Source organism: Coptis chinensis, chromosome 9 (assembly GCF_015680905.1).
Source record: "Coptis chinensis isolate HL-2020 chromosome 9, ASM1568090v1, whole genome shotgun sequence".
Taxonomy (NCBI): domain Eukaryota; kingdom Viridiplantae; phylum Streptophyta; class Magnoliopsida; order Ranunculales; family Ranunculaceae; genus Coptis; species Coptis chinensis.
The window spans coordinates 84,229,356-84,368,667 of record NC_141464.1 but is presented as its reverse complement, the minus strand read 5'-3'; the positions used below and the strand labels follow the sequence as shown (position 1 = coordinate 84,368,667).

At 36.4% G+C, this 139,312-nt stretch overlaps 17 protein-coding genes across 34 annotated transcripts in view; 11 read left to right on the top strand and 6 right to left on the bottom strand.

The window, feature by feature from the left end:
• GRL (transcription activator) overlaps positions 1–12,843 on the top strand; it is a 16,016-nt gene extending 3,173 nt beyond the window's left edge. The window contains exons 7-23 of one of the 2 annotated variants that reach the window (XM_086582115.1): positions 544–669; positions 1,272–1,379; positions 3,039–3,083; positions 3,213–3,355; positions 4,955–5,087; positions 5,460–5,570; positions 5,698–5,776; positions 6,622–6,815; positions 7,159–7,304; positions 7,930–8,011; positions 8,146–8,256; positions 8,933–9,058; positions 9,130–9,269; positions 9,355–9,451; positions 9,878–10,869; positions 11,587–11,799; positions 12,195–12,843. In XM_086582115.1, the coding sequence (XP_086438241.1) occupies positions 544–669; positions 1,272–1,379; positions 3,039–3,083; positions 3,213–3,355; positions 4,955–5,087; positions 5,460–5,570; positions 5,698–5,776; positions 6,622–6,815; positions 7,159–7,304; positions 7,930–8,011; positions 8,146–8,256; positions 8,933–9,058; positions 9,130–9,269; positions 9,355–9,451; positions 9,878–10,869; positions 11,587–11,799; positions 12,195–12,687 (3,339 nt within the window). In that variant the 3' untranslated portion in view covers positions 12,688–12,843. Of the gene's footprint in view, positions 1–543; positions 670–1,271; positions 1,380–3,038; positions 3,356–4,954; positions 5,088–5,459; positions 5,571–5,697; positions 5,777–6,621; positions 6,816–7,158; positions 7,305–7,929; positions 8,012–8,145; positions 8,257–8,932; positions 9,059–9,129; positions 9,270–9,354; positions 9,452–9,877; positions 10,870–11,586; positions 11,800–12,194 lie in introns of both variants that reach the window. The other variant, XM_086582114.1, reaches the window with a different exon arrangement.
• A 546-nt stretch (positions 12,844–13,389) lies between these two features.
• On the bottom strand, positions 13,390–15,751 carry LOC147478982 (putative rRNA-processing protein EBP2 homolog). Of its 2 annotated transcripts, XM_086582113.1 has the most exons (3): positions 15,655–15,751; positions 14,295–15,190; positions 13,390–13,631 (listed from the first exon to the last, which is right to left on the bottom strand). In XM_086582113.1, exons 2-3 carry the CDS (start codon positions 15,131–15,133, stop codon positions 13,628–13,630), a joined length of 843 nt encoding a protein of 280 aa, XP_086438239.1. In that variant the 5' UTR covers positions 15,134–15,190; positions 15,655–15,751; the 3' UTR covers positions 13,390–13,627. The 2 variants fall into 2 exon arrangements, with proteins under 2 accessions (XP_086438239.1, XP_086438238.1); XM_086582112.1 differs by lacking the exons at positions 13,390–13,631; positions 15,655–15,751 and adding an exon at positions 15,362–15,492 and having other exon boundaries at positions 14,121–15,190.
• Positions 15,752–17,135: 1,384 nt separating this feature from the next.
• Positions 17,136–20,934, bottom strand: ARAD1 (Exostosin family protein). The gene is made up of 3 exons (XM_086583164.1): positions 20,016–20,934; positions 18,360–18,725; positions 17,136–17,945 (listed from the first exon to the last, which is right to left on the bottom strand). Exons 1-3 carry the CDS (start codon positions 20,829–20,831, stop codon positions 17,766–17,768), a joined length of 1,362 nt encoding a protein of 453 aa, XP_086439290.1. The 5' UTR covers positions 20,832–20,934; the 3' UTR covers positions 17,136–17,765.
• A 4,400-nt stretch (positions 20,935–25,334) lies between these two features.
• LOC147478980 (putative RNA 3'-terminal phosphate cyclase-like protein) lies at positions 25,335–30,035 on the top strand. Its single transcript, XM_086582699.1, is given in 7 exon segments — positions 25,335–25,564; positions 25,637–25,786; positions 27,846–28,027; positions 28,104–28,279; positions 28,514–28,730; positions 29,404–29,490; positions 29,492–30,035. Coding segments are annotated over 7 exon segments (1,140 nt in total). The 5' UTR covers positions 25,335–25,359; the 3' UTR covers positions 29,615–30,035.
• Positions 30,036–30,246: 211 nt separating this feature from the next.
• LOC147478979 (uncharacterized) lies at positions 30,247–34,745 on the top strand. Its single transcript, XM_086582701.1, has 17 exons — positions 30,247–30,867; positions 30,963–31,052; positions 31,166–31,277; positions 31,411–31,438; positions 31,701–31,799; positions 31,895–31,964; positions 32,023–32,057; positions 32,191–32,265; positions 32,353–32,448; positions 32,632–32,695; positions 32,804–32,857; positions 33,085–33,171; positions 33,255–33,314; positions 33,405–33,469; positions 33,646–33,751; positions 34,026–34,117; positions 34,314–34,745. The coding sequence occupies exons 1-17, from the start codon at positions 30,802–30,804 to the stop codon at positions 34,477–34,479; spliced, it is 1,365 nt and encodes a 454-aa protein (XP_086438827.1). The 5' UTR covers positions 30,247–30,801; the 3' UTR covers positions 34,480–34,745.
• Positions 34,746–34,875: 130 nt separating this feature from the next.
• LOC147478978 (putative Peroxidase 48) lies at positions 34,876–36,849 on the top strand. Its single transcript, XM_086582700.1, has 4 exons — positions 34,876–35,314; positions 35,426–35,623; positions 35,894–36,059; positions 36,151–36,849. The coding sequence occupies exons 1-4, from the start codon at positions 35,027–35,029 to the stop codon at positions 36,609–36,611; spliced, it is 1,113 nt and encodes a 370-aa protein (XP_086438826.1). The 5' UTR covers positions 34,876–35,026; the 3' UTR covers positions 36,612–36,849.
• A 191-nt stretch (positions 36,850–37,040) lies between these two features.
• RAN1 (copper-exporting ATPase / responsive-to-antagonist 1 / copper-transporting ATPase (RAN1)) lies at positions 37,041–43,136 on the bottom strand. Its single transcript, XM_086582208.1, has 9 exons — positions 42,689–43,136; positions 40,639–41,253; positions 40,027–40,456; positions 39,595–39,920; positions 39,104–39,162; positions 38,676–39,018; positions 38,389–38,586; positions 38,040–38,297; positions 37,041–37,697 (listed from the first exon to the last, which is right to left on the bottom strand). Exons 1-9 carry the CDS (start codon positions 42,959–42,961, stop codon positions 37,221–37,223), a joined length of 2,979 nt encoding a protein of 992 aa, XP_086438334.1. The 5' UTR covers positions 42,962–43,136; the 3' UTR covers positions 37,041–37,220.
• A 3,116-nt stretch (positions 43,137–46,252) lies between these two features.
• Positions 46,253–49,396, top strand: SDRB (short-chain dehydrogenase-reductase B). The gene is made up of 5 exons (XM_086581760.1): positions 46,253–46,545; positions 46,995–47,154; positions 48,252–48,421; positions 48,513–48,735; positions 49,044–49,396. The coding sequence occupies exons 1-5, from the start codon at positions 46,336–46,338 to the stop codon at positions 49,196–49,198; spliced, it is 918 nt and encodes a 305-aa protein (XP_086437886.1). The 5' UTR covers positions 46,253–46,335; the 3' UTR covers positions 49,199–49,396.
• A 1,473-nt stretch (positions 49,397–50,869) lies between these two features.
• On the top strand, positions 50,870–56,319 carry LOC147478975 (putative protein S-acyltransferase 19). Its single transcript, XM_086586316.1, has 8 exons — positions 50,870–50,875; positions 51,025–51,138; positions 51,307–51,705; positions 52,719–52,787; positions 52,888–52,959; positions 53,051–53,179; positions 54,251–54,448; positions 54,721–56,319. Exons 1-8 carry the CDS (start codon positions 50,870–50,872, stop codon positions 55,807–55,809), a joined length of 2,076 nt encoding a protein of 691 aa, XP_086442442.1. The 3' UTR covers positions 55,810–56,319.
• Positions 56,320–58,139: 1,820 nt separating this feature from the next.
• Positions 58,140–60,344, bottom strand: LOC147478974 (PLATZ transcription factor family protein). The gene is made up of 4 exons (XM_086586314.1): positions 60,173–60,344; positions 59,158–59,232; positions 58,937–59,077; positions 58,140–58,810 (listed from the first exon to the last, which is right to left on the bottom strand). The coding sequence occupies exons 1-4, from the start codon at positions 60,341–60,343 to the stop codon at positions 58,478–58,480; spliced, it is 720 nt and encodes a 239-aa protein (XP_086442440.1). The 5' UTR covers position 60,344; the 3' UTR covers positions 58,140–58,477.
• A 2,594-nt stretch (positions 60,345–62,938) lies between these two features.
• On the bottom strand, positions 62,939–73,080 carry LOC147478973 (calmodulin-binding receptor-like cytoplasmic kinase 2). 2 transcript variants are annotated; one of them, XM_086582432.1, is made up of 9 exons: positions 72,809–73,080; positions 72,353–72,475; positions 70,903–71,086; positions 70,645–70,813; positions 70,453–70,542; positions 70,025–70,326; positions 69,679–69,917; positions 69,042–69,143; positions 62,939–64,391 (listed from the first exon to the last, which is right to left on the bottom strand). In XM_086582432.1, exons 2-9 carry the CDS (start codon positions 72,382–72,384, stop codon positions 63,152–63,154), a joined length of 2,358 nt encoding a protein of 785 aa, XP_086438558.1. In that variant the 5' UTR covers positions 72,385–72,475; positions 72,809–73,080; the 3' UTR covers positions 62,939–63,151. The 2 variants fall into 2 exon arrangements, with proteins under 2 accessions (XP_086438558.1, XP_086438559.1); XM_086582433.1 differs by lacking the exon at positions 62,939–64,391 and adding an exon at positions 65,972–67,441.
• Positions 73,081–78,477: 5,397 nt separating this feature from the next.
• LOC147478972 (transglycosylase) lies at positions 78,478–84,003 on the top strand. Of its 5 annotated transcripts, none has more exons than XM_086582553.1 (13): positions 78,478–78,587; positions 78,708–78,908; positions 78,996–79,046; positions 79,580–79,710; positions 79,817–79,933; positions 80,457–80,579; positions 80,739–80,809; positions 81,207–81,376; positions 81,874–81,927; positions 83,027–83,136; positions 83,317–83,430; positions 83,523–83,651; positions 83,735–84,003. In XM_086582553.1, exons 2-13 carry the CDS (start codon positions 78,738–78,740, stop codon positions 83,760–83,762), a joined length of 1,269 nt encoding a protein of 422 aa, XP_086438679.1. In that variant the 5' UTR covers positions 78,478–78,587; positions 78,708–78,737; the 3' UTR covers positions 83,763–84,003. The 5 variants fall into 5 exon arrangements, with proteins under 5 accessions (XP_086438679.1, XP_086438678.1, XP_086438677.1 ...); XM_086582552.1 differs by having other exon boundaries at positions 81,204–81,376; XM_086582551.1 differs by having other exon boundaries at positions 79,577–79,710.
• Positions 84,004–93,980: 9,977 nt separating this feature from the next.
• On the bottom strand, positions 93,981–101,605 carry LOC147478971 (F-box protein At5g49610-like). 7 transcript variants are annotated; one of them, XM_086584492.1, is made up of 5 exons: positions 101,298–101,544; positions 101,138–101,199; positions 99,252–99,356; positions 97,916–98,014; positions 93,981–95,413 (listed from the first exon to the last, which is right to left on the bottom strand). In XM_086584492.1, exons 3-5 carry the CDS (start codon positions 99,347–99,349, stop codon positions 94,186–94,188), a joined length of 1,425 nt encoding a protein of 474 aa, XP_086440618.1. In that variant the 5' UTR covers positions 99,350–99,356; positions 101,138–101,199; positions 101,298–101,544; the 3' UTR covers positions 93,981–94,185. The 7 variants fall into 7 exon arrangements, with proteins under 7 accessions (XP_086440618.1, XP_086440617.1, XP_086440616.1 ...); XM_086584491.1 differs by having other exon boundaries at positions 101,154–101,199; XM_086584490.1 differs by having other exon boundaries at positions 101,138–101,544.
• Positions 101,606–107,608: 6,003 nt separating this feature from the next.
• CHR4 (chromatin remodeling 4) lies at positions 107,609–121,216 on the top strand. Its single transcript, XM_086586313.1, is given in 15 exon segments — positions 107,609–107,747; positions 109,012–109,256; positions 109,566–109,667; positions 109,773–110,304; positions 110,406–110,608; positions 111,061–111,159; positions 111,302–111,364; positions 111,468–113,912; positions 113,915–114,130; positions 114,612–114,766; positions 115,890–116,004; positions 117,473–117,540; positions 117,627–117,639; positions 117,641–118,264; positions 118,437–121,216. Coding segments are annotated over 14 exon segments (7,479 nt in total). The 5' UTR covers positions 107,609–107,747; positions 109,012–109,049; the 3' UTR covers positions 121,074–121,216.
• Positions 121,217–124,999: 3,783 nt separating this feature from the next.
• On the top strand, positions 125,000–129,088 carry AAH (allantoate amidohydrolase). 2 transcript variants are annotated; one of them, XM_086582667.1, is made up of 12 exons: positions 125,000–125,259; positions 125,479–125,573; positions 126,075–126,178; positions 126,254–126,338; positions 126,423–126,539; positions 127,254–127,363; positions 127,445–127,550; positions 127,652–127,738; positions 127,983–128,225; positions 128,377–128,502; positions 128,583–128,744; positions 128,829–129,088. In XM_086582667.1, the coding sequence occupies exons 1-12, from the start codon at positions 125,175–125,177 to the stop codon at positions 128,964–128,966; spliced, it is 1,458 nt and encodes a 485-aa protein (XP_086438793.1). In that variant the 5' UTR covers positions 125,000–125,174; the 3' UTR covers positions 128,967–129,088. The 2 variants fall into 2 exon arrangements, 1 of the variants encoding a protein (XP_086438793.1); XR_015207713.1 differs by having other exon boundaries at positions 125,003–125,259; positions 128,377–128,497.
• Positions 129,089–129,458: 370 nt separating this feature from the next.
• Positions 129,459–133,051, top strand: LOC147478968 (uncharacterized). Of its 3 annotated transcripts, none has more exons than XM_086582670.1 (5): positions 129,459–129,774; positions 131,118–131,230; positions 131,703–131,779; positions 131,898–131,981; positions 132,729–133,051. In XM_086582670.1, the coding sequence occupies exons 1-4, from the start codon at positions 129,596–129,598 to the stop codon at positions 131,949–131,951; spliced, it is 423 nt and encodes a 140-aa protein (XP_086438796.1). In that variant the 5' UTR covers positions 129,459–129,595; the 3' UTR covers positions 131,952–131,981; positions 132,729–133,051. The 3 variants fall into 3 exon arrangements, 2 of the variants coding, with proteins under 2 accessions (XP_086438796.1, XP_086438795.1); XM_086582669.1 differs by having other exon boundaries at positions 129,461–129,774; positions 131,628–131,779; XR_015207714.1 differs by lacking the exon at positions 131,703–131,779 and having other exon boundaries at positions 132,729–132,968.
• Positions 133,052–134,285: 1,234 nt separating this feature from the next.
• Positions 134,286–139,040, top strand: SUF4 (zinc finger (C2H2 type) family protein). 2 transcript variants are annotated; one of them, XM_086581922.1, is made up of 7 exons: positions 134,287–134,589; positions 134,963–135,063; positions 135,905–136,031; positions 136,491–136,867; positions 137,539–137,693; positions 137,806–137,859; positions 138,519–139,040. In XM_086581922.1, the coding sequence occupies exons 1-7, from the start codon at positions 134,399–134,401 to the stop codon at positions 138,588–138,590; spliced, it is 1,077 nt and encodes a 358-aa protein (XP_086438048.1). In that variant the 5' UTR covers positions 134,287–134,398; the 3' UTR covers positions 138,591–139,040. The 2 variants fall into 2 exon arrangements, with proteins under 2 accessions (XP_086438047.1, XP_086438048.1); XM_086581921.1 differs by having other exon boundaries at positions 134,286–134,589; positions 137,806–138,864.
• Positions 139,041–139,312: the final 272 nt, after the last annotated feature.

Sequence of the window (139,312 nt, the reverse complement as noted above, 5' to 3'; positions counted from 1 at the left end):
TGTCTATGACGGTTTCTGGATTAGGAGACGCGTCTTATAGTGACATCTGTTCGCACACACCTCCACAGGGCCTATATGGAGATAACTGAAACTGATAGAATGTTTTTACTATTTAGTGTAAGATCATCCTTTCATTATGGAGATCATCTTCATAGAAGATCAGCTCATTCTAACATTTCCACCCGTTAAAGAAAATTTGTTTTTTATTTCGCCTCCGCTAGGAGATGGCACTAGTGCAGCTCACCACATAGGGTTCTCTATTAGCATTTATCATACCTACACATGTAAAATTGTAGATATATGTATGGACAAACACACACACATTTGTATACAATGTGCACATACCTACATGTAAGTATTCTTTCTTAAGACACCTCATTCAATAGTTGTACTTGCTTCATCGTGTATGCCCCTAATTTTTGAAAAGCAAATCTACAATGAATGAATCTTTATTACTAACTTTCTATGGCTTTAATGCATACAAAGTGTTTTCATCAGTTCAAATTTTGTGGAGTAGTTGAATAAACAAATTTCCTTTTCCAGGTTTTGGAGGCCGTTGGTCCCATTATTTTTCTATCAACAGATACAAAGAAGTTGAGAAATGAAGGGTTTTTAAGTCCATTTCATCCTCGTTATCCAGACATACTGACAAATTCTGCTCACCCTATGGTAAGTGTGTTTTGCTACCACATATATTTAAATTTCATTAACACCCATAAGCAGAAACCTTCGTCATGTTATGCTGTAGGAACATATATCTATTCTATAGCTGCGCAAGAAATAGAAATCCATTTATTTTATTATTGTCTTGAAGTGTTTTATTAAGAATAGTAGGTGAATCAAAGTTTATGGTGGTGGTGGATCAATTTTAATATAAGAACCTAGAATAGTGGCTCCTTTGATAAAAGAAGAAAATGAAGAGTTTAGAGTAGAAAAGAGATAATAAGAATGATAGATGCTCCAAATAAAGTAAACTTAAATTCATTTGATAATAATTATAATGTTGATTACAAAACAATAGGGGTAAGCCATATCCAGAGATAAGGCTCCTTGGACTCCAAGCATATATTTGAAAATAGGAACTAATTCCAATTCTAGTTGACACAAACTAAAAATTACTACTCTTAATAGAACTGTTCAAGACAATACTAAAATAAATGAATTTATGTTTCTTGCGCAACTATAGAACGGGTAGCTTATCCTACATCTTGATATACATTGGTCAAACTTTTGACTATGTTTTTGCATTTGTAATGCACCTTATTTTGCAGAGGGCTCAAGATTTAGCAAATGTTACATATTATCGGGAATGGGTTCTTTTTGGATATCTTGTTTGTCCTGATGAACTTCTTCGTGTGACAAGCATCGATATTGCATTGGTAATTAATTAATTTATTTCGTGTTATATGCTCTCTATTTTTTTTTTTTTATCTTTATTTTTTTTCCCTGCTGTTCTTCATACTCTTTTGTTGTTTATGCTCTGTATTTATTTATTTATTCATCTTTACTCATTGCACAAAAGTTTTCATTTAGAACAAAGAAGCAACATATTTTTTTTTTTGGTCGATAAAACAATACTGTATTAGAATATCAGTGTGAGAGGTTCACACTACCCTTACAATAGTTGCATCAAAGTTTTCATTTAGAGCAAAGAAGCAACAGACTTAAAACAGGGAGGCAGGGACCTAGCTTCTTTATTGACAAAGACATCCCATCTACAATTGAACCCCTTAGACCATTTAGAGGCAAGATCATTTGATTCCAAGACATTATGTTTAACTGATGCTTCACAATAAGTTAGAAAAACATCACATGACAAAAAAGAGTTGGCACTTTGGGCATACAAAATGGTCATATATTTTGGCTGATGTGTTGTGTGTTTCCTGATGGATGCTATAACTTAATATGGTTCTTGCATCAGATTATTTTTACCATTTTTCATTCACTGTCCTCCACAAGGTGGGGGCTTCCATGCAAAAGCTACTACAGCAGCTCTTTACAAAGTTTGCAATCGAGTCCCAAGTAGAAAGGCATATATGCTTGTCAGTGCATTGTAAGTTTAGGCAAGTTGGCCATAATGATATTTATGCAATAACTTGAGCAGGGGTCTTGTCTAAAGTCTAAAACCTAGGTTACATGGACACGCCATATTTTGAAAAAAATCTGTGTCGGATACATATCCACGTGTCCGTGTCGGACACATATTGTATTTAATTTACCTCGAATTTCTGATTTACCATCTAATTTAATAAATTTATAATTATTAAAAAATCAATTAATTATTCCTTTCCGTGTTCCCGTGTCGATCTTCAACTGCTCGCCGTATCCGACACCCCGTATCCGTGTTGGACACCGACACGCGTGCCCGTGTCAATGTAACCTAGTCTAAAACGTATATGTGATCTACTTTTTCATTATGTTAAATATGTTGAATATTAGCAAGGTTTATGTTGAGATATGGGTTCATTATTTTATCTCCATCTCTGGGAGGAATGCCAGACTCCTTTCGGAGCTTTTGTGTTCAGGTTGGAGCTACTTTTGGGATGCCCACAGCGAGTTGTAGTGTATATCTTTTACGTTTTTGGAGTTGCTCTTTTATTGCTGCTGTATACCTGTATGATATCTCATCCTACTGCTTCGTATTTGCTGTGCTTATATATGATGTACCATTACCTTTTCCCACCGAAAACATAATAGTTTGTTAATATTCTCCTCTTTTTAGAATCTAAAAGGAACATACATAGGAAACACAAAGCTGTAGCATCTCCCGTATGATGAACCCAGTGAAACTTGAAAAGAATGCCCAAAAGCACATGGCCCACTTGACTTCCAATGAATCATGGAATGCAGTGCTCTTAAAATGCTTTGTTTAATGTTAAATCTCTTGAGGGAGCAACATTTACGTGGGATATCAGTCTCCCTGAATAAATTTTATCGTTTTTGTTAGAAATAATCAGTTTATCCGGTCTAAAGGCAAGATGTTGGAATTTCTTCATTTGGAGTCTGTATCTTAACGTATTCTTGTTCTCATTTTTCAGGTTGTACTCAAGGAGAATTTGGTTTTGACATTGTTTAGGGATGAGGTGAGTTTTTATCTTTGTCCAGTTAAAGGATTAAAAATTTGGTTCGCATTGTTATATAATGATCCTTATTACCAGACACAGAAAAAAAATTGTTATTTAAAGTCTCTCATTGAAACTTTACTCATGCAGCATATACTATTACATGAGGATTATCAGTTACATGTATTACCACGGATATTAGAATCGAAAAAGATGGCAAAATCTGGACGTGCGAAGCAAAAAGAAGCAGATCTAGAATACAGTGTTGCAAAGCAGGTTGAGAAGATGATAAGGTATGTCTTCTCAGATTAACACTCGTACTTGCTATTTTCCTAAAAGATGCATAAATAAATTCTGCTTAAATATTTGCTAATAGAATGAAAACAGGTTGTTTCTTTTTGCCTGCGTTTAAATGAGTTTCTTGATTGTATACATTGTTTCACGTTTTTTCTAAACTGAGTTTTACTGTCCCTCCTTGATTTAAGTACAACTGATCGTTATTGACTTTAGTTTTCATTTCAGCACCGGGTGTCTTTGAGTTTCATTCCTTAAAATTCCTTAGATCCACAGGAAACTGGTTTCATATTTTTATCCCTTGACTCAATTGAATCTGTTGGGTGGATAACTGAAAGTGTTATCACAGTTGATCTGTTGCATACCATGATACACAAGCTACAGTTAATCTGTTGAATGCTATGATACACAAGCTCTTAAAAGTTGTTATTGTTTGGTAGATTATCCTTCGGATCATGACGGCCGTGTTGGCTCTCTTGTTATTAAAAATATCTCACAGCGCAATCCATTTTAGGAGATGGTGTCTAATTTCCATCAGTCTAGTCTTTTTACCTCTAAATGACTATTTCCATTGATAGAGAGGCACACAGTGTTGCCTTCTCATTGTAGCAGCTATACTTTTCCGTTGGTTTCAAATGGTATGCGCCATGTACATCAGTGTGGAAGTAAATTAGTTTATTACAAGAAAAAAATCATTAGCTTGGAAAATAAAGTGCACATCTTTGTCATTATGAAGGACAATGATATAAAAATCCATGTCCTGCATATTAGGAAAATTTAGTTTTGTAACAATATATGCCATACTAGCTTAGTTATTAGTACTAAATTTGGGCATCCAACTCAAAACCAGTTGGCAATGAGTGGAAAGGCCCCAGGACTTATAAATTGTTATGCTAGGCTTTAGATACCCGACATGAGATTATAATCTCAACACGCACCCTCACCTGTGGCTTATCTTGAGTCAAACACGTGGACAATTTTTAATTGGGTTGCGTGGAGTACACGGGATCTTGGGCTAGAGAAATAGCATATTCTGATACTATTTTAAATTTGGGCATCCAATTCAAAACCAATTGGCAATGAGTGTGTTGTGCGAGGCTTTAGATACCTGGTGTGGGATTTAATTTCAACAATTAGTATGACAGTATCTGTTTCTGGGCATTACGGTAATTTTTTTTTGAAGTTTGTGGGAAATACAACTTTGCAATGGCTATTTAGGCCGTCTCATATGCACCATCAAAATTTGGCGGGTCATGTAGGATGTTTAGCACTTCACTTGAAGGTTTGGTGGAGAAATGCTATTGTGTACTTTGGGGAGCTTTTATTTTCAATCCGGGTGTTTAAGATTGTTCTGCGAGGCTGGCTCCCTGCCCCCGGGTACAGCAACATGTCTCCCACGTTTGCGGTTGCGATTTCGAGCCATCACCGTGTGGTTTTAGGCTTTTAGCTTATGTGGTGTTACAATAAGCAGCACAATCCTACTGCATAAAACTCCCCATTTTCTTATGTCTTTTTTTGGAAAATGCTAGTGAACTGGAGTCCCAAAATTGATATGTTTCCATTTGCACTTACATGGTTTACTGGTTGATAAATTTCAGTGAAGTGCATGAGCAGGCTTTAATATCATGTGACGTTATACACCGTGAAAGGAGAATACTATTGAAACAAGAAATTGGAAGAATGGTTCTTTTCTTCACTGACCAGCCAAGTTTATTGGCTCCTAACATTCAGGTAAGTCTTGACTCCTTACTTCAAGTTATATACATGTGTAAGCATTTTTATTATACACTTCCTCTCCTTTGCATCTAGTATATGAGGTTGCAACTTTGTTCTCTTGGGCTCAAAAGTTTCTTGCTAATCATTATATTGTGTCCAAGTCCAAAGTAGTATTTTGATCATCCAATCTGTCTTTTTTTTATGATATGTAATCATCCAATCTGTCAGTTATACTCTTGGGGCTCCAAAGTTTCTGTTTCATCATTTCTCCATGCGGAGGGTAATAGGGAAAAGTTTCTGATTCTTTCTAGATGTTTATTCAGCATTCTCTCATCTACATTGCAACATTTGCATTAGTACTATCAACAATAACTTGTTTCTCTACAGATGGTATTTTCTGCATTGGCTTTAGTTCAATGTGAAATTATCTGGTACTTTCAACACGTCGGAATCGCATCATCAAAATCTAAGACCGTGCGAGTTGTATCTGTTGAAATTGTAAGTCATTATATTTGTCATATATTTGTCAAGTCTGATGGTTCCTTTCAGAAACGGGTTTCGGATTGTCTTCGATTAGCCAGCTGATCAATTAACATCTGCAACTCTTTTCAATATTGTTTTGCAGGATCCTAGCGATCCAACTATAGGTTATTTGTTGGATGGAATGGACCGTCTTTGTTGCTTAGTACGCAAATACATTGCAGGTTAGTTTAAGTTCTTTTATGAAGCAGCACATCGAGTAGAAGTGATAGTGTGATACATACTTGTCCCACTTGTTTGGTATAGGAAATAGTTTCATTATGCCTTAACGCTTTCCGATCATATGACTGGCCATTGCCAACATGATGTCAGAGAGCATGCATTATGATCTTCTTTTTGCCTTATCAATCACTTAACATGTTGGTATAAGTACAATGTCTCACAATAGCACATAAAAACAGAAAACTCATATCTAAGTAACTTGTTTGTTAGTTATGTTACATGATCATCTGGACCTTTGAGATTGTAAAATTAGATGTTGAAGAAGTAAAGTGAAATTCGTGCTATCAATCATTGTTGAAAGTTTATTGGTATAAGGATGCAACGTATGTCACAACATGATCGGTTTCTCAAGAGACCCACATGAAACATAAAACTATAAAAGTTCAATGCATTGCGATATTACCGATATATGTCAATACTCGATACTTTTGAATTTCGATGTGTTGTGATACATTCTAAAAGGAACTGACTATTTTAATCAAAACTTAGAAAGTGTTACTATATTACACACTAGATGACTCTCAAAATCTAAACACCTCAACTATATCCATTTATTGATTAATATCTGGATATATATTATTTTCATGAGTTTTATTTCATTTGGAGTTGGTTTCTTAATCTTTCTTATTTCGTTGATACTTATTCACTTTTGAATGCCGCTGTTTTTCCAAATTAGTTTTCTCACTTCGCAAATAGCTGAATTAGGCATTTCGTGCAGTTAGATCTCGTAGAAACACTGTAACTACCAAATCCACGAATAATTCATACTATTCATATTTGTATGCAGCAATAAGAGGTTATGCCTTATCATACTTATCTTCCTGCGCTGGAAGAATACGATTTTTACTGGGTACTCCTGGCATGGTAGCTCTTGACCTAGATGCAACTTTGAAAGGACTTTTTCAGCAGATGGTCCAACGACTTGAGAACATACCAAAGCCACATGGTGAAAATATATCTGGCATTACATGTAACCTATCCGTAAGAAATCTATGCACACGGTCCCATTTTTCTTTTTGATGTTGTTTCTGTTTGATATTTGGTCGCATTTCATGTATGTCCAACTTTTACCTTCTGACCTTCACCACTTTCGAATAACAAATTAGCAAATATTTCAACATATTAACCTTTTTCTAAGAAGCTCATCTGTTGCTTTTTTTGTACAAAGTGACATAAGAGGCTGGATTCTGTTAGCTCCATTTCCTGGCCTGTTTACAACTTTACATACTTTGCGTACTTCCAAATTTTCCTCCCTTTCATAGCACAAATCCACTTTTTGAAAGAGTTATGTACATCCATCACACCGTTTGTTCATTATTTTCAGGACTTGCGTAAAGATTGGTTGTCAATACTAATGATGGTCACTTCTTCTCGGTCCTCTATAAACATCAGACACTTGGAGAAGGCCACAATCTCTACTGGGAAGGAAGGTCTGCTGTCAGAAGGAAATGCTGCTTATATCTGGTCCAGGTGCTTATTCAATTTTTTTCTTTGCACCGTCTTAGATTACTTGCATTGGCATTACTTATCTCAGTGCAAAGTTGGAAGCATATTCTCAATGGATGTATCTATGTTAATATGATTTTGATGCTCAATTCAATCAGTTAGGGACTACAAAATGTTAAATCTATGGTTCTGAATAAGACCAGACAGTTTATGTTATAGTCTTATTCTATCACAATTTTCAGCGGCTTAGCAGTTAGGAAGAGCTTTTACCTAATTTATGTAGGTCATGCATCGAGCGCCTAATAAAAATTCAATTGCATGTTAAGTATTTGTTATGATAAATTTTTTTCATCAAATAGTCACAAATCTATCTCATAAGGAGTTTTCACCGGGGATATAAGTTGGAACCTTCCTCTCTATTAAAACGTGATTATTACATAGTGTTCAGTGCCTAAGCAAATATTGAAACATTAAAGCAGCATACAAGGCAGCTGTCAGCTTACTTTCTTTTGAAGTGGTAACTTCTTTTTTGTTTTAAAATCATCAAGCATATTAAGAGAAGAGTCTCTTTGCTTGTATCTATAAATGCAGATAGACTGTTACAGGCCTATCATACTTATACTGTTTATCTACAAACTTCATCTTACAGATGTGTTGATGAACTTGAATCTCAGTTATCGAAGCACGGGAGTCTGAAAAGGCTATATTTTTACCATCACCATCTTACTGCAGTAAGCAAATTATTTTATCTTTATCGGCAATGTGTTTATATTCTTGTTTTTACCTTTCTTCGTGTTTACTATGTTGTTCTATAGAGAAAAACTATGCAGTTGTGACAGGATCTGGAGTAATTTTTCTTAATCAGGTATTCAGGAACACTATGTTTGGACCCGAGGGACGTCCACAACATTGCTGTGCGTGGCTTGGGGTTGCTAGTAGTTTTCCAGATTGTGCCTCAATGATTGTTCTGGAGGAGGTATCCTTTTGTTGATCCTTTTTCTTCACTGAAATGCCATGTCTGGATAACTTTCACAAGTCGGGTACTAAAATATTCCATAGGTGTTACATGCATGAAGGCCCACACATGGAGCTTTGCATGTGGCCTGCACTTTGAACTCCAGAGAGGGTGTCCGAAAGCTGAATATGATTTAATCCCATAAGTCAATTTGTAACTATTAAATAAGAAATAGATACAAAATGATATTACATATCAAGATGTAATCTCCAAATAAACCATTAATCAATCATTCATGTAACTTAATCTCGTTGGATGAAAAAAAGTAAAAAATCCTTCACTCCTTGAGTGCAGGGACCCAACCCTACGTGCACTCACAGGTATTTTTTTTTTATCCCTGTAATCTACGAGGAACTGAGGCCTTCACCCGAAATGAGACTAAGTGCCTCAATGGGTTTGGATGATGCATTTCTGAAAGGAGGATCACCTTGATGATTAATCTGATGTATCACTGTCAAAACATCCTGTGTTTGTTTATTATTGAGGCTTCTTATTGTAATACTGCACGCAATTCTACCAGTGTATCACTGGTTGAATCCATCATTAGATTCGAAACCTTTCTTCTAATAGTAGGTGTAGTTTGAAGATACTAGATGTGTCATGTGATGATAGTGCCTGCTATCTTGCTTAATTTCAGGTAACTAAAATTGGCCGAGATGCAGTTTTATATGTTGAATCTCTTATTGAGTCAATAATGGGTGGTTTGGAAGGTCTGGTAAATATCCTTGATTCTGAAGGAGGATTTGGCATGCTTGATTCTCAGGTTACTACCCTTCTTTACATTTCAATTCAGTGCAGCCATATTTTTTAAACTAACTTTCTAGATACTTTCAGCTTCTTCCAGAGAAGGCAGCTATTCACATGAATTATGCAACAAAATTCTCAACCCCTTCTGCAAAATCTCCAAAAGGCTATGCTGGTTTACCATTGCCGGGCCAAGAAAGCTTCCCTGAAAATAACAATTCTATCAAAATGTAACCATTCCATCACATCCTATATTAAAAGGAGGAAGGGTTGGGGTGAAATTTGCTCATACTCGTTTGGTGTTGGGCACTGCAGGTTAGAGGCTGCAATGCAGAGATTGACAAACTTGTGCTCTGTTTTAAACGATATGGAGCCAATATGCGTATTAAATCACGTATTTGTTCTGAGAGAGGTGAAGCTCCCATTTCCTCAATCTTTTTTCCAAGCGCTTTTATATTTCTACTCAGAAAGTATGCGACTTGTAGCTGTACTGAAATGACACCTAGATCTATTTTCTGTTTGCCATCTCTAAACTGTGTAACGGTGGTCTATTTTCCCATTTATTAATTTATGAGCCATGTGATTTTGTTTTATTTTATTTTTTTGGTATGAATTCATGTAAAGTTGAAAAGGTCATTCTTGTCTCATATTTACAAGAAGTTAAGATAGTGCTTTAGAGTACTTCACAATTGATATTTATCCTGTTTAATTGTTATCTTGAGTCAATCAGTCGACGTGTATGTCCTGATGGATAATTTTTGCAATTTATGTTTAGATTACATCCACCCTCTCAAATGGTAGTCATTCAAGCATAATACCTCCATTGTTCCTTTTGCAGTACATGAGAGAATGCATCCTTGGAAACTTTAGGAGGAGACTGCTTGCAGTACTAAAAACTGACAATGATCTTCAGCGGCCTTCTGTGATGGAGGCTCTAATCCACAGACATATCAGCATAGTCCACCTAGCAGAGCAACACATAAGCATGGACCTTACTCAAGGTATTAGAGAAGTTCTATTAACAGAGACTTTTTCTGGACCCGTTTCTTCCCTACACTTATTTGAGAAAGCAGTAGATCAGCAAAATGGGTCTGCCATTGAAGCCGTATGCAACTGGTACATTGAAAATATCATCAAAGATGTATCTGGCGCTGGAATCCTGTTTGCCCCGATCCACCAGTGCTTCCGCAGCACTAGGCCTGTAGGCGGGTATTTTGCAGAGTCTGTCACAGATCTCAGAGAATTGAAAGCTTTCATTCGTATTTTTGGTGGCTATGGTATTGACAGAATTGACAGAATGATGAAAGAACATACTGCTGCACTCTTGAACTGCATTGACATAGCACTAAGATCAAACCGTGAGGCACTTGAAGCTGCTGCTGGGGCCATGCTTTCTGGTGACCGGATAGAAAGAGAAAACAATTTGAAGCAGATTGTAGACATGGATACAGCAGTTGGATTCTGCATTCAGGCAGGGCAAGCAGTAGCTTTTGATCTGCTCTTGGCAAAGGCTGCTGGAGCTGTACTGGAAGAAGGTGCACCTTTAATATTTTCTCTGCTATCTGGGGTTGCTAACCATTTACCTGATGGAGTACCTGAGAAGGCAGAAGTTAAAAGGTTGAGGTGGGTAGCCAATAGTGTGGGTGTGGTTTGTGATCATGATGCAGAGTGGGTGAGGTCAATTTTGGAAGATGTGGGGAGTGCCAATGATGGTTCATGGAACTTGCTTCCGTATCTATTTGCTGCCTTCATGACATCCCATGTGTGGAATACAACAGCCTTTAATGTGGAAACCGGGGGATTCAACAACAATATTCACTGCTTGGCGAGGTTTGACTAGTCGTATAGTGCTTTCTAGTTTCTACTATCCCATTGAATGTCCCAACTCCCTCCCACACATCCCATCACCTGATACTGAATTCTTTCTGAATGTTGAACTGTCATAATGCATCAAGTACTTCATGAAGGGGTGTTCATGACATTAACACATAGATCTTCTGGCCCAGATATCACTTGGATTAGATATTCCAGCAGTGTTGTCCATGTGACATTGACCTGTTTCCAGGTCATGTAATTTCTCATCCTTGATACATTGGCCTGTTTCTGGGTCTTGTGTTTCCCTTGTCCTAAGAGAATAAGATTGGTTGATGGTTGCAATCAACTGATCATCGTAGGAGAGACCTAACTAACAGGGACACTCCGCTCCCAGGGATCTGCAGTGTTGGCCAGGGTCACAATCCACACACTTTAATGAAAATTGTCTAATAAATTAAGAGTCTATGTCTGACATTTTGCACCCAAGTCGGAGTTTCTGTGTCTTTATTTGATAGATATATTCTAAAAAAAAGTTAGACAGAGATCATCATTTAAGTGTTATGTCCTCTCTGGGTGTTTGATATACTTTTGATACAGTAAAAAACTGAGGATCCTTGCCATACCTCGTTATGATGCATCCTTCTATATTCTTAACCTGAAACCTGTAGAGTCAGTTATTATCTAGTCAAATCAGGTCAAATATGATATTTGCGAACAACTTTACTGCTGCAGGTGCATCAACGCGGTGATTGCAGGGAGTGAATTTGTCAGATTGGAGAGGGAACAACAACAGAAAGAGTCTGTCTCGAATGAGAATGCTAACGAGAGTTTAGAGCCTGAAATGCAAAGTCGCCTTTTACCTGAAGCAAATATAAAGTCCACGATGCAGCTCTTCGTGAAATGCTCTTCTGGGATTATACTGGACTCTTGGAGTGAAAATAACAGGTAGCTTGAGTGTGGTTATAGTCATTAGTAAAAAACTTGGAGTTCTGCCAAATCTCCTAGAGATAAAATATCTAAATTTTCTATCGATGCTTAAGTGATTCGGACATCTGCCTTCTTGAGTAAGACACTACCCATACATGACTCATAAAAAAAAGTACTTAATCTCTCGTTGCACAATTTTGCATGGAGTTCTTCGCTTAAGTCACGGAGTCTGACTTATCTTTACTCAAAAGTTTATGATTGATTAGTCCTTAGTTTACGTTTCACTTATATTTCCATGACACATATAGTTAGCTGTACACAAGAATGGTTTTGAAGTATCGGATTATATTTTATTGTTCCTTTCTGTAACAGAGTTGTGCTAGAAAGTTTGACTCTGTGTCCCTCTCTGGCAGGTCCCACCTTGTGGCGAAGCTGATTTTCTTAGACCAGCTATGTGAGCTCTCTCCCTACCTACCAAGAAGTACACTTGAAACCCACGTTCCTTACTCTATCCTCCGTTCAATATATAGCCAGTACTACTCAAATAATCCATCCACTCAGCTGGCACTACTAAGCCCATCACCTCGACAATCGCCAATTGTCTCCCTTGCACATGCATCTCCTTCATTCAAGCAGAACTTTGGCGATTCAACACCTCAGGCAAGTTCTCATGATTCAGGTTATTTTAAAGCATCTCAAAGTCAGGAGCAGCTTTATGACGCCTACAATGGAAACACACACACCAGTGACAACAACAAAAAGCGTGACACTCGGCGCTCTGGGCCCTTGGACTACAGTTCAAGCAGAAAAGTAAAGTATGTTGAAGGCTCAACCTCAGCTAGCATGGGTCCTAGTCCATTGCCTAGGTTTGCAGTGTCAAGGTCTGGTCCTTTGTTGTACAAATAAGGTGGTAATTGTTTTGTGTAATTCCAAATTTTCCTTAGTTGTATGTTTCCCTTTCTTCTACTTGTAAATAATGGTTTTACACCTTTGCCATGGGCTCATTATAATTTCAGTGTGTTTGTCCTTTGATTATATGAAACCACATTTCTTCCCTGGTTGTTTACTGTGCGTATTTGTCTCCAAATGTCTGAGGAATATGAGTTTTTCCTCTTTTCCATTATACAACATAGTGGTTGCTTGTAATGAGGAATATGAGTTTTTCACTAGAAAAAAAAAAAAAAAAAAAAAAAAAAATCTACGCCGCTCCCCATCCAATACAACATGGGGCTTATTCGTAATCAGAATGAATTTTTTAACCCGTGGTGAGAGGACACTACCCAAATAAATAACACAGGTTGGATTTGACCCACCACTAGCCAGAGCCCCTTATTCACGCGCCACAATCATCTGACATGATCGCTCCACTTGTTTATACACTAGTTTATACACAGAATGAGATGCTATTTCAAGGTACTGCTCCAATTGATATACACACACTGACAACATATTTGATGATTATGGGTGTTACTTGTTAGTCCTGCTTAGGAGTGGGCAGATATTGTAACCTCTGAAGAAGTGCTGGTGTAGGAAGTTGGTCATAGTTTTGATGGATTTCACCAGCGTTATAAGGATGATAGTCCTGTGTTTTGTGTTGAAAAGACCACATTTTTGCAAGTGGACAACCGGCCATAGCTCAGTATTACTCAAGTAAAGCATTATTCAGCTAGCAATACCCTTGGGTTTACTTCTATAACACGATAAAATAGAAAAGTTAAGCGCTAGTCACAAGTATCTACTGAACAATAATCTTTGTGCAAACTTGTCTTCTCAGAAAATGGCACCTGTGACCGATCTCATTTGAATATCCTTCCCAGAATACCAACTCACTAATACTGCTATATGATTATCTGTAGATAAAGGCCATGTTATTGGGAAATCACACAACACATTGTGAACAATCACGCAAGAATTTTAAACAGATTACAAACAAGGGAATTATTGAACTTCATCAATGTGAGTTCAAATTTCTAAGGATAAGCAGTTAAGAGCAAAGCTACTGCGCCAATGAGGCTCATACTACTATACTAGCATGCTCACTGCTCTTTGAAGGCATGACCTGCCAGTATTTCAATAGATCGATACACAAACAAATCGCTATCACTCTGGTGTAGTTATTTGTCTACCCTATACGCACTAATTCCACTACACAACAAGGTTTTACACAATAACTGGCTCAACATAATGAACAAAAAGAGAGGGAAATCAAACTGAAATATTGTTGTTACTCCCTGTTAAAAAAAAATCATGTAAAACATTTCAGAATGGGCTTTGTATTTGTACCAATACATGCCTATGCCTGGATAACAGAATGCAGGAAAATGAATCCACCAAAACAATAGAACAAAAAAATCCATTAAAAGATACATATGAAGGAATTGAAAAACAAAAACTCGAACTGAAAGTTTTAAGACTACAAAAATAAGTTGAATTTGCCAAAAACCTACTTATAGATAAGCACTGCAACAAAGCATTTTCATAAGAAACAAAAACAAGATTAGCCATTCAATCACCTCTTCCTTTTCTTACTCCCTGAGAAATCACCTTTGTTGAATCCTTTAAACTCATTTGTTGCATCAGCTGTGTTCTGCTTCTTCATACCTTTCCTCCCACCAAAGCCGAACTTGGTATCCCTGTGGTCTCTGCTATTCCTCTTCTTGTCCATCCCTTTTCCTCCCTTGCCACCACCTTGTCTTCCCATTCCACCTGACCTATCTCCTGGAGCCACATTACGCCTCCCCTTCTGTGTCCTTTCAAAACCTTTCCCATCCTCAAAAGGTAAACTGATGTCTTCACCATTTTCCCCGCCAGCAAATCCGCTCTTCTGCCTCTGCTTCCTCCACTTCTTAACAGATTCAATCTCTTCTTTCTTTTGCTTGGATCTCTCTTTCGTCTTTTGGGCTTGAACCTCTTTAGATATCTTCTTAGCCTCTCTAGCTTTCCTCCGCTCCTCAGCTTCCTCTATATTTTTCTTCTCCACTAACAAACGGCTTTTAACCTTCTCCATGTGAGTGTCTGTCTTCACCATCTCAGCATAATAGTCAGACGGCCTTAGAAAAGGAAGCCCCAATTTCTGAAGCTTTTCAAATGCCTTCCTAGTTCCTTCTAATCCCTGGGTGTAGAAAACAAGTTCACGAGCAAGGTCATCATTTACATCCACCTTTTCCTCTTTGTTGACATCAACAGTCAGTTTGTGAATCCACTCAACATTATCTGGCCAGCTTATATCTTCGCGCTTCTCAAGCAGACCGTCCTTATTGTATATAGATCTCTTGGATGGTTCATCCAACCTCACTTCCTCATCTTCTAATTCTGATTCCGAGGCTGATTCATCTTCCCTATAATCCCCCATGTCATCATCCACAGGTTTTTTCCATGCACATTCATCTTAGTCAAACAAGAAATTTATCTGAACCAAAAAATGAAGCATCAGTGAGGATTACACTATTTGTGCAATGCTTTGTGTCTGAGTGTCTTGTCATCAACAACTAAAGATCAAGTCTTTAGTGTTATAAATCAGTACAACAAACTTAAGAACAAAAGATATACACTTTAAGGGACAAAAGAGCAAACTTAAAACATGAACCAAAAAGAACAATGAGGCAACGACTAAAGATCAAGTTTTTAGTGTTATAAATCAGTACAACAAACTTAAAGAACAAAAAGATACACACTTTAAGGGATAAAAGAAGATTTAAAACACATTCCTATGTTGTTGCCTTACAGCCCATTCAGAATTTCAAACTAAAATGAAATTGAACAACGCCATTATATAATTCTAATACTGTATATCAATCTTAACCATTTTATTAGAGTCAATCTTCAAATTTGAGAGACAGATTAAAAAAAAACATTAAACATAGAAAAACTTACTTGGGCTTGTGTAGAGGCAGAGCAGGTTTTGAGGACAAGGAAAAAGATGGCGCATAATATAAACACTTGTTTCTTTTAGTTTTAGAGTGTATACAAACCTATGAGGCCAATAGCCCGTAACGAAAGTTTTGTGGCCCATAGCTAAAAGTATGGCAACTGATATATGGGCCGGTTATATCTCAAAAAAGTAGGGCATACGTGGCAAAAACATGTAAATTAATTAATATTTATAATTTTATTTTATATAATCCAAGTATATCGAAGTTTTGCTATACTCGAGCTGTAGGGGAGAGAGAGAGTTGGGTGATCGGGAAGAGAGAGATGCTTGAAGGGAAAGAGTATTGGGGACGAAGAAAAATGAGAGAAAAGTTGAGAACAGACAGATAGAAACCAACCAAGTTGGTTTTTGTCCGTATAGCTCCCCTTCTGCCAAGATCGTTTGCTCCGCTCACTCAATTAAACATTAAAAACTAAATTAAATGTATCAACATTCATAAATTCAAAACTATTAAAGATAAATAGCTACAAAATTAAGTTTAATATTTCCTAATCAAACTTTAAAAACATGTCATAAATCTTAATAAAATGAAAAAATGAAAAAATTGAGTTTTTTAATATTATTTTGATTTATTTTTAATTTAAGGTTAGGTCAACTCATACTTTTTGTGACCATGTTGTTTGAGTCGACCGCGTCTTCGAGTTACTCACAAAATAGTTTTTCGACTTCGTCTTGACCATGTTGACTAGATATGTCCACAACCTATTAGGATATTCAATTTTAGATATGTATCTTGATAAGCATACGACCATAACTTTTTTTATTTGTTTTTAATGTGAGTAGACTTGAACTTAAAATAGTATGTACGTTAACTTTTTAAACTTTCTTTAATCAATCTATGTATCTCTTCTTGTCTTGCAAAATGGAGTATAAATGTTAACTCTTAATTGCTGAATAAAAATGTACAATGCGACCACCCAAAAATGTATACTTATTAGTGGTTTTATAAATACGACTACATGAAAGACAATTTTGGTGAGTGATTTTGTGCAAATTTATATATCTTTTTAAGAAATGGATAGAAAAAATGAATTAAAAGTTCATCTATCTCCCTTAGAGCGTTGAGGAAAAACAAAAAATCATCAATTTTGGATATGCATTTCAATTGCCTTCATAATGGGAGTAAAAGAGTTGCCCTTCACAGCCAAATTAGGATGAGTAGTTAAATATTCAGGATTGACAAGGAATCAAAGAGGAAGGCCAAACTTAAGTAGAGCAATGTAACTTCAATTATAACAAGAAAAAACTAAAAAGTGGAATTTTTCAGAGAAGCAACAAAGGATAGAAAAGTTGAGAAGGACTGAAGCAAATGAAAAAGGACTTTGAGTTTCCCCAAGCCAATTCTGTATCCAAGCTGCAAGTATCTCTTTATTGAACAATAATCCCTATGGAAACTTGTCCTCTCAGAAAATGACACCTGTGATTGATCTCATTTAAAAATCTTTCCCAGAATACCATCTCATTAATACTGCTATATATGCCTATCTGCAGCCATGTTATAGAAAATTTGAAGATGACAACACATAGACATATATAGTGAACAATCACACAAGAATTCTGAAACAGATTACAAACAAGAGCATCATTGAACTTCATCAATGTGAGTTCAAATTTCTCAGCATAGGCAGTTAAGACCAAAGCTACTAGTATGCTCACTGCTCTTTGAAGGCATGACCTGCCAGTATTTATTTAGAACAATCAATACACAAACAAATCGATATCACTCTGATGTAGTTATTTGTCTATCCTATACACACTAATTACACTACAAAACACGGTTTTTCACAATAACTGGCGCAACATAATGAACAAAAAGAGGAGGGGAGATAATTCTTCGTGGTAAGGATCTGCAATGTAGCTTCAACTGTCATTTGATGGAAGACTCGGGTGTGATTGAGTAGACCTTTGCTCTCGAAGTTCTGGTTGATGGTCTTATGCAAACAGCAACGTTATACAATTCAGATAGTCTCAGCCTTCAACCAATATTAAGAGGGTCAGCTTGGACCCTTGGAATGATATGAAATGAATGCATGACTAGCAGCATTTAAACAGTTTAGGTAGTCCCAGTTTTGTTCGAACATAGACAAGAGCAGTCTGGTTCAATCAATTCTCTCCTAACAAGACGCTTTTCACGGTTTACCATCAATCTTACATGTGGAAGTTTCAAAGACACCTGACGCCAGATCTCTTTCACCGTGCCATTGGGATCCTCGTACTCAAAGTAATGCTTCACCTAAAGCACATTGAACAATGTACATTGAGTAAGCTGACCACAAAAAGTGTCTGAACTAATCAGGGAATATATAGTAAACAGAATTACATAGTTTCTATATATAGACATAATAGATGATATAGGAGTATAAAGGAGCTCAATTAAACTAATACTAACATGTCAACAAAAGTAGGATGCACTTTATAACATATGCATAGGTTCCATGTGGAAGAGGTTATGCACACATGAAGTCACAATCCCACTATCCCAGTATAATATAAGATGCATATGACAGACACGCAGAGATCCTAAGGCTTAACAAATGACTAATATTGCACCTTTCTCAATTCGGTTCAAATTTATATAAATAATGCACAGCAATTACCATGATAAACTTCAAACTCTGGAATAATGAAATATGCCAACTGTATTTACCTCTTTAAGCTCTTTTTGATATTCCAGAATCCTCTTTGTGCTTATTTTCCTCAGCATCTCGACTAGATATCCTGGCTTTATAGCCGTATCGGAGTCAACGAATATTGCTATTTTGTTGTAATCTATGGCATCTTCAAAAGGCAATTCTATAGAATCACTGACAATCACTGGAATGCACAAACTCACTATCGCATCAAAGAGACGGCAGGCAGAGGGTGTATCTCCAGCAGGATGTAAACAGAACTTTGAAGAATGCATCCCTTGTGTTGCCATGCGACGACTCTCCCTTGACTGGGCCCCATGTTTTATTATGACATCTTCCTGATCCTTGAGCACTTGAAAAAGCAGGTCACGAATTTTTCCTCCCTACAATATAGCAATCATCAGCATATTTTATTTCTCATTGACACAATAAATTGCCTATGTTTCAATGATGAAATCCCTGAAACTGTGATTTCATTCTATTGATGCCATCTGAAGCAAAATTGTCTATCAAGTTCCATTGTTAGCTCATCTAAAATCTGCATCTGTCACGAATGCCCTTGTAAGTCACTAATCTGTCACTTTTAACTTTTTAAGGTATTTAGTCATATCTCCATGTGTAATAAATATCAACAACTTCTGGACTCAGCTAGTTCACTAATTCTCAGCCAAATCTTCAGAACAATCATGACCAAGGAAGGTGTAACAAAAGAAATGGAGAGGTAAAGGAGCCTCATAGCAGTACCAGTACGTAAAAGACAATAATCAAGGCATTAACTCTATCGTCTTTTCGCAGACGTAGTAAAATGGACAGAATGATTCTCTAAAATTGTCTTCTGCACACATATCAGTACAAACCGGGGCAGGAGGTGGTTATGAACACATTGATTCCATTAGCCAATAAGAAGGTAAGGGATATGTAACAAGAAGTTCTACTCTGATTATGGTTTTAATGCATCCCACACAGAATTGTCTTACAAGATAAGCCAGACAAACTAATTAAATTTTGTAGTGACTTCACATTCAATTAGAACCTCACTACTCCACTACTTCACATTCAATTTTGTAGTGATTTAAGGATGGCTATCAGTCAGTAGTTTTTTCCTTCGCATTTCTGGATGACAAAGCAGCTTTTTATATAAAAATATATAAAATTTCATAGGTATTGTTCATAGCATTTATATCCATCATTTGATTTTTCACGTTTGTGTTTCCTTTCCACTAAACTAAGACAATATATACAGTCTGAGAACTAATTAACCAACAAAGTACCATCAAAAACAAATTCACATTAATTTTCTATCGTAATATATATACAGCCTGATAACTATAAACTTCATCAGCATTGTTCTTAGCTATATCCATCTTTGATTTTTATACACTGTATGCTTTTTTCCAACTAAATTAAATACTACATTACACGGACACGCCATATTTGCAAAAAATCCGTGTCAGATATGTATCCACGTGTCTGTGTCGGACACATATTGCATGTGATTTACCTCAATTTTTTATAGTTCGCCGTGTCATAGACTTCCTATCCGTGTCAATGTAACTTGGTAAAATAGTATAGTGTTGCAAAAGTAAAAGTACAAATACTACATAAAAACAGATTGACTGTCATTTCCTAAATAACGCGTTATAATCAAATGTAGCAGCTAGAAAACATATTACCTGTTTCCGGTAGCGATTTCCCATGAAGAACAGCAAAGACTTCCTCCCATCAACACCAACATCCCCATTAAACGGATTAATCCGATGAGAATACGGCAAAATCACATCCTTAATTAAGGACGCTTGATCCCCTCTCAACCTTCCGAAATCTGAAACCAATAGAATCCCATTCTTAACTCTATCAACAACTTTATACAAAGCATTAGGATCTTGACATATAAACACATGATCCCATCCATTATTCCTTTTCCAATAAACTTGTTCTTCTAACCACTCAATTAATCCCTCTTGCATTTCTTCATCACTATAAACTACACCACCACTATTTCCACCACCCACATTTGGCCTAATTGGATTGACAACTAAACTTAACGACGAAAAAAACGGTACATAAAACAAATCAGCCTCTTCAGGATCCAAAACTCTAATAATTTCACCTAAATTTTTCCCATTCACCAAATCTGAAAATAAGTACCATTCAGCTGAATGCTGATTTCCAGGGTACTTCAATTTATCATCAATTGAACTACTACTACTACTACTACTACTACGAATTAAATAGCTTTCAATAACACCATAAGTGAACTTTCTAGGTAAATCATATAAAAAGATTCTAACTTTATGTGAATTTGAGGATTCTGATATGATGGGGGTGCTTAAAAGAGAGGATTCGAAGAAGGGGAAGTTGGAAGGAGTGATTGTGTTGTCAGAGTTAATGAAAGGGGATAAGAAAGTGTTGAAGAATGCATAGAATGAGATTATGATGAGGAGAATTGTTGCAAGGGTTGTTGGTTTTAGTAGTGATTTTCGCGCCATTTTGATTTTTTTGGGAGTCAAATTAGGGTTTTGAGGAAGGCCATTAATGGTGAGAGATTTGAGGATGGAGAAGAAAATGACTTCTTGTTTTGGATTTTGGGCTTTGGGCTTTTTGGGTTGGGCTTGTATATATAGTGAGGATTTTGGGCTTTGTAGCCTTGTAGCCCAAGGATTGCCCAAGTAACCAGAGTACAAAGAGCCATTATTTTATTTTTTATTTGATTCTTACTCATTAAGAGCATTTTTAGGAGCAATATCAAATTTTCGACATCAAACTACGCGGTTTTGGATAAACTGCGCCATATAGACCACGCAGTTTTTCCAAAACCGCGCCACTAAAGCCCATCTGACAGGCCCAAGCCCACGGAGTTTTGCAAAAACCGCGCGGTGTTCTCAACACCGCATGCTACTTCTATATATGCATGACCAAAACCGCGGTTCAGCCACTTTCATCTTTTCTCTCAATTATAATAAACCCTTTCCTTAGTAAAAAAAAAACAAAACCTACCTAAACTCTTGAAATTTTATATGGATCATTTTGAACATTTCGAGGGTGATGATTGACAGTACACAAACGACATTGGCGATAGGGGAGAAGAACTCGAGGAACTATAATACGGTGGGGAAGAAGATGGTGGGGGAGAAGAAGCTGAGGATCGCGACCGACTAATAGACATCCGTATGTACTTAAGTATCAGATGAACGACTTCGATTGGCAATTTGCACCCGGTGAAGCACTTGATATGCAAGTTGTGTCTTCTACACGTGATACAAAATACGTGTCGAGTGCAGTGGCTAATACTCAGGTAATTAATTAGTTTTGATTAAATATTTTGAATATTATGCATTAATTAGTTGAGTTGGACCAATTAATTATTTATCTTATACGCATTATTTTTTTTTTCATAATATCAGCATGTTATTGACTACCGAGATAGATCGGCTTTATTTGGTGTTAGAGAGTGGTGGAAGGTTATTAAGAGTTTGGATGAGTTTGTATATATTAGAGATAGTATTCTGTGTACCTTTGGGTATTTTGGTTGATGTTGATTATGAGAAGGCTGATTGGGCAGTGGTCATAGCTTTAGTAGAAAGATGGTGGAGTACAACTCATACATTTCATTTTTCTTGTGCGGAGTTAGGGTTCACACCACTAGACTTCACCATGATTTATGGGTTGAGTATCACTATAGGCCAACCGATACCTTTTCATACAAATTATGAGAATATGGGTAATATGCTTATGAGTTTTCCTCGCTTGGATGCGGATGCTTATGATTCTTCTGGTATTAAGCTATCGCATACCCCTCTTGGATCCTGATACACGAGCGGAGTTAGCTTTGACTGTTCTGCCTGGTAGTGAGGGTGTTGATGTGTATGTTAGGGCTTTTTTGATGTTTTTTATTGGGCATGTTCTGTTTCCCAATGGTCATTCTACGATACGACTTGGATATTATGCTTATGTATCGGATTTGCATACTATGAGAGATTATAACCTGGGTAGCTCAGTATATGCTACATTGATATCGGCGTTAGATAAAGCTTCACAGACATTCGGAAGTAGAAGTCTTCAAATTGCAGGATTCACATGACTTGTAGAGATTTGGTTTTATGAGTACTTTCGATGTCTTTGTCCTAACATAGACATTATTCATGATACTAGCCCTAGATTTGCTAGTCGGTCAGGGCCTCACTTGAGTCGTAACTGAGGGCAGATTAGAAATAATGTCTGTATGGCTCGTGCTTAGATTGATATTAGATCATTGTCATCTATTGAGTGGAGACCTTGGCGTTTGTCTACTGCCGCCTTTGACGATCCAGTTGTGCAGCATGCTTGTGTGTTGTCCACGTCACAGAGTTATTTTTGCCGCACGTGACTGTAAGATTTGGTACTGTGGTGACAAATGTTGGAGGCAGATGACTGGACGTTATGGAGTTCCATGTGCTCTCATGCCAGATGTTAGTGATGCAAAGTTGTGGAGTATAAATCAAGTTCATGAAGTTCATGCCAGTTGTGGTCCTTGGCCAGATGCGTCTTCTTTTGTTGTTGAGCAGACTACTAATCAATATTATAGATAGTAGAACCGTGTCTTCATGGGTCCGTTGTTGCCCCCTGTTGGTCGGGCTAGCAACTTCGAGTTTGTGGGCCTGGAAGGGATGAGATGTGAGCTACATATTCCTCATCCACCACAGCCTGTTTACAACCCACAATTTCTGAATGCATATCATCCAGCTCCACCTGTGTCTGCCAGTAATCCTCAGATGTTTGTCGTGTGTGGACCTGATGGGGATGCTACTTACATTTCCATTCCTAAAGTGCCTCGTGCTCGTTGCCATGAGTTAGAGCTGCAGATTGATCAGTATACCACGGTGAGTTTAGTTATTTTATTTTTCTTATTCATTATATATATAATATGTACTCACAATGTATTTTTTTGGATTTTCAGGTTGAGGTTCGGGAAAGATATGAGAACCAGATTTGTATGTTTGATGGGATGAGGATTGCAGTGTATCATTATAGCCAAGAAAGAGAAGAATATATTCTCAAACATATCAGCAATCCCAACGTGCGTATGACGAGACGCAAAAAGCGTATGAGGATATTCAACAGGTGTACACGTAACAACATCAGGGATATGAGGAACTTTAGGCTGAGGTAGTTAACCTTCGTGCAGACAGAGAAGATCTTGGTTCTCAGGTTAGAAACTTAGAGGAGCAACTTCGGAACATCCAAATAAAGAGAGGAGAGGCATCGAGTGGTAAGAGGCGTAAGAAGAGAGCGGAATAAATTTTATGTAATATGATAGGATTTGGATCATTTTGGATATTATATCATAATCATAGATTTTGGATTGCACAATTCTTAATTTTTAACTTCTATGTACAATTCATAATTTCTTAAGTTTTATGCACCATAATTCTAAATTTTTATAAAAAACGCACGCAGTGTTGGCAAAACCGCGCCAATAGAAGCCCAAGCCCAGGCGGTGTTGGCAAAACCGCGCCATAGAAGCCCATTTAGCAGCCCAAGTCCACGTGGTGTTGGCAAAACTGCGCGGTTTTTCTAAAACTGCGTGAGTGATTTGATACAGCACCAAAACTGGATACAAATATTGGCCGATTTGGTGTTTGGTTTGGTGTTTTTTTTTTGTGATTTCATCAACATGTGACTCTCCTGAAGTTGAAAAAACACCAAATTGCTGGAAAAACACCAAATTGCTGGAAATTTGGTGTTTGATGCTAAGTTGATATCACTCCTAAAGATGCTCTAAGAAATAGAATATCACAATATCGTTTGTTTGGAGTAATTGCTGAGTAAGTGATTGAGAAAGTTGTTATTCAAGTAGAAACAGAAAATTTATTGTGATTGACAAAGTTGTTATTCAAGTTGAAACATAAAATTTATTGAAATAGCACAAAAGTTTGAGAGTGGTTGTTTTGATACTGTTTATCTGACAACCACCAATCAAAAGTGCAAAACACGGTGAAATCGGTGTAGTTTGATTCATCACACTCTGTTAAAAAAGATAATTGCATTCTTAAGAACTACATTCTTAAGAACTTCACGGCTGTCCTTATATCTTTGGTTTCTATGTCGTTTCACCAAAGCCTACAACAAATAATGTTACAAAAGAGATGATAAATCATTATAACTGTATTAGAATGTGTCTTAGCTTAAAGAGCTCACAGATAGAGAGAGTGAGCTATGAAATAAGAACATTTGTGATTAAGTGGAAATTGGAGTCGATGGTCATATATATAAGTGACAAGTAAAATAATCATTTCTAGATGTAACCACCATCAAAGACAAAATCTAATATATCTGTCAAATTAGTAAGGCTAGTTGTTGAAGAAAGCATAAACTTATAACTACTAAATATACTTTCTGAGGGTCGCAGATATGCCCTAAAGATTTTTAGAGTAAAAAGTGTGAGAGATCTAGGTGATTAGATCAACTGAAACTCTGAAAGTGTTCTCCTTGGGCTTGGGCTTGAGTGCAATTATTTTTTTAGCAAAGTTTCCAACTTAGTTAGACACATAAATACAAGTCCAAGACAATAATCCTTTTGAGCGTCAGCCAAAACTCTTGAGGTATGATTGTTTTCTCAAGTGTAAAAAACCGGAAATCCTTCTTCGATCTAGTAGTTATGTGTCACTTTATAGGATAATTCTGACTGTACCCCCTATTTTCTCATTTTTCCCTATCTTCGTCTCCAACCTCTCCCAGTCTCTCCTCCATCAAACCTATCCTCACAATCTAAGTGATAAAGAACCGTCTACTGCTTTACACAGCCACATCCGACCTCGTTGGATCTAACTCTCCCAATCCAATCCAATCCAATCCAATAAAAGTTCGATTCTGATTTTCAAGCCCAGAACCGATCCAAAATGCTAATTATCTATTCCAGACCCGCTTTTATTGGTTCGCTATTTGGAAAAAGGTACGTGGGCTTAGGTCTGATTAGTTGGGCCCATTTAAAACCCTCTCCCTTAAACTAAAACATTTTCCCTTCGTTAAAAAAAGAAGATGGGGAAAACAGAATACAAGAAATTGAAAGGAAGTCAAAATTTAAGACAACGTCTACTCCTTTCAACACTTTCATCAACTCCAGTTTTAATTGACGATATTCGACATGAAGACACGTGGCCTGGTCTTCTTCCTCACGAAATTTCGTTACTTAGATTACTCGAAAAGATTACTGATGATTGCATTGTCGAAATCAACGAAACTGGTAATATAAAAAAAAGATTTGTTTTTTATTGTTTGTTTTTCATTATTTGATGTTTGGGCATTTTTTTGGCAGGGACTAAGTTGAAGTATAAGCCTGGAGTTATAGTTGGTGGGAGAAATTTGGTGCATGATTGTGGGCTTAGTAGGTCTATTGGCTATTTTTTGGAACCATTGCTTGTGCTTGGTGTTTTTGGGAAGAAACCGCTTTCGATACGGCTTAAAGGTTTGTTTTTTGGTGTTGGTATTGTTATTTTGATTTGTGGAATGAAGATAATTAGTGTTTATAGTGTGGGACTAGAGTTTAATGTTGTTATATGAGTAAATGGAATGGAGTAATGTATTGATAGTTAAGTGTAGTCATGGGAGTGAATTGCAGTAGGGAATAATATCAGAAGATGGGAAGTTAATTTTGATCGTAAAGTATTCTAGAGTGTCAAGCATGAGTCAGCAACCTGTAAGATTAAAGTTATAATTCTCATATTCTTTTTCAACTTAAATTATGCATAGTTCCTTATTGACGACTCTCGGGATTGGATCAAATACATGGTCATGCCATTAGCGGCCAATTTGAGGATATCATCTAGTTTGGGAAGTACCAGTCTTGAAAAACTATTTGGGGAATTACATAGAAATAATAGAAAGGAGTGTGAGATTGGGCAAACAATGGGGCTTGAATCGGACAATAATCAGGGACATGATGAAAATTATGTAGACTAACTATAGGGATGAAAATTGGGATTTCTTGTCTAACTTTGGATGTAGTTACTTGAGATCTTGAGTGTGGGATAGAGCTGAGGGGTCGTTATAGGGGTTAATCATAGTATGGGCATTACGTTCTTGGGAGGTGTCTGGCTTTCCAATGATATATCCCGATATTTGGGGATATTGTTGGTACTTGTAAGTGAGTTTCTCTCTCACAGTTGTAATCTTTTTACATCTTAATCAATAAATTTTACTTATCAAAATAAAATAAAATAGTTCCTTATCATTCACCGTCTTCTTTCTTTCACTTCCTTGGGTGTTCATAGGTAGTTGTGTCTTATGGTGGACTAGCACCTAGAGTTTGTCTGCAGTTCCATTCGTCAAGAACTATTTGATCACAGGATCTCAGCTTCAAACGTATACTTTTGTTAGGGTTGCTTGGTAGGAGAAGCGCTGGAATGTAGTAGGTCATAATCTTGAAGAGTTAGTTGTATGAATAGATAAACAATTAGTTCTTGGTCTGGTTCAGAGACCTGGCCCAAATATTTCTTATTTGGGCTTCTAGGATATTTTGCATCTGAAACACCATTTACATGGTTTTGCTATTTTATTGTGCCTAATGCCTATTGTCACTCGGACTGACATCAATTGTGCTGCTTGTTGCCATTGTTCCATAGCACTCTTGTTTAGTACACAAATTTCTGTACCTTCAAGCAAATGTTAACAATGATACCATGAACAATACTCCAAAATATTAAAAATACGGTCTGTTTGCATTTTTATTTAGCTTATTTTGTTTTAATCTTACATCATTGGAAGTGGTATATAATCCAGATGGTGACTTATTCTCCAACTTCTATCTCATTTTCTTTTTGGGAGCCCTTCAATCTTGGAACCCTTCCTCTTATTTGCTAACATTTTCTCTACTTCTCCAAATCCAAAAGAATGAAACTGGCAATTCACAAGTAAGAAAACGGATAAGTTAATATGTGGGTTACCGTTCCCAGAAAAAAAAAAAAGTAAAAAAGTAAACATGTAGGCGTCTTAACCTTCAGGCTTTGAACATTACATTTCTTCCAATATTTCTGTTTTAATATGGATTAGATAGCTTGTTATCAGCGTCAAAAGCTATGCGTACAATGGAGAGCTTAGTGAATAGGCCTTTATACAGGTTCTTACATTTTGAGTAAGTAACGTACTAAGCATATACAGTATTAGTTTTTGTCTGGAATGTTCACGGCACATTTTTGCAAATCACGTGTCTGGAAGTCAAATAATTAGTGAACTCTTTCTCTTCCAGAATTTATGTTCTTGCAGAATTCCTAATCGTGTTCATTCCGTTAAGTTAAACCACTTTCTGTTATGCATAAAACACAGATCCTGTTACATTCAGGGGACATAGGCTATATCATGTACACTTCTGATGCCTAGCAATGCTGTTCTTGTAAAACCTTTGAAGCATCATCTCCCAGCAACAACGTAGAGTTCATTTTGGATCTTGTGAAATCTCATTAGTTTATGCTATAGCATGGAATTAAGGCCAGAGTATTCACCTTGAAGTACTTAAAATTGTTTTACAGGAATTACAAATGATTCTAAAGATCCATCAGTGGATACATTCAAAAGGACAACATTGCCTCTGCTTAAGCGTTTTGGAGTTCCTTCAGAAGGACTAGATCTAAAAATAGAAAGTCATGGTAGCCCTCCTCAGGGTGGTGGGGAAGTTCTTTTGGGCATTCCAATTGTACCGAACAGTCTGTCAGTGAGTTTTCAGTACCTTTCTTATCCTGGACTCGTGCTCAGCTAGTAGGCTGCTGATATATATATTTCTCATGTAGGCAGTCACATGGATCGATGAAGGAATGGTTAAGAGGATTAGAGGTACCGCGTTCTCTACCAAAGTTTCTTATCAGTTTGAGAAGACCATGATACATGCTGCTCGTGGGGTATTTAATCGGCTACTTCCTGATGTTCACATATTTCAAGACCACAGATCTGGTCAAGAGGCGGGAAAGTAAGTCAGTATTTGTCTATTATTTTATATATTGTTTTTTTTTGTAACGAATTTTCTATATATTTTTATAGCCTATATATTCATTTTATTCCCGTGACCATGGTTTCATGGAAGGGATTTTTTTAATCTGGTAAGAGAATCTAAGGACTTGACTGTGATTTCGTTCGTTACTTGAAAATTGAAATAACCATCTCTGCACATCATTGAGTAATGATTTTATCATTCCTTTGGCAGATCGCCTGGTTATGGCATTTCATTGGTTGCTGAGACTACTACTGGCTGCTTCATCTCTACTGATACAGCAGTCTGTTATGCAAGGGGAGAGGACACAGATGATTACGACGATAATGAGAGAAAAGAACTGATGCCTCCTGCAGACGTTGGTGAGCAAGCTGCTTCAATGCTACTTGGAGAGATAGAGCAGGGTGGAGTTGTAGATTCTATGCACCAGGTTTGGGCTCTGACTCAGTAATCTTTTCGTTTTCTTTTTGGTATTTGCTTTCTTCTATATGTTACAGTGCTTCTCTGAGTCTCTGATTCAAGATAATATGTTTCTTTATTACCAAATAATGTACCTATAGTTATCAGATTTATAAACGAATCAAGGACCAAGATAACGATAAACAATCAAGGACCAAGATAAGTAGATAACGATAAAATACAACAGATATATTTACGTAGCTGCATGATTATCACATTTATGTATGTGTAAGCAGATACAACAGATACCAAATATTGTATCACATTACTTAAAGATGGTGCCTATGAGCTTGCTAGGTGACACAAAGTATTTCTGTAAGGCAGTACAACTTGTGACTCCCAGAAATAGTTGCCAAGTGAAAAGCGGTAGATCTATCAAAATGTATGTTTAGAAAGGGAGAAATGGGAGAGAAATGAGCTAAGCATGACAGGCTCAAGTTCATCCTGATTCTCTCTCTCAGCTCACTTGGATTAATGATTAGTCAATTCAAAGATTTGTATGCGTGTGTCAAACAACTTGATTTTTAATGTGATAAAGGTTGTCGAGTGTATCTCCCTCTTTCTTTTACTAAATGCACAATTATGATGAAATCTTTCACCTTGAGCCTCTCCACGTTTTACTTATCAAAATCTTGTTCTTGTAGGGGATTTTATTCATCCTCTGCGCTCTATGCCCACAAGATGTTTCCAAGGTTCGTGTCGGAAAGCTCTCACCATATGCAATAGAAACACTTAAGACACATTAGAGATTTCCTCGATGTCAAGTTTGTCATCACACCGGATTCATCAACAGAGACGATCATACTGAAGTGTGTTGGATGCGGGTTGAAGAACCTGTCCCGAAAAATTTCTTGAATTCAAATTAGAGTGTTTTCTTTTGTCAGCACAGGGTTCGTGGTTCTAATCCTGTGTGTTGACCATCTCGTGTTGCTCAAAATGTTGATCACGGGCTATATATAGGTCAGTGAAGAGGTTTTGTATTGTGGAAGAGCTGCTGATTATGTGCTTAGTTTTGTTTGAGTCACCTTTATCGGCGAAGCACCTAGAAGTGAGCAAAGAGCGAGGAGAGAAAATGGAGCTTGGAACACATTAGGAAGTGCAAACTACTTTACTTTTAAGTTTTAAGTTGTAATAACATTTCTCGTTGTCTATATATTATATGATCAGTCCAGGTTTTATGTAATACTTTTCTCTTGGTTATTGGGAAACAAATTCTCTGCTGTGATATATCCCAAGTTTTATGGAAGTATGAGATAATAGAAACTTAATTGGTAAATTCTGGATCTTCACTAGTCCAACACGGCATGAGTGGAAACATACTTTTCACTTTTTGTGTTTCTGCTGTCCTTCCTTATTGGCCGACTTTTGGTCGGCTTGTTTCATTGGGTTCGAGATCTCTACAACCGGTTTATCTCACCGTTGATTTGAAATCGAGATGTGTGTGTGTGCTTCGATACCTGTGTGTGTGTGCGTCGAGATACGAGACGTGTGTGTGTGTACCTGGTTATAGAGGAACCGGACTCTGTTTCATTTCCTTTCAGTCAAAAAGTGGAAAGCAGATATTCCGAATTTGTTTTTTAAGCACTGCCGATTACATGAGTATCTATTTACCTTGATCCAAAGTATGTTTTATTGGATCTGTAGACTGTAGTATCTATTATTGTGTATTAACGAAAAAATAAAGTATCTATTATTGTGTGAATGTATGAATAATTTTGTGGGAGATATGTGAACTTAGAAAAAATATGAAAACATAAGTGAACTGGAGTTGCACTGATGGACTGATGGTATGTCATATTAGCAGATTAGCTTATACTTACAGTAACGAGTTTGTACTAAAAACAGAAATCATGTACTGATGATGACATCAGTCTGTCATAGATTAGCTTCTATGCTGGCTGCCCCCAGGCCTATTCTAGATTTCTAGTAAACTTATTAGTAGGGCATTAGTTGCACAGTAGCATGGTCTATTCCTTACGTGGTATTTTCCTATAGTGAAGCTTTGCATCTTTAAGGCCTAAGAATTATTACGTACAACCAAAATGAAGGTCAAGAATCTTTCACGTCCAGAAAATGAATTTACCCGTGAACATAGTAAAGATCTTTTGGTAAGACAAATATATTTTTAAGCTTAGTGACTAGTTTTCCTAACAAAAATTTTGTACGTAAAACACATTTTTTTTTTTATTTGTGTTTTGAGTAGAGGGTACACGGAAACTATGATCCAATTCTACGTCCACTAGCTAAAGCAACTGAATGTGTTCGCGCTGTTAATGCTGCAAAACTAGAAAAGGTAGCTTATTTCGTTGCATTACTATTGCATGTACGTTAATTTGCATGTGTGTGAGGGTATATAGATATTTGCATGTACGTTAATTTTGGACGTTGAGTTTTTTTTTGTTATAGATATTTGCAAAACCGTTTATTCATGCAATGGAAGGCCACCTTGATGCTGTTTCGTGTATGGCAAAAAACCCGAAGTACTTGAAGGGGATATTTTCGGGTTCGATGGATGGAGGTATATGTTGTTGAATCTCAATTTTTTAACGTTATTGAATTAGTTGTTCTAAGATATTCTGTTCTCTGCTTTTGAAGTTCTTGAAATTGTATAAGTAATGTCTTACTTTCTGTTTTTTGGTATGTATGTGCAGATATTCGTCTTTGGGATATGGCTTCCAGGTAATGTTACACAGCTTTGAATTGGTTTGATTAGAAATATAGAAGACTGGTATAATCAAATATGTAGTTTTGATTATGTAGATGCTTTTCCTTTAGTAAGAGCTTGACAGTTTACTTCTTCCACTTAGTGTGAATGTTCTACAAATCCATTTTATGTGCTCTAATACTTAGTGTGAATGTTCTACAAATTTGTTCTTGCCATCATATGAATTTATGTCTATTTGAAGTATTTTTTTTCTGAATCTAAATAAATGCAAAAAAGGCGGACGGTGCGCCAGTTCCCTGGACATCAAGGTGCAGTGCGGGGTTTAACAGCGTCTACGGATGGACGTCTTCTTGTTTCTTGTGGTGTCGATTGCACGTAAGTAATTTAATTATTGTTTCTTTGTTAAACTTTAGATTTTAGATTGTATTTTCACTCAGAGAGAAATGTCTGATCCTTTTTGCCCTTGTCAGTGTAAGACTCTGGAATGTTCCTGTCGAGGATATAATGGAGTCAGATGACTCATCGGATCGATACTCTGAGGTTAGGAATTGTCTTAGTTCATTATTGTTCTTATATACTCTTTTTTTGGTGCTTTCAGCCCCTAGCAGTTTATGTTCAGAATAATGCTTTTTGGTAAGACTTCTGCATTTTGTAAAATGTTATGTTGAATACATTTTTAAGCCATTATCACGTTACCACCTTATCTAGACAATGTTTTTTCTGATCTAAGTGTCAATTTCTGTAATCTCTAAACTTTATTTTTCAGGGCTGTCGATCACCAGTGGGATGATGAGCAATTTGCCACAGCTGGTGCTCAAGTAGATATATGGAATCACAATAGGTTTTCCCAATGATCTTGCATATTTCCTGTCATCTAAACAAGTTATACCATATTATGACACCTTTAATTTCTTGCTTCTTCATAAAGGTCGGAGCCAGTCAGCAGTTTCCACTGGGGAAATGACACGGTCACGTCTGTTCGTTTTAATCCTGGACAGCCAAATTTGTTAGTAACATCGTCTAGGTTGGTATGGTCGATTATTTGTTTGCATGTGCAGTTCTTAATTAAGTATGCACTAACTAAACTTTAGGTTTCTTCTGAAAATCTCTGTTTTGTACATTGGTTAGTACTTGTTATTCGTGTCTGAAAATCTCTTGCTGTGTCGTCTCTGCTGTATAGATTGACTTTTAGTTATGTTTGAATCAGAGATCGCAGCATTACACTCTATGATTTGCGTTCATCTTCCTCCTTGGGGAAGCTTGTCATGAAGGTAATTTGGGTAACAAGTCTTAGTGAATTCTCACTTCATTTAGTACTTCATTCTCTGATGGCATATGTTGAGACTTGAGAGATTGTTGACTTGTCTTGATGTTTGCAGACAAAGACAAATTCAATTTGTTGGAATCCAATGGAGCCGATGAACTTCACTGCTGTAAGTATAAGAGTGGTTTGCTTGTGCTGATGGATGTACACGTTTCTCAATTCTGAGTCTAGATATTAGATAATCTTTTGCTGTTGATATTGTAAGTAGGTGTCAATATGGGAGAAGTAGTATAAAATTAAATCCTTCACTCAGAATGATACAGTCCCATCTAAATGCTAATATCTGAAACTTTCGTTGCTAATTTCTTGAGAACCTTTGTTCTAATGCTGATGAAGGCAAATGAAGACTCCAACTGCTATACCTATGATGCTAGAAAACTGGATATGGCTAAGTGCGTGCATGAAGACCATGTTTCTGCAGTGTAAGTAAAAGCATGTGCAGTTCAAAAATGAGTCTCTCTTCCATAAACTGTTACCTCCATACTGCTACGTCAGTTATATATATGATGGATATAGATTATTCCCCTACTGGACGAGAGTTTGTAACGGGATCTTATGATAAAACTGTGAGTTCCTTATGTTTTGTAATGTATAGTTTTCAATATTTACAGTAAGAAGGCTTCTTATGTTCTGAGTTTTTATAATGATCCTTGCAGGTGAGAATCTTCCAATATAATGATGGTCATAGCAGGGAGATTTACAACACTAATAGGATGAACAGGTTTTGAATTATTATTGTATAGCTTTTTCTGAACAAATTTCATTTCATTTTGGGACCATGCATGAGATTAAGGCTTAAATCTGCTAGATGAGTGTGACGCTCAGCTCTTTTGTGGTTTTGATGCATCTATCTTTACTTCAATTCAACTTTCTGAAAAACATTTCTCATTCATGTAGGGTATTTTGTGTTAAGTTCAGCTGTGATGGCACTTATGTTATATCTGCAAGTGATGACACCAATCTGCGTGTCTGGAAAGCCAAGGCATCAGAACAGTTGGGAATTGTAAGAACATTTCATGTTTTCTCTGTTTCTTATGTCTCTGTGTTGTGTGTCCTATAAAAAATTGGCATAGAAATGGATCGTTTTAGTAGTGCAGAAAAATTATATTTCTTAGGAACTAGAGCTGAATCACTTTTTCTTTCTTCACAAACTTTTCATTACGTTTATCCTGATACTATTGGAGAAGCCAATACACAATTACATAGTCAGTCTTAGCAGTGAAAACAGAGCTTTCAGTCTTCATGTCCTAAACACCTGATTATCTTTCACCGCACAGCAACTTCCAAGGGAACGCAGAAGGCATGAATATTACGATGCTCTCATCAAGGCCAGCCACAAGAACCTTCCTTGTGTTAAGCGTATTCTGAGGTATGTATAAACTATACTTGTCCATGTGGGTATGCACATTCTTAAATAAGGAGAAGACCTTTAAATTAATGTGAGAATTCCAGCCATATATAGCAGCTGTGTAGGATGTAAGATGCATTTAAGTAATGGTTCCTGCACATCTTCCTTCTAGCTGTTAGGAATTGTAATCTATGATGAATTCTCATCCTTGGTACAGGAATAGGCACTTACCAAAACCACTATACAAGTCTGTTATACTCAAACGGACCATGCTTGCATCCCATAGGAAGAAAGATAAGAGGAGGAAGGCTCACAGTGCTCCAGGAAGCATGAAAACAGAGCCAATGCGCAGAAGACGGATCGTGAAATCTATAATGTGTTAAGATCAAAGGAAGAAAGACGAAACGGGAACAGATCATAGAGCTCCAGGAAGTATGCCCACCAAAGCAAACAATGAACCATGCAGAAACAAAAATAGGATGGAATGCAAAGCTAATGTGTAAAAGACATTAATGAGCTCATCTCTGTGAGCATAGACTATCTGAGTGTCTCCATTTTGAGCAGGCCTAAATTTAACAAAAATAAATGTACTATTTATGATTGGTATAAATTGCTATGTAAGGGGACATAAAAAAAAAGCATTGTGGTACACATCTTTCTTAACTAACTAACCACACTCAACTACTTGTAACTGAAAACTGCTGCCAGCTGGACCGCCAACTGTATCCTTTTTAACAAACTTTTTTTTTCAGTTATTACAGTTATAACTAACTAACGAACTCTCCCTCCTCTTTTACTATAAAGGAAGCAACACCTTCTTTCTTTCTCTCTCACATTCTTCATTCCATTGATCTTCTCTGAAACTTTTCTTGCTCCATCCTCAAATCTTCATCTTCAACAACAACAAAGAAAGAAGAAAGAAGAAGAAAAATGTGGGATACTTTGCTGAAAAGGTTGTGTGCATTAGCACTAGTTCTATCTGTAGTTCTTGCTCTCACTAATCCAAGTGGTGAAATTCAAAGAACACTTCTTCAATCATCTTCTTCACAACAACAAGAATATCCACAGCTTCAAAACCAGCTTAACTATAATTTCTACCGTGAAACATGTCCACATGCAGAGGAAATCATTCGGAACACCATGAAAGAGCTTTACATGAACAGCTCCACCACTTCTCCTCAGCTTCTTCGTCTCTTTTTCCATGATTGCTTCATTGGGGTAAGCTTGTTTTTACATTTTCTTGATAAAATGTATATCTTTCTTGGGGCTTGTTTGTTTTTGAGTTTTGTTGAAGTTTATTTGTGATTTGGTCTCTTTGTTGTGTTTTAGGGATGTGATGCATCGGTTCTTTTGGATGAAAGTGGTACTAGTAATGATACCAACACTGAAAAAGATGCTAAACCCAATGAAACTCTTAAAGGATTTGAGAAAATTGAGATAATCAAGTCTAGACTTGAAGAAGCTTGTCCAAGAACTGTTTCTTGTGCTGATATTCTTGTTCTTGCTACCAGAGAAGGCATTGTTCTGGTTTGTTCTCTGCTCTTTCTCTGTTTCTTAATGTGTTTTTTAATCTGTCTACTATTTATAATCCATGCATGGCTTTTGAATGGTTTGTTTCTGTGTATGTTCCTCTTTTCTATCATCATTTTTTAATATTTCATGAAAACTTGAATTCTGCTTTTAGTTTATTTTGTTTTGATGGACCATGCATGTTCTTTTGTTCTAGAAACATATTGGTTAATTTGGTTTTTCTGTTGGACTTCTTTGTGTGTGTGAAATTTATGAAACACATTGCAGGCTGGAGGTCCTTTTTATCCACTCAATACTGGTAGAAAAGACAGCGATCAGTCACATTTGGCACAGGTATTGAACGATATACCTACTCCTACCGACGACGTCAATATAACCCTTGTGAAGTTTGCAAACAAAGGATTCAGTGCAAGAGAAACTGTCAGCTTGTTAGGTAATTCAAAAATTCATACTAGTACTTCTGTTTTTGAAATATGTTAAGATGAGTTGCATAAATATTGATGTATGGTAAAATGGTTATGAAGGTGCTCATAACATTGGGAGTATTGATTGTACATTCATTCGGAGCCGTCTCTTTAACTTCTCTGGGACTGGAAGACCTGACCCAAGCTTGCCTGCTGATTTCCTACTTCAGTTGAGAGCATACTGCAGCAATAGTACTAGTCGGCTCTCTCCACCGTCACCTGGCATAGGGATGATGTACTACCAGACTCTATTACCATCCATGTCCTCAGGAGCTGGTTTCGACACTCACTACTATGTGAGCTTGATGAGAGGGAGAGGACTCCTATTTGCTGATCAACAATTGATGGCGACACAGAAAACTGCAGCACTGGTGAAGGCCTATGCGTCTGATGATGGTTCGGCTTTTAGGAGGGACTTTGCTCGTGCAATGGTGAAGATGTCAAGTCTAGGTGGTGTCTCCAACTACCAAGTTCCTACCCGGGTCACCTGCTCCATGCTAGGCCAGGAATCTGACTATTGAACACCAAGTTTGTCAGTTCTGTTTACGGCTCTTATCTTAGTTTCCCTCCTTCCTGGAATGTGTAACGCTGCTATTCAGCTACTCCACTGAAGTAAATGCATATGCTGGAAAACTAAAAACACCAAGTTTTGCTACTTCTGCTTATGTTGTTATCTTGTTTTCCCTCTTTCACGATTTGTATAATAGAGAATAGACTGCTATTCAGTTTCTCCAGTGAAATAAATGCGTTACTCTTGAATATTTTAATGTTTGGTTTGCCATAATTCGTTGCGCTTATCATACCAATCCCAAACTATTTAAGTTTTTTTAGTATCACTTTCAGATGTACCTTAGGAATGTCACTTTCAGAGCTCTCAAGTCTCAAAGTTTTAGCTGACAGATTGTATTCTCCCTTGGCCTCAGAACTTTAAAAGAGAAACAGATTCAGAAGAAAACAAAAAAATGCTTTGATTAATTCCTTCTCACTCAATTGGAAAATTTTATGAAAACAGACACATGTTACAAGAGGCATGTACATTAATGGGACGCACAGATGCAAACCCCAGGTATGGACAATGTAAAACTACAAACAACCTCAATTACATTTCCTTTTGAGGTTGAAACTATCTTTTACTCTACAGTTATCTCTAGTATGGTAGTAAGCCTGGGTTTCTTGTATCTTCTCAAAAGTAAAGAAGAGCATACAACACTAACAGATGAAAGGGCCATGCATGCCCCCGCCACCCAAGGCGGTAACTTGATTCTTAGCAATGGAAAGAATACACCAGCAGCAACTGGGATGGCAATTACATTATATGCCATGGCAAAAACGTAGTTCCAACGGATACGGGAGAATGTCTTCCTTGAGAGGTCAATGGCAGTGATAACATCTTCTAGGTTGCTCCTCATCAACACATAATCAGCAGCTTCTATGGCTATATCAGTCCCTGCCCCAATTGCAATCCCAACATCAGCTGCTGCAAGGGCAGGAGAATCATTGATACCATCACCCACCATTGCAACTATGCTTCCATCCCTCTGAAATGAACGTATAACATCAGCCTTTCCAGCAGGCATCACTTCAGCTCTCACATCTTGAATGCCAACCTGCAAAATCATGATTGCTCTTCAAGTTAACAAATCTCAAAACAGAAGCTATTTGCTGAAGGAAAGAAATGTTGCAATATGATAAGCTGTAAATGCCTAGAGGTTGCAATTCACTAGAATCAAATGATTTTACGTGAAACAAAGTATCACAAAAGGTGGTCAATTGCAGCAGAAACTGTACAGGTACTACGTGCAAATGAACACCATCATTCTCAACAAACACACTTGTTATTGGTTAAAAAAAGGGATAAAACTCTTCTATGGAGAAACCAAGTCAGATAGCCAAACACCAGAAGATAGAGGTATGGTATTTGAGAGACTAACAAGAAGGACAAAACTAACCTCTTTCGCCACAGCTTGTGCTGTTCTCCTATTATCCCCTGTGACCATGACTGGTCTAACACCCATTTTCCTCAGGCTGTCCACGACAACAGCAGCTTCTCTCTTTAAAGGATCTGCTAAACCTAAGACACCAAGGAGAGCGTTATTATATGCCACAAGTATCCCCGTCTTTGCACTTTCCTCAAGCTCTGTGACAAACTGTTCAGCTTCCGATGGTATCATAACCCCATTCTCAGTTAGCAACTTCCTATTACCAACCTGTTCAGAATACAAACATCTTGTGAGAAGAAACCTAACCACGAATCATCTCCTTATCTCAATTACATCGATGAAACTTATTGACACTTACCAAAATTCTTTTCCCATGTACAAAACACTGCACACCTTTCCCAGGCAATGCAGAGAAATCGAGAACATCAAAAAGCCAAGATGGTTTGGACTCTTTGCCGTGTCTTTGGTCATCCTTTGCTGCAGAAGGATCATCAAAGAAATGGAAATGCCGAGCGTACTCTACTATTGCTCTCCCCAACGGATGCTCACTGCTAGCCTGCTCCATGAAAAATGAGAGAGAATCATAAGTGTTACAGTAATCAAAACGTCAATCCAAGCCAAACACACTTTCAAAATCTCAAATACCTCTGCAGAGGCAACCAGAGTGAGAAAATCTCCCCGATCCATTCCTGAGAAAACTTTTGCTGTTGTAACTGTGGCTCTTCCCTGTGTAAGGGTACCCGTTTTGTCAAATACCACATACTTAACCTTTTGAGCCCTTTCCAGAGCATCTCCTCCTTTAATAAGGACACCATTGTTAGCACCAACGCCGGTCGCGACCATAATAGCAGTTGGTGTTGCTAACCCGAGTGCACAAGGGCATGCAATCACAACAACTGATATAGAAAACATAAGGGCAAAAACAAAATAATTGCCATTTTCAGGAAGCCAATCTTCTGGGTACGCGCCTAAAACTCCACAGATATACCTAAAGAAATCAGCCCAAGACCTTGCATCAATTAAGCTTGTTCTATGAATGTTGACTACTTTCACACTAGATCAAGTTAACTTACCACCCCAGAAAAGTCAGCAAAGCCAGCGTAACAACAGTAGGAACAAAAATGCTTGCGACCTGTTAAAGTAAAGATAACTACAATAAGGATAAGGTGACACATTTATATAAAAGTACCGATGACATTGGGAAAATTAAACTACAGAGTCAAACAAAGACTAAAAACGTTAATAGAAGAAGTATGAAATCACCAATATGGATATTCAAACTGCTGATCTGTTAAGTTTCTCAATACTTTCCTATGAAACTATCATATTGTCAATGATGCCCGTTTTTTATCATGCATTCATTCAAAAAGGAACTGGTGAATAGTGACGTGCAAGTTCAGCATGTACTAGTAATCTAATATACTACCCAGAGTATGAACCAAACAAGTACTAAAAAGAGGAAAGCTTCCAGCCTTCCACTAAGCATATAATAGAATTGGATCAATATGGAGCCCAAAAATTCAACCAAAACGCTTAGAAAATTTACTAACTGATTAATACTTACAAAATCAGCAAACTTCTGAACGGGAGCTTTGGACATTTGAGCTGCCTCAACTAGACAAATTATCTGACTCAAGACAGTATTAGATCCTACTCTTGTGGCTTTTATATGAAGAGCGCCATGCATATTGATTGTGCCTCCTATAACATGAGTGTTAGCCTCCTTCAGAACAGGTGAAGATTCACCAGTCACCATACTCTCGTCAACATAACTTGAACCCCATACGACATCACCATCAACTGGAACCTTTGAACCAGGAATAACTTTCAGTATGTCACCAGGCTGAATTAGCAATGCATCAATTTCTCTTTCTTCAATAAGCTTCCCTCCTGCACACCAGTGCAACAATTTAAGTGACAATGTGGATGGCCACAGTTATGAACAAGCATGTCAAGGAAATAAGTGATAATGTTATGATGAGGAAAGGTGGCATACCAGCATCTTTGACAAGCAACAAAGCCGTTGCTGGAGAAAGTTCTACTAACTTCTTGATAGCTTCTGATGTCTTTCCCTTTGCAAGAATTTCAAGATATTTTCCGAGAAGCACAAATGTGATCAGCATGGCACTTGTCTCGAAATAAGTTGGAGACCAGAAACCAGTTACGGCACCATACAGAAGTGCGCCGACCGAATAGAAGTAAGAAGCTGATGTTCCCAGTGCAACTAAAACATCCATATTTGTCGAACCATTCCGCAATGCCCTGCCAGCTGCTACATAGAACCGTTTTCCAACGACAAATTGAACTAAGGTCACTAATCCAAACTTTAACCAGTCTCCCATGAGGAAGGGGCCACATCGCCATAGCAATAAAGAGTATACAAGAGGTATACTGGGACAAACTACTCGTATGAGGAAGACAGGGATCTGTTGGAAAAATTACATGCATCAACACTTGACTTTATAAATGAACAGCATAAATAGAACAGAAAAAACAAGATATCGTGAATAAGATTCGGACACGAATTAGCATTCTACGTGAAAACATCCATATAAAGAAAAAGGAAACTAATATTATTTGTATCTCCAAAACAAGCAGTCCTACTTACACTGAGAAACAAACTGGAGGTGAAAAGCCGGAACATTTTTGCTGATTCTTCTATAGTACTTGAATTTGTTGATGTGTAAGGGTTCTTGACTGTTACTTTATATCTATCTTTGTTCCTTCCACATATATTATCTACTATGGATCTGGAACTTATTACTTCTGGATCAAAGAGAACCTCTAATTCCGAACGAGTTAAGTCAAAACGGAATTGCCTCACTCCTTTCAAATTGCCAAGCATGCCTTCCAAAATCTGCAAATCCATTTCAGTGGAAATTCCAGATACTCCTAATATTATTCTGTCCTGCTCACTGCTCTGTACAAAAGAACCTTCAAAACCTGCATCTTCAATTGCATCAACAATCTCTTCCTTACTAATTGAAGTAGGTTCATATTCGACTTCCCCCAATGACGTAGATAAGGCAACAACTGCTCTTTTGACACCGGGAAGTTTTCTCAAAATACCTTCGACAGAATTTACACATGCTGCACATGTCATACCCCCTATCCTGAACTGTCCTGTTAATGTTCCCTGTGATTTGGGTTGAATAGAATTGGATTCTGAAAGCACCTCTGCATCAAACCCTGCATCCTCAATTGCAAGTTTGATATCCTCTTCCTGCATAAAAAAGAGTCAGCAAACAGGCAATACAAAACTTTTAGCTTGAGGAAAGAAACCTATGAATCATCGAAGGCCATTTACTACTTTAATATTGCATGTTAGCTGTTTCTAATAATTAAAATATAATAAAATAGATACCGTGGTTGACAAAAATGTACAATATAGAACTTAAGCATCATATCCTTTTACTTTGATGTTAAACCTAAGTTGCATTGACACGGACACATGTGTTGACACTCCGAATCCGTGTCAACCGACACTGACACAGATTTGGAGTGTCTGACATGGCGAAATATAAAAAACTAACGAATATCACACACAATATGTGTCACTGTGTGTCCGACACAGACACACCGATACGTATCCGACACAGATTATTTTAGAAATAGGGCGTGCCCGTGTAACATAGAAATTAGTTAAACAGAACAAAATCTAAGAGATCGTTTTACCAAGGAAAACAGCTATACAGTTTACATAAAAGTAAGAAACAAATAAGAATGATGTTTGATGGCTACTTGCCAGGTGGAAAAGACTAGGTGGAAAATTCAGATTTGTCACACTTTCCTTATAACAGGGTAACAAGCCCCAAAAATCATCTGTTGAAGTCCTAACCAAAAATCCAACAGCATGATTCCCTTTGGCACATCTTACGGAATTTATAGGATATGAGACTTATAAATTGGACTACCTTTTCGAGCTGAGGTTTTTTAGGCAGCTGCTAAGAATGTACTCTTATCATTTATATAAATGTTTAAAAATTATTCCATACTCACTGACCGACTGCACACATCTTCTTGTCAGTGCATGCATTTCATTCGTATCAAACTTCCTACTAAATGCAAGTATATATTGATAATCCAAAAATGAGAACGTCATTTAAATTTAAAAGCTGAAAGTGAAAACATGTGAAACTGCTATACTTTAACAAGTGGAATGATATACTCTTAAAGTCTCAATCCACCATTCCACCCACCTAGGCACAATGACACACATGACACATACAAAAGGGTTCATGCGAACGCAAAGTGGTCAGGGAAAATGACAAACAAAAACAAAATTCCCCCAAAAAAACTAACAATAATAACTGCATTTGAGGTATGGAAAAGCTGCTTCTAAACACCATTTGACCTGTAATGTTGGTGCAAAACAGTAAATGCCTCAAAGTCGATTAAATAATAAAACAATATGGTTATCATCTGCCTCTAGTATTAAGGAACATACTTGTCACTACAATTTAAAACCAATCCATCAACAAGGTTCTACTTAGTATCTCAATCAATCAATTTTTTTTTTTTTTAAAAAAAAATATCAAATCTTTAGCATACATTCAAACATCTAAACACACCCAACATGTCCAAATTACTCTAACAATCCAAAACCAATCCATGATCTCAACTTCCCAACATTAAAAACCACAAAATCAAGAACTAACCTTTACCAATTCAGGATCAAAAAGCACATCAGCTTTATTCTGAAGCAATGAAACAGAACCTTTAAGAACACCTTTAATGCCCAATAAAGCTCCTTCAACAGAATTAGAACAAGCAGCACAAGTCATCCCAGTAACTTTAATCTGTACTTTTTTCATTCCTTGTTGTAAAACTAACCCACCATTTTCCTCTTCTTCATAATATGATTCTAATAGTCCTACATCTTCAAGGTTGTTTAATGGTGTTAGCTGAACATCTCTTAGGCTCAAAGCCATGTGTGCATGAAAGAAAGAATGGTGTTTTGAGTATGGGGAAAAAAACACAAACACAGAGGAATGAATGAATGAATGAAAGGAGACTTTTTTTTGAGGATGATACTAATAATGTGTGTTTTTATTAGTTTTGAATATAAATTTTAAGAGAAGGAGAGCAGGTGGAAGCAGGAAGGGTGGATGAAGGCTGGTGGACAGAGAGAGAATATATATATTTTTTTGACATATGTACCCTTTTTGGAATGTCGATTTCAATCGAAATACCGATCGATACGACACTACGGTTTTGCGGATGTATTGATCTACAGTTGGTTTGAAAGAAAACATGTGTGAGTTGATGTAACTAGAATCTCTCTATTGGTAGAATTTGGGAATAGAGTCTTTGAGAGGGGGAAGTGGTATGGAAGATTGAGAAATACAAGAATGTGGGAATAGAGTCTTTGAGAGGGGGAAGTGGTGAAGATTGAGAAATACAAGAATGTTTTTAACTAACATTGTTTAATTCAGATTCTAACGATATTTTTATTTAAGGATGATGAGGATTTAACGAGTTTTATTTAAGATAATAGGATTTTTCTTTATTGAAATTGTACAAGAAGACAACTTGACGCGTCATTAATCATAATAATTTGTAAAACTCGTTATCATTATCGATAAAATGTTCGCTTCATAAATAAATAAAAATAACAAAAAACTGGTGTATATTAAGTTACCGAAAAAATTAACTTAATGACAACTAGTTCAAACTAAGTTTGTATTTAGGATGATAGGATTTGTCATTCAAGAATGACTTGTAGCGCAATTTGTTTTTCACGTATATCCTAATTATTTGTAAAACTCGTTATCATTACCAATAAAATTTTCACTTCAAATATTTATTAGCCCGGCTCTTAAAAAGATTTTAAATAAGGACCAAATCTAAAACAACCACAACTTCATCTACAAAATGATTTAAAACATAATTTTGTGTGAATATAATCTACTAACCATAAATAACATAGTTACAAATTTTTAACTCGTTTGACAATTTTTAACATTTGACAAAATATTATTGCAAAAACTAGACATTTCTAAACCGTTAAATATTTTTAAAAATAGACAACAATTTTTATATAAGTTAAAGGATATCAAACGAGGATATAACTTTTTGCATAGTGTAAGAATATTTACGAATAGATTAGGACTGAATTTCTTTCTAATAAAGTGTCTAAAATTTGATGAATTTTTAGTCTTACCAAAATTTGTCAAGAAAAACTCTATTTTCAGCTTTTTGAGTTGTGAAATTCAGTATAAATTTCGCCTTTTGACCTGTTAAATTTCGGTAGTCTGAATTGTGAATTTTCGTTAGTACAAGCTCTGGCCGTCTGTGACGGTTTTGTCCTTGTACTTCATAACTTTTGTACTACAACTATATATATTTTGAATGGGAAGAAATACACGTTTGCAATGACCAAACTTTGAACAACTTATGTAAAGTTCAATTTGTCAATCTTGTGTGAAAGATACGGTTCCTAAATGTTGAAAAAAGATCAGGTCTACCAAACCAATGGCAAGTCCAGGACAAGGGTCCAATGTGTATCCCATGATGGGAAAAGTAAGGTTGATGCAAAATTATTTTACACAACTATTTTTATAAGTGGGTGAACATTCAAATCAACTTTACAAAAATATATGTTTTTTTTTTAAACATAGAGACTTTCATTAAGATAAAGCAAACAGAGAATGGACTCGATTAAAACAACATTGGACAAAATAAGGCACTAAGTTATTACAACTCGAGTGTGGATTAACTTTTGCTTCTTCGGCCAGGAGATGCGCCAGTTGGAGAAGCTGCCTAGGACAAAAGACAATCTTTACAAACTCTAAAGAATGTGTAAGAGATATAGTCTATTGCAAAAGACTTTGAATGCACCAGGGAAGATCAAAGTTGACACCATTGACAACATTTACCCGGTTACGGCAATCAGAACAAACGATCGACTTTGATATACCCATGAGCAGAACCTGATCAAGCCCTTGCTTTAGGGCAAGCAGTTCAGCTTCTTTGGCTGAACTTGCATTTAATTGCCTGCTTTCTGTAAAAACGATTTTGTTGTGCCTTCTTCGGCTACAAAAATATATGTTGGTTCATTGTGAAGACTGTTATGATTTCTTTCTAAAATGTCTATAGATATATTTCCTGAAGTATATTTTGGAAGTTAACCTCTGGTTATATGCTAACAAGTATGCAAATCGTGCTACTACACATCGGTTTTCTAAATTCTTCAAACATGTCCATTGAGATCGGTATGTAGCCTCTTTGGTTATAATTCTAATTCAAGAAGCGGTATAAAAAATTAAGGGCTAATTGTATAATTTCATTGACATAAGGGATGCTTTTCTAACTTTTTAAAAAGAATGGTTAATTATATAATTTCATTGACTTAATGGAGGTTTTTCTAAATTGTATAAATATGAAAATTAAAATATGTTTATTCGAAAGTGAGGGTGTTGTTGCCGAGACAGCTATCATATAGTGTAGAGATTTGTATTGATCATGGTCACCCATTCTACTAAAAAACTATAAATAGGGGATGGATCCTCTAGGACACAATGAAGTGTTCATACATAGGGGATGGATCCTCTCTTTTCGGGACACAATGAAGTGTTCATACATATAATGCCCGAATGCTCATTCTTGGTCATTGGTTTTAAAAAATTACAGTGGTTTATCAACTTTGAGTTAAGTAGTGCACTAAATTTGCCCCATAAATATATTTTGTGGGTTTACCCCTGGATACTACATTGAAATGCACTCTTATTTGGAATTCAAAATAATCATTATCACATTACTGAAATCTCAAGAAGAATAATTGTTGTAAATATTGCCAACACTCCTGTTATGAAATGGATTCTACAAGTTTATGGCTCAAATTTGAGACACTCTAAGTTGGAACTTTGCCTTGTCTGTCATAGTTAAGTTAATAGCAATTATAGAATACACCTGCTGCATCGGTAAGCATGAATCTGGGCCTTTGCACAATACTTCGTGATGCAATTACACACGCATCTTTTGCTATGATGAGTGGCCTCGATTGATCGATTGACTACCCCACTCTCTCTTATGCGCAGTAGGCAGGAGATTCGTGTGTATTGCAATAAAGAAGTACTATCAACGGTTCTCATTCCTACGCACACATACATCGTGATGTACCCTAGATGCCCTCTTAAGTTAATTATTGTTTTTGTTTAACACCACATGTTAACAAATTATTATGGATGAAATATTGGCCAAGTAAATTATTAGTTTGTTAAAACGAAGTAATTAATAAAATAAAAAAAAAAAAAAAGTTAAAAACAGAAGAGAGAGAAAGTGAAGGTTTTTGAGAAAAATAAAAATGGAGTCTTTATCTCATTTTCATTCAATTTCACCATTCAAAGATGATATATTGAAAGGCAAAGTAGCATTAATAACAGGTGGGGGTTCTGGAATTGGTTTTGAGATATCCACTCAGCTTGGCAAACATGGTGCTTTTGTTGCTATCATGGGTCGTCGTAGGAATGTCCTTGATTCTGCTGTTTCTCAACTTCAGGCCCAAGGAATTAAGGTTCATCATTTTGCATATTTCGTGTTAATTTGTTGCTTTTTGAGTAAATTGAGATAGAATATGACACTTTAAGGACGGTTGTTGGTTGTTTCTGATATGGCAATGACCACTCAGTCATGGAACATGACTCTGCACCCACCAACATATATAAGTTATCTATACATCACTCTGATTTTGTTGATGGTAGTGCTATATAAGCAAACTCTTGTCCTTCTTGGACACTAGTAAGGCAGGACAACACGTGGACTTTATTATTGTGTATTCGTATACGAATGAAGTCCATTGAGCTTATATGTTATAATGCTGAAGATTTTGCAAAGTTGCATGCATTACAAGGTCAAAAAGTTTCAGGAAATTCCTTAGTATAGGGTAAATGGCAAGGCCTTATGTAGGGGGTCAAAACCAAAATAGTAGTGGTTATATGTCACAATGTGTTTTTTGCGTGGTAGGCTATTGGGCTTGAGGGAGATGTTCGCAAGAATGAGGATGCAACCAGAGTTGTGGAAATGACTGTGAAGCATTTTGGCAAGCTTGATATTCTTGTTAATGGTGCAGCTGGAAATTTTCTTGTGCCTGCGGAAGATCTATCCCCAAACGGATTTCGAACAGGTGCACCATCTTTGCATAGTTTTTTTGCATATGAAATTATTTGGTCAAAATTCCTGCAACAATCTCCTGCATGGTTAATAGGTACTTAAAACTGTTCCTAGTCTAATTTATTTTGCTCTTTCCTGAAGCAAAACATGTATATAAGCACATTAAATGCATAGAATCTATAATTCTATAACTATAAACTTCATGTGCTCAAGCATTATTTGTGGGCATTAGCATTTTTAAGGTCTCATAAACCTGAGTAGTGGGGTCAGAAGGAAACAAGATTTGCGGATTTTGCTTATCGTTTGGAGATGCTTGTTGGAAAGCTTGGAAGTCCTTCCTGAAATCTATGTAGTCAAGTTTGCCTTGGCTCATTATCTGGGTTCTAGGTTCACCCATTGTGCCTCTTGCCTAAGGACACATTGGCTCATGCCTATCCCCTAGGTTACACAGCACCTGTGCTAGTAACTACATAGCCTGAAATGTGATATGGTCAGTTCTTTTGTTGTTACTATTACATACTTATACATTTGAAGAAATTCTCTATATATCTCTAAATTTTATTTTACTACATTCGAACCTGATCAAGATAAAGAACATACTATGTGGTGTAAGATAAAACCTGACAAGCTGAGGTTCTCAGTGAAAGAATCTTTGGAGTAGGACGAGACAATGATTTCAAATATGTACTTTTAACTCAATGACACACCAAACAGGCAAACACAATTGATTTAATGCCATACTCTTGGAAACATGCTCTTAGCCCTGTCGCTGTTTTTAGACTAGTTGTAAGTATGAAATGCTTCTAAAGGGAGCTCTAGTTTTGAAATACTAATTCAATGAGATTTGATGACAACTTTGATTGAAGAGTTTGTAATTCCCACAAGTTAACATTATCGTAACCCCTTAGTCTGGATTCCAGTCGACTGCAAAACGGTTTGTAGTAGTGAAGTTGATCCAGGTTCCAGTTTCCCCTATGAAACAGTAACAAGTCAGAAATTAATTTTTTCGAATGTGGAAGAACATAACTTTAAAAGCTTGTTCATCACTTGGTTTTTGTTCCATTAAGGTATGCACTAAATCCTTTGTTTCTTTCTAATCAAATGTTGCAGTTCTGGATATTGATTCTGTAGGCACATTTACAATGTGCCATGAATCCTTAAAATATCTCAAGAAAGGAGGACCAGGGAGAGACTCGGCTGTTGGTGGAACAATTTTGAACATAAGTGCAACTTTGCACTATACAGCATCTTGGTATCAAATCCACGTATCTGCTGCCAAGGTTTCTTGAAATCTCTGCTCGTCTTACAATCGTAGTCATCTACTTATAGTTTTGATTTCATCATTCCATTACAACATTCTCTTTCCAACAGGCAGCTGTCGATAGCCTTACGAGGAGCTTGGCACTAGAGTGGGGCACTGATTATGATATCAGAGTCAATGGGATTGCACCAGGACCTATAGAAGGTACCCCTGGTATGAGTAAACTTGGACCCGATGAAGCAAAGAGCAAAATTGGAGACATGTTGCCTTTGTACAAATTGGGGGAGAGATGGGATATTGCTATGGCTGCTGTCTACCTTGCATCTGATGCCGGTTAGTCATCTTACATTCTACATTTAATTCTTGGTATTCCTTTTTTACCACCATTATTTTGTGCACTTGTAACTGGCCCTGAGTTTCAATTGCTTTCATCACTAAATTGTTCTTTTCTGTTTTGTTTTGTTTTGTTTTGCACATCTCCTTTTAATTGAGTGTTCACACTTGTTTGATCTGTGAGGTGCTTATTTTAAATGGTGAATCCACACTACCGTGTTTCTTGTGCCTCATTTTTTTTTAATCTTGAAATGGCGAATATATCTTGTTGTTTATAATTATCTGTTGCCTACTGTTTAATGCACTAGGTAAATACGTCAATGGAACGACATTGGTTGTTGATAATGGTCTATGGTTAAGCCGGCCACGTCATATCCAAAAGAAGGTGGTACAAGAAATATCACGAGCAGTGGAGCGTAGATCCAGAGAAGCACCTGTTGGGACCCCAACCAGCAAACTATAATGCATCTATGATCAGCATTCCCATACCATAATTTTCTGTATGGGAACATAAAGAATCAAAGATGAATAACTTATTGTTGTTCAACGCACTTGTGGAATAAACAGTCTCAATTATTTGAACGCAACTACTGTGTTCGGTCTAAAGGTGTATACAACAGCTGAATTGAATTATCACTTTCTTTAATTTCGTTAGTATGTCTATTGCTTCTCATTATTGTTGCACTTTGCATGAGTGGAGTCTTTTCTCATTGCTTATAAGAAAAGATTGAGACCCAAACCAACCATAAGCTTCAATCATACAAGATTGAAACCACTCCCCAACAAACTGTTGTTGGGGACAAAACTATCCAACCTTTTTGCTGGACTCTGTCTTCTTTTACTCAGGCATTTCACTTGGAAAACAAAATGTAACTTATCTAGTGGCCATATGATATGAGGACAGAACAATAATTGAAAAAAAAATTAGTTGATGCACAGAAAACGTTGGTGAACAAAACTAACAGCCTTCTCATTTGGACCACATCATGGTTTGCACTTTGCAGGCTCACCTGCAGGTCAACAAAATCCAACTTCAGAAAAGAGTCACAGCCTGATAACTCCAAAAATCTCAAAGAAATGTTTCAAAATTCCAAAAATATCAGACCATAACAGTGTTGAAATCAATGATATATATATATCGTACCTAAAAAAATCTGACCAGTGACCACAGTCACCAAACTAGTTTTGAGGTCAACTCTTGTCTTCTTCTTCTTCTTGAAACTCTAAAAAAAAAAAAACTCCATTGCCTTTTTTTCAGCTGGCAAAAAAAAAAAAAAAAAAAAAACACTTGATCACACAAAGAGAGAGGTTTTCAGTGTTGGGGTGTTTATATTTGCTTATTGCTTTGCAGTTTTTTGAGTAAAGATAATTTTTTTATCATTTTTCAGTGACAGACAAGTAGTAGTAGAAATGGTGAGAAAGCATGGATGGCAACTTCCAGCTCACACTTTCAGGTATTCATTATTTCCTTGTCCACATTTTACATTAATAACTTACTAGGACTCATTATTTTTATTTATAAATATACTAATGTGCAGTATGAAGCAATATATAGTGTTTAATGATATGAGGGAATAGTAAAATTTTGGCAATGGAGGGAGAGTTGATATAGGTTTCTGGTTTTGAAATGAATTTGAGTGATCTCTTTTTGGAAAAGTGTAGGGACTAAAACTACAGAGGTTTGAATGGTTTGATAGGAAGATATGGGACTGAGATGTTAGGACTTATTTATTCCATTTGCCAAAACCCTCTGTGCCTTTTTAACTACCTTGATAATCTTGGGTAAGGTTCTAAGTTTCGCACACGATACATTTCTGTATAGTGTTGGGTGGTATTTTAGACTGTCTCCTGTTGTACAAGGTGTGATTTATGTGTTTATTGTATTCAGATGGGATAAGATAATGATTGTAGAGAGGAGAGGGTAGTTCTAGTATGTTTGGTTTAAAATTTTCTGTGTTTGGTAGGTTTATCGCAACAATGTGTTTGAGGTGCAAGACACGTTTAATACACACAAGCCTTATATTGCCTGAATGGCTTTTAATGCTTATCTCAGGCAGATGCTTAAGCAGAGCAAGGAACATTAAATGACACACTAAAACTATGACACTCTTTCGTGAGGGCACAATTACACTCCATGAGGGTTATATTGTTATATTAGCGTGACAATAACACTCCATTTCTCGCTTGACAATTTATTTATTTTGGATTACTAAGGCATTAGTATTTGTTTCTTCATTACGCTTCAAGTCAATTCTATCTCTTACCTTTTTTAATGTTTCTCATATGTAGGTTGCTGCAATTTCCGTATTCTTCTTTCTGGTTATCGCATTCTATCTCTTCTTTGCCCCATTCCTTGGAAGCCGTGCTTTGGAGTATGCTTCAATTGCCATTTACAGTCCTGTGGTATGTTTCTTTTTTTTTTTTTTTTAATAATAACTCCTGGGGTATGTCTTTTGGCAGATCATATGAAATTGATACTTCAAAATTTCCACTGTTTTTTCTTATATACAAATTCTCCATTTCAGCCTCTAATCATATTTACTGGGCCTTGCTCTCGTTATGTTAATACAGGCACTGCTTGTTTTCATTCTTTATGTCCGGTCTACGGCAATTAATCCTGCAGATCCTGGAATCTTATCATTGTTTGATGCTAAACCCGACATAAATCCGTTATCAGCTAAGAACCTTCCTGGTAATTTTGACGAAGTTGGAAATCGTCCATATTCTTCACCATCATCAGCCTCTAGAAGTTCTATAGGTGCTGACTCCAGTAGGAAGGGTTATGCTGCAGAAGCTAATAGGATAGACACTCCGACAGGTCCTGCAAGTCATAGGCCATCATCTGTATGTAATGTTGGGGGAATTTTTTGTGCATTGTTTGTGATTGAAGATTGCTGCAAACTTGGAAGGTGCACTGAGCAACAAGGTGAAGGGGAAGCTGCCTTGTTCTGTACACTCTGCAATGCTGAGGTAGCTTCTACTAGTAGAAGTTCTTGTCTTAGTCTATTGTTAATGAGTTTTGGAACTTTGATGAACTTGGTCAAACTCATTTATTATGTATCTGAAAAGCGAGCCATCTTCTACTATTTCAATTGTTAAGTAGGACAAACAGTAAAATATTTTACAGTTATCTGCAAGAAATTCAGAGTTGTAATACCTGAATGTACAGCTTTGTGCATGTTCCAGGTCTTACCTTGTAATCAGGCCCAAAATCCATATACCATCTCATAGTCAAGCATAGTTTGAGTTCACTTAAAACACAAGTGTAACACTTAAAAGTCAAGCCCATTCCGTAGACCTTTGGAATAATAGCTAGGAGCCTAGTATTATTAATTTAAATACTCTTGGTAAATTTATTTTCATACAACGTCTAAATAAAGTTGGTTTTTGAGTAATTAAAGTTTTTTTTTCTTTAATATTGTTTGTTATCTTTTTACTTTTATTATTTATTTATTTTGTTCGTTGTATTCCCTGGGTGATGGTTTCAACTTTACTGTTTTTTATTTGGGAATCGGTTTTTTAGAAAGTCAAGAAAAATAGCTAGACGTAAGGGATAGGAATATATTTTCTAAATGAGATGGAAAAGCATAATTTTAGACTTGAATATTGTATTTAGCTATTCCCTGATACAAACATTAATGCTAAAAACAAAAAAAATTGGTTACTTCGTGTTTGGGCCCGAGCAATGAACTGGATAAGGAATAGCAATAACTAGATTATTATGTTTGGTTGGCTTAAAAGATTATGGGTTTCACTAATCACTACAAATTCTAGTTTTGGAGCTGTTTCATCTCGGTATGAAAAAAAAGTAACTGCTTCTGTTTTGGAATTATAAATTCTCATAGCCCATATGGAAACTCAATATACTATTGCATTGACATTACTTCATGCATCCATATTACGGATTTGCTGTTTTAACACGGTCTGTGACATTTATTTCTTCAATCTATTATTATTTACAAAACCTCTTATTTACGTTGCAGGTGCAGAAATTCAGCAAACATTGCAGAAGTTGTGATAAATGTGTGGATGGGTTTGATCACCATTGTCGGGTAATTTAATCATTGTGGATGCGTGATAAATGTATATTATCTGAATAATTGATTGATCAGAATATATAAGTGATTAAGTCTCTAAATTATTTGCATGCAGTGGCTTAACAATTGTGTTGGGAGAAAAAATTATGTGACCTTTATATCACTTATGGCTACAAGTCTCATTTGGGTATGCATCAAAGCTATGTCATCTTTCTGCGTGTTTAACTGAGGCCTTGCTTGACTTTTTATAATTGATGGCCCTCATGTTTTGGTTTCAGCTTGTGATTGAAGCTGGAGTTGGTATTGCTGTTCTTGTGAATTGCTTTGTGCATAAGCATGATATGAATAGGCAAATAAAGGATAGGCTTGGAGATGGTTTCTCTCGTGCACCATTTGCAACTCTCGTGGTATATCTCCTATGTCAAACACCTTGAATTTAAGGTACCCTTCGTATAAACAAGAATAAAGACTATTTGATCGCCTATGGTATACACGCGCCGCATGGGTCCTTCCCACGGAAAGAAAGGGGGGTGTTTGCTAGTATAAAATGTAATTATTTAAAGTATTTAGGATAGCTTAGCTGCTGCAATCTCTGGAATAAGAGGACCTGAATGAGAAGGAAAACCACTATTTTTAACTGACTTAACCACAAACCTTGAAGCCTTGCAATAACATATTTGAGTTTCAATTTACTTTACATATTTTGCAAAACTAGATCTTCTCCTGCAGCTATTAACCACATTGACTCATATATAGGCCACACATGGGAGATCCAAGTCGATTTACCAAAAGACAACTTCTTCATCGTCACGAGGCTTCGCTACTGCATTCTTATAGTCTCTCAAAAGTCCTTTCGAAGACGTAAACTAGATATTAAGATCTTGTTGGATTGTGTTTTCTTTTCCAAGTTGGAATATGGGTTCAGTACAAGACTATAGATTGTTATTATCCTAGCCTGCCTATTCATATCCTTTTTACTCCCTTTACATCTGTATGAACCTGGAAGTTTACAACTCAGTGTTGTGTGTTCAAATTGATTGAAATTGAGGTGGGGTAATATTAAACAATGATGATGTTTGAGGAGTTTGAAAACCAAAGCCAGTTGAGTTTTGAGTCTGTTGAGAAAATGGAGATTGTTGTTGGGAGGAAAATGGTGTGGAGAAACCACCAAAGGCTGGTGTTGTGTGTTCAAATTGATACAATCATGTTCGTCATTAAACATATAGTTTTTCAGTAGGGCTAGATCCAAACTTGATAGTTTAACCATTTAATTTACATTATGCCTTATGCAGGCTGTTTTTTCCGCGGTTTCGTTGCTGGCTTGTCTACCGTTGGGCGAACTTTTCTTTTTTCACATAATACTGATAAGAAAGGTTTGGGGCATAGAGCACCTGTGAATGGAAATTTATTGATGCAATGATAAGCCTATTTGGAGTCTAACTTTGTGGTTTGTTTTTTCCCTTGCTCTTCACCCACAGGGTATAACAACCTATGAGTATGTTGTGGCAATGAGGGCCATGAGTGAGGCACCTGGTGGAGCATCCGTAGATGAAATGCCAACTCTTCAGTATTCTCCTTCAGGGTCTGCTACAACTGGCTTAAGTGGAGGAAGTTCACTGGGTCTGCAGTACAAGGGTGCATGGTGTACCCCCCCAAGGGTTTTTGTGGATTATCAGGTATAATCCTCAAAATACACTATATATTTTCCTAAGAGCCATTATGTTCAGCATAGAAAATGTGACACAGAATACAAGTGTCGGTGCATTAAGACTGAGTAGATTGCATCAAAAAGAGCTTATAATCTGCTGCATTCATTTGACGTGGGACAACATTTCAATAGTCTAGAATAGTGTGTTGAGATGGCACGATCATGTCATGTATCTCTTTGTTCCTGGTTTTGGTACATGTTGTAATTATCTTAATACTCTTCTCAAACTTGTCATGTCAGGAAGAAGTTGTTCCCCATTTGGATCCTGGGATGGTACCATCAACAGTTGATCCAGATGCAGCTGGATTTGCTGAACGAAGAGACAAGCAGCCTAAGAGACCTGTCCGTATGAGCGCTTGGAAGTTGGCAAAGCTAGATTCTAGTGAGGCTATGCGAGCGGCTGCTAAAGCTCGGGCATCTTCATCTGTATTCCGTCCAGTGGAAAGCCGCCATTCGCTTAACCCTGATCTGAGCTCCAGTGAGAACATGAGCATTAGAAGCAGTGTCAGCACTGACATAGGAGGAAATAAAATATCAAAGAATGAGCTGGGTCTGTCTCCTTATGGAAATGTGTATACACCAAGTCATGGTAGCCAGGATGACTATGAAACTGGAACTCAGAGTGTGAGTAGTTTCAGCAGTCCAAGTCACATCCATGAATCGGTTAAGCTTAGTCCTATTCCACTAAAACACATGTCAGGCCCTTCAAATCCCACAAGTACAGCACCTCGCTTTATTCCCAGTCAACCTTTTACTAGTAACGCAGTTCCTTCCAACAACCCCAACAATCCGATGTTTCATTCATCCAACTCAGAATTTGATGACAAAATCATGAAAAGGGGTAGTACTAGTGATCCCATGTTGCTGGCACCACCGAATTCTCTTTATAGAGATGCTAAAAGGACGTCTGTTGTCTGGGACCAGGAAGCTGGTAGGTATGTGTCAATCCCAGTATCGACTAGGACCATCGAAGCTTCTCACGAATCGAGGCTGGGTCCTGCGTTGCAAGTTATTATGACAAACACCGGTGCTGAAACAAGTAGGAAGCCTGTTGTTCCACCACCAGAATCTTCTTCTGCAGTGAATGCCTTGGTACAGCAACCTGAGAAGCTGATGTACACGGGAGAGAGTATTTTCTTTGGAGGTCCGCTTTTAAGTGCTCCACTAAGGGATGGTCCTAGAAGTGTGGCTAGTATGGGTATTAGACAAGATAACGAGGGAGATGGTTATTGGCATCAGGAAACTAAGATGGGAAAGGCTTCGTCTTCAAATCAGTTTCCGGTTTTCAACCCAAGAGGATTTGAGAGGGAACTACCTAGACCAAAGTAGCTTGAAATTTCTGAATTGGGATTTGTTTTGAGTGGAAATATTATACCTACTGACATAGCGAGATCATCATTCAAATTTCTGGATATGTTGGGGTCTGTTCAAGAAATTATTCACACGTGGAGCTCTTAGTACTGTGTTTAGAAAATGTTGCACTGATGCACTGACAGAAATCATGACTGAGATTTTGATTTCCTTCAAAGATGAGGCATTCTACATTTGTTTAACAAACACACATCTTGGTAAATTTTTCCCTAAACACCTTATTTCCTGAAATGATGCTTTGCATTTTATGCATTCGGCATATATAGGTGATTTCTGATTGCATTTCTTGAGGAATATATGTAAATCTCTTTGAAGACATTCTGTATTGAGCTGAGCTGACAGAGTTCTGTCTCAAGATGTGTTTTATCATGTTACTCCTTTTCAGCTTGCAGATGTGTAGGATTTTGGTCCAATTATCCTTGTAAATTTGTTTATTGTTTTTGTATTGCGAAAGTACTGGGTTCTTTAGATGTTCTTGTGGCAATTAATAATTACAAATGACGAGATAAATAAATGCAATGCGTCCCTTGAAATTGCAGGCTCGGAGAGCATTATGTGCATGTCCAAGTAAAAAGAACTCAAAGGAAGTTAAAGGCCAAAAATCACATCATTGAGTTCTTATACATGGCCTTATATATGGGATCTGAATCGTCTGATCATCAGTTCATCACTTCCATGGTGAATGTCACGCCTCAACTATGACATTTTGTAATCAAGTTGAAAAAAGATTTACAAAGACATCAAAATAGTAATAGTGCACACTTGATTAACCATGTGATAGAAAGTGTAACAATCACAATGCTTACAAAAGAGCCATTCAAAGTCAAAGCCTCCGGATTGTTGTGGACGAGCATAGCTGGAACGTCAAATCCTTGTCATGGACGTGAACATGGTAGATGGAGAATTCTGATATCCTACAAGGGTCAATGGTGTTCCTGTTACATAGTGCTATAACCCCATCCATCTGCTGTTCCCCCTCAAACAACATATATAAAGTGCCCGTCATTATTTTGTAGTCATCCAAGAATTGGTTGGTATATTTATGTGTTCTTGTGCACTTATGTGTGTTTGAATTGCGTTCTTAGTAAATCAAGTTAGCTCTCACTTCATTTGGGAGGTGATAGGAGACTTAATTCCAATTTGTCAACAGATTTAGTAGTTGCTAACGAAACAAAATTAAACGCAAATCAAAAAGCTTTAAAAATGCAATACTTGAAGTAGGGGTACAAACGGATAGGTTCGGATGCGGATATGGCTGTATCCAAATCCGAATCCGAAAATTTATACCGATATCCGAATCCGAATCCGACGAATATTAAAAAAATTATCCGAATCCGATTTCAGATATCCGAAATGGATATTGGATAATATCTGATCCAAAAATTAAAATTAATTAAAATTTTATTTGTTTTGAATAATTCATTTTACCACTATAAAAACTAGTATAAATATTATATTTGTCATTTATTATTATTATTTTGTTATTATAGTTTTATATTATTAGTTTATGATTTTATATAATATTTTGTACAATAAAAAATGAATAAATTAATTATATATAATAACTATTAATTTTTTAAATCGGATCGGATATTATCGAATGCGGATATGTCAGTATCCGAATCCGTATCCGAAACCAATTCGGACATAAAAAAAATATCCAAATCCAAAATTTTCGGATAATATCTAATTTTTCGAATACGAATTCGAATCGGATTCGAATATTTGGATATCACTTGTAGCCCTAACTTGATGGAGGCAAATATAAAGATGTGTATGACATGTATATGTAATGGGGCTTGACTTGTTTGATTCAAACTGGCTATCTCATGCTCCTCTGCTATAGCCCAGGTGAAAGTGGGCCTTAAAAATTAACTTTGTAGGACCCAATTAGTAGTGCCCTTACACTGACAATATCACATGTTGATTAAGAATTGAGTCTATTTTCATTTCTTTTGACCAGTCAAAAAAAGCAATTTTTAGTACAGAGGAAGGTCAGAGTGGTTTCCATCTCTATTTCATTTCTGAGTACTCTTCATTTCTAGCGTAGAAGGTTTACAATGTGGGAGCCACTGATCATCAAACCAAGTGACTGGATACTTGGTTCCATTCAATCATTGATATAAGACTTGATATAAAACTGCAACAGTGCAACACCACCCTATTATTCACATGAAATTCACTGTTCAATTGTACATATTCTACCTGAAATACATAACAACAGAACAAGACCAACAAAACCTTATCCAAATTGTCTGGGTGCAAAGGAGCGAATAGCTCCTGGATGCATTCATATAACATAAGTAATTAAGTTTATATACTTTGCATTTTCCATTACATGCCATGACACAAAATTGGTTGTTGAGTTGAACCCTTGAAGGATCTTTTAGCTTGCTCCCCCAACCACCTACAGCAATGAAAATGCACCACAAACTTTCCAACGTACGATAAGGAAAAAAGATAACTCAGCCTCTCTACAAGAATACATGCATTGCTCACGCACGTACATGTCCACTATTTAATAACTAAACCTTATTCTTAACTTAATTACTATCCTAATAGACATATTTTGACTGATACTAATTAAAATACTGACAAGTTAATATGTTGATTCTTTGTTCTTCTTTTAGGATAGAGGAGATCTTTGAGGGGCACCCTTTCTCCTCCTACTCATTGAGAGAACAAGGCCAGGTAAAAAGCCACTCCTTCCCTTTTTCTTAACCACCTCAGACTCATGTGCCATGCCAGAATTGTTGCTTCTCAAATCACTAGAGCAAGAAGAAGAGGCATTGAACTGGTCATTCATAATGGTGGAGTTGGAGGTAATTTGATCATCTTCCTCTAGTCCATTTGAACAGTCCATATGTAGTTCCTCGAATTGCGAAATCGCAAAGTCAGATGGGTTCAACCTGTATAGAATACTTGACAGGTCCCCTCCTTGCAACACCACGTGATCAACCTGCATTGTTTCCAAGAACATGAATACTTGTTAAGCGACAAGGAATCAACCACTTCCTAGTACATACCAATATACCATCACCTATATATAAATTACCAATTGCAACATAACAGTCATAAAGTAAACCTTGCATGAAAGACAGCAGAAATGATATGGATCTCGCAGAACTCTTTCACAGGTCAGGCACACATTAGGAGATCCTGTAGAAGGCCTTGCTTGAGGCCTTTGATTCAAGAACATAACTTTAGCACGGTTTATAGTATATGGCTGCAACATGACCATGAAATCAAATTAGTACTAGCTAGCTACAGAAAATTAATATTGAAATGATGGAAAATTATTGACACCTGAACATAAGAGCAGTCAATGAGCTTTTCCAGTTCGTTCAACCTGATGACATCGTGGTACACATATCGCCTCACCTATCAAAGACAAATAAAACGCAGTTAATCATTGGGAAGAAGAGAATTGTGTCGTTGACTCACTGCCACCCTACTTAGCTATTTGGCAATATGCAAAAAGTATGCTTAGTTAAAACTTATATCCTAATAAAACAGAAATTTTATAACCCAGTTAGCCATTCCAATTCAAATTCATCCCAAGTATGATCCATAAACTTGACATGGAGCTAACATTCATAAAACACCCACTTGCAAATTTTATATAAAATGAATTAAACAGTTTAGCCATGCATACTAACAAGATGAATTATATTAAAAATCAGTAGTGCAACAGATTGGATTATGAGAGTACTTTTCCTTAGATTAAGAGATATGGCCTCCCAACTTATTAACAGAATATATAGGGAGAGATAATTCTGTAAATTAATACAATTATTATCACTGAACACTGAAGAGAAACTTAGCCAGTTGACCTTCAATCTTAAAATTAGACAGTTTAATTAGGAGATAACAATGAGTAGGCCTAAAAGTCTAAAACTATACACTAGACTAAAAATCAATAAATTGGGTCAAACTTTCACTATCATGAAAGCTACATGAGATAAACTTGGCAGAAAATGCTTAAAAACATTTGAGGAAAGAACAAAATCTACATCAGAGGGAAATCAATGAGATCCCACACCATAATTAGGTAGACCTATTCTACCTATTATAAAAATAGATTCTGTAATAATCTTTTTGCAAACACAAGTTTATTATTAGTACTATCAAAATTAGCCTGGGTTGCAATAAAATATAACTGGGCTGAAGAATTGTATATACCATTGAAGAACACATGGGAAAGGTAACAAACATGCACCTGATGAACAAAGTTGAAAAAAAGCCATTGAAGGGCTAGTTGCAAAATAACAAAAAACTCAAAGTACCAACATTTATGTTCTGTGTTATAATGATTACATACCTGAAGTAGATGATGAGAAGCATGAGAAGGATGACAATGAGTGCAAATGCTTCTACAACAATTCAAGCAGAAAATGTTCTTCTCATTCTTCCTAAGATTCTCATGGACCCCACATAGTTCATAGAATGTTTCTCCTATTAATCCTTCTAACCATGCTGGTTTCATCACCATTCTTTACAAATGGAATGAGAGTGTGTATGTGTATGTGTGTGTGTGTGTGTGTGTGTTGTGTTTATATATAAAGAGTTAGAGAAACATATATATATATTGAGATATTTGGTAAAAGAAAGAAAATGGAGCTGGTCTGGAGTGAGTTGATTGGAGGGGAGTGTGCTGTGAAGTTTTATGGCGGGAATACAGCACAGCTTTAATGTTGTACTACAAATCAAATTAGCCATACTTGAATTTCTGGAAAAGAAAACGTTAAGTTTTTTTCTGTACATAGTGCTTTTATTTTGTCCTGTCCTTTAAAGCTATCACTCACATTACTTAACTGCTCTGTTTAAGTTTGATTCTTTTGGCTAGTATAGTGAAGTAGAGAACTCATCATCACCATTGTTATCATCATTGGTCCAAAAGTTTTTGAAAATAATTGTAATGTCGGTACACATAGTAGTGGTTTTAATCAATGTCCAAGTATTGAAGAACAATTATGGACACTTTGTGTATTTTGCCAAGAGCATATATGACACTAGATGGCCTTAATCAATTAGCATATTGTGTATTCTAACGTGTCCTTCTCTGTTGTACAAACAAATTTATAGTTCATTCCAGTCGACCTTTCAAATTTCCAGTATATAAATGTAACCAAAAACAGACAAATACATAGTGCAGTACTGGAGTACGTACTAAGTACGATGGGATGCATGGAACTAGAAAAAGACAAATTCATCTAGTGGAAAAACTAATAAAGCATAAATCTCTTTTTGTGAAAATCAAAATGTAACTCTAGTAATGACCGTTGTGATTGCCACTTTAACTGGAAGATATGTTCAGATGCTGCAAGCCTGCAATTCATCACATGCTGAAGGAAATGTGGTGGGCATGACATTTTGTAGGGTATATTTCTGTTTGAAGTGCATGCCACATTGCCACCATCACCAAGTCTGCGCACCGTAGGCTTTGCTTAATCATGAAATATTTTCCTGATTAGAAATGTCAATGGATCAGATTCATTATAAGATTGGATTTTGATTCAGGACCCCTCTAAAAGTAGGTCCATTGTATTCACTACCCCACAGTCCATTGTTGTTTTAGTGTATGACATTTACTGCAAATATGTTGTGCACTTTCTTTTCCTTTTTTTCGGTTCTGTAATACTGCATGTATCTGAGTTCTGAACAATGCATAGAAAGTTAGAAACTATATATGCCCAAGTGAGACCAAACCCAGAGCAGAATGCAGCCTGTCTGTCCTAAAGCCCACTATCCCTAACGCCTAAATCTTACAAAAACAATTTCTAGGAGTATCTTTGTTTGGGATTTTGTTCATAATTTCATTTTTCAAATTTGTATCGTGCCACTCTCTTGTATATGTATATTAAATCAAACATGCAATCCTGCACATCGACATACATATTCTTACAGTGAGTCAGTGATACTAGATAATAGATTAGCTTATGTATAAACATGGCACTCTGTTGGTTTAGACTTTAGACCAGCTCATAACGTTAGCAAATAGTGGCTGCTAGTTTCAGGATCCTGATAATTTAATATCGACACACTACCTCCTCAAGATTGTGCTATACAACGTACAACATGCTACACCATCAGGGAACTGAGGGAACGATCTGGTTCAGTCGTCTGGTGCACTTGGTAATATTAATCCTTTCTTGTGTACGTATATAACACAAAGTTGGCACCGTACCAGAATTTAAATACCTCAATGGCTAAATGTGCAATACTACAGTAATGTACGAATAAACAGATGAGATCATTAATTTAGTTGGAACTTGTAAATTAGCTACACTGAGGATGATGACAATGACATGGAGGACTAAAATAAGCAGATACATTGATTTGTGACCTTACTGTTTTACAGAAGGAATTGATCCTGAGACTGTAAAGAAGGTGGTACAAGAGAATCTACTTAGGGAAGGACAACAAAGAATCAATGGCGAAATTGTTGGCAACACTACTATTCAATGTAAAATATCTTCTTTTGAGTCAAATGGCTTTGCTGCAATGACTTTCATCATAGAGTGTTTTTACATACAACTGCAGTCTGCAAAATGATCTTTACTGTTGCTGCAGGTTGTCATTTCCTAGTCGGATTCTAACCAAGTAGAAGAGAAGGTATTCCAAATTTCTGAGCATGCACCAGTCTTATACTTGAGGTAATTTTCTTGTTTTCTTTTTGCAGTATACTCTTGGAACCGTAGATACTTTGCTATAGTTTCCAGTTTTCCACTATCCAAATTTACTGTTGAACGTAGCAAATGTAACAGAGAGACACCACTGTAACTAACGATTAACGACAATGACCACAGAGAATGTAGCAATACCACCTTACTATCACTATCAAATGCAGAATCATATAGTTAAAATTTTCAAGAAAGATCATTATTCCACAACCTTTGACAATTTCTACCATCACACTGTTTGTTAATTTGTTTAGTACTTTAGTTAGTCACTTGCATGGTCTCATTTGTTATGATCATTTCCATGTTATGGTGTCAAGAAAATAAAGAAACACAGACACGTACACCATTTAAGAGACATACTTTGAGCACCTTGACATATATGCTCTATTATTGAACTGTGAATATAAATAACATATGTGAAAACATAAAAACATTAATTAAGTTACAATGAGTTCCAACCAACAATAATCAACATGGCAATGACTCCTGTTTGACATCCTAGTTAGAAGCTAAAATATCAGGAAAAAGAAAACATCGGAGGTAGAGGTACAACATGAGTACATAACTTAAATCTCGCCTCGCCATGGATGCAATGTCTGACATGCACTTAAGATTTACTAGTTTGCTTGGACTCGTAATAAACTTTTGCAGTAGGGAACCACAATAGGAGTTCCAGTAGCTATTGCGGTTGCGGCATCAAGTTTTGAGCAACTACAAAGTTCCTCCTCCTCATATTCCCCCGTTTTAATGTTGTAACTGAACATACTCCAAGACATCCGCATATATAAAATGTCATCTTGGAACGCATATGGGTGCATATTCCTGTTCGGAATATCTGGACAGAAGGGTAAATAGCTCGGCCTTCGGTCACATCCTCTCAAGAGTGGGTGAAGCATTTCGACTTGAGGCTTGTTATGTTTTACGGACCACTTAGGCCTCAAATTGTCATGTTCAAGGATCCAAACCATAAGTTCAACGACAGTGAGGCTAATAAAATGCAGGTTTGCTTCTGACACGCCCAGGCACACTCCCTCTCCTGGCTTATGTGTAACCATTGCATTACCCGGTAATTTAATAACTCGAGATCTTTCCTCCTTTAAATCAAAGGCAAGAATGGTATGACCAGCAGTTAACCAATAAAACACTCCATTTGTGAAGCAGCATTGGTGCGAGAGTAATCTGTCAGGCAAAGTGCAAACTTCCTTCGATGTCCTCCATGTACCAGTCGTCGAGGTATAAATCTTGAATTTGAATGGATCCTTTCCTAGTTGTAATGGAGGCTGAACCATTACAACTTCAAAATTGGGACTACCCACAGAGCCAAATGCGTTGTAAGCAAATCCATAGCAACAACCATTTATATACTTACCTCTTGGTTTCAATGTTATCCACTCCTTAGTAAAAGGATTGCACACATAGAGAATAACTTTATAGCGTATTTTCATTCTCTCTCTAGAGCAATGGTTACTGCCATAATGTTCAAAAATACTACGACAAAGGAGAATCCCATTGCTTGATGTGATAACAACAACCTCCTCTGGCAAGAAGCCCAAAATATTTTTGGAAGTTGCATGTCTTCCCTTCTTACCAGTTGATATATAGTCAACCACTTCGGAATCTATATAATTTTCGCATGGGCAATAATGTAACCCCTGTACAAAAATCCCAGACATGGTTCTTGCAGACCTTTGGAAATGAGCACTAATAAAAGAAGGGTGGGAAAACAGCTCACACCATCGTTTACTTACGCATTTAAAGTCGTATATAGACTCCATAGGCAGACGAGACAAAATTTCGATTGCAATATCATCATCTGAGAATCTGTCTTCTTTATCATCTCCAACTGCAATACAAGTCCTGTACCATATAATATATTGTTGTCAAAAAAGACAGGACATTTAACCCCCATTAAACTCATTTATAGACGTTTTCTATGATGTTAGCCTTCAAAAACTTTTAAAAATGAGTTGTGAACTAAGGGTGTATGTATTCATTAAAAAGGCGAGCACCTTTCATCTTTTCAACAGCATCTAAACTGTGGCCGAACAGTTATTCAATGAAATAAAAGGGGGACGATGTTGCGAGCTGTAACAGACATATGAGGAAAAGGAACTAAGGATCTCCCAATCAAACAATTGAAATTAAAAATCACATATTTTGGCTAACAAAACATTGGACCATCTTAATTACCCACAACGCAAACTAATGCGTTTTTATAGGCCAACATGACAAACCCTACAAATGCATATATATAGGCCAATATGATAAACCCTACAAAGCAAGTATCTAAACTACCCATACATAATGCCATTTACCTTACATTTATTCCATATCCCTCCCCTCTTCCCACCCTAATAATAATTAATTAATTAATTTAAAACTCATTTTATCCAATTAAAAGTTCAAAATTGAACAGTGTGGAATTGGAGCAAAACCACCAGGCAAATCCAAGAACATCCAAAAACAACACAAAATTTCCATTGCAGTACACCGACTCAAAAAACCTTGAAACCATGTGCATTATGGATGGACAGGTCAACTACTAATGAAGCTTCCACACAGACAAAGAATGAGACATAACGAGACAGATGAAACTACAGTAGTGAGAAACCAACAGAGGGATGGGTGGAAGCAACGCAACACACTTACACACGAAAACTGACAAAGATGCAGTGGTGAAGAGTACTGCTACAACTAAAAAAAAAAATCACATCATTCAATATTGTTAGTACTGGTTAATTTGAATGTGGAAACGTGTATTAGTTTTCATCAGAAGCAGCAGCTAAAAGAGAAATGTGTTATCTATCAAAACTGGAACGAAAAAACTAAAAAATGACGAGAGTGCCCAGCATTCGCTTAATGGCTTAATGTTGGGCTACGTGTTCGACTTTCGTAAAATGTGCCTCACTATGGCTAAATGTCTCTTTAAGCAACTGTTGAAGGATAAGACATAGGTGGATGATTAGGATTGAACCCCTTCTACCTTATGTTACCACTTACTAAAATATTTAAGATATGCAGCTTGCGGCACAATAATGACTCCCAGGGAGCCAGGGAACTAGTCTATGTATTAATATATGATATTGCTGTGGTTTGAATATAACTCATTAATTATCATTTTTACCGTTTTGTATCTCTAAATGGGAGAAAATAAGATTTCTCTCATTTGCCTGTTTGCATCTACTCCAAGATATCCTGAAATGTCAGACCAGTCGGCTGATCGTTGTTTGGATTTTCAAGTGTCACAGTACATAAAATAAAATTTTAAAATTTTAAAATCATAATATCTTGATAAGTTATATTAATCATCAATTAGTCCATCGAATAATAAAGTAGTAATTTAGACAGAAAGGTAATATTTATGGACACTAAGGGGTAATAAAGTGACATAGGAGGTAGACATCAAAACAAAAGTTAAGAAGGCAAGCATTAAAAATGGCAACAAATCAAGAAGCAATTTTGCATCACTAACATTAGAATGAGAAACAATTTGAAAAGTGAAGTTAATGCAAAAAAATAAAAAAATCTCAGTTATTGTGCCACTGATGTCTCTACTTTTGCTTCAGAACCACATTCCCCTCAAAACCACAAAAAGTTTTGGCGGAAGCGTTCTATGGTAAGATTGTTGCTGGTCTTGAGAGAGAGTTTGGGTTATCTGCTCGTCAGAAAGCAGTCATTGGATGCTTGCAGTCAGAACACACAAACGATTTTCTACTTGCTATTCCGGTGGAGGGACTTGGACAGCGTGTGTCGGCAGTGGAGTATCGTTCTATTCTCCGGTACCGTCTCATGATTCTTTTGTACTCTGATGGTGGTCTATGCCCTGTTTACAAAAAGAATAGACTAGATGTTTTCGGGGACTATGCAGCACATTGTAGACATTTTCCAGATTTCAAATACAGACATGATCATGTTAGAGATATTTTATGTGATGCATTTTGGAGGGCTGGGGTATAAGTAAAGAAGGAGGCTCTCTTGAATTTTCTCATTGATCCGAATGAGGGAAGATCGACACTTCGGCCTGCGGATGTATTGATCTACAGTTGGTCTGAGGGGAGGCATGCATGTGTTGATATAACTGGAGCCTCTCCGTTGGTAGGGCTTGGGAATGGAATCTTTGAGGTGGGAGAAGCAGCTAATAAAGCAGCAGCATGAAAGATTGAGAAACACGATGAGGCTTGTAGAGCTAACCAACATTGTTTCATTCCGTTCAGTTTTGACACTTTTGGTTTCTTGGCATAACAATCTGTTGAGCTCCTTAAGAGATTGCAGAAAGTTATGGACTGTAACGTAATGATAGCTGATTCTAACGAGTTTGTATTTATGAGAATAGGATTTGTCATTCAGAAAAGACTTGTGGCGCAGCTTGTTGCACGATTGTCCTAATTATTTGTAAAACTCGTTATCATTATCAATAAAATTTCCACTAGAAAAAAATAATAATAATAATAATAATAAATAAAATCTCATTTGAAATCTTACAACATGGGAATATTTAGCCATTTGAGTCCCAGAAGAGTTTCATAACGGTAATAAACAAAGACTTAGAAGGGGGTATCGCCTTTTCACACCATGCTTTTCACACACAATCAAACTAGGATAAGTTATGCTCTTGTATTGAACATAAAGAATATCAAACTAACTACCTGAGTGCATCAATTCCCTATGAGAAGCCAAGAAGTATTTTATAAGCAATAAGATAATTACTGATTATAATATAAAAAACAAAGAAGATTCAATTCGTAAAAAGCAGTGACATACTGACATATAACACCAAAACAAATGAGGACCCCATAACATTAAGTTTAGCAATCAAAAGCTAAGAGAGAATTCCGCAATTACGGATACTTGGAGTTGCGCCTGCACTTCAATTTCCCCAAGGGATTCTGTATATTCGTGTCAATAACCTGTCAAAGAACCATTTTCGGCCAAAAAAACACTTTTCCTATGAGCACGATTACAATACCATTGAATCAAGCATTCTCACGCCATTCAAAACTGTTAGTTTTGGTTACTTTGATTGCGGGAACTTGTATTAATTTTCATTATAAACAACAGCTAAAAACGAACAGGGCTGGCTATCAAAAACAATTACTGAAAAACTCAAAATTAACAAACAGGGTTAGCTATCATAAACAATTCACGGACAAGGTAAGGCGGTTAGCCCAGCATTCCCTTGCTGTAGGGGTACGCGTACAGTTCTGTTTTGCTTCTTTATTTTTCTCGTTTTGTGAGCATGAGGAAACGTGGGCTTTCCCGACGAGAGCCACAGAATTCATAAATGACATTAACAAGGCCCTTGAGTCTTGCCCGACAAAGAAAATCAACACCGAGGATGACCTTGAAATCATTTGGCATAAATGAGATGGTATAGTTAATCTCGAACCTTGAAAAACAATTCAAAGTATGTCCCAGACAGATAAAGAATGAGACATAACAAGACAGATGAAACTACAGTAGTGAGAAACCAACAGAGGGATGGGTGAATTGTGAAAGCAACACAGCACACAAGAACTAATGCAAAGATGCAGTGGCAAGAAGTACCCCTTCCCAAGAAAACCAGTTTCACATCATTCATAATTGTTAGTATTGGTTATCCTGATTGCGAATGGGCATTAGTTCTCATCACTCATCAGAAACAGCAGCCAAAACGAAACGAGTTATCGATCAAAGTTAGTTCTCATCAGTGCCCAGCGTTCGCTTGATGTCGGGCTACGTGTCCGACTTTTGCAAAATGTGCCTCATTATGATTAACTCTCTCTTAAAGCAACTGTTGAAGGACAGGAGAGAGTTGGATTGATTAGGATTGAGCCCCTTCTACCTTATGTTAAAAAAAATATTTATGCTATGCAGACTTAGGAACAGGTGATGGATCCAGGAAGCCAGGGAACTAGTCCACGTATTATTATCTTATATTGCTATGGTTTGGTTATATGCCTAATAATAGATTATCATTTTGACCATTTGGTATCTCTAAATGGGAGAAAGATAAGATTTCTCTCTCATTTGATTGTTTGCATGTATTCCAAGATATCCTGACATGTCAGACCAGCTGACTGATTGTTATTTGGATTTTGGGGTGTCACAGTACATAAACTAAATTTTTATGACCAAACTATCTGGATAAATTATCATCGGTCAATTAGTCCATCAAATAATAAATTAGTAATTTAGACAGAAAGGTACTATTTAATTATTTATGGCTATTTAGAGGTAAGAAGGTGACGAAGAGGTAGACATCTAAAAGAAGTTTAAAAACGCAGGTAAGGATAATGGCAACAAATCAAGAAACAATTTTGCATCAACAGGTATTATACTGAGAAAAACAAAATCTCATTTAAAAATATTCAGCCATTCAAGCATGGAAAATACAAATAAATCAAGAAGCAAATTTGCATCACAAGTATTATTATGAGAAAAAAAAATGTCATTTAAATAAAATGAGCCATTCAAATCTCAGAACAGTTTCATAACACTAAAACAGAAAGAGAAAAAAAGATATCTCACCTTTTTGCACCATGCTTTTCACACACGATCAAACTAGGAGAAGTTAAGCACTTGTTTTGGACAGAAGGAATATCAAGATAACTACCTGAGCGCACCAATTCCCTATAAGAAGTCAACAAGAACTTTATAAGCAATAACAATAAATTATTGATAATCATACCATTTAAAAAAAAAAAAAAAATCAAAGTCAAACAGTTAAAAGCAGTGACATATAAGGGGCTTTTAGGTTTTGGTCCTCCTAATAATAGCATAATTAGGCTTTGGTCCAAAAATGATCATTTATTAGGTTTTGGTCCTTCTAACCGTGAGTTGACCGGGTTGACTAACTATGGGCGTTAGTCAATCTCCTATGATTTTCCTATTACCCACAATACCCCTCCACGTGCCTTACACGTGAGCTGAGTAAACATAAATTAGTTTTTGGTCCTTCTGAAAATATCTTCGTTTAGGTTTTGGTCCTTCTGCAGTAAAAGTTGATGCCAAGATATAGGCGATTGGCCAGTGGATCATGATATCATGAAAAGGCGAGGTAAGCAATTTCTTTTGCAAATTACACGTTTTCCTCAAGGAAGTACTCTTAATAAGTTTGTCCAGCACTGGATAGCTGATCACTTAATCTTCTATAATAGAAGCAGACCTCTGGGAAAGAGAAGAAAGTGGCCGCAAGTTTGAAGCAGAAAGTTCTCTGAAATCTTTACGGACGCTGCAAAGAATCTCAGCACACCTCCTCATGCTTGGTCGGCCCTGTCTCGTTGGAGCTAAGCATTGCAGGGCCAGCTCTAGAATCTTTTCTACTGCTAGGTTAGTTGAAGGATTCCGTAGCAGCATTGGGTCCAATGTTAGGATTCCGTCTCCATCAGTGAATTTCTTCATTGACTGCATGCTCAATAATCCACATTATTAAGATTCCTTCAAATTTTACATGCCAAATGGAGTTCTTTACGTCTCTTGAATTCGGAAAAGAAAAAGAAAAAGGGCCATACCCATCTTGTTGTTATCCGTTCCTTGAGTTCCCTTTTGGGCTCAATAGGACGCCTGCCTGACACTAGTTCCACCAGCAACACACCAAAGGAGTAAACATCACTCTTCTCAGTCAGTTGATAGGTTCTTAGGTACTCTGGGTCTAAATATCCGGCTGTTCCTTTAACCTGAGTAGATACATGAGTGGCACCTGTATCACTGTCAGCTGCCAAGCGAGCAAACCCAAAGTCAGCCACCTTGGCTTGAAGGTTCTCTGTAAGAAGGATATTTGAAGACTTGATATCTCTGTGGATGATAGGGTGATCTGCAAACCAAACAGTCACACCACCTCATTTCTTTCAGCCCATGTTCACTACACCAATTAAACACTCTATGGATTCTCCAACATCGACATTGAAAGAAAATAAAATAAATTGCAATAAACCCGTGCCTGTATACATATGGAGATAGGTAACTGCATGAGCAACATCGATTGCAATATCCAACCGTGCAGCAAGGTCCAGAATGTTACCATCTAAACCTGTACTTGACCCATTGAACCTTTAAGTTGCTACAGAAGAAAAAAAAGTAAAATTTTAAAGACAATGGCTGAAAGAGCATGCAGTCAAAGCAGAAGGCTCACAATCCAAACGTTCCCTCAGAGTTCCATTAGGAACATACTCTTCTACGACAAATTTTTCATCTTCGTTCTCCAAATACCCATGGAACCTGACCAAATTCAAATGCTCTACACGTGCTAACATTTTTATCTCGCTTTGGAACTCCACACCCAAATGCTTATCATACACATTCTGTCAAGAAATGCAAAAATAGAGTCATGTCCATCTTCTATCTCATTCAATTGTCGGAATAAAACTGAACAAACTCTAGAAAATCTGACCTTTTCTGCACGTTTTACTGCAACAAAGGTGCCGTCATCCAGTCTTCCCTTGTAGACTGTGCCAAAATCACCTTGTCCTATCATGAAGGAAGGAGCAAAGTTCCAGGTAGCCTTGTATATCTCTGCCATTGTAAATTTCAAAGTCCCAGGTTCTGTTGTCTGGGTGGGTTGAAATTTGATGCCACTAGAACATATGATTTGGTTATAAAAAGAGGTGAAAAATCGTCTCTAAGTTATGATTGACAACAACAGCAAAATGCCAGCAAAATTGTCTTCTGTCCTGCTGTAGGCGGTGTGTGGTACCGTAGCAAAATGACGTGCAGCAGTTAATTATTTTGGGTTCGGTATTAAAAAATCACGTGAGTTTCACAACATCATACATGTGTTTCGTCAATTGTATAAATGCCTTAACTTATTTTCCACACTTTATATTTAAAGAATTTCACAGACTTAAAGATTCTACAAAATAGTGGTAGTGTTTTCCTTTGAATTCAAATCCTTGAGTATGTGCTTCACATCTGTTACATCTGCCAAGTATACTCTCCCCATTCTTTTCTTTCGAAATGTTGGAACTATCTTCCTTATGCTTAGAATTACATCCTGACCCAGTGTCTTGGCATCAACTTTTACTGCAGAAGGACCAAAACCTAAACAAAGATATTTTCAGAAAGACCAAAACCTAATTTATGTTTACTTATGACTCACGCATAAGGCACGTGGAGGGGTATTGTGGGTAATAGGATAATGATAGGAGATTGACTAACGCCCATAGTTAGTCAACTCACGGTCAGGAGGACCAAACCTAATAAACGATCATTTTTGGACCAAAGCCTAATTATGCTATTATTAGGAGGAACCTATCACATTGAGTATGGCAATCAAAAGCTAAGAGAGAAGTCCACAATTACAAATGCTAAGAGGAGAGCCACAGACTTCATAAATGACATTGACAAGGCTCTTGAGTCTTTCCCGAGTAAGAAAATCAACACCAAGGACGACCTTGAAATCATTTGGTGTAAATGAGGTGAAATTGGTCTTCTCATTCCTAGAAAACCACTCCACAGTATCCAAAAACATCACCAGTAGTTTACAATATATCGGTTTTAGGAACCAGATATACTATTTATAGTTATAAGTTATTGGACCAAAAGGCAACTGGTATTTTCCGATATGCATCCGTTTTTGGAAAGTGGATGCCTAGAAACCCTTGTATACACCTTTGCCTTGGCAGTATAACGTAATGCCATTCCGATACTATTTCAAAAGCACCTGTGTCAATCATCATTTACATTGCTTTTCATTGAGTGTAACATCCACATGGATGAGCCCCTGCTATATAGACGCTGTTGTGATGATGATCTAATTGGTAGGGTAACCAATGAATCTCTATGATATTATTATCTCAAGGTTGTTATATATAGATATGAAAATGAGCTGGATATTATTGTACCTGGGCGAGAGTTGGAGTGTTGTTTCTGACATTGGCACGGTGCCAGAATGGGTCTGATTTGTCAATCTTTTTCATGGTGCAAAGAGAATGGCAAAACTAGTATATACCACTTGGCACTGAGTGCTGATCGAAGAAAAAAAAAACACAGACATTAGGCCATGGTGATATGGTGATAAAGAAACAATCTTTTAACTAAACCAAATAAAGAATATGAATTTAACAGACAAAGTTTCTAGGCCATGGTGATATGGTGATAAAGAAACAATCTTTTAACTAAACCAAATAAAGAATATGAATTTAACAGACATAGTTTCTAGGCCATGGTGATATGGTGATAAAGAAACAATCTTTTAACTAAACCAAATAAAAAATATGAATTTAACAGACAAAGTTTCTTCGTATATTCAATTGCTGAATAAAAAATTCAACTTTGAGGTTTGAAAGCAATACGAATACCTGAATCGGTTAAGAGATTGATTGAGAAATAATATAATATAACTTCTATGTGTTGATGATCTCCCTAATTGGAACGAATTTCGAATTGCAATAGGATAACAATCCTGCAAACTTGAGGTCTGGATTTTCCTTCTCTGTACTCCAATTCACAAAATTTCAATCCAAGTTTTCAGAGTCCTATCATTCTGAAACTCAGTTCTCATCCTAGTCTGGGAACCAAACCAAAGTTGTCTAGCCCATTCACAATGGATCATCTAGTGATCATCTGTTTCCAAGCTACCTCTTCAGTGGGTAGCCCTCCAATATAAGCTTCCCATAGGAATTGTTGGGCTCCTGAACCCTAGCTTCTATATTTTCCTAATGGTCTTGGCATTAGTATTTGAACATCTAGAATTAAACACCTAATTAAACAAACAAAACACAGTGATTTATTGTGGTTCGGTGTCAATGCTGCAACCTACGTCTACCGGAGAAGAAAAATTTTATATTGCTTGATTGATATGGTTTTTGTGTTATAAAAGTGTTTATATTGTACAACATGTGTGCATATTCGTGTCTATAGTTTCCAAAATGATTGGAGACTTTTCTTTATAGAAAACATACGGATCTGACAAATCTTTGCCAAAACCGACTCATCAAGCCCCAATTAGTCTTGCCTTGGGCCGACCTCCTTGCCTTGGTAGCGACCAATTTCAACTTAGCCTTGCCAAAGTGACCCGGCGCTTTCTCTTTCTTCTCCCATAAAACATTCTCCCAACTCATACTCCCTAGTAAGATGTTTATATGTTGACTTTACTGAATGATTTTTGGGTTCCAAACCAAATGATTTTGTCTTTAGTCTCCATATTGAACTTTTCTGAAACAATTCTCTTACATATTGACTCAAGAAACAATTCTCCTAGTCTGTCATGATTCCACTTTGAATTGTAGGTGTCAATAACTTGATCCCCCTCTCGAATGTCAGGGTTATAACCTGGAAACACCTGATCTCCCAAGTACATGGGAGAGTTGTTATTAATAATCCAAGGTTCAAAATGATAGAGATCTTACTTCCATCCCCAACTTTCCAAACCAAACCCCCTTTATTTCTTTCATAGCATTGATGATACCTCTCCAGAAAAAGGATGTCTTGCCCTTTGTAGCCCCTGTTTCTTTCCTTCCCCATTGCCAAGCATAGTTATTGTTAAAATACCTGGTCCAATCCCCAAAGAGACTCAGAATCAGCCAGTAACCTCCAATAGTATTTTCCTAACATGGTTATATTCATCTCCCTTGTCTTCCTAAAACCCAGACCTCCCTAGCATTTTGATATGCACAACTTGTCCCAGCTCAGGCCTCAGAGTATGTAAGACATTAGATTCAGTAGACCCATTCCACCAAAAATCCCTATTTATCTTGTCCAAACTATTAGTGATTTTCACAGGTAATTTATAAAACCCATAGCATAAATAGAGACAGTTTGCTCTAAACTCTTTATCAGAGTAGTCCTTACTACTTGGGACAAAACCTTTGATTTCCATCCTGTCACTTTCCTTTGGAAAAAGTCTACCAAGTAAGAGAAAGTCTCAGTTTGTATTTGACCATCTAACCTCTCATAGTGAATTGGTAATCAATTTCTTGGTAAAAAATATTTTCATAGGTTGATTGAAACACTCTTATAAAGGATTATCCCATGGACCTAATCTAGAATTGGCTTGGTATGTTAAACTATTGCAAAGCCAATACCACACCGCTAGAAATATACGTTTGTCCCGATTTTGTCATTTTCAATACATTTATTTATTTATAGTTTAACCATAAAATTTCACATAATGCATGCAATGTTTGTGATTAGTATCCTTAGGTTTGTTGCAAGATTGACTTCATGTATCTGATCTGTTGTGCAGAGTGCAGACATCATTCCCCAGTGTCATGACACAAATACTAAAAATGAAGTGTCTACCGCAATTCACTTGGAGATGGGTCCAAACATGAATATATTTGAATCACTACAAATATTGCCTTCCAAAGGAAGTACTACAACTAAATGCCCAAAGTGCAAAGCATATGTAGAAGTAAGACGAGAAGAGGAGTTGATAGCACTACCAGACTTTATTGCTTTTCAGGTGGGTAGATGGACTCAAAGCCACAATAAAATTCATGGACATTATGTGTTTCCATCTATTCTTGATATGACACCATTGGTTGATGGGGTAAAGTCACTTTTCAAATTTCAGTTTTGTTTTTATTTTTATACTTTTTATAAATATTTTTCTTTGAATTATTGTAGGTTAGCAACTATGATTTGCAAGGAGGAGTTATACATGGTAGACTCACCATGGATGATGGTCATTATACTTGTTTTCTCAAGTCTAATGGTTGCTGGCACCACATCGATGATGCTCGTGTAAGTGTTCCTTATATTAGTTGACCGTATTATCACTAAGTAAATGGTTTGAAGGAAGAACACATTTTTCTGTTTTTGCATAATTCAATTGTCTCTGAGTTATGGGTTCTTGATCAAGAAGTATATATGCTTTTTTATGTTAAGCAGAGTGTGAGGCAAGAAGTAGAGGGGGACGAGAGGATACTCTCATCTGTTTCACCTCCTGCAATTGGCCATTCGCTTGAATAGGTTGAGGCCATTCTCAGATCACATCCTGATAGTACGACGGAAGCCATAGATGGTGACCAAGTGAAGCAAAATAAAATAAAAGAAGGCAAAAGAAAAGTAGGAGAAGGCAAAATGAATGTTGGAGGAAGCAAAGGAAGAGGCAAAGGAGCGAAAGGGTTTGGCAAGGGTGGAGTAAAAAGGCATAGTAAGATGCGTAGAGATATAGCATCCGGGGAATTAGCATGTTTGATTTCCGATGTTGGACACGATGTGGAGCAGTGAAGCGTATTAGCAACCAAATTTATGAAGAAGGGAGAGGTGTCTTAAAGACCTTCTTAGAGGACGTTGTACGTGATACTGTCGTCCACACTGATTATGCCCGTAGGAAAACGGTAGGGGCGGCTCAAGACAATCGGGGCCCTAAGCAAAGTTATAATAAAATTGTTACATCTTATAGATCGATATGATTTGTTTATGTTATTTTATATGAATGCAAACGCCTTAGTTTATTTAACAAAAAAAATTAGAATATAATAATTATTGTAAAAATTGATCCTAACATTTTTTTTTCCTTGAATAGTCTCTTCCACAAACATTTTTTTTTTTTTTTGAGGTGCCGACTAGTAGAGTCGATAAAATCTTTGGGTGATGATACCAGAAGTATGGGGGTCGAACCCCGCCAACATCAAAGAGTTAAAACATGCTTGCTAATAAAAAATAAAATAAAATAAACGTTTATTTTTTTTATAACAAAAAATTTAGAAGATAACAATTATTATAAAAATTGATCATAATATTTTATTTTTTCTTTCTTTAATAGTCTCTCCATTTTTTTAATTTAACTTTATTGATAAAAAGAACATAAATACAAAATGAAATATAAATATAGGAGTGTTGTGAGGGAGATTTTCACATACAACATATAGAGATATCCAAGACAAAACACCATAAATACATGAGGAAGAGTGGAATAATAAAAAAATGTCCTACACCTATAACATCGTAGCAGATCATGGCCAAACAACAATGTCATAAAATTTAAATTTCAATAGATTTATTTAACAAAAAATTACACAAAAGAGAGAGAGAGTTCTACACCAAATTAAACAATATAGAAAAACCAAATAAGGTAAAAAAATGATAGAGATAAAATTGAAGTGTTGGCTTCAATTTGATAAATTGTCATAGGGTGATGAAGAAGTTTAATTAGTTATGGAGGCATGCATGTTTATTTATTGGAGAAGGCGAAAATGCGAGGGAAACGAAGGATTTTAATGCGATTTTATAATTTCAATTTTTCAATGTAAAATCGTTTATTTAATAGATTAAAATAAATGAAAAACAAATAATATACTTAGTACTGTAGGTGGGCAATGATATATTGGGCTCCTTGGACTGCGGGCTATAAGCGAACTGTTTATTTTGCTATAGGATAGAACCAGCCCTGCCAAAATGGTGAACATGCAGTGTCCGGATGTTGTTTATGGTGCCAAGAGAATGGGAAGTACTCTCTATCTATAGATCTGGTGATTAGAGAGAATTAATACCATTGTGATTGCCAGCTTATTGGAAGATTTGTTTGGATGTTGCAAGTTTGCAATTCAGCACATGTTGAAGGAGATGTGGTGGGCATGACATTTTTCAAGGTATCTGCTTGATGTGTGTGCCACCATCACCATCTTTGCAAGTCTGGGTACATATTAATTCCATAGGGATTACATAATTCTAATTTCATACTGCGGGGATTGTAGAAATATTTGTTCTGAATAGAGATTTCAATAGATCAGGCTCAATGTAAGATTGGATTTTGATTCAGGACCCCTCTAAAAATAGGTCCACTATATTCTCTACCCCACAGTCCATTGTTGTTTGAGGTGATGACATACTGCATACTACTGATACATGTACATTTATTTATTTATTTTTAATGCTGAAACCAGTACAGGCCTAGGCACAATGTTACTGCATACTGCGGAATGTTTAGTATCTCAGTAATGGTATCTGCTTACTGCATACATACATAATATTTCTTTTATATTTCAAGGTATCTGCTTTTATATTTTCGGACCCAAAAGCCCACTATCCACCAACGCCCAAAACAGTACAGGCAAAATGCTTAGGTGTCACTTTGTTTGGGACTTTGTTCATATTTCACACCCCATCTGGTGCCACAAATCTGGAGAAATTCGAATGTCTGGCACTCGGTCTTGCATTGCCATTGGCACTCGATCGTTTTGGACTTTAGAGCAAGGTTAGTGACCAACAGCCAGGCTATATTTTCAGGACCGTTGTTGCAATAACATTCCTGATATATGAGTATCCACGCGAGGTATAGACGCTACATGCTACACAACCAGTGTTCTAAAAAACGCTAGGTGGTAGTCGGGCGGTGGGAGAGTGCCTAGGCCTTCTAAGCAGTGTCTAGACGGGCTAGATGCTAAGCGGTTTTTTTCCCTAATATATATAGTAATACACATCTATACTACAAGAAATGAAGAAAATTATTTACCATAACTCAAAAAATAAACACAAACAAATATATTTATTACAAAAATGCATAATAGTTGAAAAATATCGACTTCATATAAAAACATACTCTTTGTTATAGCGGCATATAATTTACATTAGACTTTAGTTTTTTAAACTCATTCAAATCTTAAGCCTACACGGGCCTTTAATTTTCGATATTTAATCATTAAAAAAAAATGACTGGACCGCCTAGAGGCCGTCTAGACCAGCCTAATCGGTCCGCCTAGACCCGTCTAGTCGATCAACTGATTTTTTAAACCAACTTGGGCCTAGGCGAGTCGGTTGGGCCGCTAGCTGCTAGAGACCGCTAGACCCATTTTTAGAGCAGTGTGTGTACTAGGAAGTAGGAAAGTAGCCCATGTATCATTTGTCATGGTTCAATTGTTTAGTTCATAGTCCCGGCCCATACATATTTGCGTCTAATAAAAAGAAAATATTTGTTTGATCATTAAACACGTGTCAAAAAACGGATGTATAGGACAACAACTGTGTCCACCCACGAATGCCACCTCAAGTTGGCACATATTTAGGTAAGAACTCATTTCTCATTCAATCTTAAACAAAAAAGGCTTTGCACTTTTTGCTGCCGTTTTCGTTTCTTTCTTTAAAAATATTCTCGTACCTCGTTTCCCTATTATCTTGCTGTTGCTGCTGCTGGTACGTACGTGTGTTTCTCTGCATTTTAATATCTATAGTTTGCATGACATTGTTTACGTGGCTTTGTTGATGTTTCGATGCAATGCATAGAGTTATATATGATGATTGTTTTGTTGATAGATGCGTTGAAAGTTTTAGTATATTGCAAGTATGAGCTTCAAGTACTGGGAAGATTGCCTTGGAGAAAAGGACATGGAAGCAATGTGGATGGACCCTGAGGTAAGCAATGAGTGGATTGAGGCTGGGGAAGATAGAGGAAACAATGTTCACATGTCACGTGATCCCGATGGACAAGCTTATCTCACACAGACTGAGATGAGGGTAAGTGTTACATGCCAACGTTTTTTGATTCTATACATGTACATATATACTTCCTGACACTGAATTTTTATCCTGGTCTACTACCAGGCTGTAGTTGACATTATTGTCTGCAGGCATTTCATGTCACAAATCGATCAGGTAATATATCTTTATTGATTTCATCAGTTTTTGTTTGTTTTGCATCAGTGTGTAATTGTGTATGTACATACTTAGTATGAAAAAACCTTATCATCTCTATAAGCTAGCTGAACTTTACTAATTTATGTTGCATGAGAACTGTGTGGAGTACCTTAATTACGACAAACTATAGGCTTCTAAATTTGAATTTGAGAAAACATTCTATAAGATATAGGTTCACTGAATGCTTGACATAGTAGTTTGTTATTTGAAAAGTGTATATAGGCTTCATGCTTGCCCTCTGTCTTGTAAAACAATTGCCTCTCTGTTTTTAATTAAAAAAAATCACTAATCAAGCAATTTGAGCAGTAGAGCATGAATGTAGGCTCAAAAGTGTGAACCGTGACACAGAAAGAGAGAACTTTAAGCTTCCAAATTTTCCTTGCGCTTGTTTCAGTAGTAAAATTATTCTATAGACTAGATCCTTTCATTTTTGTTTGCACATTTCTATTTAACTCCTCATTCAATAACGATTATATAATTGTAATCAGCAGGAAATGATTTGCGCCATTGCGGAACTTGAGAGTGACCGACAACCCTTTACAACACGCTATAATAAAAAGGTCAAGGATGCTGCTTTGGGAATCATGCAGATTCTGCCAAAAACTGCTGAATGGCTTGTCAGGTAGAACATGGATGAACTGACCCCAATTTGGATATGTGAAACTGTTCAAAAAGTTCATACTTCCTTTTGTGTTTTTCACTACGTCAAATTTTAAAAATATTTGCAGTGAGATGGGCTACGGGGAATATGAAATAAAAGGGGATCCAACGATGCTGTACAGACCTTTAATAAGCGTGTATTTTGGAGCTGCTTACTTAAAGTGGCTGTCAAATTTTGAGGGGAAGTATGTCTGCAATTGCTTATGATTTTACTCTAGCTGTATATAATAAGCTTCCTCTTCTTAAGTTTAACCGTTTTGTTCTGTGATTGGGATGGACTCTCAAGAGTGTAATTCTTTTGCAAATATGAGTTCAGTATTTCACTTTTAACTTTCATTTGTAGCACAATGTGTTGTTTATGCCACTCAACTCCATGATTTTAGGAGTAGGACCTTCCGCCCTAGACACCTCCTTAAGAGTTATACTGTCCGTTTTAGATATTCTTGTTCTTCTAGCACTCAAATCTGCTTCCTAAGTTCATTTTTTCAGGAGTTAAACTTTCCCTGACATTTCTGAGTAGTTAAAACTATTAAAAAGTGAGGTTGAGATTTTCTTTTTTCTTCAAGTTATTATAACATGAATTGTGGAGATGAACTATAATTCTGACAGAAAATATGATATCTAGCAATGAAAGGCCCCCTATACCGGCTCATTAGGTAGATTGCAGTATCCTTATTGGAATTGATAATTTTGATCTGATTCTTGCAGAGAAAGAAATGAAGAGTTTGTGGTCAGGGCTTACAGATTTGGCCCAAAGAAAGCAGCTCACAAGTCAACTTTGGATTATTGGCAACGCTATCTTTCAGTCAAGCAAAACCTTCCAACCAGAAGGTTGTTTTGGTTAACTCTTTTCTTATTTTATCTTGCATTTTGTTTAGTACCTGAAATTCTAGAGCATATGCTCTTCCCTTTTGTCCAATATATTTCAAGAGCAACAGCTTTGGTCCATGTTGTAGGTTGCTGATACCTATTTTTCTGATTATTATGCAGAAAGAATATTGACAGTCACTCTTCAGTCCCCAATGACCCTACTCCAGTTGTATCTGTAACCCAAAAGACAGGTAATTGTTTTTTGATTTTTTCATCTTTTAAAGGAAGTTACAAGGAAAATTCTGGGTACAACTTTCTAATGTTGTTAAAGAGATTCTCTCTATATTTATTTAGAGGTGAATTGCTGTGAGAAGGTATTAACACTAGACCTAAGATAATGATGCTATGGTAATGAAGTTAGAATCCAATTCATGATAGTAAGATTCTGTTAGGAAAAGTAGAGAGAATCACTTTCTTTTTATGTCTAAATCATGACTTGCTTTAGTTCTTGTGCTATGTAAAACTCATATAGCTGAATTTATATACATATATATTGTCATGTTTGTGACTAGAAGTCCAGTTTTTGTTATTATATTATATATACGGTCCTTTTTAATAGGATTTTACTTTATGACAATGCAAAAGTAGGTGATGCATGGAAATATTGGGATTCAAGAGCATCTCCAGAAGACATGGAAGACTTGTGGAAGCACTCTAATGTCCTTAAAGAGTGGGTAAAGTCTGGAGAGAAACGAGGAAAAGTACAATTTTCTCTTGATGCAGAGGAGAGACCATACCTCTCCCGGCATGAACTGAAGGTATAGTAGTCCTCCCCCCCCTCCAAAGCACACAAGTGGCAAAATCAAACATCATTTTATCCTTCTAGAAAGATATTTACAGAAGGAGAATCCTTAATACTAACAAACTCGAATCTTTCACTAACTTGTTCTCCTAAACTTTTACCATCTGTCCAGCATCCACTTGCCATAAAATTCCTAACGAAAACTCCTCCTTAACCTATAGTGACACCTATAACTGCTCCCAACACCTGATTTTGCAATGTTTGAATATATGATACCAGTCCTTTATGCTTAGATTGATAGCATTTGTACCTGAAACCTTCGGGAATATTGCAGGCACTTCCCTACTTAATTTTGTCATGAAAACCTGTAATGGATAATTTGATATGTTTCAATATGTTTTTGTTTCCTTTGCATTTTTTTGTTTAGTGGAATAGTAATGGTATAAAAAAAAAAGGAAAACAATAAAGGTTTAATCATATTAACAGCATTTGCGACTCTGTGTACATTTGCAGGCAGTTGCTGAAATCATTGTTTCCAAACACTTCAGTGCAGGAGAAATCAAACCTGTATGTTCAAACTTCAAACCCAAAACACCACATATTTGTTTTTTTGTATACGGCTGATACTACGTGCTAGGCTATACTGCTGATTCTTTGGCTTGTGTGTGTATGTGCGTGCATGTTTTTTGTATTTCCCTTGTTATTTGCTCCTTTGTTTCTTCCTCTCATTTTACTTTTTGTGTACGATATAAATGAGTTGGATCTGATCTGCTTACCGACCATTTTCAATCTGAAAGGCCAGTCTGAGAAATTTGGTTCCTGTAAGTTCTGAATGAGGATTTTCTTAAGATCTTTACTGGACGAAAAATCCTACATTTCTTATCCAGAGGAAATCTGATCCTCAACATTTCACACAAAGAATATACTCCTAAATCAAATCCAACTCTTGCTTTGTTTCTGCTGATCTTATAATTGATTTATATTAACAACGTGTTGAATGTCCTACCATCACCAGAGCATGGATAGTTGTTGTGTTTTGGTTCCGTTGTCATATTTTTAAATTTCCTTTTACTAGTCCTACAAAACCCCCTGTCTGTTGTGTGAGATCTTTGCTTCTATTGTTCAGCCTCCCTTTCTCTCTCTTTTTCTTAGGCCTTAAAATTTTCTGCTACGTTTTCTTTATGAAAAGAAAGGGAAAAAAAAAAAAGTAAGTTTGAAACTAATTGAATATTACCATTTCTTGAGCCGCTATTTTTTGCTAGATCCCGTTTCAATCGTTTGCTAGTTGTTTATGTATATATACTATGACAATCTATACACCTCTGTAGTCTTATGATGTGTGATAATGGCTAATTTAAGCTGTTTGACCGAGTAGTTTAGCGTGGTTGTGAAATGCGATGGCGAGAAAGAAGGCCAACTCCAAGATTAACCCAGCCCCCCCCCAACCTTCTGGGATAAGTGCAATAGATTAAAGAATGCAATATAATAATGTAGTTTCTTTCTTTTTTTGTGCCCCCATTTGTGTTCACAAACACTTGCAATGCATATCTGTCAAGATGGTTAGATTTTGGATTGCAAGAGCAGATGCAGGTTCTGCCATTTTTGTTTAAAATCTTTTTAGTTTATGTGTTTTCTTCTATTCAATTGAGAGTCATCTTCTTTGCAGGCAGCTCTATGTGCTCTTGCCGAGGTAAGTAGCATGCGTTTTGTTAATGGGGTTGGAACATGTACTGGAATTATGGGAATTGACTACCTCAAAGCCTTATGGTTACACAAGTACGTTCATGCAACCAAAACCAACTTTTTTTTCTGTTTCTAAGAAAATTGATAAAATAGAAGTTTACCACTTCCTTTTGGATTGTTTTTATCATTTAAGTCCAGGTTCTATTATTGCTGCAATGATGCAATACCAGGTCACTTCTGATTTGTGTTTGATGTTTCCATATAATTTCTCAGGGATTTGGGCTACAAGGCATACAGTGTTGAGTCTGTTGAGGATCTTTATAACCCGTTTGTCTCAATGTACTTTGCTGCAGCTTATTTGGTTTGGTTATCCCAATACGAAGGAAGGTACTTGCCGAGTGTTGACGTAACTTCATTAAATCACTGTGCCTGACCAATTTAAACTTTTCTCTTATCACCTGCTTTCTTGCTGTAAACAGGGAAAGAACTCCCCAGTTTGTTGTTCAAGCTTATCTTGGAGGGCCAGAGAATGTGAATCTTCAACTGACGGGTCCTCTGTGGCTGAAATTCGAGGAAGCCATAAGCGATTATCATGACAGAAAGAGGAGGTATCTTTAGTTGGATTTTGCAGTTATTTTATTATGTTATATCCCTCTAGTGCTAGTGCTAATCACTTGATCAACCTCTGTAGGGAACAAGGGAGCTGCTCTATTATGTAAGCCATGGATCCTTTCTACTCATGTAGAAGGCTTCTTACATGTGCTATGGGATTTCTACAGTTCTCGTCGAGAGATTGCTTCATCTAGGTTCATATCATTAGATGATGTGCGGACATGATAAATGATTTAACCAAATATTGTTCTACTCCTCTACTTTTCTATTTTCCTTTTCTCTTTGTGAAATAAAAGTTGATTTGTAATAGTACGTGAAAAGTAATGGGAGTATCGATTTTCTTGTTAAGTTTTTACTTCATATCTCTTCAATGGGAGTAGGGACATTGGGACTGATACTCAATTTCACATCCTTGTCCGCTCAAAATACCTCTCCAGTATTTCTTATTTTAGCTGAAATGGTGGAAATAGTGTCTATTTATTAGTTTGAGAGCCAAGGTGATTTAATTTACTAGCAAACGCCATTCCAAAATTAATCAAACGACTGAATATTAACACATGTAACTTCGCATTTCAAGATTTACTAGCAGAAGTACTGTTCCATAATTGATCAAACGAACAAAAAATTAATGCGCAAGTAGACATTTTGAAGATATTAATATATATTATTGTTTGTTTACCAATTTTTTTCCCATTTTAGGACAAACAAGTTCAATACTAACCATCTCTTACAGGGCGGCTCAACCTTATAGCAAAGTAGGCCTCCGCTTAGGGCCCCCCACAATATAATCCACTCATTGTCCACTACTCCACTATTGATTTATTAGTGGGGAAATAAAGAAAAAAATTAAAACCAAAACCCACTATTGTTTTTCATTTATTTTTCACTGTTGGATAAACATTTTTATATTGGCAAATTGGAAACCATAAAATCACGTTAAAGTAGTGTTAAACACTTAAACTCCTTCAGTTCCCTCGCCTTCTCTAACAAAAAAATAACACACTTCAATACTAATTAAAGTTCTTCATCACCCCATGACAAATAATCAGTATATATATCGCCAACAATTCAATCTTACATATATCATTTTTTGCCTTCTATATGATTTTTTTCTCTATAATCTCGCTCTCTCTCTCTCTCTCAATATTTGTTTTATTTGGTGTATAATTATTCTCAGTCTCTCTCTCTCTATATTCAAGAATTCTTTTGTTAAATAAATCTATTGAAGTTTCAAATTTGTGCGAAGACTATTCAAGAAAGAAAAAAAAGATAAAGTTTGGATCATATGAAATAACGTAAATAAATCAATAACATGTGTGAGAAAAAAAAAATAAAAAGATATAACAATTTTTATTTGTTAAAAGTAGTGTTAAACACTTAAACTCCTTCGGTTCCCTCGCCTTCCAAATGTAAAAAAATATCACACCTCCATAACTAATTAAAGTTCTTCATCACCCCATAATAAATAATTAAGTATAACATCAACAATTCAATCTTACCTATATCATTTTTTTTTTGTCTTCTATATTTTTTCCCTATAATATATTTTCTTTCTATATTTGTATTATTTGGTGTAAAATTATTCTGCATTCTCTCTCTCTCTCTCTCTCTCTCTATTTGCAATTCTTTGTTAAATAAATCTATTAAAGTTTCAACTTTTTGCGAAGACTATTCAAGAAAGAAAAAAGAAAAAGCTGGGATCATATGAAATAATGTATACAAATCAATAAGATGTTGTGAGAGAAAAAAAATTAAAAAAGATGTAACAATTTTTATTTGTTAAAGTAGTGTTAAACACTTAAACTCCTTCGGTTCCCTTGCCTTCTCTAACAAAAAATAGCACGCTTCCATAACTTATTAAAGTTCTTCATCACCCTATAACAAATAATCAAGTATATATAACGCCAACAATTCAATCTTACATATATCATATTTTTGCCTTTTATGGTTTTTCCCTATAATCTCTATTTCTTTCTGTATTTGTGTTTATTTGGTGTATAATTATTCTACATTCTCTCTCTATTTGCAATTTTTAGTTAAATAAATCAATTGAAGTTCAAGTTTGTGTGAAGACTATTCAAGAAAGACAAAAAGAGAAAGTTGGGATCATATGAAATAACGTAAACAAATCAATAAGATGTTGTGAGAAAAAAAATAATAATAATAAAAAAAATAAAAATAAATAAATAAATATATTTGTTATTTTGTTATATATATAATATATTTTGTTATTTTATTTGTTATTTTGTTATATATATAATATATTTTGTTATTTTGTTATATATATTTTGTTATATTTGTTATTTGTTATTTTGTTATTTGTTATATTTTGTTATATATAAAAATATAATAATATATTTTGTTATTTTATTTGTTATTTTGTTATATATATATATTTTGTTATAACAAATTTTATTAGTATATATTAATCATAGAAGATTCCCGAACTTTGCTTAGGGCCCCCGATTATCTTGAGCCGCCCCTGATCTCTTACTATTATTAATCCATAAGAGAGTCGCCATAAGAGAGTCTATGGACTTCGTTGAAAGGTGATGTTTTGAACAATGTTTTGAACTACCCCGTCCAATAAGCAAATTAAAACTAAACGATTACCTGCATGCTTGGTTGTTTGCACTTTTTTACCTTGACTTTTATGGCTTCAAAATAAGTTCTTCAAACAAGGCACAAGTATGGTTCCTATCATAGCAAGAAAAACACTTATACATTCAAGTGGGTTTTTGATTCGTTGCCAAAATGAAAGAGAAGGTGGAGGTGGAGGTGGAGGTGGAGGTGGAGGTGGTAGAGAGAGTGGAGATGGAGATGGAGATGTTGGTGGAGGTGGAGGTGGAGGGCGTGTTGATAGAGTGAGGGTGAGGAAGAGGGTGAGGGTGAGGAAGAGGGTGAAGAAGAGGAGTTTCATTGAAAGGTGATGTTTTGAACAATGTTTTGAACTATTGGACGGGGTATCGATAAAAACATTCTCAGCCAATAGTCTGAAGTCCATAGACTTCAGACTCTCTTATGGCGACTCTCTTATGGAAAAGCCACTGGAATATGTAAGTGGTGTTGTTGCTGTATATGGTGCACTGAGGTCTCTGTGGAATTTCTTTAAAATAGTTCATGAAAGAAACGTAAGAAGAAGAGAAGAAGAAGAAGAAGAGATCTATCCCACCTTGTTTTTCTGATTAGCGCTAGCTGTTACTTAGTTTTTCAGTTGGCAATTAGGTGGTTAATGTGTAACTGGTAGTTTTTCATTTGTAATAAACCGTTTTTCATTTGTAATAAACCTAGTCTTTAGTGCATGAACTCGATTTATAGATTTTCTCATCGATCAGCTTAGTGCATGTCATATATATATTTTTTTGTTATTTTTTTTTTTTATTATTATTTTTTTTCTCACAACATCTTATTAATTTGTTTACGTTATTTCATATGATCCCAACTTTCTCTTTTTGTCTTTCTTGAATAGTCTTCACACAAACTTGAACTTCAATTGATTTATTTAACTAAAAATTGCAAATAGAGAGAGAATGTAGAATAATTATACACCAAATAAACACAAATACAGAAAGAAATAGAGATTATAAGGAAAAACCATAAAAGGCAAAAATATGATATATGTAAGATTGAATTGTTGGCGTTATATATACTTGATTATTTGTTATAGGGTGATGAAGAACTTTAATAAGTTATGGAAGCGTGCTACTTTTTGTTAGAGAAGGCAAGGGAACCGAAGGAGTTTAAGTGTTTAACACTACTTTAACAAATAAAAATTGTTACATCTTTTTTAATTTTATTTTCTCACAACATCTTATTGATTTGTATACATTATTTCATATGATCCCAGCTTTTTCTTTTTTCTTTCTTGAATAGTTTTCGCAAAAAGTTGAAACTTTAATAGATTTATTTAACAAAGAATTGCAAATAGAGAGAGAGAGAGAGAGAATGCAGAATAATTTTACACCAAATAATACAAATATAGAAAGAAAAGAGATTATAGGGAAAAACTATAGAAGACAAAAAAAATGATATAGGTAAGATTGAATTGTTGATGTTATACTTAATTATTTATTATGGGGTGATGAAGAACTTTAATTAGTTATGGAGGTGTGCTATTTTATGTTGGAGAAGGCGAGGGAACCGAAGGAGTTTAAGTGTTTAACACTACTTTAACAAATAAAAATTGTTATATCTTTTTTATTTTTTTTCTCACACATGTTATTGATTTGTTTACGTTATTTCATATGATCCAAACTTTATCTTTTTTCTTTCTTGAATAGTCTTCGCACAAATTTGAAACTTCAATAGATTTATTTAACAAAGAATTGCGAATATAGAGAGAGAGACTGCAGAATAATTATACACCAAATAAAACAAATATTGAGAGAGAGAGAGCGAGATTATAGAGAAAATCATATAGAAGGCAAAAAAATGATATATGTAAGATTGAATTGTTGGCGTATATATACTTGATTATTTGTCATGGGGTGATGAAGAACTTTAATTAGTATTGAAGTGTGTTATTTTTTTGTTAGAGAAGGCGAGGGAACTGAAGGAGTTTAAGTGTTTAACACTACTTTAACGTGATTTTATGGTTTCCAATTTGCCAATATAAAAACGTTTATCCAACAGTGAAAAATAAATGAAAAACAATAGTGGGTTTTGGTTTTAATTTTTTTCTTTATTTCCCCACTAATAAATCAATAGTGGAGTAGTGGACAATGACTGGATTATATTGTGGGGGGGCCCTTGGGCTACGGCGCCCTAAGCGGAGGCCTACTTTGCTATAAGGTTGAGCCGGCCCTGCAAAGAAACGTTAGAAGAAGAGAACAACAACAAGCAGAGATTTATCCGGCACTTTTTTTCGTGGTTGGTTGGTTAGTTTATACTAGAAGCACTTAGTTTTTCAGCTGGTTAGTTTGTACTAGAAGCACTTAGTTTTTCATTTGTGAACCTACTGTTTTTCATTTGTGATTAGGTGGTTAATGTGTAACTCGTACTTACTTTTTCCTTTGTGATAAACCTAGTCTTTAGTGCATCAACTCGATCTATAGATTTTCTCATCGATCAGCTTAGTGCATGTCATACATACCTCTCTCTCTCTCTCATGAGTTTTATCAATGGCCATAACGCCTTGCTTTTCTGCAATTAGGGTTTCTCATGGTTAAAAGACTTAATTCCATGAAATTTTCATGTACAAGCGGTCATGGCTAATTAGTTTTTACTATCAAGCAATTAGCTAGGGTTCTTTGAAGAAGCTAACCACATTCTGATAGTTTAATATCTTCTGATTATTATCAAAAAAATAAAAAATAAAAAAATGTATTAATTGATTAGGGAACTAAATTAATTGCCTATATATTGTTGATTACACACGCACAAGTCTTATTTTCCTGTCCGCGCATGACCTTCATCATCATTGGCATTAAAAGACCCTTTCTCTGAAATTATACCATCAAGGCTGCATATATAATGCTCCTAAAACCACAATCGATTTTCTCTAGTCATCTCATGACTATAGTAGTTTGGCCAGCTTTTTTTCCGCAATGACTCATAGTCTTATACGATACGTTTTTTTCTCTAATGTCTTGATTATGATACTCGAAGTTGCTGAAATGATGTATTTGCTTATACAATTGATTATTCAACTGGTATATGTCTTCCTAGGGTATAGCTAGCTCCTTGCGTCGATCATGTTCTTGTTGATAGTTAATTATAGCATGCAGAAATATTAACAGTTTGCCTTCCAATAAAATTGCAGAATCATGTAGGAGAAGCTGATCGAAGATAGGATGGACGTAGTTTGAGTTGGCCTGGTGTCATTCACACATACGTAGAATAATTGAACTTCTTCATATTCCTCTATAGTTTGCTATTGAAATTAAGATCTACAGTACACCATATGTCTTCCTTAATTTGATACCTTTTGTTACTCTCCATGACTCCATCATATCCATTGTTGGTGTTGTCTTGGATTTTCACTTTCCTAGTTTTTAATTAGTTTTAACTATACTGCATTACATATTTTGGTTTGTTTCACAACTTAAATTGGCCTTGGAGATCGAATATTACTATACTTCTAGTCTTTGAGACAAGTTTTGTGCCAACGTTTATACCAAATCACATATGATATAGGTAATGGAAAACAATCAAAACAAAATAAGCAAATTATAAAGGCCAATGCCAAAAGCAAATTAAAACAAATTAAAACTAAACGATTACCTGCATGCCAAAATCAGTATAAGGCCAATACTTGAACATTTTGGACTCTAGCTGTCTACCCTAACATTTTGGCCCAAATCATGGTTATTTTGCACTTTCTTACCTTAAGTTCTTCAAACCAAGGCACAAGTGCACCCACTGTGTCAAGACAAGAAATTAAATGGCACTCACGTACTATCAAGCACCCCCGAAGTTAGCAAGCAAACTTTCTCGGACTTTTTCCAACTATAGCAATTCCTCATGTGGTTAGAAAACCATGGTTTGCTACAAAAGGAAACCGATGAGTTGCTCTCGAACCTAAGACTAAATGAGAACCGATGGACCATCATCACTATACCTAAACAGATAGGAAGTTGCTTTTTCCGGACTAGAGTTATGGTTTGGTAAGGGGCCATTTTTCCTATTAAGGAAACTAGAGATAATTTGTCGAGATCCTACAATTGATTCTTAATCATCACTTAATAATTTTTGCTTTTCTATCACCCAAACATTGTCTCAATTTGTCACATGGAGAATTGGAAGCACGCCTACACTCACAAGTGGTCACAAGTGTTAAGTGTTACACCTTTGAATCTCTCTATGGTTAGGAAAGTGGAGTCCAATTGTCCAAATTATGGACTGGCCTGGCTATGGATCAAGTACGTGATCGAGTTTAAACTCCCTTTGGAATGTACGATATCACGTTGAAAAAAAATAGCTCTTCTTAACATAGAAGAAAGGACATTTGAGATAAAAGGGCAGTTCAGTAAAAAATGAACTTTTGATTTCAATCCATGGGATATCAACGAATGACCAAATGAGACATTTTGATTTTGTAGATAATGGACACTTAGGTGAGTTCATGATCACCTAAAACGAAATTTCTTGTCTAACGTTGTCTTTTTAAGGAAAGGAGATATGCATATAACAAGAAAAAAAAAAAATACCTTGAAACATTTTGAGAAATGTTCATTTTTTGCAACACATATTTTAATGGAATTTTCTTCTTTTTCCACATTCCAAATTTAATTGGTGGGCTTATATTAACCAATAACTAACCACTATTCATATTTTGTTGATGCTTATAAATTGGATCAGATTCATTCCGAATTACAGACTATCATTTGATTACTTTCAATAGCAAGTTTGATTCCGTAGTTGTGGGAAAAAAAAATTACTCGGTCTGAAAGGAATCCGCATTTTATTAATTCAGTTTGTGTTTTTTTTATATACCAATTTGTGAGGTTATATATGTGGACCAACATCAACTCAATTACTAAGAAAGATGAAAAATGCATAAATTCGATGACTCCAATTCCAAATATTCTACCCTAAAAAGATTGTTTCATGTGATATATGGTTACCCAATTAATTAATTAGCAAGTTTAAATAAGATGATAATTTGCCCAAGCTTCTCATTATGTTCTCCTAAGTCCTAAAGAACCTAACATAGGGGTGGGAATTTGGCCCTAACGACCCTAACCGACCCGACCCTAAGCCCTATAAAGCCCTCACAACTAAATCCCTCACAGAGTTTAGGGCAGGGCCGACCCGACCCTAAGGCCTTCTAGGGCAGGGCTAGGGCTAAGGTTCTGAAACATAGGCCCGACCCTAATTCAGCTCTAACCAAGCCCTAGTTATAGTTTCACATTTTCACTATAAATACACGTACCATAATTGTCCAACTTTTGTTAAATATTTTAAATTAAAATAACATTGTCCTTTGTAATTTATCACTTACACCCAAGGGTACTTTCAATAACTTGTCTTATATAACAAAAACTTGTCAACCTATCTAGCAGCCATGAAGAACAATGAGCACTAGCCTAATAAAAAAATAAGACTTTATTCCTTTGATCATCAAATCAAAGTCTAAAACTTATTATTCTCAATTTATTTTTCCACTTACTTCTTATAAATTACTAGCCATTTGGCCCGGCCTATGGCCGGACTTGCTACATAAATAGCTAATGACTCAAAAGCCTAAAGTCCACTTGAATAAATAATATATGTATATTGATAGCTAATGATTCATTGCATATTTTGTTTGAAGAGTTTATGTTTTTCTATTTTTTTTTTAAATGGTCTTTCGAAGTAGATGCAAATTATTTAATCTGATATTGCTTACAATAATAAGAGACGGCACATTGGATATGTTAATGACTTCAATAGTGGTGATCCATGAAATACTGTATGAAGGAGAAAAAAACAGAAAAATATTGGCATGATCCATGTAATAGTTTTACTTTTAACACTCAATTACAAAATATCTATAAAGGAAAAATTGCAGCAACTGAGGTTTGCCTGTTTGTTTCTCAAACATTGGCACACCAACAAATATTATTGTGTAAGGCCTTTTTTATTTTGTTTTTGGAACAATAGTATAGTAACCTATTTCATAGATAACATTATTGTCAGAGTTTTACCTCTGAATTACTATAAAGCTTAGTGACTATGTATGCACACGGGTTACTCACCTCCTCCATCCAATTCCAAGTTGACAGGTAATCCATATCCTATTCATAAGTACCTTTCCAATTCTAATATCTCTATTGCACATAAGGGGTTTCTTTCTAGTGTTTGTTCAGAGATGTGCCTACTTCTTTCAGTCAAGTAGTTACCTGTCCTCAGTGGCGTGAGGCGATGCAAAAGGAACTTCAAGCACTTGAACAGAATAATACATTGAGTCTCTGTCCTCTTCCATCCCACAAGAAACTCATTGGGTGCAAATGGGTTTACAAAATCAAATACAGATCTGATGGAAGCATTGAACGGTATAAAGCACGATTCGTCGCTAAAGGACTTACACAAGTCGAAGGGATGGACTATCACGATACCTTTGAACCGGTTGCTAAACTGGTCACAGTTCGAACTTTACTAAGTATCGCTTCTGTTAAGCAATGGCCACTATATCAGCTTGATGTCAATAACGCTTTTTTACAAGGCGACCTTGAAGAAGAAATTTATATGAGAATACCACCTGGTTTTTCCCGTCAGGGGGAGCATTGAGTATGCCGCCTAAACAAGTCCATATATGACCTGAAACAAGCATCACGCCAATGGTTTTCGAAATTTTCTTCTTTTCTTGAAATCGGGTTTTCTCAATCCAAATCAAATTATTCTCTGTTCACTCATATCACAGGTCAATCATCCACTTTTGTGTTAGTTTAATTATGTCGATGACATTATCGTAACAGGTAATGATGATTCCGTTATCAAGCATCTCAAACACTTTCTTGAGAACAAATTCTTTATCAAAGATCTTGGGCGTCTAAAATATCTCCTTGGTATTGAAGTGGTACGTTCATGCAAAGGCACATTTTTGTCTCAAAGGAAATATCTTCTAGACATTCTTAAGGATATTGGTCTAAGTGGCGGCCGTATTTCAATATTTCCCATGGAACAAAATTTGCGATTATCTCCAACTGATGGGACACCTTTGCCTGACCCGACTATTTATCAATGCCTGATTGGACAACTTATTTACTTGACAGTTACTCAACCTGATATCACTTATTCAGTTCATATCCTTAGTTTATGCAACCTGATATGACTTCTTTTTTTGTGTACTTAGGGGGAAGACCCTAATTTCTCCATCTAGGGGGATTCTTAATTGGCAGCCTTTTTAGTGCATTTTGCAGTACCTAATTCACTCGTGATTTTCACACGACAGAACTAGTAATCTAGAAATAAGCGCTTACATTATAACAAGTTACAATCTGTTCAAAAATAAATATGCGAGTACTATCAAGATTGATCTTAATTGTTTTGTTAAGCGAACAATCAGGATCCGAAGAAAATAAGCATGCAACTTCTGCTGCTTTCTGTGAAATTAGATACAAGTAACATTATAACTAAGGTGATATGGTAAGCATGCAACTTCTGTTGCTTTCTGTGAAATTAGATACAAGTACCATTATAACTAAGGTGATATGGTTTGCTCACTGGGAGATCAGTGTCAGTGATTTGGTACCGCATAAAATGGGCTAAAAGAGTGGGTTCATTCCAAAGACTGCCTCAGTGGAGTGCTTTGAATCACAGCTGCAGCGTGCAGAAAGATATTTTCTATGGCTGCAGCTCTTTATTTCAAGGTATGCCATATACCTGCTGGGTTGTGAGTAATGTAATCAAACTTATGCTAGAATATTACATAATTAGAAACGGTAGTTAAAGTTACAATCTTACAATGACTTCAAACCACACTATAATCACCAACTTGGTAATAACAATGTCTGTTACACAAGAAAGAAGGTAAAATAATATTAGGAGAAAGAAACATGGGAAGTACAACATGAGTAATAACTTAAATCTCGCCTTGCCGTGGTTGCTTCAGACTTGTAACAAACTTTTGCAATAAGGAACCACAATAGGTGTTCCGCTCGTTATTGAGGGCTCAAGTTCTGAGCAAGAACAGAGTTCCTCCTCAAATTCCCCTGTTCTAATATTGTACTTAATCATACTCCAATCAATCCGCATAAACAACATATCATCATGTAAAGCATATGGACGTACACGTCTATTCGCACGATCCCGGCTGAAGGGTACGTAAATTGATTGTCCTCCACAAACTTCGAGGAGAGGGTGATGCATTTCCAGTTGAGGCTTCGAATGTTTTAGAGACCACTTAGGCCTCAAATTGTCATCTTCAAGGACCCAAACCATAAGTACAATCGCATTGAAGGAAATATAATGCAACTTTCCTTCTGACACCCCCAAGCACACTCCTTCCCCTTGCACTAAAGTAACTATTGCATTACCTGGTAACTTAATAACTTGAGATCTTTCCTGTTTCAAATCAAATGAAAGAATGGCATGATTCGTAGTCAACCAATAAAAGACTCCATTTGTAAAGCAAGACTGGTGCGATAGTACTCTATCAGGCAAAGTGCAAACTTCTTTTGATGTCCTCCACGCACCACTCGTCGAGGAATAAATCTTGAATATGTAAGAATCCTTTCCCAGTCGTAATGGAGGCTGAACCATTACAACTTCAAAACTGAGACTAACAGCAGAGCTAAATTGGTTGCAAGCAAATCCATAACAACAACCATTTTTATACTTACCTCTTGGTTTCAAAATTGTCCAATCTTTGGTAAAAGGATTGCAGACATACATGATGACATCCTTGGCTATTTTCAGTTTCTCTAGATAAAAATGATGACCTCCTCTGCATTCTTCAAAAATACTACGGCAAAGGAGAACCCCATTGCATGATGTGATAGCAACAACCTTCTCTGGCAAGAAGTCCAAAATATTTTTGGTAGTTGCATGTTTTCCCTCCTTGCCATGTGATATATAGCTAACAACCTTGGAATCAAAATAGGTTTGACAATCTGTGCAATAATGTGCTTGCTGTACAAAAAACCCAGAGATGGATCTTGCGGACCTTTGGAAATGAGCACATCTAAAATAAGGGTAAGAAAGTAGGTTGCACCATCGCTTACAGACGCATTTCAACTTATTTGTATCCTCAATAGGCAGTCGAGAAAATATCTCGATCGCAATATCATCATTTGAGAATATGTCTTTCATCTCTCCTCCAACTGCAATACAAGGCCTGTACCATAGTTAAGTTGTATTTAGAATGAAGAACATTAAAATCATATTTAGAGGTTTTGTTTCTATCGCTTGTAAATATTTATTTTTCAGTTGTTCTCTTGTAATGTAGGCCTTCTCAGCCTCCTTTTCTTTTATTAATGAATATCACTTTTGTGAACATGTCCTAAGGTTAAACTTCTTTGAATGAGCTAAATTTTTGTGAGTATGTTCTCCATGGTGGGGAGTTCTCCATGGGGAGATCCTATATACAAAAATTCAGCACTTCATTCAACTTTTAAGTCCACAATTTTGTTTGGATTCGTTTACAATGTGGCTAGAATGTGGCTCTATCCCTCCCCATATATATATAGAGAGAGAGGTTTTGTATAATGTTAACCATCAAAAACTCTTAATCCAATTTAAAAATTAAAGGTGTTTACATATTTATATGGACCAACATAACAAACACTACAAAGCAAGTACCTAAACTACCCAAACATACTATCTAGCAAAACAAAAAAGTGAAATTGTCATTACAATTAATGATGCGTATTACGCAGTGGAATAATAAAACAATCAATTAATAACTAGGGTCTCAACCGAAATAAATAGTCAATTTCATTATCTCTCAACAACAATAATAATTCTTCTAAATAACGTTATTTTCCAAGAAACAACTACTCAATAAAAACATGAAACCTTGAATAAGGAGGCTACTACCCTATATATATAATAACCTTGCATCTTAACCCTAAAATACTCTAGTTGGGTTTGATTCATTGGGCCGGTTAATTAAAATAAAAATAAGTAGATAATGAAAAGGCCCACTACAGACGCCTATTGCATCAATTAAATAGTCCCCCCCCCCCCCAAAAAAAAAAGGGTCAATTATGAACTCAAAGCTGAATAGCGTGGAGCTAGAGTAAAACGACCAAGCAACTCCAAGAACATCCAAGTCCAAAAACACTGAATTGCCAGTGCGGTACACCAACTCCAAAAACGGTAACCATGTGTGCTAAGGATGGACACATACTGGCATTAATGAAGCTTCCAAAGTCCAGACAAATTATGAGACATAACCAGACATATGATACTACACTAGAGAGAACAAAAAGTGGGACAGTGGAAGAAATGATCCCCGAGAACTAATGCAAAGATGCAGCCAGAGAGAGATGCAGTGATACATTCAGATAATGTAAATGATCATCTTAATGTTCCCTCTCCATGATAGGCTGATTATTGTCCAAACCAAACCCACTCGGTTGCTTGATCCCGCATTCAGTGTTATTTATGTGTATTTCCCCAAAGAACGTTTTGAGGACTGTTCTTCCCAAACCAGATGATATCACCAATTTGCCTGCTAATGGCACGGCCAGTATTAAATCTAATCGCAAGAGTCATCAGTGTTTCCGCAATTGTCCATTCTATTCGCAGCAATTGTACATCCATGGCAGGCCAACTTCATGATGACAAGGATTAGAATCATGAATGCAGAATTGGAGCATTTTTCTATTACACATGTTTATAGAGAGTCAAACAAACTAGCAGATGTTTTAGCTTGTAATGTACCTAATGTAAGGTGGGAAGAAATAATTCCTAGCTCCTTTTCAGAGGATATTAGGAAAATAGTGTTTGATGATGCCAATGGCAAAATATATGTACGGATGTAACAAGCTTTTTTATGATTAATAAAATAGGGGTAAGGGACCTCTCAAAAACCCTGCTTGCCAATCAAAAAACAAATGATCCTAGGATTTAAACAACATAAACTAAGGCTTTGTAAAACTAACAGAAGTGAAGCCGGGAAAAGAAACCCATTTAAAGAACAAGATGAATGAAACGAGTTGACTTTCAACCTACAACCACATGCACCTAAAAATTCTTGCTCATACCTAGGCAAGGATTTATGCATGGGTAAACTCGCCCACACCTAACACTACACTGATTTCTTCATAGAATAAGTTCACAAAATAACACAGCTTTAATATCCCCCTAGATATGCTTACATAATGAACCCAAGCCTAGCATATCCAACTTGATGTTTCCATGTAAACACTTGTGCAATGACTTCTTGTGAAGACCATATAATAAAATGAATTGCAATGATTATGAACTTATGATGAGCATAGATAAATATATAGTGAAAGGTGCCAACATTAGCAAACATGTCACGATGAGCACAATAAGGTAACAAAACAATAGAGTTATTTAGACATAATTAAAGGAAATCTTTATGCTTATTTAGGGGTAATAAGGTGACAAAGAAGGTAGACATGTAATAGAAGTTAAAAGGCGAGCTGGACAATGGTAAAAATCAAAGAGTAATTTTGCATCACAAATAAAAAATTGGAAAAAAAAAATTGGAATGTAAAGTTGAAGAGAAGAAAAAAAACAAAACAAAGAAAACCAAAAAAAATATCATTTAAAATTTTAGAGCATGTGAATATTCAACAATTCGAGTTTAAGAAGAGTTTCATAACAGTAATACGGCAGTACAGAAAGAGTTAGAAGGGGATTTCACTTTTTTGCATCAGGCTCTTCACACACAATACAAGGAGAAGTTGTGGTCTTGTCTTCAAGAGAAGGAAAATCAGGATAACTACCCGAGCGCGTCAGTTCCCTACAAGGAGCCCATAAGTATTTTACTATGTAACATAAACATGGACACTCCATATTTCAAAAACAATCTGTGTCAGATACGTATCCACGTGTCCGTGTCGGACACATATTGTATGTGATATACCTCATTTTTTTATATTTCGCCGTGTCAGACACTTTGTATCCGTGTCGGATATGGACACACCTATCCGTATCAATGTAACTTAGGCATGTTAAAGGCAATAAAGATAATTCAATCGGAAAAAATCAGTGACATAACACCAAAAATCATCCCAAGAGGCCATGATAAAGAACCTATCACATTAAGTTTGCCAATCAAAAACCAAGAGAAAAAGGAAATTGGTCATTTTGATTGCAGGAATGTGTATTAGTTTTTATGAGAGAGAGCAATTGAAAACAAAATGTGGCATCTATCAAATTGGAACTGAAAAACTCAAAATCGACAAGAGCGCCCAACATTCGTTTAATGTCGGGCTGAGTGTTCAACTTTACTAAAATGTGCCTCACTATGGTTAACTCTCTTTTTAAGCAACTGTAAAAAGATAGGAGAGAGGTGGATTGATTAGGACTGAACCCCTTCTACCTTACGTTACTAAAAGATTATGATATGCAGCTTGGGGTACAGATAATAACTCCCAGGGAGTATAGGGAACATCCAGCGTAAGTATTAACATCTGATATTTCTGTGTATTTCTGTATACCTAATAACTCAGTTTAATTATCACGTTGACCGGCTTTGTATCTCTAAATGGGAAAACGATAAGATTTCTCTCTCATTTGACTGTTTGCATGATATCCTGATATGTCAGACCGACCTAATTGTTATTTGGAATTTGGCGTGTCACACACTCACTACAGAAAATAAATTTTAAAAATCAAGACACCTTGATAAATTATTAGATATTAATAAGTAGATCAAATAATAAATTATTTATTTCAACAGAATGGTAATATTTGTGATTATTAAGGGGTAATAAGGTGACAAAGGAGGTAGACCGTAGACATCTAAAAAAATTTAAGAAGGCGAAGATGGAAAATGGCAACAAGTCAAGAAGCACTTTTGCATCACAAATATTATAATGGGAATAAAATTGAAAAATAAAGTTAAAGGAAAAAAAAACACAAAAAACCATCTCATTTAAAGATTTTACAACATGGGAATTCTCAAGCACTCAGCCATACGAGACTCATAAGAGTTTCATAACATTTATACAGAAAGAGTTAAAGTGCGATCTCACCTTTTCGCACCATGCTTTTCACGCACAATCAAACTAGGAGAAGTTATGCTCTTGTTTTGAGCAAACGGAATATCAAGATAACTACCTGAGCGCCACATTAGTTCCCTATAAAAATTAAATAAGCATTTAAGAATTAATAAAGATAACTACTGATAAAAACAACAAAAGGAAACAATAAAGATGATTCAATCCATAAAAAGCAGTCACATAACACCCAAAAAAAATGAAGAACCTATCACACTACAAGGTTTGGCAATCAAAAGATAAAAGAGAATCTCGCAATTACGCATGCTCAGATAGGCCCCTGCACTTATTTTCCCAAGGGATTATGGAGATTCGTGTCAATAACCTGTCAAAGAACCATTTTCGGCCAAACTCAAAATTACCTATGAACACAATTATGATACCATAGAATGAAGCCCTTTCACGTCAAGTAAAATTGTTAGTCTTGGTTACTTTGATCGAGGGAACTTGCATTAACTTTTACCTTAAACAGCAGCTAAAAACGAAGTGGGTTAGCTATCCAAAATAAAATTAACAAAAAAACTCGACATTGACAAGAGTGCCCAGCATTCCCTTACTGTCGGGGGTACATGTTCCACTTTTCCTCTCTCTTTCTCAGTAAATGCTGAAGGAAAAAAGATGCAAATCGAGAAGGATTGCACCCTTTCTGCATTGTGTTACCATAGGCTTGTGCTATGCAGTTTGGGGCACAGTTGATGGCTAGGATTGTCTAGGGACCGCCTAACCTACTTATTAACATTTACTAATTTTGTATATTGCTGTGATTCACAAGTTTATGTCGACTAATAACAGTTTATTGTCACTTTGCTCAATGCCGTATCTCAAAAGGGAGAAATATCAGATTCCTTTAATAGGCTATGGAGAAAATAGAATGTGAACTGCAGTAAAATAAGTTGTCTCACCATTTCCCTCTTTTTCAGCTGACGTGGGGAGAGTTCTTTTTTGCCTCCTTACTTCTCCTGTTTTGTGAACACGAGGAGGAGACATGGACTTTCCCGACGAGAGCCACAGGCACTGATGAGCACGTTGAAGTATTGAACTATCCATGTGGCTGAGAGCCATCACAGCCCAGGCACAATGACACAATTATCAGGGGAAGACTTCATAAATGACGTTGACAAGGCTCTTGAGTCTTGCCCGACTAAGAAAATCAACACCAAGGACGACCTTGTAATCATTTGGCGTAAATGAGATGATACTGGTCTTCTCATTCCTAGAAAAACAATCCAAAGTATCCAAAAACATCGCCAGTAATTTACATTAGGAACCAGGTAGACTGTTTATAATCTTTATATCTATTGGACCAAAAGCCAACTGGTATTATCCTAAATGTCTCTATACACAATATTTTTGGACCTTGCCAAGAAACCCTTGTATACACCTTCGCTTTTGGCAGTACAACGTAATTCCACTGAAAACCTTATCCAATTAAGTCAAATATAACCTTGCACGAGGATCACTTATAAAGCTTTCGGAAGCACCCTGTGTCAATCATCATTCACGTTGCTTTTCATTGAGTGTAACATCCACATGCATGAGCCCCTTACATGGAGACGCTGTTGTGATGTGATTAGCCAAACTGGTTATTCTAAATGATCTGAGGTCTATTATATTTCACAAAGAGTATGACGCGAAACAGGTCAATTCTAAAGCTATATCCCGAAATACAATTCGTACCAAGATTTCTAAACAGCTAAAAGCATAAGTAGTTTCTAAAAAGCATGTCTAGTTGCATATGACTATGAATCATTCAATGTGTTGAAACTCTTTGCTCCTCATTGAGCTTAAACCAACTACTTACCAAAATCGCATGGGCTATCTACTATGTTATTACAGTGATTATAGAGAATAAAATGACGTACGTGAATATTATTATACCTTCGATTTGCAACCGAGAGTTGGAGTGTTACGCGGTGCCGACGAACTTGTTCATAATAATAATAGAAACCTGTTATGGTCTTTCAAATACTTATAGCAAACAAGTATAAAAAAACGATCTTTATAAAAAATTTAACCTCCCACCTCCTGAATCATCATCAATCGGTTCGGAGTGTATTCAATTTTGACTACTTTCTTAGATTCGGAAATAATATAATTTTGGAGTCTGTCTTGTGGTTCGGTTCGGAAATAATATAACTATCCGAAACCGAAATCAATCGGGTTAATAAAAATTCCTGATTCCAAAATTCAAATTTGAATTGATCATAAAAATTTAAATTCTTGAACCGATTTGTTGCTCTAGATGTAAAGATATCTCACTAACACATTAATTTAGACTGAATATGTTAAATTTGTCGGGATAAAAAATAAAATAAATAAACGATATGAGTGCACACGTTTTTTTTTGCTATTATATTATTTTATGCTACATTTTCGAAACCGAAATCAATTGGAATAATAAAAAACTCTAGGTCCAAAATTTAAATTTGAATCAACCCTAAAAATTTAAATTTCCGACCCGATTTGTTACTACAGATGTAAAGAGATCCAACTTACACACTAATTTAGACTAATTGTATTAAATTTGCTGGGACTGGAAAAAAAAATAAATAAATAAATAAAAAAAAAAAAAGGAACTGTATTATATTATTGGTGTTTTTTGGAAAGTTTTTGGAATGTTTTTTTTTTTGGTCAAATTTGGTCAAACTGAGTCAACGGTCCAAACCGGGTCAACTGTCTTAACCGGTCAGACTTGTCCAAAAAATTATGATGTGATGGTGACAACTCAATCAATTCATTTACATTTACACCCCTACAAAAAAGACAAAAAAAACAAAAAAACAAATATGACATGAACCGTAATATCGGTATTTGGCAAGGGACAAATTTGGGAAAAAGAATCCGGTCGATGGAAAAACATATGTTACGGTCGATGAAAAAAACCCGTAATATACTACTGTTACGGGGGGTGTTTTGTTTACAAGGTAAAGATATATATATATATATATATATATATATATGATAATGAATGTGTGGAATGCTAACGATTATAGTATATGTATTTATTTTACACGTTAAAATTTAGTGTGATATATATTTATATGAGACATATGTATGTATGTATAGTATAATATACATATAATCGATTTGAAATGCAAGTTAATACACGCATACGTACAATTTATGAGATGTATTTAAAATTTTAAAAAATTATTGAATTTAGGACTATTACAAGTGTTATTGTCGCACGTACTAAAAACCAGTTTTTATATCGATTAAGTAATTAAAAACGTAATTTTAGTAATAATAATATATAACCCAAAAAGGAACCGAAACCTGAACCAGAACCAACTTAATTAATGGGTATGGTTTCAAATTTTTTAAATATAAAAAAAAAAAAACACTCGAAAAAACCGAACCTAATATGAACTATTAAAAATAAAACCGAATCCGAAACCGGTAAAAACCGAACAGGAACCGGCCAATGAACACCCCTAATTGGTTTTTAGTGCTAATCACTTGATCAACCTCTGTAGGGAACAAGGGAGTTGCTCTATTATGTAAACCATGGATCCTTTCTACTCATGTAGAAGGCTTCTTACATGTCCTAATCGTTCTCTGGGATTTCTACAGTTCTTGTCGAGAGATTGCTTCATCTAGGTTCATATCATTAGATGTTGTGCGGACATGATAAATGATTAACCAAATATTGTTCTACTCCTTTACTTTTGTTTTTGTGAAATAAAAGTTGATTTGTAAGTACGTGAAAAGTAATGGGAGTATCGATTTTCTTGTTAAGTTTTTACTTCGTACCTCTTCAACAGGGACGGCTCAACCATATAGCAAAGTAGGCCTCCGCTTAGGGCCTCATAGCCCAAGAGCCCCCCATAATATAATCCAGTCATTGTCCACTATTGATTTATTAGTGGAGAAATAAAGAAAAAAATTAAAAATAAAATCCACTGTTGTTTTTCATTTATTTTCCACTGTTGGATAAACGTTTTTATATTGGCAAATTGGAAACCATAAAATCACGTTAAAGTAGTGTTAAACACTTAAACTCCTTTAGTTCCCTCGCCTTCTCTAACAAAAAATAGCACACCTCCATACTAATTAAAGTTCTTCATCACCCCATGACAAATAATCAAGTATATATACACCAACAATTCAATCTTACCTATATCATTTTTTTGCCTTCTATATGATTTTTCTCTCTAATCTCTCTCTATCTCTCTCCTTAATATTTGTTTTATTTGGTGTAGAATTATTCTGCATTCTCTCTCTCTCTCTCTATATATTCGCAATTCTTAATTTGTTAAATAAATCTATTGAAGTTTCAAATTATTGTGAAGACTATTCAAGAAAGAAAAAAGATAAAGTTTGGATCATATGAAATAACGTAAACAAATCAATAACATGTGTGAGAAAAAAAATAAAAAAGATATAACAAATTTTATTTGTTAAAGTAGTGTTAAACACTTAAACTCCTTCGGTTCCCTCGCCTTCTCCAACAGAAAATAGCACACCTTCATAACTAATTAAAGTTTTTCATCACCCCATAATAAATAATTAAGTATAACACCAACAATTCAATCTTACCTATATCATTTTTTTTGTCTTCTATGGTTTTTTCCTATAATCTCTTTTTCTTTCTATATTTGTTTTATTTGGTGTAAAATTATTCTGCATTCTCTCTCTCTATTTGCAATTATTTGTTAAATAAATCTATTAAAGTTTCAACTTTGTGCGAAGACTATTCAAGAAAGAAAAAAGAAAAAGCTGGGATGATATAAAATAATGTATACAAATCAATAAGATGTTGTGAGAAAAAAAAATTTAAAAAAGATGTAACAATTTTTATTTGTTAAATTAGTGCTAAACACTTAAACTCCTTCGGTTCCCTTGCCTTCTCCAACAAAATGTAGCACGCTTCCATAACTTATCAAAGTTCTTCATCACCCTATAACAAATAATCAAGTATTTATAACGCCAACAATTCAATCTTACCTATATCATATTTTTGCCGTTTATGGTTTTTCCCTATAATCTCTATTTCTTTCTATATTTGTTTTATTTTGTGTATAATTATTATACATTCTCTTTATATTTGCAATTTTTTGTTAAATAAATCAATTGAAGTTCAAGTTTGTGTGAAGACTATTAAAGAAAGACAAAAAGAGAAAGTTGGGATCATATGAAATAACGTAAACAAATCAATAAGATGTTGTGAGGGGAAAAAAAATAAAAATAAAATATATATATATATATATATATATATATATACTAACAATTTTTATTAGTATATATTAATCATATAAGATTCTCTATTTGAACTTTGCTTAGGCCCCGATTATCTTGAGCCGCCCCTGCTCTTCAATTGGGACTGACATTCTCAAAATATTATTCCACTCAATTTCACATCCTTGTCTGCTCAAAATACCTCTCCAGTATTTCTTATTTTAACTGAAATGGTGGAAATAGTGTCTATTTATTAGTTTGAGAGCCAAGGTGATTTAATATACTACCAAACGCCATTCCAAAATTAATCAAACGACTGAATATTCCATGATTGATCAAACGAAAAAAAAGATAATGCGCAAGTAGACATTTTGAAGATATTATTGTTTGTTTACCAATTTTTTTCCCATTTTACGACAAACAAGTCCAATACTAGCCTAGCCGTTATTGAACTCATCTCTTACTATTATTAATCCATCTAGTGGCATGTAATAGCGTGTGATTTTAGGAATGCAGGGGGAGCGTTTGTACACACTACGTACACACCAGAGTCACGCGTAAAGTGCACAATATTGATGGTATATGAAACCTGTTTATGATCCTCCTATGTTTCAAACTTTCAATCAAGTGAACAGGCTTTTGAGTGCATTTCGCAGTACCTGCTACTTCACTCATGATTTTCACGCCCAGTGACAGAACTAGGAAATTTGTCTGGAGATGAGTGCTTACATACATTATAAGTGTATCCACCACAGTTCTCTCCATCACTGTCAACCTTCATGGATGGCAAAATTGAGGCACCCAGCTCAAAGGCACTCATGTTTGGTGCTGAACCTATTTCTTATATAGATAAAAATGCCAAGGTGAATAGGAAGAGAAGTTTCCCTTTCCATGATTCTGCAGCAGCTACTCCACTTGACCCTGTGACGACAAAAGAAACACCGGTACTTGCCTTCCCTGATTCCGCCTATTCCTCCCGAAAATCCCCCTTTTGTTATTCCTGGATTTGATTGTGCTTGGCAACAAGGTTCAACTGGGTCTAAGGACGATGTATGTGTTCCTGTACGTACTGCATCCTTGTCCCCCAATATTCTGGGTTTGATGGGGCACATGGTCCTGTATTTCCAGCTGCTATTGGTGACGCCATGGAAATCTCGGCCTCTGTAAAAATCAATTTCTGAAACAAGGAGTATACTTGTGCAGTTGTAACCTGATTAATATGGTTGGGCTCCTTTACCTTCTCACAGAAATCCTAGAACTTGCCCGCTGCATGGGATTAATAAGAATTTTGACATTAGGACAAGGTTCGCCTAGGTTCAGATGACATAATTTTTCTTGTTTGAGTTTATAGGGCATCTAGTGTGCACAGGGTGCATGGGTGTGCTGGCATAAGAGACATTATTGCAGTACTTTTTGGTGCAATACACCTTCACTCCTGCGTGATGAGTGTTATAGATTCTCTCTCACACCTACAGCCTGTGCACATTAGACTTTTCTCTTTAAGTTTATAACTATTTAGTACCAAGTCTCTTTGCAAAACAAGAAAAAACGAAACGAAATACTCCAATATCTACAGTTCTACAAGTCTGTCCAAAATTTCGATCAAGAACTGGGTTTTGTATTATTGAGGAGGGTATATTTGGAAATAAAACACACGTGTGTCGTTTAAGACTTTCTTTCCAAGGTTCCCAAATTTTGTGACAATGACATAGCTAGTTAATGGATGGATGATATCCTGACCACATATCTCGAAGACTATTTAGTGATTACGACCATTAACTTTTTCTCTCGTACTTCTTCGATCTGTATGCGATGGGCTGTACTTTGTGTTAGTTTCTTGGGAGTAGTTTCTTTGACAATTCAAATGGAAAAAAGGCATTATGGTGATTGTACATACCTATTGAGAGATTGGTATTATATATAGATATATAGACTAGTTATAATGTTCTTGTTTTGTGATCATCATCCTAGATCGATTTGAAGAATAAAACATGGAGTTTCCAAGAGGCTTGAGCTATTGCTAGAATATCTTCATAGGGATGAGGGTCCGCAAACCATTGGATGTGTGATCCAATGGTTTGAAAAAAAAAAAAAAAATGAAAAAGAAAATGATAAAATGTTGTATTTCTAAACCATTGGATTACACATCCACGGATCTTGTCCCTATAAAGACATTTTGGGGGTAGACAACTTCTTTTCACAATGTGTTAAAAGTTGCAATGGACATAGTGGAATGTTTTCAAGTGCACATTTCAAGATTTATTAGCAAAAGTGTCAATCCATGATTGATCAAACCATAAAAATGAATGTTTTTTTTTTTCCATTTCTAGAATAAATAAGCTGACAAGACTATACTACGATAAACAAGTCCAATACTAATCTAGCCGTTATTAAACTCATCTCCTACCATTAATCCACAAGTAAAATTGTGTGATTTTAACCAAAGACACATAAGTACATATTCTCTTTAGTTCTCTCCAACATGCATTTTTAGTATTCTCTTTCTCTATACCACAATCTTTTTTTTTTTTTTTTTTTGCATGGACAATTTAGATGGTAATAAAATAATAATGTAATGCTAATAAATTGAACTAATTCTAAAATGGAATAGAAATAAAGATTATCCTCAAACACATTGGCTATTAAATCAAAAAAAAAAAAAAAAAAAAAAAAAAAGCTGCAAATAGTAAAAGTTTGATAACAGAAAAGAAGAAAAACAGTCATCAACTAAAAAAACAGTCAACAATGATGAGCATTTGTGTACCTTTGTTTTAAGCATTTGAGCTTGGAAAGCATAACAGTTTACTTAGCTAGAAAAAGGTATGAGAAAAAAATGTTAGATTAACAGGAGAGAGAAAAAAAATCTAAGTATAGTCTATGGGTAGAAGTAAACAACAACAACTGCATTGTGATGCATCCACTTGTCAACATCCTATTGGCTATCTCAAACAACAAAGACTCCACTGTTCTGCCATGTCAGATGGTGTTGTTGTGTTGTCTTCCTAAAAACTTTTTTAGGTTTGACCCAGATCTGGCGAACCCATGTCAGGTATGCTCTCTATATCTGCCATGTCAGATGGTGTTGTTTGTTTATTACGACCCCTTTCCTCATTTTCCCTTTCCTCATTTCTCACTTTCTCATTTTCTGTACTTCATTTTGCCCTAAATTTCACCCTTTTGCCCACCAATCAATCTAACCTTGTTCTAAATAGATTGGAAAATTGCAAAGTTTTATTCTTTAGCTGTTTTATACAAAATCTGTTGTTGGGTTTTGTAGTTTTGAGCTCAAGTCAGGTGAGTTTTATATGCTTTTTTGTTTAAATATTGGTTTTTGAGCTTAAAGATGAGATTTTTAAGACTTGGGTATTCATGTTTAATAGTTTTTTAGCATGTTTATGTGATGGGCTGTTGTTAATTTGTTAAGAAAGTTGGGAAAAAAAATTCAGCTAGATTAGTAGTAATTGTTGTTGTAATTTGATTGATTGTAGTGTAAAAATGCCAAAAATGCAATAATGGGAAATTGTTTGTAGCTATAATCTGCATTTACATTGATTGGTAGTGTTTGTTAGTGAATTTGGCCTTAAATAACTGTTGAATTAGCGGAAATGATATGAGTATCGAGTCATTGTATGCTTCGATGGTGTCTTAGTATTTTAGAATGTTATGTGGTACAGACACTGGAATAAGATTACGAGATAAAATGATTAGACTGTGTAATCGTGGACATAAGATCAGCTCTTGTTGCATCAGGATAAGAATCATCTTATTGATAACAAGAGCATTGAAGATTAGTAGTTATAGTGTTATACTACATTATCCATTGTTTAGTGTCTAAAAGAAAAAGAGAGAGCTGACGATGTACTATACGGTAGTAGAGTGTCCGTACGTTGTGAAATTTACATGAAGTAAATAGTGGCGATATTAGTATTTGATGATTGTGGATAAGATAGAGATTAGTGTAGAGTAGGGATGTAATTAGACAAGTTGTGTGTCAGTCTGGGAGAATACAAGGAGCTATCACATTGTAGAAAGAATTCTTGACCAAAATCGCCATCGGTACCATCTCCCTTCTTTCTCCTTGTACAATGCAATTTTCCACCAAGGGAAGGGTGGCCAAGAAAGAAACTACAAAACTGGATACCAGGTTGTTAGCACTCCACTATATATCAGAATGGATCTACAAAACAATCACCAAATATGAATCTATGTTTAAACAAGTGTAAAGTGGTCAAGTTGACTTGTAAGTCTAGCACTGCACTATAAAGCATTAACTTGTGTAGTGGTACATAACTACATATGTGCTTCTTTTGTTCTTGTGATTTGTTGGAAAATTTTATTTCTTAAAGGGATTACATTTCTTAGCAATCATTTGTGTTAGTTTACCCATATTTTACTGATCCTTAACTAAGTTTTTGTTTATTTTATCTTTTGTTAAACTAGTCTCTTTTTTTTTAAGTAGGAACTATACATGGAAGACTTATAGTAAAGTATTGCAGTTAGTATTTTGTAAGGGACCTTTGTATCCATGGTCTCTCACTAAGTCATGCAATGCTTGTAGGTGAAATTAGGCATGAATAAAAGACCAGGAGTCAAAAGATGAGTTCTGCACATAATAAGATGATTGACAGAATTTGGGCCACAAAGCGGAAACGGAAACGGCTTTCGACTGGGGACCCTTGCAATCGTAAAGAAAGCATTTCTGCACCTTTAGAATCTCCAAGGAATAATCCTCTTGCTAAACACAAGGCGAAAAGTAACAGCAGTCCGGCTCAATCTTCGCAAAAGAAGAAAGGAAATGATGGGGTGAGTTCCTCTCCTGCTATCCTTATCACTTACTAAAGTCATACGCTTTTTTATCACATTGGCTTGATCTGTCGTGTGCATATTTACTTCTTTTGGGGTGTGATAAGGTGAGTCTTGAGCAAGTAGGAAACTGTAGGAGTATGTTTAGGAGTGCTGGTCTTGACAAGAGTGGTACCTGTGTTTTGAATATGATTGAGCCCCGGTGCTTAATTTGAAACTGATAGACGAATGTTAACCTTCAAATGAACTGTAGCGTCTACTGTTTTGTATCAGTCTTTCTGATCTAAATCTCGCGTTTCTGTTTTCCAGTACTACTATGAATGTGTCGTATGTGATCTTGGAGGAAACTTGCTATGTTGTGACAGCTGCCCTCGAGTTTATCATCTCCAATGCCTAAACCCACCTCTCAAGGTTTGTAGTATTGTGATGGTCTTCACGTTTCTTTTTGAGGATTCTTATAAGTTTATCTGATGCTTTTTCTATGTTACCGAGCTTCTTGCATTTATCTTCTTGCAGCGCACTCCTCCTGGGAAGTGGCAGTGTCCTACTTGTTGTGAGCAAAATGGTTGTTTAAGGTCCATAAGAAATTCAGGGTCCACTTCAAAAAGAACACGTTCAAAGATTTCTCTTCGAAAAGATAAGTCTGAGATTGCGTCACCTGGCTCAAACAAGCCATCACTAATAGTACCAAGCAGTATACCAGGAAAGAGTAGATCATCTTGCAGAGACAAACCTACCTCATCTCCTAAAGTTCCAGTTATTGAAAAGAAGTTGGACTCTTCTCAAACCGATGTGTCGTGTGGAATTAAGCCGAGTCATTCATCCCACGTTGAATCTATAGAAGGTACTCCACCACCTGAAAATGTTGAATCCGAGGAAAAACCAACTTTGGTTTGCATTGACACATCTGAAAACAAAAACGCCATTCCCAGGAAGGAATCCCATTCTTCCGCAGAACATTGGGGATTGAGTCAAATGGTGAACCTCCAGAGAAGAAGCCTGATATCTCTTGTAATATGGACAATCAAGAAGAGAAGTTCAATCTCCCGTTAGTTTGTGCCATTGAGAAACCGAAGAAGAGGAAACGAAAGAAGGAGAAGAAAGGAAACAAGAAAAAGCAGAAGGTTGAGAAGGGCAAAAGTTCTCCAGAGACTGCTCAGAAGGGCAAAAGTTCTCCAGAAACCGTTCAGAAGGGCAAAAGTTCTCCAGAGACTGCTCAGAAGGGTGGTAAGCTGGACTCTTCACCTCCTGTGACCCGTTTGAAAATTAAGTTCACCACCCACCAAGCTTCTATATCCCCGACAGAGGAGGATTCTGGACAAAAACCTTCAGGCATCCAACAAAAAGATGTGGTATGTTTGTTTGTTGTTGTGATTATTTTATTGTTATTTTTTTATTTCTAGATTTTGATAGAGGGATTAACTGTGCTTTCCTTCTACATAGTTGTTGTGATGGTGTATTAAATCATCACAGGACTAAAGTGTGCATTTTTTGTCCTTCCAAACCAAATTGGCATTAAAATTTTCCTGGTGCTATTCCTAAGAAAGGTGACATCCATGCACATTTGGTGCCGGTCCAGAATTGGGAAACTTTGATCTCTGAGTCACTCTTTATTTATCACTTTGTTTTTCAATTGGAGAGATTGATCAACACGGAGCAGAAAGGTCGAAGTCATGTTGTTTGAGAAATTTTGTTGGAGAAGGTCAAGGATGTCTCGGTGACATTGAAGTGGAGAACTGAAGATGTTGATCTAAGTATACTTCTCGGGTGTGATTGTTTTTACATACTTTTTTTTTGGGTGCAGAAATCTTTGGAGGAAATGCCACACTCAGCTAATGAATTAGGTGTAGTAGTTGCACTGGAAACGACAAGGACGTGTGAAGAAAATGCTTTAGTTCAGCAGGTGATTTTCTTGCTAACTGGTTTTTGAATTTATTCTGTACCCTGTAGCTGTAGTTCTTTCTTGGATACAGCTACAGACCAACAGAAGTTAAATATATTCGAAGACCTACATGATGAACTGTATTTAGTTTGATTGTGAACAGGTTGATCGGATTCTGGGTTGTAGAGTGCGAAGTTCTGGCACTAGCTCAACACCCGACCCTATTGTACATTCTGCTTCCCTGACAGATACTGCGTCTGATAAAGCTTCAGAGGCTTCGACGGACATGGCTTCTTTATTAATCCCAGAAAGTCAGAACAAAGTGCTAGATGGCAATCATGCTGTTGAGGATGTTGAGGATGTTGACAAGCACACTGCTGGTAATAAAGTTATATATGTTGAGGATGCCAATGAATTTGCAAAATGCTGTAAACCAAAATAAAAGTATCGAAAATAACAGCAAAGCGGATAAATTAAATGTATATAGAAGATCTGTGGCCAAAAAGTTTATACAAGGTGAAGCTGTGGGTTCAACAGGGGAAGCTATACTAGGTAAAGATCCTACAGCTGCTATTGAAACTCAGGATGACTCTGTGAAGAAAGGTGATGATTTGGAAGAACTCATTGAAAAATTAGTACCCGAGGGAAACACTGATGGTGAGCAAACTAGTTTGGTTCATGGTGACTGTACAGTCATTGGAACTTCTGAAACCTCTGTTCCTTGTGAGAAACACAAAATCAATATGGAAACTGATAGAAGACTGAACAATAATGCAGAAACCAAGCGAGAGCTTATCTCAAAGGACTTGATGCCCTTCGATAGAGACACTTCCCAGTATGAATTTCTGGTCAAGTGGGTTGGAAAGTCTCATATTCATAACAGATGGGTTCCTGAACCGCAGCTAAAAGTTCTAGCTAAGCGAAAATTAGAGAATTACAAGGGGAAGTATGGGACTGCAGTATTAAATATTTGCCGTGAAGAGTGGAGCCATCCACAAAAGGTAATTGCTCTCCGTAGTTCCAAGAACGGTGCTGCTGAAGCCTTCACAAAATGGTCTGGCCTTCCCTATGATGAATGTACTTGGGAAAGATTAGTTGAACCTGCAATTCAGAAGCACCCACATTTGATTACGGAGTTTAAGCAATATGAACAACAAACCTTAGATAAGGATGCTGCGAAGGCTGATCTAAAGAATAGTAAGAGTGAATATCATAGGAGTGAGATACTTCCTCTTACACAGCAGCCTAAGGAGCTCAAAGGAGGTTTACTGTTTGAGCATCAGCTAGAGGCATTGAATTGGTTGCTCAAGTGCTGGCACAAGTCTAAAAATGTGATCCTTGCTGATGAGATGGGGTTGGGGAAAACAGTATCTGCATGTGCATTTATATCATCCTTGAATGTTGAGTTCAAAGCTAGGATGCCCTGTCTTGTTTTGGTACCACTTTCCACAATGCCTAACTGGCTTTCTGAGTTTGCATTATGGGCTCCTAATTTGAATGTCGTGGAGTATCATGGGTGTGCAAAAGCAAGATCAATAATTCGTATGTATGAATGGCATGCCAATTACCCAGATTGCTTAAAGAAGAGGACTGGGTCGTACAAATTTAATGTCCTTTTGACTACTTATGAGATGGTCCTTGCCGACTCCTCTCACCTGCGTGGAGTTCCATGGGAGGTTCTTGTTGTTGACGAGGGGCATCGCCTGAAGAACTCAGGAAGTAAACTTTTCAGCCTGCTTAACTCTTTCTCTTTCCAACACAGAGTACTGTTGACTGGTACCCCTCTGCAGAACAACATTGGTGAGATGTATAACTTGCTTAACTTCTTACAGCCTGCTTCATTTCCTTCTTTATCCTCATTTGAAGAGAAATTTAATGATCTCACAACTGCGGAAAAAGTGGAAGAACTCAAGAAACTTGTTGCTCCACACATGCTCCGAAGACTTAAAAAGGATGTCATGAAAAATATTCCCCCCAAAACTGAACGCATGGTTCCTGTTGAGTTGTCTTCCATCCAGGCAGAATACTACCGTGCAATGCTTACAAAGAACTATCAAGTTTTGCGGAATATTGGGAAAGGGGTTGCTCAGAAGTCGATGCTAAACATCGTTATGCAGCTTCGAAAGGTATGCAACCATCCATATCTCATAACAGGTACGGAGCCGGATTCTGGATCACTGGAGTTTCTCCATGAAATGAGAATAAAAGCATCAGCCAAGCTGACTCTCTTGCATTCTATGCTTAAAATGTTACATAAGGAAGGCCACCGGGTACTCATATTTTCACAAATGACGAAGCTTCTTGATATCCTTGAGGACTACTTGAACATTGAGTATGGACCTAAAACGTTCGAAAGAGTGGATGGTTCAGTATCTGTAGGAGAACGTCAAGCTGCTATTGCACGATTTAACCAAGACAGAAGTCGTTTTGTCTTCTTATTGTCCACACGTTCTTGTGGCCTTGGGATAAATCTGGCTACTGCAGATACTGTCATCATTTATGATTCTGATTTCAACCCACATGCGGATATTCAGGCGATGAATCGGGCACATCGAATAGGACAGTCAAACCGGCTTCTGGTTTACAGGCTTGTTGTTCGTGCTAGTGTTGAGGAGCGCATATTACAGCTTGCTAAGAAGAAACTGATGCTTGATCAGCTTTTTGTCAACAAGTCAGAGTCTCAAAAAGAAGTTGAGGATATTTTACGCTGGGGAACAGAAGAGCTTTTTAGCGATCCTGCCAGTGTTAATGGGAAAGACAAAACTGAAAAATCCCCTCTAAAGATGAAACTAGTACAGAAATAGAGTCTAAACACAGAAGAAGAGTTGGTGGTTTAGGAGATGTGTACCAAGATAAGTGTACTGATGGAAATGCTAAGATTTTGTGGGATGAAAATGCAGTTATAAAATTACTGGATCGGTCCATCCTTCAATCTGGTCCATCTGAAGGTGCTGATGGAGAACTAGAGAATGATATGCTTGGCTCAGTAAAGGTTAGTTGACCCCCTTTTTTTCTGTGTGTGTGTGTGTACTTTATAGCATACTTTGTTAGAGCATTTCATTGTCTGTGCATTAAAGTGTCAAATGTGCGATAGGTTTGGTCATTGTGTAGCCTTCATTGATCTTTCACACTCTTTCTATCTGTAGGAAGTTTTAATATATCTTGAATCATATACAAACTTTTAATAGCCATTCATATGAATCAGATACAATAGCCTATATACTCGTCTTTTAGTGGTCCGTCTTGTTTAGATGCTCCACCTAAATTTAGGGGTGCAGAGTAGTTCCGTAACTGGGTAACCTGTTTGATAGAGGTCATTCACGTGCTTTCCTTTTACACACTTGCTTTTTCCTGCTTAGCACCCTTAGATCCACTTCTACGGGGTTGCATTAACTTGCACTGAAAATGTAATAATAGATTTGTTCATTGGAGTTTGATGGTTTTAACACTTCCAAATCATAAATGGTTATCAGTCACTGGAGTGGAATGACGAGATTGTTGAAGAACCAGTGGTAAACGAATTGTCTCCTCCGGGGGCAGAAGATGTCAATGCGCCAAACTCTGAGAAAGAGGACCTTGTTTCTGGTGGTACTGAAGAAAATGAATGGGACAGACTTTTGCGCATGAGGTAAGCAAACAATCAGTATAATTAATTTTTTTCTTGTCTTATAATGTAAGATTTAATTTTTCTTGTTGGTAATATAATCTATATTCCATTGCAGTTATGGTTAGCTTTTCTGGTTCAAATGGTTGACTCATTCCTATGTACAAAGCTTTCTTTTGATAATTGTCCTATGTATATTGCTCATGATGGAATAATGTTTTGATAGCGTAAGAGTCCGAAATATTTTTGGTCATCCCCTTAAGTACTATTGGATCAGATGTTTCCTCGTGCATTTTTTTCCCTAACGATTGGAGGGAATCTGCAGAACTTACATTGATAATTCTCAACTGTGAGCAGGTCAAATAGTTCACTTAAAGCCTCATATGGGATTGGGATTCCTTTGGTCCTAGGATAAGAGGGTTGAGATTTGATTTTGTGTTTGGTGGATTCATCTTAATATTTTGAGATACTCTTTATGTTACTCCCTGATATTTGGTTTTGCCTTTGTGGTGTCCTAAACTCCTATCCCAATTTTTCTTTTGATAATTTTTTTGTTTATTTGATAAGAAATGTTAGCATGAGATTTGATTCATGTTTGGTGGATTCATCTTAATATTTTGAGATACTCTTTATGTTACTCCCTAATAGAATGCGGCCCATTACAAATAAAATTATAGTGCCTTGATAATGGATAGTGTTTCTTTGTGGAACAAGAGTGGAGCATGGGCATGATATTTAATTCAAGAAAGAATCTTAATAAGTATAGAAATGAAGGAGCAATAATTGCTTTAATCTTGAAAATGTGGGAAGAACTTCCGTTTTTTGAAAATTAAGAAATAGGCTATCTGTATCATGAGGATTGACGGCTTCAATTTGGAAAAAAAGTGGTGCTTGAAATCACTCTAGATGTTGGGATGAGACATGGCTGTAGACCTCCAACTATGCTTTCAGATGGTAAAATCGTGATAATTTCAATAAAGGAATGCCCTAATATATATGAAAGAGTGAAGTTTTTCTTCACTATAACAGAAGCTTTGTTATAGGAGATTTTTGTCTTTCTTTTTGCATGCTTTGTTGAGATTTTGGAATGTTTGTCGATTAGTTCATTTCTTTATATAATGTCCTGTATGCTATGCTTGGTTCATAGATGGGAGAAATACCAAAGTGAGGAAGAAGCAGCTCTTGGTCGAGGGAAGCGCTTGAGGAAGGCTGTATCTTATAGTGAAGCATTTGCTCCACATCCAACTGAAACACTCGATGAGGTACTGCTTTCCACCTCCGTATATAAGTCACTTACAAGGCGTGTATAATTTGTATGATACTATTGTACAGCGATGGCTATTTTATGAAAATATTGTCATATGTAGCTATTTCCCCTTCCTGAAGAGTAAGGTGCTTTCTCATTAGTTTAATGTAAAATTAGATGATTATTTACTGTTACATGCATGTGAATGTCTATCTCTTTACTTTTTTTTTTCTTTTCTAAGTAACACCGACCCTCCATATTTTGTAAAAGAATCCGTGGATACAGACATTGACATAGACATATTGAATGTTGTATACCTCAGTTTTCGGTTTTCTCTGTGTCGGATACGCATGTTGATAACGGTAAGTGTACCTTCGACAATGTCACTTAGCTTTTCCCTTTGATTCTGGGATCTCCCCTCCCTTTCTCTCTCATTCTTCACTATTTTCAATGGTTTTTCCACACATTTTTACTTCCCTTCTCTCGGCCGATTTTCTCCCATGCATGCGCCTATACAAGGGAGTAAAAACCTTCTTTTCCTCAAGGATTGGTTTACTGAAAATTTGATAGTGTTGCTTGTATTATTGTTGATTGTCAAAGTACCAATCAAATGAAATAAACAATCTCTCAGTTCTGGTGATGTGCTTCTCTTTGTAATACAGTTCTTATGAACTGTGCAATAAGAAACTGGGATGTGAGCCCATGTCTGGCACATGTATGAAAACGAGTCTGACAGTTGAAGCATGACACAATCTCCAATATGTGGATTTCTTAGATGACAGGGTGAGGGTGGGCCCTTGATTATTGTTTGATACTGAGATTTGAGAAGGATTCCTGTGATTTTCAAAATATCACTTGAGAAACCAAAACTTCTATAGAAGTATGTCATATAATGCTCTCAGGAGGTGTGGACCGATCTAAACTGAAGTGGTGGGATTTATGAAAATCAAAAAATATTTAATAGAAAGTTAAGAGTTCATGGCAATTTACTCAAAAAATATTTATGGGACATTTCCGCAGTCCCAAATGCAACATCTAGTAATGAAATGATAATTGAACCATGTATACTCTTTCATAGTTTCATCATATATTTTTAATCCCTGAAATACCTGGAGCTTTAGAGTCGTTCTGAATCAAACCAACATGATATCGTCCCATAAAAAATAGTCTTGAGTTTGTTAACTTAATATGAACAGAGGAGGGGGGGAGAGTGAGAGAGAGAGGGAATGAAAAAGGAATAGTGGGTGAAGAATGGAGCTTCAGGGCTGCAGCTCCTTCTTGGACCAATTCTGTATTGACTGTCTAATTGCTTTACCTTTGAACAAAGAAACCTAGGTATTTCGTTTGTATGCTTGAATAAAATGTGGAACCATCCTGAAACTGTTTGATGACTATTCACACCTTCCTCACTTTTGCATTTTAGCTGTTACTTAGTGCATCCAGCTAAAGGTTAGTTACTGTATTTGTTTCTATTGTCAAAGCAGAGTGTTAATGAAGAGGAAGGGCCGGAGAGAGAGTACACACCTGCAGGCCGAGCTCTAAAAGTAAAATTGTAAGTTCAAAAGATTTCATGTGTTATACATGTACCTCGTTTAGAAGTTAAATTGCATGCACAGCTAAACGGTTTCTTTGGAACAGTGCTAAGCTCCGTCAGTAGACAAAAAGAACGGCTTGCTCAAAGAAATATGGTCAGAGGTGCTGAGCCCATTGAAGAACAGCTTGGACCTGAGCCACAATCTCATGACTGTACGACCAAAGCCGTAGAAGGGGAGCATCTCACTCAACCAGTTAACGCGTCTGGAGAGCAAGTTTCAGAAGTGGGTGAGGTAATGTCAAATCATGTTCTAGACACACCAAAATGTGAGAGTGAATTGCTTCTGGCATCTGTAATGGGTTTGAATCAAAACCGCAAGCGCAACCGTAGTAGTCTTCTAGACCTAACTGTTACACCCCCTGGTCCAAGCTCAATACTTGATAATAGCCTGTTACCAGTTTTGGGCTTATGTGCTCCCAATGCTAAACAATTGGAGTCAGTAAACAAGAAGAAGCAGGAGTTGTGCAACACTACAGGACCAAACTGCAGTCTAAGCAAAAAAGGCAAGAAATTACTAGATTTTCCGTTCCGTCTAGCCCCTGGAGCTGGAACGTCCACTAACACAGACATTAAAGTCCATGAGACTGGTGGAGATACACAGAACGTGATGGATACACCCCCAGAGTTCCCTTCAAATCGTTTCAAGAGTAGCATCCTCGACAGTGTCTTTTCTTACAGCTCGGTATGTTTCTATAGCGACGCAATTGGTTTTCTACTTTCCTATATTTTTTTCTTCTAAGAGATGTTATGACTTATGACATGGACGAATTCTGCAGCTCATAATGAACTAAATTATGACATAATGAACTAAATTATCTGTGAGGGTAAATAGTCTTGGTATCTCTTGTTTGCAGTTTCCTCCTATGAACACACAAGGAAGAGGTTCTGATCTCTTTGATAGCTCGGGTTCTGCATTCCCTACTTTTCAAGACAAAATGGCACTGCCCAACCTTACTTTAGAGGATAACCGGAGATCCAAATTCTTTCTTCCTGCTAATAGTGTCTCCAAATCTTATCCTGATCTCTTTCCAAGTTTGTCTTTGGGAACAAAAGTTGATTCTACTACTCACGATCTTCCCACAAGTTCAATGTTACAGGATTTCAGATTGTGGCCTCAAGATATGTCAAAACTTGATCGGCTAGTGCAAGAGGTGCCTCCCACATTGGGTTTGGGTCTGATGCACGGCACAAATTCTTCATTACCTGAGAACCATCAGAAGGTTCTTGACAACATAATGATGAGGACTGGACCTGGAATGCATAACTCATTCAAAAAGAGACCGAAAGTAAATGCCTGGTCTGAGGATGAACTCGATGCCCTCTGGGTAGGTGTTCGTAGGTATGGAAGGGGCAATTGGGATTACATGCTCAGAGACCCAAAGCTGAAATTCTCAAAACACAGAACATCCGAAGAGTTGTCAGTGAGGTGGGAGGAGGAATTAGTCCGGATATTTGATGAGGCAGCTCAACCAGCACCAAAACCAGCCAACTTGCAGTCATTTTCAGGTATCTCTGATGCAATGATGACAAGGGCGTTGCATGGAGGTAGACTTTCTGGTATAGGGGCAGATTTTTATGCACCCTTAAAATCTCAAAGTCATTTGACGGACATGCGATTGGGTTATGGACATCCAACATCTGGCCTGCTGCCTGTTGACCCATCTGATAAGTTTAATTCAGGCAATGAACGTTATGTACCTCCTCCATCTTGGAGATCAGATCAGTTTCACTCACATTTTAGAGGAGATTTTTGTGCTGGGCCCTCAAATAGACCCGTGACCTCCTCAAATTCACATTTGGAGCAACCATTTCTTCCCAATACTTTTGCGAGCCTAGGTACTATGGGTATGCACCAGTCAAACAGCCATGATTTACAGCAAAAAGAGCTTGTTCGGGAGGCGAATAAGTATGTGAAGTTGCCGTTTCATTTTGACAAGTCTCCTAATTATGTGCATAATTTGCATACCAGTGATTCCATGAGTACTAGGTCATTGCTAGATCAAAACAAGCAGCTTTATTTTGGCCATCCTTCAGTGGCAAATGATGCAACTGGAAGTGAATCTTCCAAGAAGAAGCTTCCTCGTTGGCTCCAAGAAGCTGTTAGTGGTCCTGCAGGACCACCAGTGCCTGAGCTTCCTCCCACTGTCTCTGCAATTGCCCAGTCTGTTCGATTGCTCTATGGCGAAGACAAGCCATCTATTCCTCCATTTAGAGTCCCAGGCCCTCCACCTCCCCAGCCAAAGGATCCACGGAGGAAACTGAAGAAGAAGGGGAAGTTGCTTAAACTTAGGCGGGGTTCGGCAGATATAGCTACCACTAGTAAGAATTTTGAAAAGAGTCTGCTTGGGGATTCTTTGGCTTCAGGCTCAACTCTATTGGCACCTTCATTGCCATCTTCAATGGCCAGACCATCGGGTTTTCCTTGGATTGAAGCTCCTAAGAATCTGCCCTCCCTGAATCTAAACATGATAACTTCACAGTCCTCATCTTCATTTGTAAACCATAGAAAGAAACCAGGGATTCAAATGTCTCCTTCTCCAGAAGTCCTTCAATTAGTTGCATCTTTTGCTGGTCCAGGACCACATGCATTATTGATCCCAGGTATGTTGAGCTCTAGTTCCCTCGGAAATGAGCTGCATTTGCCCAAGCCTTTTGGCAATGGTGATGAGAGGGAAAGCCGGGAGACAAAAAATGTATGTAAAAAAGACGAGGTTGGGCAGAGCTCAGAAGTAGGTGGTTCTGATCAGCTTCCCGTGGAGAGATTTGGGAAAACGGAAAGTGGGGATTCAAGTAAGACCCACTCAGATCCTCGTCAAAATGACAAGGCTGACGTAGAGGAAATATCTTCGGAAGAGACTTTATCTGATCATCGCAGGAGTGAACAGAAAGAGACTGTGACTGATGATCACAGGAGTGAACAGAAAGAGACTTTGTCTGATGATCACAGGAGTGAACAGAAAGAGATCGTGTCTGATGATCACAAGAGTGAACAGAAAGAGACCGTGTCTGATGATCTCAGGAATGAACAGAAAGAGACACTGTCTGATAATCACAGGAATGAACATAAAGAGACCGTGTCTGGTGGTCACAGGAGTGAACAGAAAGAGACTGTGTCTGATGATCACGGGAGTGAGAAAGAGACCGTGTCTGATGATCACAGGAGTGAACAGAAGGAAATTTTGTCTGATGGTCACAGGAGTGAGCAGAAGGAGACTTTGTCTGATGGTCACAGGAGTGAGCAGAAGGAGACTTTGTCGGCTAGTGATAGGAATGAGCAGAAAGAGACTCCGTCTGCCGGTTATGGGAGTGAAAGGAAAGAGACTTCGTCTGATGATCATAGGAGTGAGCAGAAAGAGACTTTGCCTGATGATCATAGGAGGAGTGAACAGAAAGAGACTTTGTCTGATGATCATAGGACTGAACAGAAACCAATTTTATTTTTTCAGACCGACCCAGCTTTGGAAGCTCTCCCCAACAAGCAATTTTTGTAAACATGATTCAATGAGTATCGAGTAGCAGCAGTAGGGTCCTTTTCTTTGTTGTAAATTTGTTGTAAGAGAAAAGATATATAAATTTGCCTGGTTGTTATTGGTCGTATTGCCATACAATTTATGAAATCTAATCATTTTAGTCATGCTAGCATTCTTTTTTTCCACCCTTGTTATGCTTGATTCAGTGTGTACCTGGGATTTTCCAAAGGACTTCAGTTGATAAAACATACTGATTAATCGATCTTTTAGTTTGGAGACCTTTGGTTGGGGTGGAAATTCTGTGATTAAACTAGGTGACAATATACAATAAGGAGTTTTAAAAAATAGATAGTAGACATAGCATAGCATTCCCACTGATTCATGTAAAAGGATAAACCTCGTTTACTCTTATTACATGGTAAAAAACATGAATTGTAAGAAGTATTTAGCTACACATCAGCTTGCTATGTATCAAGTTCTCTTGTAGTGGACTTGAATTAAGGTGCTATAATTCTGCTGTTGTCCTTGTAACCAAACTGCTATGTATCAAACTGCTGTTGTCTGCTATGTATCAACTGCTGTTTTTTGTAGATGCCTAGGGTCTACCTCCTTTGTCACCTTATTACCCCTTAATAATCATAAATATTACCATTCTGTTGAAATAAATAATTTATTATTTGATCTACTTATTAATAACTAATAATTTATCAAGGTGTCTTGATTTTTAAAATTTATTTTCTGTAGTGTGAGTGTGTGACATGCCAAATTCCAAATAACAATTCGGTCGGTGTGACATATCAGGATATCATGGACTACATCTGTACATGCAAACAGTCAAATGAGAGAGAATGGGGATACAAAGCCGGGTCAAAATTAAACTGAGTTATTAGGTATACATAAATACACAAAAATATCATATGTTAATACACATAAACTAGCGTAAGCCCGTGCATAAGCACCAGTTCTTTTGAAAACATTTAGATTTTTTTTAGAAAATTGGAACTACCGTTTTGGTGCGCTAACCCGTTTTAATTTTCTAACAAATTATTTTAAATTAAGTTTTAAAAACCCGTTTTTTCAATTGGGAGAAATATTCTGTTTTAATAGGAGAATGATTTCCGCTTTAATTAGATACCCAAGATTTCCCTTAATTTTCAATAGGGGAAGAATTCTCATTTTAATAGGAGAAGAATTCTCGTTTTAATTAGAAGTGTTATAATTTGTTTTAATAGGAGAAGAATCTCCGTTACAATAGGAGAGAAATTCCCGTTTTAATAGGAGATAACATGGAATTTTAATAGAGTTCGAAAAATACTCCTTGTGGGAGCTTTAATATTAAGACTAGCTTGTAGGTCCGTACATACGCACGAGCTCTTTTGAAAACATTTATATTTTTTTTAGAAAATTGGGACTACCGTTTTAGTCGCTAACCCGTTTTAATTTTCTAACAAATTGTTTTAAATAAAGTTTTAATTAAGTTTTAACCCGTTTTTTCAATTGGGAGAGAGATCATGTTTTAATAGAAGAATAATTTCCGTTTTAATTAGGTATACTAGATTTTCCCTTTTCAATAAGGGAGGAATTTCTATTTTAATAGGAGAATGATTCCCGCTTTAATTATAAATGCTATAATTTGTTTTAGTAGGAGATGAATTCTCGTTGTAAAAAAAAAATTCCGTTTTTCAAATAGAAGAGAAATTCCAGTTTTAATAGGAGATGACGTGAAATTTTAATAGAGCTCGAAAAATACCCTTTGTGGGATCTTTAATATTAAGATATAGATATCAGATGTTAATACACATAAATAATTTGGTCCAATAGTGTATTGGCATGTGTCTAAACATATTAACCATAGTTAGCCATTTATAGTGAGAGATTTAGTTATAATGATAAAGTAAATAAGGTGAGTTTTAATTCCAAGATTTTAGAGATATCCAAACAGGAAAAAAAAAAAAAAAAAAATGAAAAACAAATATTGGTGTCATTATTTTCCCTCCTTCTCCTTCATTCTCTTTTTCATAAATAAACCTTTCAATGCGAGTTCGCATTTAATGGAAGTTATCTTCTTTTTGTTATGAATGCGATTTTTTTTTCTCTGTTTGAAGTGTTCACTATATACTTTTTGTTTTGTTTTTTTTAAGTGACTAGATTTTGTTGAGGCGGAAAACAAAGAATAAAAGGAGGAGGGGAAATAAGGGCTGGAAGATGGAGAGTAAAAAAGAGGAAAAAAAAATCTCAAGTAATGATATGTTTTGGTTTGGTTTCCCATTTGTTTTTATTTCAATTTTCATTTCAATATTCCTAAAATCTTGGGATTAAAACTCACCTTATTTATTTTCCCATTATAACTAAATCTCTCGCTAATTAGGAATAAATGTGGTTAATATGTGTGGACACATGACAGTACACTATTGGACCCACATGTCCACATACTATATTTTTCTTTTGGAATGTTGCTATTAATGCACTAAACCCATTTCATTTCCAGATTACTTGTACAAGAAAGATATTTCTCATTTTAAATATTCCCACAGTTATTTACCCTTCTAACAGTCAAAAGGGCATTATTTATATATATTTTTTCGCAAAGTACATGCAATACCTGCCACGCCACAAATCCTAAAAATGAGGCGCACACCACAATTCAACTTCAGTTGGGGGAGAACAAATAATTGCATGATTCTATTAGACAGCTATACGTCTTCACTGAAACAATTAGTTTTAATTGTGGAGCATGTGGTGTAGACGGAGAAGCGACAGTTAAAGTTAATTTGGGTGGATTACCGAGTGTTTTTGCTGTTCAAATTGGGAGGTGGACTGAAGATTTTAGCAAAATTGATTCACATTTTGTTTTCCTTGTATCTCTTAATATGGAGATAGGTTGATGATGACTCGGTAAGTGTTCATCTTACTTCTAAAAGAAAATTAGTCCACTTACTGCAATTTTTCCACATTTATATATGCATAAATGACTGTATTCGAAGTACGAAATTTTTACAAATACCCTTCTTTGTATCTCTTATTAGGGTATAATTGTCATTCTACCTACTAATTCCTCTCATCACAACACCTCCGAAAAATTTAGTTATGTGGAGATTTTAGTATATGGGCATGTGGGTAGTGTATTGCCATGTGTCCACATATATTAACCACAATTATCTCTAATTAGTGAGATATTTAGCTATAATGGGAAAGTAAATAAGGTGAGTTTTAATTATAAGATTTTTTGGATATTGAAATGAAAAATAAAATAAAAACAAATGGGAAACCAAAACATATCATTACATGAGATTTTTCCATCTTTTTTTTTTTACTCTCCATCTTCCTGCCCTTATTTTCCCTCCTCTTTTTATTCTTTGTTTTCCGCCTCAACAAAATCTAGTCACTTATTAAAAAAAAAAAAAATTGTATATAAACAGAGAAAAAAAATCGCATTCATAACAAAACAAATATAACTTCCATTAAAAGCGAACTCACATTGAAAGGTTTATTTATGAAAAAGAGAAGGAAGGAGAAAGAGGCAAAATAAGAACGCCAATACTAAATCGCACTTACTCTTTTTTTGTTTCTTTTTCAGTTTGGATATTCCTAAAATCTTAGAATTAAAACTCATCTTATTTACTTTCTCATTATAGTTAAATCTCTCACTATCTATGATTAATATGGGCAATATACTAAAATCCCCACATACTAAATTTTTCGCAAAACATATCATTAATTAAAAGTGAGATTTTTTTTCCCTCTTTTTCACTATCCATCTTCTTCTAGCCCTTATGATAAATACTGCCACCTTAAATTTTGCCATTTTTAAAGTGGTGCAAATTTTTTCCCAAAATTTTCCCTCAAACTAAACTCAATGTGGTTTGGGCTAAAAATCTATCAAAGTGGGAGATGGGCCAAATCCATCATGGGTAGCAATAAATAAGGATGACACTTTTTTTCACTCTGTTGTTTTAAAAACAAAGCAAGTCGACATAAATACAAAAAAGAACACATTTTTATTCATAAAGCCAAACCCACTCACCTTCTATCTCTCTGTGCCTGTGTGCTCTTCAGTTCACAGAGACAGAGAGAGAGAGCTGCAGGTATACAAGCTCTGCTCCAGTAATTATAGTAGTAGTTATGGTGTTAAACATCTTCAAAGCTTCTATGCTTCTGGTTTTCTATCTATGTTCCATTACAGTCACTTTTGCCAACTCATTTACAGGTAACAATAATATGCAAGTATAAAGTTTACTGCCTAAGTTCTCATTTTGTGTAAATAGTATAAAGTTTATTGATATAGTGAGTTTTAAGATGAAAGATTCAATATTTATTGTTCAGAAAGGAAAACCAATGCATGCCCAATACTTTAAATTTAGAGAACTACTACATTATGGTGAAACTGTGTTGAGTTTATCTTTATGAAGGTTTTTATTTTGACCAGGTGTGGAGACAAACGATACGAACATCATTAGAAGTGGTTTGTTCCTGGAAATTTTGAAGGAAGAAGCAGTATCCAGGCTTCAGGAGTTAGGGAAGGTAATATCGAAAGTATTTACAACTAATTTCATGTTTTGAGTAAAGTCTGCATGAGGGTGGTTTCTATGGACTAGAACACACTGATACTTTTATTATATTCTGGCAGTGTGATTAGTTGTCACAGTAGGTATGTAGAATTTATCAAAACAAGCATGCGGCGGAGAGAGGAGAGAGAGAGTTGGGTGATGCGGGGGGAGAGAGAGAGATGGGTGAAGGAGAAAGGTATTTGGGCGAAAAAAAACTTAAGAGAGAAGATGAGGACAAACAGACAGAAACCAACCAAGTTGGTTTTTGTCTCGCATAGCCCCCCTTCTGCCAAAATCGTTCGCTCCGCTCACTCGACTAGAAACCACAAGTATATTATGTTCATAATTTTTTGAGTTCCTTCACAGTCGAGACACCACTAGCAACAATATTTTATGAGTGTAGCTGAATGCATATTGAGATGGTAACAGAGCCACTGTGATACTCTAATGGGTATATGTTTTTTTGTGTTTGAAGGTTAGTGACGCTGATAATTATCTCGAGCGGACATTCTTGAGTCCAGCTTCTGGAAGAGCTCGTGCTATTATTAGTAGTTGGATGGAGGATGCGGGTTTGCGAACGTAAACTTTTATTTCCTCCTTTTTTCTGCCATATAATGTTTTAGATTACCGTCTGATAAAGATGTTGATGTACAGGTGGGTGGATCAGTTGGGAAATGTCCATGGGCGAGTTGAAGGAATTAATGCAGCTTCTGAGGCTCTAATAATTGGTTCTCACCTGGTGATATATTCATCTCTTGCCCTTCCAAATGAACATCTGATTTGTATTGTCTAGATCTTGATGATTAGCATTTATCTTGTACAGGACACTGTCATTGATGCTGGAATGTTCGATGGCTCATTAGGTATAGTCTGTGCAGTGTCTGCAGTTAAGGTTTTGAAGATCGAAGGAAAGTTAGAAAATATAAGAAGACCGATAGAGGTCAGTGAAATATGATGCCACTTTGTGTTTTTGCTTAGCTGTGATGACTATGCCAGCAGTGCACTATGTTGATATATTCCATGTGAATGCTTTTGGGGGTACCTTACGTAGTTTATGAATCATAATTCAAAAGTGAGTCCTGCTTGTTAAAGAAATATATTCTAACACCCGTTATAGATAGGTTTCACTTTGAGAACTGAATCGTGGTTATGTTCAGATCCTGCAGTGATTGAATACGTATAGGGAAACTAGACTACCATTTGACAAATTGGACCTTGACTTCCTGCTGAGTGTTGCTTAACTTCCTATTCGTAGAGCTAGAACAAACTTACTGTCCAAAGTACTTAAGAACTGGATCACAAGAACAGAAGATATAGGCATGATACTTGGTTGTCATACTCCCAATCAGCATGGCTATTTCATGTTTTACTCGCATACAAGTGGAGCATTTGTTGTATTGTGTGAATCTTGTTTTCTCATCTCTAATCTGTTTTACCTAGATAAGCAAATGAATCTCTGTGTCATGATGTTAGATAATCTGATCTTTCCCCAGTTATCGCATACAGGTTCACATTTTGTTGAGCTAACATGCATGTCTGGGTTTATAGCTATCCATCTTCAATTTGATTGTTCCCTGACATAATGAAGAGTTGATGCATCACAATTGTTTACTATAACCTGGCTTATTGTTGCTTCACTGCTCAAAACTTGCAGGTGATTGCATTTAGTGATGAAGAGGGTGTTAGATTTCAGACAGCTTTTTTAGGAAGTGCTGCTTTAGCTGGAACTCTACCAGTCTCAGCATTGCTAATATCCGATAAGAGGTTTAACCGACTCACTCAATTTATACATGGAATAATGCTTCTCTTTTTCACCTTGAGATTGATGGATAAAACCTCATTCAGTGGTGCAACAGTCCAACATGCTCTCAAAGAGAACTCATTTGAGGGTACTGAGGAAAGTCTTCTTCAAGTCAAGTATAAGGAAGGATCAGTCTGGGGTTATATTGAGGTACTACTGCGTATGCTGGCACTCTCACTGCCTATCACCAGATATATGTATATTCCTATTGTTCTCAAAGTCTTTTTGATTTTTGTCTCTTTTTTCCAAAGGTTCACATTGAACAAGGCCCTGTACTGGAATCACTTGGTCTTCCTCTTGGAGTAGTCAACGGCATAGCTGGACAAACACGATTAAAGGTATGTAACATGTTACCTTGTTTTATCTGTTAAATTATTGTTTTAGTAGGTAGCTTCCAAGCTTTGGACTACCTTCGTACTTATCGTTCTGGTACTTATTCTTCTTAGGGAACTACATCCTTTTTAGACTCTTTATTGGTTTTTGGAGAAGGTGTTAACCAAAACTGGTCTGTGACACCCATTAATTCCTCACACTTGCAGTCTGCTGATTACTTGCATCTTTTCGGTTCTTATCATCTTCCAGGTAACGGTGAGAGGTTCTCAAGGCCATGCTGGAACAGTCCCAATGGCCATGCGCAAGGATCCAATGGCTGCTGCTGCCGAACTAATTGTCTTGTTGGAAAGCTTCTGTAAACATCCAGAAGACTTTTTGTCTTATGATGGCCAATGCAATGGCTTTTCAGTAGAGTCGCTATCAAAATCCCTTGTTTGTACGGTGGGAGAGATATCCATCTGGCCAGGTGCAAGTAATGTCATTCCAGGCCAGGTAATTTCATCGCTATTCTCTTACCTATATCTCAAGGTATTTTACTTTTCTCGTCCTTATTACACGGTTATGAACTTATGTAACACACTCCTTATTACACGGTTATGAACTTCTGTAACACACTCAATGAGCATCGACTTGCTGGATGCAGGTAACATTCAGTGTTGATATACGAGCAATGGATGACATGGCACGTGAGGCAATAATATATGAGTTATCCAAGCGTATGTATGAAGCATGTGAACGTCGCTCTGTTCACTGTGTCATTGAACGTAAGGTCTGAATGTTCCTTCCGTTTTCTACTTATCTTGTGCTTGAATGTTCCCTAACTTTGATGACTGGGGTTATTTGTTACAGCATAATGCTGAAGCAGTGCTGTGTGATAATGAACTAAGTTCACGGCTGAAGTCTGCATCTTATTCTGCATTAAAGAGAGTGGCTGGTGAAGTTCCGGATGATGTGCCTGTGCTGATGAGTGGAGCAGGGCATGATGCCATGCCAATGTCTCATTTGTCCAAGGTTGGTTTCTTGTACCTATGAATCAGAGTTATCTTATTCTTTTTTCCCTTGGGTTTGGCAGTGATATAAATAACTACTAAACAGGTTGGAATGCTGTTTGTCCGTTGTCGTGGAGGAATCAGCCACTCACCGATGGAGCATGTTACCGATGATGATGTTTGGGTTGCAGGTTTGGCAATCTTGGAGTTTCTTGAAACCAACTTGTTAGAAGTCGAAATGTAATTAGAGTGCCCTTTCATTTAGTGGCTACTGTCGTTTCAAGATGATATGAACTTGTACAAAGGTGTACTTTTCTCTTTTCTTCTTAAAAAGGTGCAAAGTAGAGTTACTTGTCACTTGTATTATCATACCCTGTGCCATAACTTACCAAGTTACCTATTGCACTGTAATCTCTGCTGCATAATAGAAATGCAAGAACCAAAGGTGAGTGTGATATGATATTCTCAACACAAGGTAACCAATGATGGTTGTATTTACAAAATTACAAGTCATACCTGTACCACATATCAGACCATCTACAAACACAGCTCTTGGAGACTGGAGACTCATGGAGCCGAAAATAGTATTAGACCTCCAACTAGTCCAACCAAGGACCATATCAATATTATCATCAACATATATATATCATGCACCGAATTTTCCAATGTCGAGAAAATGGTTAAAAAACAGTGAATATATTTCATAACGGTTATTACCTGATGGTTTGGAGGGAAAAATGAGACTTTGACAACTGATCATAACTCATAACAACAGAAAAGATGAGTTTCTTTTAAGTTCAGAGAGTGTGAGAGAGACAGAAGAGGAGAAAGGGTGTGAGAAATATCTGTTGTGGGAAGTAGGGAAAAGTAACAATGGAAGAAGAGAAGGCTTATTGTTATCACTGTGATCAAGAGTTTGAAAATGAGGATGTACTTGATAGGCATCAGAAATCAACCCATTTCAAATGCCAGCATTGCCATGAGGAGTTTTTAAGCGTTGGTGGAATGGCTATTCACGTTATTCAGACTCACAGGGAAACTCAAGCTACTAAGTAAGTCATGTTCTTCTTGTTGATTTTGTTTTGAGTTAGTTTTAATTATTTTGTTGAAAGTTGGTATCTTTTTATGGAAATATAGCTTTTATGTTTAGGATCTTAGCTAGAATATGATTGTGTTGTTAAGTTGATGGAAATCTGTTTGAAAAATGTTGCACACTTTGTTGTTTATGCACAAAAACATATAGATCTGCCCAATTTTTGCAATATTTTGCCTTGGAAGCGATTGGTAGTGAGAAGTCTGGGCACTTAAGCCCATCCGGTTTGAAACCTGGAACCAACAATCCCCAATAACCAAGCTGTCCCAAAGAAACTTGAATTGGGACTGTGTGAGTATTGGTGTATGCTGAACCAGCTGAGGTGTGTTGTCTCCTGGCTACTTTAAAGATTATAAGTATGTCTTACATGTAGTATGTATCTGTTTAGATTGCCTTAGATTAGCTATATGTGCTATAATGGTGAACGCATACACTTCTTTTGTAATCTCAAGCTATACAGTTATCATGAATAGGTGAGTGGTCGCTCCTCAGGTGTAGTAGTACTTAAGAAATGCTTTCAGGCACAGTGTAATAGTGTATTATAGAAACTAAAACCTTTTCCCAGCTCGCCTCTTGCTCTCACACACACACACCAAAAAAGAAGGGGGACAAATTGAAACTCAATTTCTTGTCAGCATATTCTTAAGTGCATAGCATCACATCGTTGCCATAAGTAAGGAAAAGGAAAACATTTAGATTACCTGGGCCTGTATTACTGTGTACCATTGAAGTGCTAAGGTCATGGTAGGTTATTGATTTAGAATTGCTTGAAATGTTAATCTATGTTGCAGTGAGAAGATGGTTGGTGTATTGTGATCAATAGGATACTATTATTGAATGTTGTTCTTTTGTTATTTTTTTTTATCGGTAAAGTATAGTTTTATATATATATCCAAAGCATAAAGAAATAGGATGAGATATCCTATAGTACAAGTTACAAAGGAAATTAAAAAACAAGACAGAAAACAAAAACACATTTCTCCCATCAGCTCATTATAGTCTCCCATCTGTAAACGAAAGTCTTGAAAGGAATGTGATGAAACTGATCATGCACTTTTGACCAAAAAAACAAAAGCGCTTTGATGGCCAAAATCACTTTCTCCATAGACAATGACGTGCCTTCAAAATGTCTGTTATTCCTCTCCAACCATATACCCCACAAAATCGCAAAAGGGGGCATACTCTAGAGGCAGTGTCCCTTCAAAGGATGGATATTCTTTTGTTATTTGCTATTTTATTATTTTATGGTTGCCTTCTGGTTGCTGTTTCTTAATAAATACCATTTTTTGGTATTAACTGCAGCAACAACTCTTCAGTGGCACCAGCATTTTCACCGGGACTGTTTGGTTCACCAGTTACAATTGTATCTGCAACTTCGGCTCCCACTTCACCATGCTCTCAATCAGAACATACAGGTAAGCCATATTTCAGTGTATACACTTCTGGCACTAATAGTTCGTATAGTTAGCTTTAGATATTGTGATGGCGAATTAATGATTTCCAGTGCTGTCTGTAATAGATATTTAATTTTCTATATGATGCATGATGATTACAAAATTGTTATCAGATTTCCATCTTGTGATTAAGAATTTATTAGCTGGATACCAATTGCAAGAATGGGCATTTTGTTTGGGTCAATGCTTCTGCACTTTGTGTTAGTGTGACCCACCAACATCTTGTTCATCTCTTGTTTTATTTGCAGTAGGATTGTAGGAATCTAACAAATGTCAGCCAGTTTCAGTGCCTTGTGTATTGTATTTTATTTCTGAGTTAGTTATTGGTAGTTGATGCTACTCAGTTTCTTTGTATCAAATGTCACATTTGTTAACTCAAAATCCTGTGTTTCTGGTCCAAATAATGGTCGTCCTTCAATTGGCCCCCTGCCAGTGACATCTACCAGAGCCCCAACGTATCTGGAAACTAAACCCTTCTGTCTAGTTTGGGATGATGAAGCCTTCTCCATGGTTAGTTATCTGTAACTAATTCTGTTATATTCTAGGTCTAATAGTGGTATTAGGATGTGAAAAATGTGATCTAGCTAGTCTGTATGGAGTTGTAAAGTAACGCATTTTCAATGTACAGGAGGAAAAAAGAGCATTTGACATGCATGTCAAACAAGAAGAAGCTTGCTGTTGAAAGTATGGGGTGTGTGATGAAACTAGCCAGGTGAGTTGTAACTATATGTGAGTCTTTTATTTTTACAAATGGACATTGCTTTTACACCCCATATGACTATAGGAGTCTCTTATATAGCATCATTTGTTGGTCATGGATTCTAAATGTGTAAACATTCACGTATAAAACTAGGAAAAGGCTTGTCTGAATAAACCCACTCTGAACCAGGGTAAAAAGAAGTGACACATTTTGTAAAAGTTTACTCAAATAAGAATATGGTTGTAAGCATTGTATGGGCCATTGACTCTTTTGTTCTAGGCCCTTCATTTTTCAATTGTGATCTCAACCATGCTGGTTGGTGTGTCATGGGGTATTTTTAGTGACCATATTCTCTGTTTGCTAGCATTTGGACTGATTTTTGGGCACCTAAGGTTCGAGCAAGTATTAAGGTTATTCTTTTCTCCTCGTTATTGTCACAAATGTGTCAATTGTTATGAGACGGAATTGCATCGCACGTCTGGTCTTGGAATAAGTATATACATTTCAATTCCACTTATTTGTGGTTCACTCTCCCTAGGCATATCAAGGTTTGGGTCGAACAACAAGCATGCACATTTGACTTTTGTAGTCTTTCTTGTTATTTTTTTATCACAAACTTGTAGCAGAACTGCTTTCTGGTCAGCTTAATCTAGCCAAAATATTTGTAACATCTTACATTGGAATAGGTTTTGCATTTGAGCCGGAATAGAGTTCGGGCTTTGCAGATTGTTTCTGATTTTCACTATGGTGTTTTTTCAGATGATTGTCCCTGGATGCAGCAGACAGAAGGATATTGGTGTAGGCCTATTTTGGTTCCCATGGATATGTAGGTTGTAAAATTTTATGGACTGAGTCACTGAGATACAGGGAGCAAAAAGACATACGAGGAACTATATTTAACTGCAAGGTGACATTGTATTTGAGGAAGTTCACGATATTGTTGTTGTATCTTTATGAATGCTATAACTGAACAAAGAGTAAAAATTACGTACTTCCCTACCCGCTCACTGTCTCTCTTACTTGTGAAGACTTTGACAACAGAGTTGCAGAACTCATCATTTGATTAAAATGCTGTTCCATGATACTCCTCCAAACAATTTTTTAGTATCATAACTCTGAATTACCTGACTGATAATATTCTTCTGAACATCATCATCATCGTAAAGAGGCCACTCCAAATCTTTATAATGTTCGTCGTTCAGAAGTGGTTGGGGATCACTAACCCTCGGAAAAGCCTAAGCTATAATCGATTTCTAATGTGATAGTTGACAATTTATTTGGCAATTTTTTGAATACTATTCTGTCAAAATATCATTTTTATTTTATATATTTCAACCTGAGAAGTCCATGCCTTTGTTAATCAAGTTGAGCGATCCAATATTTTTTTTTTTTTTTTAATAAAAAATTAAAGTGTCGATTTTGACTCTTGGCTTTTGTCCGTTGGGCCTTTGATAGAAATAAATTTTCATGCCAAATAAAAAAGTTTTTGCGGGACAAGTTGTCTTCATCTTCCCTTTTAAATCAAATTTTGATTTTTCTCATCTGGTACTTAACTTTGATTTGGCAATTTTATTCGCTGAAAAACATTGACGTGTCACAACCAATTATAACAATGCATTGATGATACTTTGAGTAGTTCATGCCTTTGTTAATCAAGTGAGCTATGCAAACATTCTTAAGTTGCCTTTTTTTTTTTGGGAGAGGGTGTAAAATAACTCTTGGCTAATGTCTGTCTTTTTATCTTTCTCCTCTCACTCTTTTTGTTCTCCACCTTCTTCATCTTTCTCTTTCTCTCATCTCCTACCCTTACTACTATTAGGGCAATTATTACCAAAACTGCACCGAACCAATCCATTACCGAATAGTTATTTTAATATCCGTTTAATGTATTCGTTCGGATTCGGGTTTGGGTATGTCGGATTCGGATTAGGATATACTCATTGGGTTTTTTTAATTTTTAGTGTTATTAGATAGGATTAGTCTCTCCAACTATAATCGGGTTCGGGTCGGATTCGGATAGTTTAAATTAAAGAACGAAATCGGTTCGGATTCGGATTCGGATACAGTGAAATTATTTGGATTCGGATTCGGATATAGCCATATCCGACCCGATCCCTGCACTAACTACTATGCAGTAATTCTAGTAGTGGCACTCGATTTTGGGCCCAAAAGGAAAATAACCTGGACCATCTCAAGCCCAACATCACCAAGTCCAAAATAGTTTCGGACTTGGACAGTTAAAAACCCATATAAAAACCATATAACCCAAAAAATTGCTCCAAATTTATTACTAAGTTTTTACAACTGGTTTTATTTCTTCTTCCTCGTTTTTTTAATTGAGAGAAAACAAAAACCCTAACCCTAAAATTTCCAAAAAGTTAAATTAATTGAAATTAGAAGAAGGGGAAACAAGGAAAGGCTAATTAGATATGGGAAAGAAGAAGAAAAGAGCATCAAAAGTATGGTGTTATTATTGTGACAGAGAATTTGATGATGAGAAAATATTAGTACAGCATCAAAAAGCCAGACACTTTAAATGTCATGTTTGTCATAAAAAGTTGTCCACAGCTGGTGGAATGTCTATTCATGTTCTTCAGGTTCATAAGGAAACTGTTACCAAGTATGCTTTTTTTTTTTCACCTGATTTATATTTGTCCAATTATGTTTCTTTATGACCCCAATAGTTTAAGTTGGTAAATGCATTGTAGTATTATATTGGCCCTGATAAAAGAGTGTCTAGAAGCTTTTGCCCATCTCTTTTTATTGATAAATCCATGAAAGTTTGATGGTAAATGGTGCTATTGTAGTCATATGTATGTATATTCAATGTATTGGTGTCCAAGTATGTTTCTTTATGACCCCAATAGTTAAAGTTGGTAAATGCATTGTTATTTAGGTAAATGGTGGTATTGGTAAGTTAAGTATGTTTCTGTTATGTGCATTGCTGATGATTTTCAAAGTAGGCCGTTGTTAATGCATTGTTGTTTTCACAGGGTTCCTAATGCTAAACCTGATAGAGAATCGACTGAAATTGAGATATTTGGAATGGAAGGAATTCCTCCTGAAATTTTGGCAGCTCATTATGGAGAGCAAGGTATGCGTCCTTGCAAGTTTTTAGTTGTGCTTTCCTTTTATTTGAGGTTTGCTCATACATTGTACTGTATATTACTGCATTATAGATCACATTGTACTGTATTCCAAGCTGATGCACCTTATAAATTCTTTATTGGCCATGAGTTGTGAGCAACAATATACCCTCTTATGAATACCAAGATATGTCAAAGAAGTGACATGATGTTAGATTAATGCTTTCACAATGTTTTTGATAACACTTGAGTAACATAAGCTTGAACTGTAGTAATGGCTTTGGACAAGATAAAGTACACCTCAAATTAGTACATTTGCATGTTTAGAAGTACAAGACAATATTGAACTGCCAAGACATTCAAGAAAAATAATCTAGTTTATATTGCTGTGGGTTAAATGACCTTTCAGTATTATAACTGTAGAGTTGACTCCTTGGGTGCTGCGGCAGCATCTTTGACAATGTAGTTTAACATGCATATTGTCTCCATTTTTGTTGTTGCATTTATCTAGCAATGATAGTCATTCATCCCCACAAAAAGAAATTATGAATTGTCCTAAGGCATGGACGACCCGGATTCTGATAACTGTTGAGTTTTATCAACTACTTTAGTTTTTTCACATAAGAGTTGTGGAATGACGAGGTGTCCAGTGGTTTACTGGTCAAGCCTTGGGAGGTTGGGCCCAAGTTCTTGGGTTCGATTCCCACATTCATCTGGGAAAGCTATTTAAAAGGACAGGGAATAAATTTTAAAAAAGAAAATGCTGATGCACGTTACTATTATTGAGAAGAAGCTAATATGTTTTTTCAGTGACACAAGGTGTTGATATTTTCAGATTTTTTTTTGCAGATGAAGATGCCCCTTCAAAGATGGCCAAAGTAGACATACCATCAGCCAATTTCACTGGTGGTGTAGTCCCAGGTCCATTAGGTGTTGGATTTCCTCCGCACTCAAATTTTGGTGCAATGCAACCTATGTATGTTTTCCTATACTCTGATGTTTGTACTTACTACATGTTTCCAAAAGTTCCAAGAAGTGTTACTGTGGTTCTATATTAGGGGTTTTTGGTTCTAACCACCCCACAGTAACAACCGTCAAAATTTATTACCCCCCACCCCAATTTACTCTCCAAACGGTTAACCCATCGTTGATTTTTTCATAATTACAACATTTTATGTATTATGAAAAACCAACAATGGGTTAACAGTGGAGATGTATTTTTTTGGGGAGGGGTTCATTTGTGATGGTTGTACTTCAGGGTTAACAGTTTTTTTTTATCACCCCTTCATACAATGGGGAGTTGGAACCAGTAACCCCTTTATATTACTATGCTTCATTTCTAAGAGTTATCTACTGAAGAGAATTTGTATAATGCTTTCCATCAATCTGGTAAATTATGGAAGGGAATCTTACTGTTTACCTTTCTTGGCTGCAGCTATAACTCTGCACTGGCAGTACCACCTCCAGGATGGCGTCCACAACCTTGGTTCCCACCGCATCCAGCAGTTTCAATGCCCACTGCTGGACCTGTGGGAATGGCACAACAACCATTATTTCCTATACAGAATGTGACACATCCTATGTCTTCGGTAACTACACCAGCCATTTCCTCTTCATTTCCCATCGCCCCACCTGGTCTGCCTTCATTGACACCTCCTGTATCACAGCCTTTGTTTCCTGTTGGTGGTAATGGTAGTATACCTACTCAAAGCTCTCCTTTTTCGGCTTCCATTCCATCAACCTCAACGTCGGAAACATATTCCAGTGTTTACACATCTACAACAAACAGCTATGCTCCTCCAACCATCCAAGGTTTGTGTATTTTCACCTTAGACATTGTTAAGGCGATTTATTGTGTGCATGCTTCCGAAAAACCGATAAAAAAAAAGCTTCCAATAACCTTCCACATGTTATGCTTGAATGGATCTGTTAGTGTTATAATTTTTTCCCCCTTTTTAATAATGCTTTTTTATATCTCCGTTTTTAATATACTGCAGCTGACATTATTTTCAACCATTTGACAATTTCATGTTATGAATTAACATTTCCTACTGATTTAAAGTAATAATTAAGATTAATCCCTTGCTATGACTAGTCTACAAAGTCGAACTAGAGCGTGAATATATAAAGAGAGCCTGTGACAACTGCCAACCCAATTTTTAAACAAACTAGTTTTGCCATATGTTTTTAATTTTGATTACACTTTGGTTTTTGATAATAATGCTGCGGTTTTTATACTAGGCAAGAATGAAATCATATATAGTAGTGATCTCTCTGTGGTTACAAACAATTTGACGCATTGTGTCTGGGTCAATGCCTCTGCCTGTTTGTGCTAAGTGTTGGCCACCAACAGCTTTTAATGTCCTTTTAAATATGAAATAAAATTCTAAGAATAGGATATACCAGTTTCAGTTTGCTTGGAAAGATTCTATCTTTTAGTTAGTTTTGTGTAGCTGATGTATTGTCAGGGTTCTTTCAATCAGGTGGGTCATTCATCGGTTCACATTCTTATGCATCTGGTCCGAATACTGGTGGTCCTTCAATTGGTCCTCCTCCTGTGATAGCTAACAAAGCTCCTGCTCCCCAGCCTGCCACTAACGAGGTCTATCTAGTTTGGGATGATGATGCTATGTCCATGGTTAGTGTTGTGTATTTAGTTCTGTTTTTCCCTAGTTATATTGCTGATTAATGATGTGGGGATATTATTCTACTCGTTATGAAATTCTAATTTATTGTATTATGATGTACAGGAGGAAAGAAGAATGTCTTTAATGAAGTATCAGGTGCATGACGAAACTAGCCAGGTAAGTGGTAACTATCACTTTTCATTTATTTCTTCAGAGGTGTGCACAGTTGCTCTGCACATCCATGTGGATGGGTTAAGCATTTCCACTTATGGTTTCAGATAATAATGTGTAAACATTCATGCATATCAATAGGAAGGTATGTCCGTATAAAGACTCACTTTAGATTTTCTCCTATGTTGAACAAACATGGTTGTGAAGATGATATGGACCTTTGACTACTTTATTCCAGGCCCTCTTTAATTATTAATTATATTTCCAACCTTGTTGGTTGGTTTTACATGTATTATTATTTGTAACCGCATCTCTCACATTCGCAAGCAATTGGACCGATTTTGTGGGCATCAAAAGATTCAAGTAGGTATCAAAGTTGCTCTTTTTGTTTCTAGCTAATTCTTACAAATCTGACAATTGTGATGAACTTGAACTGAGGGTTCTTCAACCTGGCGTCTGGCCCTGGAAACGTATATTGTATGTGTTGTATATTGTTTTCTTGTTATCTTTTATCACAAAGTGCAATCAGACTTGGTTCCAGGTCAGCTCATCTTAGCCAACAAGTTTGCTACATTTTGTGTAAAATAACTATAGTATTTCTTTAGCCTTGAAAAAAAAAAAATCATTACCTGTCTGATTTTCATTGTTGTGGTTCCATATTTCAGATGAACTCGATTGATGCAGCCATAGACAGAAGGATATCAGAAAGCAGGCTTGCAGGTCGTATGGCTTTCTAGCTCTTGTGCCAAATGGACAGAGAATGTTTTAGTTGCTGCTTCTTTTAGTGAGAACCTTTCATTTCAAAGAGCGAGTTCGTGGTCTAATGTTTTTGACGTTCTCTCGATTCTCGCCACCTTTAGTTGGGTATCTAGGTTGTAATTTTCAGAGAGGGATATATTTAAAATGTTTGCGAGTCATTGATTGAGTATTTGTTATGTGATTCAAAAAGTGACAAAATTACATTACTGTATCATTCAGAATTCTATTTATCGGTTAGGAATGTGTTTTTTTTGACCGACTGGTGCCTTTTTTGCCAGTTTAATTACAATCTTATGTTGATACTGACATCATGGATTTATGTTCAGAAAATATTTTTGTATTGAATGTAAGTGATGTAATGGATTGTCAATTTGTGCCCATGTATAAGCATTATATGTTTTGAAACTATGGAAACAAGAGTTCCTGTATTTCTGATCTATTCTCTGCGTATGTATGAAATGTTATTTCTTCTTTGCACAATAATGCAAACCTGAGTCCCGTCTGCCTGTAAATATGCATCATGACAAATTTAGTCAAGTGAGCGGAGCGAACAAAAATACCGTGAGATAAGTGAGACAAAAGTCTGCCTGTAAATATGCATTATGACAAATTTAGTTTTGGGGATTTTTTAACAAAAGGAATGTGTTCTTTTTTGGGAGAGGTGGGAGATACATGGGACAAAAAGTAGTTCACCGGGGTT

Bases quoted from the DNA above. Each gene is read 5' to 3' on its own strand.
- LOC147478968 (XM_086582669.1), top strand. From the start codon at position 129,596: ATGGAAGAAGAGAAGGCTTATTGTTATCACTGTGATCAAGAGTTTGAA. The intron at 131,231-131,627 runs GTAAGCCATATT...TCTTTGTATCAA, and splicing joins CTCTCAATCAGAACATACAG to ATGTCACATTTGTTAACTCA. The intron at 131,780-131,897 runs GTTAGTTATCTG...TTCAATGTACAG, and splicing joins ATGATGAAGCCTTCTCCATG to GAGGAAAAAAGAGCATTTGA.
- LOC147478978 (XM_086582700.1), top strand. From the start codon at position 35,027: ATGTGGGATACTTTGCTGAAAAGGTTGTGTGCATTAGCACTAGTTCTA. The intron at 35,315-35,425 runs GTAAGCTTGTTT...GTTGTGTTTTAG, and splicing joins TCCATGATTGCTTCATTGGG to GGATGTGATGCATCGGTTCT. The intron at 35,624-35,893 runs GTTTGTTCTCTG...AACACATTGCAG, and splicing joins CCAGAGAAGGCATTGTTCTG to GCTGGAGGTCCTTTTTATCC.
- ARAD1 (XM_086583164.1), bottom strand. From the start codon at position 20,831: ATGGCGCGAAAATCACTACTAAAACCAACAACCCTTGCAACAATTCTC. The intron at 18,726-20,015 runs GTAATATGTTTT...GCTATATTGTAG, and splicing joins GAAATCGCTACCGGAAACAG to GGAGGAAAAATTCGTGACCT. The intron at 17,946-18,359 runs GTAAATACAGTT...AATGTGCTTTAG, and splicing joins ATCAAAAAGAGCTTAAAGAG to GTGAAGCATTACTTTGAGTA.
- LOC147478982 (XM_086582113.1), bottom strand. From the start codon at position 15,133: ATGGGGGATTATAGGGAAGATGAATCAGCCTCGGAATCAGAATTAGAA.
- SDRB (XM_086581760.1), top strand. From the start codon at position 46,336: ATGGAGTCTTTATCTCATTTTCATTCAATTTCACCATTCAAAGATGAT. The intron at 48,422-48,512 runs GTTTCTTGAAAT...TCTTTCCAACAG, and splicing joins TCCACGTATCTGCTGCCAAG to GCAGCTGTCGATAGCCTTAC. The intron at 48,736-49,043 runs GTTAGTCATCTT...TTAATGCACTAG, and splicing joins CTACCTTGCATCTGATGCCG to GTAAATACGTCAATGGAACG.
- LOC147478971 (XM_086584490.1), bottom strand. From the start codon at position 99,349: ATGTGGCGCTCAGGTAGTTATCTTGATATTCCGTTTGCTCAAAACAAG. The intron at 98,015-99,251 runs GTGAGATCGCAC...GGCTCCTTGTAG, and splicing joins GAAAAGCATGGTGCGAAAAG to GGAACTGACGCGCTCGGGTA. The intron at 95,414-97,915 runs GTGAAATCCCCT...ACTATGGTACAG, and splicing joins GAAGAGCCTGATGCAAAAAA to GCCTTGTATTGCAGTTGGAG.
- AAH (XM_086582667.1), top strand. From the start codon at position 125,175: ATGGTGTTAAACATCTTCAAAGCTTCTATGCTTCTGGTTTTCTATCTA. The intron at 127,551-127,651 runs GTACTACTGCGT...TTTTTTCCAAAG, and splicing joins CAGTCTGGGGTTATATTGAG to GTTCACATTGAACAAGGCCC. The intron at 128,745-128,828 runs GTTGGTTTCTTG...ACTACTAAACAG, and splicing joins CAATGTCTCATTTGTCCAAG to GTTGGAATGCTGTTTGTCCG.
- LOC147478975 (XM_086586316.1), top strand. The intron at 51,706-52,718 runs GTAGCTTCTACT...TTTACGTTGCAG, and splicing joins GTACACTCTGCAATGCTGAG to GTGCAGAAATTCAGCAAACA. The intron at 52,788-52,887 runs GTAATTTAATCA...ATTTGCATGCAG, and splicing joins GGTTTGATCACCATTGTCGG to TGGCTTAACAATTGTGTTGG.
- LOC147478974 (XM_086586314.1), bottom strand. From the start codon at position 60,343: ATGGTGATGAAACCAGCATGGTTAGAAGGATTAATAGGAGAAACATTC. The intron at 59,233-60,172 runs GTATGTAATCAT...TGTCTTTGATAG, and splicing joins CTTCTCATCATCTACTTCAG to GTGAGGCGATATGTGTACCA. The intron at 59,078-59,157 runs GTGTCAATAATT...GTCATGTTGCAG, and splicing joins TTGACTGCTCTTATGTTCAG to CCATATACTATAAACCGTGC.
- RAN1 (XM_086582208.1), bottom strand. From the start codon at position 42,961: ATGGCTTTGAGCCTAAGAGATGTTCAGCTAACACCATTAAACAACCTT. The intron at 41,254-42,688 runs GTTAGTTCTTGA...TTTTTTATGCAG, and splicing joins TTGATCCTGAATTGGTAAAG to GAAGAGGATATCAAACTTGC. The intron at 39,163-39,594 runs GTAAGTATTAAT...TTACTTTAACAG, and splicing joins TTCAGAAGTTTGCTGATTTT to GTCGCAAGCATTTTTGTTCC.
- LOC147478979 (XM_086582701.1), top strand. From the start codon at position 30,802: ATGAAGGTCAAGAATCTTTCACGTCCAGAAAATGAATTTACCCGTGAA. The intron at 32,449-32,631 runs GTTGGTATGGTC...TGTTTGAATCAG, and splicing joins TTGTTAGTAACATCGTCTAG to AGATCGCAGCATTACACTCT. The intron at 33,752-34,025 runs GTAAGAACATTT...TTCACCGCACAG, and splicing joins CATCAGAACAGTTGGGAATT to CAACTTCCAAGGGAACGCAG.
- LOC147478972 (XM_086582550.1), top strand. From the start codon at position 78,738: ATGAGCTTCAAGTACTGGGAAGATTGCCTTGGAGAAAAGGACATGGAA. The intron at 79,047-79,576 runs GTAATATATCTT...AATTGTAATCAG, and splicing joins TCATGTCACAAATCGATCAG to CAGGAAATGATTTGCGCCAT. The intron at 79,711-79,816 runs GTAGAACATGGA...AAATATTTGCAG, and splicing joins ACTGCTGAATGGCTTGTCAG to TGAGATGGGCTACGGGGAAT.
- SUF4 (XM_086581921.1), top strand. From the start codon at position 134,399: ATGGGAAAGAAGAAGAAAAGAGCATCAAAAGTATGGTGTTATTATTGT. The intron at 136,032-136,490 runs GTATGTTTTCCT...TCTTGGCTGCAG, and splicing joins TTTGGTGCAATGCAACCTAT to CTATAACTCTGCACTGGCAG. The intron at 137,694-137,805 runs GTTAGTGTTGTG...TATGATGTACAG, and splicing joins ATGATGATGCTATGTCCATG to GAGGAAAGAAGAATGTCTTT.
- LOC147478973 (XM_086582432.1), bottom strand. From the start codon at position 72,384: ATGTCAGAAACAACACTCCAACTCTCGCCCAG. The intron at 70,543-70,644 runs GTGAGCCTTCTG...GGTCAAGTACAG, and splicing joins TCTGAGGGAACGTTTGGATT to GTTTAGATGGTAACATTCTG. The intron at 69,918-70,024 runs GTATGGCCCTTT...TTGAGCATGCAG, and splicing joins AACGGATAACAACAAGATGG to TCAATGAAGAAATTCACTGA.